Source organism: Heterodontus francisci, chromosome 12, assembly GCF_036365525.1.
Source record: "Heterodontus francisci isolate sHetFra1 chromosome 12, sHetFra1.hap1, whole genome shotgun sequence".
NCBI classification, from domain to species: domain Eukaryota; kingdom Metazoa; phylum Chordata; class Chondrichthyes; order Heterodontiformes; family Heterodontidae; genus Heterodontus; species Heterodontus francisci.
In genome coordinates, this window is record NC_090382.1 from 20,296,261 (window position 1) to 20,440,439 (window position 144,179).

Sequence of the window (144,179 nt, forward strand, 5' to 3'; positions counted from 1 at the left end):
CTCGCTACACAGAACTCCAGTTACTCAATCACTCAGACAATTCTCCTCAGCTCCTTCCCCTCACTGCACAGAACTCCAGTTACTCAAGCACTCAGAGACATCCTCCTCAGCTCCCTCCTCTCACTGCACAGAACTGCAGTCCCTCAATCACTCAGAGACTCCTCCTCAGCTCCCTCCCCTCACTGCACAGAGCTCCAGTCCCTCCACCGCTCAGAGACTTCTCCACAGCTCCCTCCCCTCACTGCACAGAACTCCAGTCCCTCAATCACTCTGAGAATCCCCCTCAGCTCCCTCCCCTCACTACACAGAACTGCAGTCACTCAATCAGTCACTCAGAGACTCCTCCACAGCTCCCTCCCTTCGCTACACAGAACTCCAGTCACGCAATCACTCATCGACTCCTCCTCAGCTCCCTCCCCTCACTACACAGAACTGCAGTCCCTCAATCAATCACTCAGAGACTCCTCCTCATCTCCCTCCCCTCACTGCACAGAACTCCAGTCCCTCCATCAATCACTCAGAGACTACTCCTCTGCTCCCTCCCATCACTACATAGAACTCCAGTCCCTCAATCAATCACTGAGAGTCTCCTCCTCAGCTCCCTCCCCTCACTACACAGAACTCCACTCCCTCAATCACTCAGATACTCCTCCTCAGCTCGCTACCCTCACTACATAGAACTCCAGTCCCTCAATCACTGAGAGACTCCTCCTCAGCTCCCTCCCCTCACTACACAGAACTCCAGTCCCTCAATCACTCAGAGATTCCTCCTCATCTCCCTCCCCTCACTGCACAGAACACCAGTCCCTCAATCAATCACTGAGAGACGCCTCCACAGCTCCCTCCCCTCACTACACAGAACTCCAGTCCCTCAATCACTCAGAGACTCTTCCTCAGCTCCCTCCCCTCACTGCACAGAACTCCAGTCCCTCAATCAATCACTGAGAGACTCCTCCACAGGTCCCTCCCCTCACTACATAGAACTCCAGTCCCTCAATCACTGAGAGACTCCTCCTCAGGTCCCTCCCCTCACTGCACAGAACTCCAGTCCCTCAATCACTCAGAGAATTCTCCTCAGCTCCTACCCCTCACTACACAGAACTCCAGTCCCTCAATCACTCAGAGAATCCTCCTCAGCTCCTTCCCCTAACTACACCGAACTCCAGTCCCTCAATCACTCAGAGACTCCTCCTCAGCTCCTTCCCCTCACTACACAGAACTCCAGTTACTCAATCACTCAGAGACTCCTCCTCAGCTCCTTCCCCTCACGACACGGAACTCCAGTTACTCAATGACTCATAGACTCCTCCTCAGCTCCTTCCCCTCACTGCACAGAACTCCAGTCCCTCAAACAATCACTCCGAGACTCCTCCACAGCTCCCTCCCCTCGCTGCACAGAACTGCAGTTGCTCAATCACTCAGAGAATGCACCTCAGCTCCCTCCCCTCACTCCACAGAACTCTAGTTACTCAATGACTCAGAGACTCCTCCTCAGCTCCTTCCCCTCACTACACAGAATTCCAGTTACTCAATAACTCAGAGACTCCTCCTCAGCTCCTTCCCCTCACTACACTGAACTCCAGTCCTTCAATCACTCAGACACACCTCCTCAGCTCCTTCCCCTCACTACACTGAACTCCAGTCCTTCAATCACTCAGACACTCCTCCTCAGCTCCTTCCCCTCACTACACTGAACTTCAGTCCTTCAATCACTCAGACACTCCTCCTCAGCTCCTTCCCCTCGCTAAACAGAACTCCAGTTACTCAATCACTCAGCGAATCCTCCTCAGCTCCTTCCCCTCACTACACAGAACTCCAGACCCTCAATCAATCACTCCGAGACTCCTCCACAACTCCCTCCCCTCGCTACACAGAACTCCAGTTACTCAATCACTCAGACAATTCTCCTCAGCTCCTTCCCCTCACTGCACAGAACTCCAGTTACTCAAGCACTCAGAGACATCCTCCTCAGCTCCCTCCTCTCACTGCACAGAACTGCAGTCCCTCAATCACTCAGAGACTCCTCCTCAGCTCCCTCCCCTCACTGCACAGAGCTCCAGTCCCTCCACCGCTCAGAGACTTCTCCACAGCTCCCTCCCCTCACTGCACAGAACTCCAGTCCCTCAATCACTCTGAGAATCCCCCTCAGCTCCCTCCCCTCACTACACAGAACTGCAGTCACTCAATCAGTCACTCAGAGACTCCTCCACAGCTCCCTCCCTTCGCTACACAGAACTCCAGTCACGCAATCACTCATCGACTCCTCCTCAGCTCCCTCCCCTCACTACAAAGAACTGCAGTCCCTCAATCAATCACTCAGAGACTCCTCCTCATCTCCCTCCCCTCACTGCACAGAACTCCAGTCCCTCCATCAATCACTCAGAGACTACTCCTCTGCTCCCTCCCATCACTACATAGAACTCCAGTCCCTCAATCAATCACTGAGAGTCTCCTCCTCAGCTCCCTCCCCTCACTACACAGAACTCCACTCCCTCAATCACTCAGATACTCCTCCTCAGCTCGCTACCCTCACTACATAGAACTCCAGTCCCTCAATCACTGAGAGACTCCTCCTCAGCTCCCTCCCCTCACTACACAGAACTCCAGTCCCTCAATCACTCAGAGATTCCTCCTCATCTCCCTCCCCTCACTGCACAGAACACCAGTCCCTCAATCAATCACTGAGAGACGCCTCCACAGCTCCCTCCCCTCACTACACAGAACTCCAGTCCCTCAATCACTCAGAGACTCTTCCTCAGCTCCCTCCCCTCACTGCACAGAACTCCAGTCCCTCAATCAATCACTGAGAGACTCCTCCACAGGTCCCTCCCCTCACTACATAGAACTCCAGTCCCTCAATCACTGAGAGACTCCTCCTCAGGTCCCTCCCCTCACTGCACAGAACTCCAGTCCCTCAATCACTCAGAGAATTCTCCTCAGCTCCTACCCCTCACTACACAGAACTCCAGTCCCTCAATCACTCAGAGAATCCTCCTCAGCTCCTTCCCCTAACTACACCGAACTCCAGTCCCTCAATCACTCAGAGACTCCTCCTCAGCTCCTTCCCCTCACTACACAGAACTCCAGTTACTCAATCACTCAGAGACTCCTCCTCAGCTCCTTCCCCTCACGACACGGAACTCCAGTTACTCAAACAATCACTCCGAGACTCCTCCACAGCTCCCTCCCCTCGCTGCACAGAACTGCAGTTGCTCAATCACTCAGAGAATGCACCTCAGCTCCCTCCCCTCACTCCACAGAACTCTAGTTACTCAATGACTCAGAGACTCCTCCTCAGCTCCTTCCCCTCACTACACAGAATTCCAGTTACTCAATAACTCAGAGACTCCTCCTCAGCTCCTTCCCCTCACTACACTGAACTCCAGTCCTTCAATCACTCAGACACTCCTCCTCAGCTCCTTCCCCTCACTACACTGAACTCCAGTCCTTCAATCACTCAGACACTCCTCCTCAGCTCCTTCCCCTCACTACACTGAACTCCAGTCCTTCAATCACTCAGACACTCCTCCTCAGCTCCTTCCCCTCGCTAAACAGAACTCCAGTTACTCAATCACTCAGCGAATCCTCCTCAGCTCCTTCCCCTCACTACACAGAACTCTAGTCGCTCAATCACTCAGAGACACCTCCTCAGCTCCTTCCCCTCACTACACAGAACTCCAGTTACTCAATCACTCAGAGACTCCTCATCAGCTCCTTCCCCTCACTACGCAGCACTACAGTCCCTCAATCACTCAGAGACTCCTCCTCAGCTCCTTCCCCTCACTACACAGAACTCCAGACCCTCAAACAATCACTCCGAGACTCCTCCACAACTCCCTCCCCTCGCTACACAGAACTCCAGTCACGCAATCACTCATCGACTCCTCCTCAGCTCCCTCCCCTCACTACACAGAACTGCAGTCCCTCAATCAATCACTCAGAGACTCCTCCTCATCTCCCTCCCCTCACTGCACAGAACTCCAGTCCCTCCATCAATCACTCAGAGACTACTCCTCTGCTCCCTCCCATCACTACATAGAACTCCAGTCCCTCAATCAATCACTGAGAGTCTCCTCCTCAGCTCCCTCCCCTCACTACACAGAACTCCAGTCCCTCAATCACTGAGAGACTCCTCCTCAGCTCCCTCCCCTCACTACACAGAACTCCAGTCCCTCAATCACTCAGAGACTCCTCGTCATCTCCCTCCCCTCACTGCACAGAACACCAGTCCCTCAATCAATCACTGAGAGACGCCTCCACAGCTCCCTCCCCTCACTACACAGAACTCCAGTCCCTCAATCACTCAGAGACTCTTCCTCAGCTCCCTCACCTCACTGCACAGAACTCCAGTCCCTCAATCAATCACTGAGAGACTCCTCCACAGGTCCCTCCCCTCACTACATAGAACTCCAGTCCCTCAATCACTGAGAGACTCCTCCTCAGGTCCCTCCCCTCACTGCACAGAACTCCAGTCCCTCAATCACTCAGAGAATTCTCCTCAGCTCCTACCCCTCACTACACAGAACTCCAGTCCCTCAATCACTCAGAGAATCCTCCTCAGCTCCTACCACTTACTACACAGAACGCCAGTACCTCAATCACTCAGAGACTCCTCCACAGCTCCCTCACCCTCACTACACAGAACTCCAGTCACTCAATCACTCAGAGACTCCTCCTCAGCTCCTTCCCCTCGCTACACAGAACTCCAGTTACTCAATCACTCAGAGACTCCTCCTCCGCTCCCTCCCCTCACTACACAAAACTCCAGTCCCTCAATCAATCACTCAGAGACTCCTCCGAAGCTCCCTCCCCTCACTACATAGAACTCCAGTCCCTCAATCACTGAGAGACTCCTCCTCAGCTCCCTCCCCTCACAACACAGACCTCCAGTCCCTCAATCACTCAGAGAATCCTCCGCAGCTCCTACCCCTCACTACACAGAACTCCAGTACCTCAATCACTCAGAGAATCCTCCTCAGCTCCTTCCCCTCACTACACAGAACTCCAGTAACTCAATCACTCAGAGACTCCTCCACAGCTCCCTCCCCTCACTACACAGAACTCCAGTTACTCAATCACTCAGAGACTCCTCCTCAGCTCCTTCCCCTCAATACACAGAACTCCAGTTACTCAATCACTCAGGGACCCCTCCTCAGCTCCTTCCCCTCGCTACACAGAACTCCAGTTACTCAATCACTCAGAGACTCCTCCGCAGCTACCTCCCCTCACTACACAGAACTCCAGTTACTCAATCACTCAGAGATTCCTCCTCAGCTCCTTCCCCTCACTACACAGAACTCCAGTACCTCAATCACTCAGAGACTCCTCCTCAGCTCCTTCCCCTCGCTACACAGAACTCCAGTTACTCAATCACTCAGAGACTCTTCCTCAGCTCCCTCCCCTCACTGCACAGAACTCCAGTCCCTCAATCAATCACTGAGAGACTCCTCCACAGGTCCCTCCCCTCACTACATAGAACTCCAGTCCCTCAATCACTGAGAGACTCCTCCTCAGGTCCCTCCCCTCACTGCACAGAACTCCAGTCCCTCAATCACTCAGAGAATTCTCCTCAGCTCCTACCCCTCACTACACAGAACTCCAGTCCCTCAATCACTCAGAGAATCCTCCTCAGCTCCTTCCCCTAACTACACCGAACTCCAGTCCCTCAATCACTCAGAGACTCCTCCTCAGCTCCTTCCCCTCACTACACAGAACTCCAGTTACTCAATCACTCAGAGACTCCTCCTCAGCTCCTTCCCCTCACGACACGGAACTCCAGTTACTCAATGACTCATAGACTCCTCCTCAGCTCCTTCCCCTCACTGCACAGAACTCCAGTCCCTCAAACAATCACTCCGAGACTCCTCCACAGCTCCCTCCCCTCGCTGCACAGAACTGCAGTTGCTCAATCACTCAGAGAATGCACCTCAGCTCCCTCCCCTCACTCCACAGAACTCTAGTTACTCAATGACTCAGAGACTCCTCCTCAGCTCCTTCCCCTCACTACACAGAATTCCAGTTACTCAATAACTCAGAGACTCCTCCTCAGCTCCTTCCCCTCACTACACTGAACTCCAGTCCTTCAATCACTCAGACACTCCTCCTCAGCTCCTTCCCCTCACTACACTGAACTCCAGTCCTTCAATCACTCAGACACTCCTCCTCAGCTCCTTCCCCTCACTACACTGAACTCCAGTCCTTCAATCACTCAGACACTCCTCCTCAGCTCCTTCCCCTCGCTAAACAGAACTCCAGTTACTCAATCACTCAGCGAATCCTCCTCAGCTCCTTCCCCTCACTACACAGAACTCTAGTCGCTCAATCACTCAGAGACACCTCCTCAGCTCCTTCCCCTCACTACACAGAACTCCAGTTACTCAATCACTCAGAGACTCCTCATCAGCTCCTTCCCCTCACTACGCAGCACTCCAGTCCCTCAATCACTCAGAGACTCCTCCTCAGCTCCTTCCCCTCACTACACAGAACTCCAGACCCTCAAACAATCACTCCGAGACTCCTCCACAACTCCCTCCCCTCGCTACACAGAACTCCAGTCACGCAATCACTCATCGACTCCTCCTCAGCTCCCTCCCCTCACTACACAGAACTGCAGTCCCTCAATCAATCACTCAGAGACTCCTCCTCATCTCCCTCCCCTCACTGCACAGAACTCCAGTCCCTCCATCAATCACTCAGAGACTACTCCTCTGCTCCCTCCCATCACTACATAGAACTCCAGTCCCTCAATCAATCACTGAGAGTCTCCTCCTCAGCTCCCTCCCCTCACTACACAGAACTCCAGTCCCTCAATCACTGAGAGACTCCTCCTCAGCTCCCTCCCCTCACTACACAGAACTCCAGTCCCTCAATCACTCAGAGACTCCTCGTCATCTCCCTCCCCTCACTGCACAGAACACCAGTCCCTCAATCAATCACTGAGAGACGCCTCCACAGCTCCCTCCCCTCACTACACAGAACTCCAGTCCCTCAATCACTCAGAGACTCTTCCTCAGCTCCCTCCCCTCACTGCACAGAACTCCAGTCCCTCAATCAATCACTGAGAGACTCCTCCACAGGTCCCTCCCCTCACTACATAGAACTCCAGTCCCTCAATCACTGAGAGACTCCTCCTCAGGTCCCTCCCCTCACTGCACAGAACTCCAGTCCCTCAATCACTCAGAGAATTCTCCTCAGCTCCTACCCCTCACTACACAGAACTCCAGTCCCTCAATCACTCAGAGAATCCTCCTCAGCTCCTACCCCTTACTGCACAGAACGCCAGTACCTCAATCACTCAGAGACTCCTCCACAGCTCCCTCACCCTCACTACACAGAACTCCAGTCACTCAATCACTCAGAGACTCCTCCTCAGCTCCTTCCCCTCGCTACACAGAACTCCAGTTACTCAATCACTCAGAGACTCCTCCTCCGCTCCCTCCCCTCACTACACAAAACTCCAGTCCCTCAATCAATCACTCAGAGACTCCTCCGAAGCTCCCTCCCCTCACTACATAGAACTCCAGTCCCTCAATCACTGAGAGACTCCTCCTCAGCTCCCTCCCCTCACAACACAGACCTCCAGTCCCTCAATCACTCAGAGAATCCTCCGCAGCTCCTACCCCTCACTACACAGAACTCCAGTACCTCAATCACTCAGAGAATCCTCCTCAGCTCCTTCCCCTCACTACACAGAACTCCAGTAACTCAATCACTCAGAGTCTCCTCCACAGCTCCCTCCCCTCACTACACAGAACTCCAGTTACTCAATCACTCAGAGACTCCTCCTCAGCTCCTTCCCCTCAATACACAGAACTCCAGTTACTCAATCACTCAGGGACCACTCCTCAGCTCCTTCCCCTCGCTACACAGAACTCCAGTTACTCAATCACTCAGAGACTCCTCCGCAGCTACCTCCCCTCACTACACAGAACTCCAGTTACTCAATCACTCAGAGATTCCTCCTCAGCTCCTTCCCCTCACTACACAGAACTCCAGTACCTCAATCACTCAGAGACTCCTCCTCAGCTCCTTCCCCTCGCTACACAGAACTCCAGTTACTCAATCACTCAGAGAATCCTCCTTAGCTCATTCCCCTCGCTACACAGAACTCCAGTTACTCAATCACTCAGAGACTCCTCCTCAGCTCCTTCCCCTCACTACACAGAACTCCAGTCCCTCAATCACTCAGAGACTCCTCCTCAGCTCCTTCCCCTCACTACACAGAACTCCAATTACTCAATCACTCAGAGACTCCTCCTCAGCTCCTTCCCCTCACTACACAGAACTCCAGTCCCTCAATCACTCAGAGACTCCTCCTCAGCTCCTTCCCCTCACGACACAGATCTCCAGTTACTCAATCACTCAGAGACTCCTCCTCAGCTCCTTCGCCTCACAACACAGAGCTCCAGTTACTCAATCACTCAGAGAATCCTCCTCAGCTCCTTCCCCTCGCTACACAGAACTCCAGTTACTCAATCACTCGGAGAATCCTCCTCAACTCCTTCCCCTCACTTCACAGAACTCCAGTACCTCAATCACTCAGAGACTCCTCCTCACCTCCTTCCCCTCACTACACAGAACTCCAGTCCCTCAATCACTCAGAGACTCCTCCTCAGCTCCTTCCCCTCACTGCACAGACCTCCAGTTACTCAATCACTCAGAGACTCCTCCTCAGCTCCTTCCCCTCACTACACAGAACTCCAGTCCCTCAATCACTCAGAGACTCCTCCTCAGCTCCTTCCCCTCACTACACAGAACTCCACTTACTCAATCACTCAGAGAATACTCCTCAGCTCCCTCCCCTCACTACACAGAACTCCAGACCCTCAATAACTCAGAGAATCCTCCTCAGCTCCTTCCCCTCACGACACAGAACTCCAGTTATTCAATCACTCAGAGAGTCCTCCTCAGCTCCTTCCCCTCACTACACAGAACCCCAGTTACTCAATGACTCAGAGAGTCCTCCTCAGCTCCTTCCCCTCACTACACAGAACTCCACTCCCTCAAACAATCACTCCGAGACTCCTCCACAGCTCACTCCGCTCGCGACTCAGAACTCCAGTTACTCAATCACACAGAGAATCCTCCTCAGCTCCTTCCCCTCACTACACAGAACTCCAGTTATTCAATCACTCAGAGAATCCTCCTCAGCCCCTACCCCTCACGACACAGAACTCCAGTACCTCAATCACTCAGAGACTCCTCCACAGCTACCTCCCCTCACTACACAGAACTCCAGTTACTCAATCACTCAGAGACTCCTCCTCAGCTCCTTCCCCTCACTACACAGAACTCCAGTCCCTCAATCACTCAGAGACTCCTCCTCAGCTCCTTCCCCTCACTACACAGAACTCCAGTTACTCAATCACTCAGAGACTCCTCCTCAGCTCCTTCCCTCACTACACAGAGCTCCAGTCCCTCAATCAATCAGAGAATCCTCCTCAGCTCCTTCCCCTCGCTACACAGAACTCCAGTTACTCAATCACTCAGAGAATCCTCCTCAGCTCCTTCCCCTCACTACACAGAACTCCAGTACCTCAATCACTCAGACACTCCTCCTCAGCTCCTTCCCCTCACTGCACAGAACTCCAGTCCCTCAAACACTCAGAGACTCCTCCTCAGCTCCTTCCCTTCACTACACAGACCTCCAGTTACTCAATCTCACAGAGACTCCTCCTCAGCTCCTTCCCCTCACTACACAGAGCCACAGTCCCTCAATCATTCAGAGAATCCTCCTCAGCTCCTTCCCCTCGCTACACAGAACTCCAGTTACTCAATCACTCAGAGAATCCTCCTCAGCTCCTTCCCCTCGCTACACCGAACTCCAGTCCCTCAATCACTCAGAGACTCCTCCTCAGCTCCTTCCCCTCACTACACAGAACTCCAGTTACTCAATCACTCAGAGACTCCTCCTCAGCTCCTTCCCGTCACGACACAGAACTCCAGTTACTCAATGACTCATAGACTCCTCCTCAGCTCCTTCCCCTCACTGCACAGAACTCCAGTCCCTCAAACAATCACTCCGAGACTCCTCCACAGCTCCCTCCCCTCGCTACACAGACCTGCAGTTACTCAATCACTCAGAGAATCCTCTTCAGCTTCTTCCCCTCACGACACAGATCTCCAGTTACTCAACCATTCAGAGACTCCTCCTCAGCTCCTTCGCCTCACTGCACAGAACTCCAGTTACTCAATCACTCAGAGAATCCTCCTCAGCTCCTTCCCCTCACAGCACAGAACTCCAGTTACTCAATCACTCAGAGAGTCCTCCTCAGCTCCTTCCCCTCACTACACAGAACTCCAGTTACTCAATCACCCGGAGAATCCTCCTCAGCTCCTTCCCCTCACTACACAGAACTCCAGTACCTCAATCACACAGAGACTCCACCTCACCTCCTTCCCCTCACTACACAGAACTCCAGTCCCTTAATCACTCAGAGACTCCTCCTCAGCTCCTTCCCCTCACTACACAGACCTCCAGTTACTCAATCACTCAGAGACTCCTCCTCAGCTCCTTCCCCTCACTACACAAAACTCCAGTCCCTCAATCACTCAGAGACTCCTCCTCAGCTCCTTCCCCTCACTACACAGAACTCCACTTACTCAATCACTCAGAGAGTCCTCCTCAGCTCCTTCCCCTCACTACACAGAACTCCAGTTACTCAATTACTCAGAGAATCCTCCTCAGCTCCTTCCCCTCACAGCACAGAACTACAGTTACTCAATCACTCAGAGAGTCCTCCTCAGCTCCTTCCCCTCACTACACAGAACTACAGTTACTCAATTACTCAGAGAATCCTCCTCAGCTCCTTCCCCTCACTGCACAGAACTCCAGTTACACAATCACACAGAGACTCCACCTCACCTCCTTCCCCTCACAACACAGAACTCCAGTCCCTTAATCACTCAGAGACTCCTCCTCAGCTCCTTCCCCTCACTACACAGACCTCCAGTTACTCAATCACTCAGAGACTCCACCTCACCTCCTTCCCCTCACAACACAGAACTCCAGTCCCTTAATCACTCAGAGACTCCTCCTCAGCTCCTTCCCCTCACTACACAGACCTCCAGTTACTCAATCTCACAGAGACTCCTCCTCAGCTCCTTCCCCTCACTACACAGAGCCACAGTCCCTCAATCATTCAGAGAATCCTCCTCAGCTCCTTCCCCTCGCTACACAGAACTCCAGTTACTCAATCACTCAGAGAATCCTCCTCAGCTCCTTCCCCTCGCTACACCGAACTCCAGTCCCTCAATCACTCAGAGACTCCTCCTCAGCTCCTTCCCCTCACTACACAGAACTCCAGTTACTCAATCACTCAGAGACTCCTCCTCAGCTCCTTCCCGTCACGACACAGAACTCCAGTTACTCAATGACTCATAGACTCCTCCTCAGCTCCTTCCCCTCACTGCACAGAACTCCAGTCCCTCAAACAATCACTCCGAGACTCCTCCACAGCTCCCTCCCCTCGCTACACAGACCTGCAGTTACTCAATCACTCAGAGAATCCTCTTCAGCTTCTTCCCCTCACTACACAGAACTCCAGTCCCTCAATCACTCAGAGACTCCTCCTCAGCACCTTCCCCTCACGACACAGATCTCCAGTTACTCAACCATTCAGAGACTCCTCCTCAGCTCCTTCGCCTCACTGCACAGAACTCCAGTTACTCAATCACTCAGAGAATCCTCCTCAGCTCCTTCCCCTCACAGCACAGAACTCCAGTTACTCAATCACTCAGAGAGTCCTCCTCAGCTCCTTCCCCTCACTACACAGAACTCCAGTTACTCAATCACCCGGAGAATCCTCCTCAGCTCCTTCCCCTCACTACACAGAACTCCAGTACCTCAATCACACAGAGACTCCACCTCACCTCCTTCCCCTCACTACACAGAACTCCAGTCCCTTAATCACTCAGAGACTCCTCCTCAGCTCCTTCCCCTCACTACACAGACCTCCAGTTACTCAATCACTCAGAGACTCCTCCTCAGCTCCTTCCCCTCACTACACAAAACTCCAGTCCCTCAATCACTCAGAGACTCCTCCTCAGCTCCTTCCCCTCACTACACAGAACTCCACTTACTCAATCACTCAGAGAGTCCTCCTCAGCTCCTTCCCCTCACTACACAGAACTCCAGTTACTCAATTACTCAGAGAATCCTCCTCAGCTCCTTCCCCTCACAGCACAGAACTACAGTTACTCAATCACTCAGAGAGTCCTCCTCAGCTCCTTCCCCTCACTACACAGAACTCCAGTTACTCAATTACTCAGAGAATCCTCCTCAGCTCCTTCCCCTCACTGCACAGAACTCCAGTTACTCAATCACACAGAGACTCCACCTCACCTCCTTCCCCTCACAACACAGAACTCCAGTCCCTTAATCACTCAGAGACTCCTCCTCAGCTCCTTCCCCTCACTACACAGACCTCCAGTTACTCAATCACTCAGAGACTCCACCTCACCTCCTTCCCCTCACAACACAGAACTCCAGTCCCTTAATCACTCAGAGACTCCTCCTCAGCTCCTTCCCCTCACTACACAGACCTCCAGTTACTCAATCACTCAGAGACTCCTCCTCAGCTCCTTCCCCTCACTACACAGAACTCCAGTACCTCAATCACACAGAGACTCCACCTCACCTCCTTCCCCTCACTACACAGAACTCCAGTCCCTTAATCACTCAGAGACTCCTCCTCAGCTCCTTCCCCTCACTACACAGACCTCCAGTTACTCAATCACTCAGAGAGTCCTCCTCAGCTCCTTCCCCTCACTACACAGAACTCCAGTTACTCAATGACTCAGAGAGTCCTCTTCAGCTCCTTCCCCTCACTACACAGAACTCCAGTCCCTCAAACAATCACTCCGAGCCTCCTCCACAGCTCCCTCCGCTCGCGACACAGAACTCCAGTTACTCAATCACTCAGAGAATCCTCCTCAGCTCCTTCCCCTCACAACACAGAACTCCAGTTACTCATTCACTCAGAGAATCCTCCTCAGCTCCTTCCCCTCACTACACAGAACTCCAGTCCCTCAATCACTCAGAGACTCCTCCACAGCTCCCTCCGCTCGCGACACAGAACTCCAGTTACTCAATGACTCAGAGAATCCTCCTCAGCTCCTTCCCCTCACTGCACAGAACTCCAGTCCCTCAATCAATCACTCAGAGACTCCTCCTCAGCTCCTTCCCCTCACGACACAGATCTCCAGTTACTCAATCACTCAGAGACTCCTCCTCAGCTCATTCCCCTCACCACACAGAGCTCCAGTTACTCAATCACTCAGAGAATCCTCCTCAGCTCCTTCCCCTCGCTACACAGAACTGCAGTTACTCAATCACTCGGAGAATCCTCCTCAGCTCCCTTCCTTCACTACACAGAACTCCAGTCCCTCAATCACTCAGAGACTCTTCCTCAGCTCCCTCCCCTCACTACACAGAACTCCAGTCCCTCAATCACTCAGAGACTCTTCCTCACCTCCCTCCCCTCACTGCACAGAACTCCAGTCCCTCAATCAATCACTGAGAGACTCCTCCTCAGGTCCCTCCCCTCACTACACAGAACTCCAGTTACTCAATGAATCAGAGACTCCTCCTCAGCTCCTTCCCCTCACTACACAGAACTCCAGTTATTCAATGACTCAGAGTCTCCTCCTCGGCTCCTTCCCCTCACTAAACAGAACTCCAGTCCCTCAAACAATCACTCCGAGACTCCTTCACAGCTCCCTCCCCTCGCAACACAGAACTCCAGTTACTCAATCACTCAGAGAATCCTCCTCAGCTCCTTCCCCTCACTACACAGAACTCCAGTTACTCAATCACACAGAGAATCCTCCTCAGCTCCTTCCCCTCACTACACCGAACTCCAGTCCCTCAATCGCTCGGAGACTCCTCCTCAGCTCCTTCCCCTCACTACACAGAACTCCAGTTACTCAATCACTCAGAGACTCCTCCTCAGCTCCTTCCCCTCACTACACAGAACTCCAGTCCCTCAATCACTCAGAGACTCCTCCACAGCTCCCTCCCCTCGCTACACAGAACTCCAGTTACTGAATCACTCAGAGAATCCTCCTCAGCTCCTTCCCCTCACAACACAGAACTCCAGTTACTCATTCACTCAGAGAATCCTCCTCAGCTCCTTCCCCTCACTACACAGAACTCCAGTCCCTCAATCACTCAGAGACTCCTCCACAGCTCCCTCCGCTCGCGACACAGAACTCCAGTTACTCAATGACTCAGAGAATCCTCCTCAGCTCCTTCCCCTCACTGCACAGAACTCCAGTCCCTCAATCAATCACTCAGAGACTCCTACTCAGCTCCTTCCCCTCACGACACAGATCTCCAGTTACTCAATCACTCAGAGACTCCTCCTCAGCTCATTCCCCTCACCACACAGAGCTCCAGTTACTCAATCACTCAGAGAATCCTCCTCAGCTCCTTCCCCTCGCTACACAGAACTGCAGTTACTCAATCACTCGGAGAATCCTCCTCAGCTCCCTTCCTTCACTACACAGAACTCCAGTCCCTCAATCACTCAGAGACTCTTCCTCAGCTCCCTCCCCTCACTACACAGAACTCCAGTCCCTCAATCACTCAGAGACTCTTCCTCACCTCCCTCCCCTCACTGCACAGAACTCCAGTCCCTCAATCAATCACTGAGAGACTCCTCCTCAGGTACCTCCCCTCACTACATAGAACTCCAGTCCCTCAATCACTGAGAGACTCCTCCACAGCTCCCTCCCCTCACTACACAGAACTCCAGTCCCTCAATCACTCAGAGAATCCTCCTCAGCTCCTACCCCTCACTACACAGAACTCCAGTCCCTCAATCACTCAGAGAATCCTCCTCAGCTCCTACCCCTCACGACACAGAACTCCAGTACCTCAATCACTCAGAGACTCCTCCACAGCTCCCTCCCCTCACTACACAGAACTCCAGTTACTCAATCACTCAGAGACTCCTCCTCAGCTCCTTCCCCTCACTACACAGAACTCCAGTCCCTCAATCACTCAGAGACTCCTCCTCAGCTCCTTCCCCTCACTACACAGAACTCCAGTTACTCAATCACTCAGAGACTCCTCCTCAGCTCCTTCCCTCACTACACAGAGCTCCAGTCCCTCAATCAATCAGAGAATCCTCCTCAGCTCCTTCCCCTCGCTACACAGAACTCCAGTTACTCAATCACTCAGAGAATCCTCCGCAGCACCCTCCCCTCACGACACAGAACTCCAGTTACTCAATGACTCATAGACTCCTCCTCTGCTCCTTCCCCTCACTGCACGGAACTCCAGTCCCTCAAACAATCACTCCGAGACTCCTCCACAGCTCCCTCCCCTCGCTACACTGACCTGCAGTTACTCAATCACTCAGAGAATCCTCCTCAGCTCCTTCCCCTCACTACACAGAACTCCAGTCCCTCAATCACTCAGAGACTCCTGCACAGCTCCCTCCCCTCGCTACACAGAAATCCAGTTAGTCAATCACTCAGAGAATCCTCCTCAGCTCCTTCCCCTCACTGCACGGAACTCGATTCCTTCAATCACTCAGACACTCCTCCTCAGCTCCTTCCCCTCGCTACACAGAACTCCAGTTACTCAATCACTCAGCGAATCCTCCGCAGCTCCTTCCCCTCACTACACAGAACTCCAGTCCCTCAATCACTCAGAGACTCCTCCTCAGCACCTTCCCCTCACGACACAGAACTCCAGTTACTCAATCACTCAGTGACTCCTCCTCAGCTCCTTCCCCTCACTACACAGATCTCCAGTTACTCAACCATTCAGAGACTCCTCCTCAGCTCCTTCCCCTCACTGCACAGAACTCCAGTTACTCAATCACTCAGAGAATCCTCCTCAGCTCCTTCCCCTCACAGCACAGAACTCCAGTTACTCAATCACTCAGAGAGTCCTCCTCAGCTCCTTCCCCTCACTACACAGAACTCCAGTTACTCAATTACTCAGAGAATCCTCCTCAGCTCCTTCCCCTCACTGCACAGAACTCCAGTTACTCAATCACCCGGAGAATCCTCCTCAGATCCTTCCCCTCACTACACAGAACTCCAGTCCCTTAATCACTCAGAGACTCCTCCTCAGCTCCTTCCCCTCACTACACAGACCTCCAGTTACTCAATCACTCAGAGACTCCTCCTCAGCTCCTTCCCCTCACTACACAGAACTCCACTTACTCAATCACTCAGAGAGTCCTCCTCAGCTCCTTCCCCTCACTACACAGAACTCCAGTTACTCAATTACTCAGAGAATCCTCCTCAGCTCCGTCCCCTCACAGCACAGAACTACAGTTACTCAATCACTCAGAGAGTCCTCCTCAGCTCCTTCCCCTCACTACACAGAACTCCAGTTACTCAATTACTCAGAGAATCCTCCTCAGCTCCTTCCCCTCACTGCACAGAACTCCAGTTACTCAATCACTCGGAGAATCCTCCTCAGCTCCTTCCCCTCACTACACAGAACTCCAGTACCTCAATCACACAAAGACTCCACCTCACCTCCTTCCCCTCACTACACAGAACTCCAGTTACTCAATCACTCAGAGAATCCTCCTCAGCTCCTTCCCCTCGCTACACAGAACTGCAGTTACTCAATCACTCGGAGAATACTCCTCAGCTCCCTTCCTTCACTACACAGAACTCCAGTCCCTCAATCACTCAGAGACTCTTCCTCAGCTCCCTCCCCTCACTACACAGAACTCCAGTCCCTCAATCACTCAGAGACTCTTCCTCACCTCCCTCCCCTCACTGCACAGAACTCCAGTCCCTCAGTCAATCACTGAGAGACTCCTCCTCAGGTCCCTCCCCTCACTACATAGAACTCCAGTCCCTCAATCACTGAGAGACTCCTCCACAGCTCCCTCCCCTCACTACACAGAACTCCAGTCCCTCAATCACTCAGAGAATCCTCCTCAGCTCCTACCCCTCACTACACAGAACTCCAGTCCCTCAATCACTCAGAGAATCCTCCTCAGCTCCTACCCCTCACTACACAGAACTCCAGTCCCTCAATCACTCAGAGAATCCTCCTCAGCTCCTACCCCTCACGACACAGAACTCCAGTACCTCAATCACTCAGAGACTCCTCCTCAGCTCCTTCCCCTCGCTACACAGAACTCCAGTTACTCAATCACTCAGAGAATCCTCCGCAGCACCCTCCCCTCACTACACAGAACTCCAGTTACTCAATCACTCAGAGAATCCTCCTCAGCTCCTTCCCCTCACTACACAGAACTCCAGTACCTCAATCACTCAGAGACTCCTACTCAGCTCCTTCCCCTCGCTACACAGAACTCCAGTTACTCAATCACTCAGAGAATCCTCCTCAGCTCACTTCCCTCACTGCACAGAACTCCAGTCCCTCAATCACTCAGAGACTCCTCCTCAGCTCCTTCCCCTCACTACACAGAACTCCAGTTACTCAATGAATCAGAGACTCCTCCTCAGCTCCTTCCCCTCACTACACAGAACTCCATTTGTTCAATGACTCAGAGTCTCCTCCTCGGCTCCTTCCCCTCACTACACAGAACTCCAGTCCCTCAAACAATCACTCCGAGACTCCTTCACAGCTCCCTCCCCTCGCAACACAGAACTCCAGTTACTCAATCACTCAGAGAATCCTCCTCAGCTCTTTCCCCTCACTACACAGAACTCCAGTTACTCAATCACACAGAGAATCCTCCTCAGCTCCTTCCCCTCACTACACCGAACTCCAGTCCCTCAATCGCTCGGAGACTCCTCCTCAGCTCCTTCCCCTCACTACACAGAACTCCAGTTACTCAATCACTCAGAGACTCCTCCTCAGCTCCTTCCCCTCACTACACAGAACTCCAGTCCCTCAATCACTCAGAGACTCCTCCACAGCTCCCTCCCCTCGCTACACAGAACTCCAGTTACTCAATCACTCAGAGAATCCTCCTCAGCTCCTTCCCCTCACTGCACAGAAATCCAGTCCCTCAAACAATCACTCAGAGACTCCTCCACAGCTCCCTCCCCTCGCTACACAGTACTCCAGTTACTCAATCACTCAGAGAATCCTCCTCAGCTCCTTCCCCTCACTACACAGAACTCCAGTCCCTCAATCACTCAGAGACTCCTCCACAGCTCCCTCCCCTCGCTACACAGAACTCCAGTTACTCAATGACTCAGAGACTCCTCCTCAGCTCCTTCCCCTCACCACACAGAGCTCCAGTTACTCAATCACTCAGAGAATCCTCCTCTGCTCCTTCCCCTCGCTACAAAGAACTGCAGTTACTCAATCACTCGGAGAATCCTCCTAAGATCCTTCCCCTCACTACACAGAACTCCAGTCCCTCAATCACTCAGAGACTCTTCCTCAGCTCCCTCCCCTCATGACACAGAACTCCAGTCCCTCAATCACTCAGAGACTCTTCCTCAGCTCCCTCCCCTCACTGCACAGAACTCCAGTCCCTCATTCAATCACTGAGAGACTCCTCCTCAGGTCCCTCCCCTCACTACATAGAACTCCAGTCCCTCAATCACTGAGAGACTCCTCCACAGCTCCCTCCCCTCACTACACAGAACTCCAGTCCCTCAATCACTCAGAGAATCCTTCTCAGCTCCTACCCCTCACTACACAGAACTCCAGTCCCTCAATCACTCAGAGAATCCTCCTCAGCTCCTTCCCCTCACTACACAGAACTCCAGTACCTCCATCACTCAGAGACTCCTCCTCAGCTCCTTCCCCTCACTACACAGAACTCCAGTCCCTCAATCACTCAGAGACTCCTCCACAGCTCCCTCCGCTCGCGACACAGAACTCCAGTTACTCAATGACTCAGAGAATCCTCCTCAGCTCCTTCCCCTCACTGCACAGAACTCCAGTCCCTCAATCAATCACTCAGAGACTCCTACTCAGCTCGTTCCCCTCACGACACAGATCTCCAGTTACTCAATCACTCCGAGACTCCTCCTCACCTCCTTCCCCTCACCACACAGAGCTCCAGTTACTCAATCACTCAGAGAATCCTCCTCAGCTCCTTCCCCTCGCTACACAGAACTGCAGTTACTCAATCACTCGGAGAATCCTCCTCAGCTCCCTTCCTTCACTACACAGAACTCCAGTCCCTCAATCACTCAGAGACTCTTCCTCAGCTCCCTCCCCTCACTACACAGAACTCCAGTCCCTCAATCACTCAGAGACTCTTCCTCACCTCCCTCCCCTCACTGCACAGAACTCCAGTCCCTCAGTCAATCACTGAGAGACTCCTCCTCAGGTCCCTCCCCTCACTACATAGAACTTCAGTCCCTCAATCACTGAGAGACTCCTCCACAGCTCCCTCCCCTCACTACACAGAACTCCAGTCCCTCAATCACTCAGAGAATCCTCCTCAGCTCCTACCCCTCACTACACAGAACTCCAGTCCCTCAAACAATCACTCAGAGAATCCTCCTCAGCTCCTACCCCTCACTACACAGAACTCCAGTCCCTCAATCACTCAGAGAATCCTCCTCAGCTCCTACCCCTCACGACACAGAACTCCAGTACCTCAATCACTCAGAGACTCCTCCTCAGCTCCTTCCCCTCGCTACACAGAACTCCAGTTACTCAATCACTCAGAGAATCCTCCGCAGCACCCTCCCCTCACTACACAGAACTCCAGTTACTCAATCACTCAGAGAATCCTCCTCAGCTCCTTCCCCTCACTACACAGAACTCCAGTACCTCAATCACTCAGAGACTCCTACTCAGCTCCTTCCCCTCGCTACACAGAACTCCAGTTACTCAATCACTCAGAGAATCCTCCTCAGCTCACTTCCCTCACTGCACAGAACTCCAGTCCCTCAATCACTCAGAGACTCCTCCTCAGCTCCTTCCCCTCACTACACAGAACTCCAGTTACTCAATGAATCAGAGACTCCTCCTCAGCTCCTTCCCCTCACTACACAGAACTCCAGTTATTCAATGACTCAGAGTCTCCTCCTCGGCTCCTTCCCCTCACTACACAGAACTCCAGTCCCTCAAACAATCACTCCGAGACTCCTTCACAGCTCCCTCCCCTCGCAACACAGAACTCCAGTTACTCAATCACTCAGAGAATCCTCCTCAGCTCTTTCCCCTCACTACACAGAACTCCAGTTACTCAATCACACAGAGAATCCTCCTCAGCTCCTTCCCCTCACTACACCGAACTCCAGTCCCTCAATCGCTCGGAGACTCCTCCTCAGCTCCTTCCCCTCACTACACAGAACTCCAGTTACTCAATCACTCAGAGACTCCTCCTCAGCTCCTTCCCCTCACTACACAGAACTCCAGTCCCTCAATCACTCAGAGACTCCTCCACAGCTCCCTCCCCTCGCTACACAGAACTCCAGTTACTCAATCACTCAGAGAATCCTCCTCAGCTCCTTCCCCTCACTGCACAGAAATCCAGTCCCTCAAACAATCACTCAGAGACTCCTCCACAGCTCCCTCCCCTCGCTACACAGTACTCCAGTTACTCAATCACTCAGAGAATCCTCCTCAGCTCCTTCCCCTCACTACACAGAACTCCAGTCCCTCAATCACTCAGAGACTCCTCCACAGCTCCCTCCCCTCGCTACACAGAACTCCAGTTACTCAATGACTCAGAGACTCCTCCTCAGCTCCTTCCCCTCACCACACAGAGCTCCAGTTACTCAATCACTCAGAGAATCCTCCTCAGCTCCTTCCCCTCGCTACAAAGAACTGCAGTTACTCAATCACTCGGAGAATCCTCCTAAGCTCCTTCCCCTCACTACACAGAACTCCAGTCCCTCAATCACACAGAGACTCTTCCTCAGCTCCCTCCCCTCACGACACAGAACTCCAGTCCCTCAATCACTCAGAGACTCTTCCTCAGCTCCCTCCCCTCACTGCACAGAACTCCAGTCCCTCATTCAATCACTGAGAGACTCCTCCTCAGGTCCCTCCCCTCACTACATAGAACTCCAGTCCCTCAATCACTGAGAGACTCCTCCACAGCTCCCTCCCCTCACTACACAGAACTCCAGTCCCTCAATCACTCAGAGAATCCTCCTCAGCTCCTACCCCTCACTACACAGAACTCCAGTCCCTCAATCACTCAGAGAATCCTCCTCAGCTCCTTCCCCTCACTACACAGAACTCCAGTACCTCCATCACTCAGAGACTCCTCCTCAGCTCCTTCCCCTCACTACACAGAACTCCAGTCCCTCAATCACTCAGAGACTCCTCCACAGCTCCCTCCGCTCGCGACACAGAACTCCAGTTACTCAATGACTCAGAGAATCCTCCTCAGCTCCTTCCCCTCACTGCACAGAACTCCAGTCCCTCAATCAATCACTCAGAGACTCCTACTCAGCTCGTTACCCTCACGACACAGATCTCCAGTTACTCAATCACTCCGAGACTCCTCCTCAGCTCATTCCCCTCACCACACAGAGCTCCAGTTACTCAATCACTCAGAGAATCCTCCTCAGCTCCTTCCCCTCGCTACACAGAACTGCAGTTACTCAATCACTCGGAGAATCCTCCTCAGCTCCCTTCCTTCACTACACAGAACTCCAGTCCCTCAATCACTCAGAGACTCTTCCTCAGCTCCCTTCCCTCACTACACAGAACTCCAGTCCCTCAATCACTCAGAGACTCTTCCTCACCTCCCTCCCCTCACTGCACAGAACTCCAGTCCCTCAATCAATCACTGAGAGACTCCTCCTCAGGTCCCTCCCCTCACTACATAGAACTCCAGTCCCTCAATCACTGAGAGACTCCTCCACAGCTCCCTCCCCTCACTACACAGAACTCCAGTCCCTCAATCACTCAGAGAATCCTCCTCAGCTCCTACCCCTCACTACACAGAACTGCAGTCCCTCAATCACTCAGAGAATCCTCCTCAGCTCCTACCCCTCACGACACAGAACTCCAGTACCTCAATCACTCAGAGACTCCTCCACAGCTCCCTCCCCTCACTACACAGAACTCCAGTGACTCAATCACTCAGAGACTCCTCCTCAGCTCCTTCCCCTCGCTACACAGAACTCCAGTTACTCAATCACTCAGAGAATCCTCCGCAGCTCCCTCCCCTCACTACACAGAACTCCAGTTACTCAATCACTCAGAGAATCCTCCTCAGCTCCTTCCCCTCACTACACAGAACTCCAGTACCTCAATCACTCAGAGACTCCTACTCAGCTCCTTCCCCTCGCTACACAGAACTCCAGTTACTCAATCACTCAGAGAATCCTCCTCAGCTCACTTCCCTCACTGCACAGAACTCCAGTCCCTCAATCACTCAGAGACTCCTCCTCAGCTCCTTCCCCTCACTACACAGAACTCCAGTTACTCAATGAATCAGAGACTCCTCCTCAGCTCCTTCCCCTCACTACACAGAACTCCAGTTATTCAATGACTCAGAGTCTCCTCCTCGGCTCCTTCCCCTCACTACACAGAACTCCAGTCCCTCAAACAATCACTCCGAGACTCCTTCACAGCTCCCTCCCCTCGCAACACAGAACTCCAGTTACTCAATCACTCAGAGAATCCTCCTCAGCTCCTTCCCCTCACTACACAGAACTCCAGTTACTCAATCACACAGAGAATCCTCCTCAGCTCCTTCCCCTCACTACACCGAACTCCAGTCCCTCAATCGCTCGGAGACTCCTCCTCAGCTCCTTCCCCTCACTACACAGAACTCCAGTTACTCAATCACTCAGAGACTCCTCCTCAGCTCCTTCCCCTCACTACACAGAACTCCAGTCCCTCAATCACTCAGAGACTCCTCCACAGCTCCCTCCCCTCGCTACACAGAACTCCAGTTACTCAATCACTCAGAGAATCCTCCTCAGCTCCTTCCCCTCACTGCACAGAAATCCAGTCCCTCAAACAATCACTCAGAGACTCCTCCACAGCTCCCTCCCCTCGCTACACAGTACTCCAGTTACTCAATCACTCAGAGAATCCTCCTCAGCTCCTTCCCCTCACTACACAGAACTCCAGTCCCTCTATCACTCAGAGACTCCTCCACAGCTCCCTCCCCTCGCTACACAGAACTCCAGTTACTCAATGACTCAGAGACTCCTCCTCAGCTCCTTCCTCTCACCACACAGAGCTCCAGTTACTCAATCACTCAGAGAATCCTCCTCAGCTCCTTCCCCTCGCTACAAAGAACTGCAGTTACTCAATCACTCGGAGAATCCTCCTCAGCTCCTTCCCCTCACTACACAGAACTCCAGTCCCTCAATCACTCAGAGACTCTTCCTCAGCTCCCTCCCCTCACTACACAGAACTCCAGTCCCTCAATCACTCAGAGACTCTTCCTCAGCTCCCTCCCCTCACTGCACAGAACTCCAGTCCCTCAATCAATCACTGAGAGACTCCTCCTCAGGTCCCTCCCCTCACTACATAGAACTCCAGTCCCTCAATCACTGAGAGACTCCTCCACAGCTCCCTCCCCTCACTACACATAACTCCAGTCCCTCAATCACTCAGAGAATCCTCCTCAGCTCCTACCCCTCACTACACAGAACTCCAGTCCCTCAATCACTCAGAGAATCCTCCTCAGCTCCTTCCCCTCACTACACAGAACTCCAGTACCTCCATCACTCAGAGACTCCTCCTCAGCTCCTTCCCCTCGCTACACAGAACTCCAGTTACTCAATCACTCAGAGAATCCTCCTCAGCTCACTCCCCTCACTGCACAGAACTCCAGTCCCTCAATCACTCGGAGACTCCTCCTCAGCTCCTTCCCCTCACTGCACAGAACTCCAGTTACTCAATCACTCAGAGACTCCTCCTCAGCTCCTTCCCCTCACTACACAGAACTCCAGTTACTCAATGACTCAGAGACTCCTCCTCAGCTCCTTCCCCTCACTACACAGAACTCCAGTTACTCAATGACTCAGAGACTCCTCCTCAGCTCCTTCCCCTCGCTACACAGAACTCCAGTTACTCAATCACTCAGAGAATCCTCCGCAACTCCCTCCCCTCACTACACAGAACTCCAGTTACTCAATCACTCAGAGAATCCTCCTCAGCTCCTTCCCCTCACTACACAGAACTCCAGTACCTCAATCACTCAGAGACTCCTACTCAGCTCCTTCCCCTCGCTACACAGAACTCCAGTTACTCAATCACTCAGAGAATCCTCCTCAGCTCACTTCCCTCACTGCACAGAACTCCAGTCCCTCAATCACTCAGAGACTCCTCCTCAGCTCCTTCCCCTCACTACACAGAACTCCAGTTACTCAATGAATCAGAGACTCCTCCTCAGCTCCTTCCCCTCACTACACAGAACTCCAGTTATTCAATGACTCAGAGTCTCCTCCTCGGCTCCTTCCCCTCACTACACAGAACTCCAGTCCCTCAAACAATCACTCCGAGACTCCTTCACAGCTCCCTCCCCTCGCAACACAGAACTCCAGTTACTCAATCACTCAGAGAATCCTCCTCAGCTCCTTCCCCTCACTACACAGAACTCCAGTTACTCAATCACACAGAGAATCCTCCTCAGCTCCTTCCCCTCACTACACCGAACTCCAGTCCCTCAATCGCTCGGAGACTCCTCCTCAGCTCCTTCCCCTCACTACACAGAACTCCAGTTACTCAATCACTCAGAGACTCCTCCTCAGCTCCTTCCCCTCACTACACAGAACTCCAGTCCCTCAATCACTCAGAGACTCCTCCACAGCTCCCTCCCCTCGCTACACAGAACTCCAGTTACTCAATCACTCAGAGAATCCTCCTCAGCTCCTTCCCCTCACTGCACAGAAATCCAGTCCCTCAAACAATCACTCAGAGACTCCTCCACAGCTCCCTCCCCTCGCTACACAGTACTCCAGTTACTCAATCACTCAGAGAATCCTCCTCAGCTCCTTCCCCTCACTACACAGAACTCCAGTCCCTCAATCACTCAGAGACTCCTCCACAGCTCCCTCCCCTCGCTACACAGAACTCCAGTTACTCAATGACTCAGAGACTCCTCCTCAGCTCCTTCCCCTCACCACACAGAGCTCCAGTTACTCAATCACTCAGAGAATCCTCCTCAGCTCCTTCCCCTCGCTACAAAGAACTGCAGTTACTCAATCACTCGGAGAATCCTCCTCAGCTCCTTCCCCTCACTACACAGAACTCCAGTCCCTCAATCACTCAGAGACTCTTCCTCAGCTCCCTCCCCTCACTACACAGAACACCAGTCCCTCAATCACTCAGAGACTCTTCCTCAGCTCCCTCCCCTCACTGCACAGAACTCCAGTCCCTCAATCAATCACTGAGAGACTCCTCCTCAGGTCCCTCCCCTCACTACATAGAACTCCAGTCCCTCAATCACTGAGAGACTCCTCCACAGCTCCCTCCCCTCACTACACAGAACTCCAGTCCCTCAATCACTCAGAGAATCCTCCTCAGCTCCTACCCCTCACTACACAGAACTCCAGTCCCTCAATCACTCAGAGAATCCTCCTCAGCTCCTTCCCCTCACTACACAGAACTCCAGTACCTCCATCACTCAGAGACTCCTCCTCAGCTCCTTCCCCTCGCTACACAGAACTCCAGTTACTCAATCACTCAGAGAATCCTCCTCAGCTCACTCCCCTCACTGCACAGAACTCCAGTCCCTCAATCACTCGGAGACTCCTCCTCAGCTCCTTCCCCTCACTGCACAGAACTCCAGTTACTCAATCACTCAGAGACTCCTCCTCAGCTCCTTCCCCTCACTACACAGAACTCCAGTTACTCAATGACTCAGAGACTCCTCCTCAGCTCCTTCCCCTCACTACACAGAACTCCAGTTACTCAATGACTCAGAGACTCCTCCTCAGCTCCTTCCCCTCACTACACAGAACTCCAGTCCCTCAAACAATCACTCCAAGACTCCTTCACAGCTCCCTCCCCTCGCGACACAGAACTGCAGTTACTCAATCACTCAGAGAATCCTCCTCAGCTCCTTCCCCTCACTACACAGAACTCCAGTCCATCAATCACTCAGAGACTCCTCCACAGCTCCCTCCCCTCGCTACACAGAACTCCAGTTACTCAATCACTCAGAGAATCCTCCTCAGCTCCTTCCCCTCACTGCACAGAACTCCAGTCCCTCAATCACTCAGAGACTCCTCCACAGCCCCCTCCCCACCTACACAGAACTCCAGTTACTCAATCACTCAGAGAATCCTCCTCAGCTCCTTCCCCTCACTACACAGAACTCCAGTCCCTCAATCACTCAGAGACTCCTCCTCAGCTCCTTCCCCTCACTACACAGGACTCCAGTCCCTCAAACAATCACTCCGAGACTCCTCCAGAGCTCCCTCCCCTCACTACACAGAACTCCAGTTACTCAATCACTCAGAGAATCCTCCTCAGCTCCTTCCCCTCACTACACAGAACTCCAGTCCCTCAGTCACTCAGAGACTCCTCCTCAGCTCCTTCCCCTCATTACACAGGACTCCAGTTACTCAATCACTCAGAGACTCCTCCTCAGCTCCTTCCCCTCACTGCACAGATCTCCAGTCCCTCAAACAATCACTTAGAGACTCCTCCACAGCTCCCTCCCCTCACTACACTGAACTCCAGTTACTCAATCACTCAGAGAATCCTCCTCAGCTCCTTCCCCTCACTACACAGAGCTCCAGTTACTCAATCACTCAGAGAATCCTCCTCAGCTCCTTCCCCTCACTCCACAGAACTCCAGTTACTCTATCACTCAGAGAATCCTCCTCAGCTCCTTCCCCTCACTGCACAGAACTCCAGTTACTCAATCACTCAGAGAATCCTCCTCAGCTCCTTCCCCTCACTCCACAGAACTCCAGTTTCTCAATCACTCAGAGAATCCTCCTCAGCTCCTTCCCCTCACTACACAGAACTCCATTTACTCAATCACTCAGTGACTCCTCCTCAGCTCCTTCCCCTCACTACACAGAACTCCAGTTACTCAATCACTCAGAGAATCCTCCTCAGCTCCTTTCCCTCACTACACAGAACTCCAGTCCCTCAATCACTCAGAGACTCCTCCTCAGCTCCTTCCCCTCACTACACAGAACTCCAGTCCTTAAAGAATCACAGAATCACAGAATCGTTACATTGCAGAAGGAGGCCTTTCGTCCCATCGTATCCACACTAGCTCTCTGAAAGAACAATTCCCTCAGTACAATTTCCCTGCCTTCTCCCCGTAACCCTGCACATTCTTCCTTTTCATAGAACTGTCTAATTCCCTTTTGAATGCTTCCATTGAACCTGCCTCCACCATCCAGACTTTCACCACTCGCTGCATGAAAAAAGTTTTTCCTCATGTCCCTTTTGCTTCTTTTTCCAAATACTTCAAATCTGTGCCCTCTCATTCTCAGTCCTTTCACAAGTGGGAACAGTTTCTCTCCATCTACTCATGATTTTGAATACCGCTATCAAATCATCTCTCGGCCTTCTCTTCTCCAAGGAAAACAGTCCTAACTTCTCCAATCTATTCATAATTGAAATTTTTTAAATTCTTTTATTGTGGGAGTGAACATTGCTGGCTAAGTGTCAACCACATTGCTATGGGTCTGGAGTCACATGTAGGCCAGACCAGGTAAGAATGGCAGATTTCCTTCCCAAGAGGACAATGGTTTCATGGTTATCCATGGACCAAATTTTAATTCCAGATTTATTAATTGAATTCAAATTTCACCACCTGACGTGGTGGGATTCAAACCCATGTCCCCAGAGCCTTAGCTTGGGCTCTGGATTATTAGTGGGTACTACCACTATGCCACCACCATTACAGCATCACTGTATGTCAGCACATCATCAAGATAAACCACACAGTTAGGAATACTGGCTACCACTTTGTTCATTAGTCTCTGGAAAGTTGCTCAGGCATTTACTAGTCCAAATGGCATCACTCAGCATTGGAAAAGACAGTCTGGTGTGACAAAGACTGATATTTCTTTAGCTCAGGGTGTTAAAGGTACCTGCCAGTATCCTTTTCATAAATCTATTTTGGTAAGAAACGTGGCACTACCAGCTCTGTCAATACCGTCTTCCAAACGAGGAATTGGGTAGGAGTCTGCCTTTGTTATTGCATTAACCTTTCTGTAGTCTATGCAAAATCTAGTTGAACCATCAGGCTTAGGCAATAACATGACTGGGGAACTCCAGCTGCTTTGACTGAGTTCAATAAGGTGGTTTTCCAACATGCATGGGCCTGATGCTTTGGACTTAAGCAATAAGGATGCTGTTTTATCGGAGAGGATTCTCCTACATCCACATCATGTATGGCTAAGGTTGTACATCCTGGTTTGTCCCTTCAGACTCCTTTAAATTCTGTGAGTAGCCTGGTTAGGTCTTCTCGTTGTTCAGCATCTAAATATGAAAGCACAGTGTCTGTCTCCCTAACAATTTAGTATCAGCTAACCAGACAGCAAGAGGTTCAATTTGAGAATTGTCTGTGCATCCTTCTGCCTCATCCTTAATATCCTTTTCATCCTTCACTGTCCCTACTACCTGACATACCTGTTTTGCTTATCCTCCTCCCGGCAATGATGATGTTTTCACATATTGGTGTGACACAGTCGATTCTTTTTCCAGCAATCTGGGTTGTCAATCAAATAATTTACTTTACCAATCCTTTTGACCACTCGATATGATCCACCGAACTGTGCTTTCAGCGGTTCACCTTGTAAAGGCACTAATATTAACACTTCATCCCCTGGTTGAAATGTTTGGGTCTTGGCATGCTTGTCTGTCCATTTCTTCATAGTTGTTTGGGAAGCTTTAGGCTGTTCCTGAGCTACTTTGCAGGCTCTTGTGAGCTGCTCCCAGAACACAGATACATAATCTAACACAGAAGATTCGTCCCTCTGTTCTAAAAACTTTTCTTTAATTAGTTTTAGAGGACCTCTTACCTCATGCCCATAAACTAATTCTAAAGGACTAGAATCGGTAGACTCATTAGGTGAGTCCCTAGCGGCATGAAAAGAAATTCTAGCCCTTTGTCCCAATCATGGGGATATTCATGTCAGTATGCTCTGATCATCGTTATGATGGTCTGATGGTACCGTTCTAAAGCCCTTTGTGTCTGTGGGTGGTAAGCTGAAGACTTTAACTGTGTAATACCCAGATTACTCATAACTTCCTGAAAACTTTTAGTCATAAAATTGGAACCTTGATCCCATTGAATCCAAATAAAGTGAAGCACTGCTTTTGTTTTTCATAAAGGTCCCACACAGTCTGCCAACACTCTACTAAATAGTTCCCCAAAAACTGGTATAGGAATTAGAGGTGCCAGTTTTATTGTAGGTTGCGGTTTTCCCACAATCTGGCACGTATGGCATGTTTTACAAAACTGCACCACTTCCTTGTAAAGACCTGGCCAGTAAAAATGTCGACGTACACGTGATTGGGTCTTCCAAATCCCCACAAGTCCCGCCAAAAGAATTTCATGGGCTGTCCTTAATATTTCTCAGCAATACCTGGGCAGTACCACTATCTGGTGAACTTCCGTCCATTCTTCATCCGCCGGTCTGTGAGGAGGTCTCCACTTCCTCATCAGAATCCCATTTTTCAGATAGTAGCCTTACAGAACTGCCTTTGCCTCAGTGTCAGTTATAGCCGATTGTACCATTTTACTTAAATGGCACAGTGGCACAGTGGTTAGCACCGCAGCCTCACAGCTCCAGCGACCCGGGTTCAATTCTGGGTACTGCCTTTGTGGAGTTTGCAAGTTCTCCCTGCGTCTGCGTGGGTTTCCTCCGGGTGCTCCAGTTTCCTCCCACATGCCAAAGACTTGCAGGTTGGTAGGTAAATTGGCCATTAGAAATTGCCCCTAGTATAGGTAGGTGGTAGGGAAAATATAGGGACAGGTGGGGATGTGGTAGGAATATGGAATTAGTGCAGGATTAGTATAAATGGGTGGTTGATGGTCGGCACAGACTCGGTGGACCGAAGGGCCTGATTCAGTGCTGTATCTCTAAACTAAACTAAACTTAACTCTGGATCGGCTTGCTGAGCCTTGATCAGAGAAGACTTACTGAATGTTTCCTTCGGATTATCCAAGACCCCAAAGAAAGTTGCAGATATGTAGCTATCTGTCTGTGGTGCCAATTTGACCTCCGACAATGGAACTTGTTTCACCAATGCTCAGGTCACTACACATGAAGGAAAATTCCTGGCACATTTTCCTGCAACTGCTCTGTCTCCTTGACTTCACTTAGTCCTTCCGTGAAGGCTGGAGAAGCTCCTACCTTCACTTTGGCCAAATGATTCCTGAGGAGTAGGTCAACTCCATCTACAGGCAAACTTTAGACCATTCCTACGGTTACCATTCCAGACATTAGGTCACACTCCAGGTGTACCCAATACAAATATGTACTCTCCGCTGATTCCATTCACTAAAATCTTGGAATGTTATGCCTTTCCCCAGCAAAAGAGTTTGAGGCTCCTGTACCCCTCAGTATAACTATAGGTTTACCTGCCTCACTTGAGAGATAAGGAGTTACATTTCCTTTTAACAAGAATTCCCTGGGCTGAATTTGACAACACTCCCGTCTTGTCACCATCACCCCACCCCCCGCATCCCATCACCCACCACCGTTGGGGGCCCTGTACCAGGGGGATGGAAAATGCCTCTGGAAGAAGCCCACCATGAGCCTCGACGCTGGGAAGGCCCGGCCCAATATTGCCGATGGCAGCAAGGCTTCGTGTGGTCCCTCCGCCACTTGCCGATGGAGCCAAATTTACATATGATAAATAATGTTAATGAAGAAATGATGGAAATTTAGAAATCCAAAGAGAGGGGTCAGGGCATCGGAGCAGGATGGTGATGTAGGTAACTCCCAACAGAATGGGACAGGAAAGGACAGAGAGTTTAACAGAAATTGTACATCAGCAAATAAGGTCATTGCAGGGAGTTGAGGTAAAAAACATGAAACTGAAGTTCCTTTATCTAAATGCACGAAGTATCTGTAATAAGACAGATGTACTAGTGGCATGAATAGAGGTAAATGATCGAGATCTAGTTGTCATTACTGAGGCATGGTTACATGGAGATCAAAGTTGGGAAATAAATATTCAGGATTACACAATTTTTCAGACAGACAGAATGGCAAAGGAGGAGGGGTACTCCTGATAATAAAGGATGACAGAAGGACATTAATAAGAAAGGATCTGGCCTCAGACGATCATGAAGTAGAATCAGTTTGGTTGGAAATTAGGAATAGCAAGAGTCAGAAAACATTGGTGGGAGCAGAAGTTATATTATTGAACAGAACATTAAATGGGAAATATTGGCGCAAGTGAAAAAGGTAATTTATTAACTGTGGGGGATGTTAATCTGCATATAGACTGGGACAATCAAATTGGCAACAGTGGTCTTGAAGGTGAATTTTTAGAATGCTTTCATGACAGTTTCTTGGAACAAAACATTGTAAAACTGACTAAGGATAAAGCTATCTTAGATTTTGTATTGTGTAATAAAGCAAGGTTAATTAGCAATGTCATAGTAAAAGATCCTCTGGGAAATAGTGATCAAAGTATCATTGAACTTCATGTTACGTTTGAAAGTGACACATTTCAATCACAAACAAGAATCTTAAACTTAAACAAAACCAATTACTGAGATCTGGGTAAATAGACAGCCAAGTATGGTGGTAAATGAACAGTGGGATACATTTAAAGAGAGAATTCAAAGGGTTCAACAAAAGTACATTCCTTTCAAGAACAAAAACTCATCCAGAAAGACCTATCCATGGCTCACTGAGGAAGTTAAGGAGAGAATTAGACTAAAAGAAGAGGCTTACTATGTTGCAAAGGATAGTAGCAAGTCAGAGGATTGGGAGTGTTGTAGAAACCAGCAAAAGGCCACCAAAAAGTTGATAAAAAGGGAAAAGATAAAATATGAAAATAAACTAGCCAGCAATATAAAAACAGATTGTAAGAGTTTTTATAAGTGCATAAAAAGGAAGAGAGTAGCTAAAGTAGACATTGGACCCTTAGAGGCAGAGACAGGAGAAATCATCTTGGGGAATGAAGAAATAGCAGAGGCATTGGACAAATATTTTGTATCTGTCTTCACAGTAGAAGACACAAGTTCCATACCAGAAATAGGCATGGATGCGCTGGCTGTAATTTACCAGAATTCTTTAGATTCAGAAATAGTCCCATAGATTGGAAGTTGGCAAATGTTGCGCCACTTTTCAAGAAAGGAGGTAGAGAGAAAATGGGGAACTGCAGGCCAGTTAGCCTGACATCAGTCATTGGGAAGGTGCTGGAAAATATTGTTAGTCTCAACATTGCACTTGGAAAAGCATAATATGGCTTGAACTTGCTGAAGGAAGATCCTGTTTGACAAATTTATTAGAATTTTTTGAGGATGTAACTAATCGGGTAGATAAAGGGGAACCAGTAGATGTAGTATACCTGGATTTTCAAAAGGCATTCAATAAGGTGCTACATAAAAGATTAATAGGCAAGATAAGGGCTCATGTTGTTCGGGGTAATATATTAGCATGGATAAAGGATTGGTTCATGGACAGGAAGCAAAGAGCGAGCATAAATGGGGCATTTTCAAGTTGGCAAGCAGTTAATAGTGGGATGCCGCAAGGATCAGTGCTGGGACCTCAGCTATTTACACTCTATATTAATGACTTGGATGAAGAGACAGAGAGTAATGTATCGAAGTTTGCTGATGATACAAAGCTCGGTGGAAAGGTAAGTTGCAGGGAGGATGTAGAGAGGCTACAAAGAGATATAGACAGGTTAAGTAAGAGGGCAACAAGATGGCAAATGGAGTATAATGTAGGGAAGTGTGAAGTTGTTCACTTTGGTCGTAAACATTAAAAAGCAGAATATTTTTTAAAAGGTGTGGAACTGGTAAGTGTTGATGTTCAGAGGGATTGGGGGTACTCGTGCAAGGAACACACCAAGTTAACATGTAGGTGCAACAGGTTATTAGGAAGGCAAATGGCATGCTGACCTTTATTGCAAGGGGATTGGAGTATAGGGATAAAGAAGTTTTACTAAAATTGTATAGGGCTTTGGTGAGACCGCACCTGGAATACTGTGTGCAGTTTTGGTCTCCACATTTAAGATCGAATATACTTGCACTGGAGGCAGTGCTAAATTGGTCCCTGGGATGAGGGGCGTGCCCTATGATGAGAGGCTGAGTAGATTGGGCCTATATTCTCTGGAGTTTAGAAGAATGAGAGGTAATCTAATTGAGACATACAAGATTCTGAAAGGACTTGTTCGGGTTGAAGCTGAGAGATTGTTCCCACTGGTCAGTGAATCTAAAGCACAGGGACACAGTCTCAGGATAAGGGGTCAATCATTCAGGACTGAGATAAGGAGAATTACTTCACTCAAAGGGTTGTGAATCTTTGGAATTCTTTACCCAAGGGGGTTGTGGATGCTGCATCATTGAATAAGGCTGGGATACATAGATTTCTGGTCTAGAGGGAATGAAGGGATATGGGGAGCAGGCAGGAAAGTGGAATTGAAGCCCAAGATCAGCCATGATCATATTGAATGGTGGAGCAGGCTCGATGGGCAATATGGCCTACTTCTGATCCTATTTCTTGTGTTCTTGTGTTTTTGTGAATAAATGAATTAATTACTTACTGCTTTTACCCACTCCCGCTGTCCATTCTGGATTGATATGGGTGCCAGTGGCCATCACTCCCTCATCTTCAGAATCCCGGCTGCGGATCTGAGGCAGAACACTGGTGGAGAGTGGGGAGCAGTTAGGTTTTTCAGTACTTGGGTGTTGGGGAGTGCAGTCAAACTAATATCATTGGTTTAGGGGATGGTGGGAAGGGTTAGAGTCTAAAGTTTATGCAGTTGGGTTGGAAGGTCAGGTGGACAGGGGAAAGGGCATGTAATATATTGGATGGTTATTGAGGGAGTGGAAGATGGGCAATGTAAATGTTTTTAAATTTTTTATAACCTATTTCTTTAAATATTGAAATTAAATGTAAGGGTTTGAAGGCCTTTAAAAATGGCGTAGCCTGCCCCATCCACGTCATTGGGGTGGGCAGTCCACCCCAGCCATTTAAATGTGTCACTGAGATTAGTATTGCGGCGTCTCCACCATTGTTTACGATTGGCGGTGGAAATATAAAATGCAGCCCCCTATAATTTTCAGGTATCTTGTTTACTTGCCCCACACTCAAAGTGGTTTTTGCACTTGGCCTTACAGTTACAGTCAGAGCTACAGCCTTATCTGTCATACTCTTAGTCAAGGCCCCTTTCTCTGCATTGGCCTTGTGTTCCCCAATAAGTCCAATGGGTTTACCCTGCAACTTTCAGCATTCTGCACAAAGATGCCCCACCTTGTGACAATGGAAATAACTAGGCTTTTGGACCTCACTTCCACCCTCAGCAGCTTCCTTTCTGGCCTGAGAAGGAGATCCCGGGGTGATCCCAACTATCCCTTCTTGTCACCAGCTATTTGTCTTCCTTTCACCCCTCCCACCTTCTGTCGTTCTCAGATTTGTGGGGGTGACAGAAAAAGCGTTTGGGCTTGTACACAAGCTTGTAATCATCAGTGATCTCAGCTGCTGTCTGGCTGTTGAAACCTTCTTATTCTCTACGTGTGTTCTTACTAACAGAGGGAGTGAATTTTTAAATTCTTTCAGGATAATTATTTCCCTAAGGGTCTCACATGAGGCCTCTACCTGAAAAATGCCTCTATGTCCCTTTTCTCAAACTTTAGGAGGGCTTGCTCAAATTCAAATAGCTCTCCGCTGGGTCCTGGTATAGAGTCAGGTCTTTCACCACCGATTTTTCTTGGGTCAAGGGCATTCTTTTTTTTTCTAGTTCCAGCCTTCTAATCTGCTTTTCCTCTCTTACTCTTGCCCTTTCTCCCTCCTTCTGCTCTGCTTCTTCCCTTTGAAATATCGTTTCGTTTTCTTTTTTCCTCACCTGAAATTCTAGCTCTCACTTCCTCCTGTCCAACTGAATCTGTGCCAGTGTTACCTTGACTTCTTCTGATTCTCCTCATCCCTCTGGCTCTTTCACTTCAATCTCCAGCTGTCAGGTCACTAGTCTCTGAATTTCAATAACATCTAAAACAAAACCAACTCTTGGCCACCATAAATCTTGACATGCCACTTCTCTATAAACAACTCCTCTAGTCATCAAGGCTCCTGCTATTTACTTAGCTTAAGACATGTGACTTCTAGTAAGGGTTTGTTTTACACAAAGTCTCAAGTCCTTCTGGTGACCTTCTGTCTTTCAAATGAATCAATTTCCACAATTTTTAAACATGAGTCTTCAAAAAATATTTAAAAATGGAAGCACTTTCATAAGAAGAGTTTGAAACTGAAACTAAAAAGGGACAGAGCTAGAATGTCCTACTGAACTGACTGTTCTGAGAAGACATTGTACTGAGATCTTGTAAGAGCTAGGATATTTTAATGTTCTTCAAATAAATCAATTGCTGATTTAATACAAGTGTGATGGCTGCATTGCTCTGAGATAAATCAGATATATAAAAATATCCAGCAACCTGGTATAAACATAACAGCCAGGACACTGGGAATAAGTGCCCTGCTTGTCTTTGAGACAGTGCTGTAGGATCTTTTACATTCACCTGAATCTATATAAATCCATATGAATATTATCCATCGGCACTCACTTGTCTACCACATTAGTTAACTTAGCAACAAATTCAATTAGTTTCAACTGGACTTACCCATTACAAATCCATGTCGGTCCTCTTTGATCAGTTCATATTTGTCCAAATGCTCAGTTACCCTGCCCCTTATAACAGATTCTAGAAACTAGCCTACAACAGATGTTTAACTTTTCCTGCATTACTACAGTGACTACACAGCAAAAATACTTCATTGTCTGGAAAGTGCTTTGGGACATATTGATGTTGTGAAAGGCACTATATGAATGCAAATCTTTCTTTCAATAGATCTCTAATTTCCTAGTTTCTTGCTCCTACTCTTCCTAAATAATGAAGTGACATTGGCAAATTTCCAATCCGTAAGAAGCAATACTGAATTGACAGAATTCTAAATGATCATGACTGAGGTACTGAAAGTTCCACTCTTACTCCCTTTAATAGCTTAGAGCTGGAAACTGTCAAGTCCTGGGGATTTGTCTATCTGCAGTCTCATCTTTTCTTTTGTTTCATGGGATGTGGGTGACGCAGGTTATTGTTGTTTAAGTGGCGCTTGATGACACCTGTCATCACTTTGCTGATGACCGTGAATAGACTGATGGGGTGGTATTTGGCTGGATTGGACTTTCCCTGCTTTTTGTGGACAGGACATACCTAGGCAAATTTCCACATTTTTGGGTAGGTGCCAGTTCTGTAGCTGTACTGGAACAGATTAGTTAGGGGCACGGATAGTTCTGGAGCATAATTCTTCAGTACTGGAGCCAGGATGTTGTTCGGGCCCATAGCCTTTGCTGTATCCACTGCTTTCAACCATTTCTGATATCACGTGGTGCGAATCAAATTGGCTGAAGACTGGCATCTGTGATGCTGGGGACATTTTACTCAATCTAATTATTTTTAGTTTTCCTCATATGTCTGAAACTTTACCCACTTCCTATACCATGAAGACCAATACAAATTAAATATTTATCTTAAAAGCAAAATACTGCAGATGCTGGAAATCTGAAATAATAACAAGAAATGCTGGAACCACTCAGCAGGTCTGGCAGCATCTGTGGAAAGAGAAGCAGAGTTAACGTTTCGGGTCAGTGACCCTTCTTCGGAACTGACAAATATTAGAAATGTCACAGGTTATAAGCAAGTGAGATGGGGGTGGGGCAAGAGATAACAAAGGAGAAGGTGTAGATTGGATAAGGCCACATAGCTGACCAAAAGGTCATGGAGCAAAGGCAAACAATACAACTCACAGGCACTTCTTCCTACCTCCCGCTGGACTATGACCCCACCACTGAACATCAAGCCACTGTCCAAAGGACTGTCACTGACCTTATCTCCTCTGGAGATCTTCCCTCTACAGCTTCCAACCTCATAGTCCCGCAACCTCGGACAGCTCGCTTCTATCTCTTTCCCAAAATCCACAAACGGGACTCTCCCGGCAGACCCATTGTGTCAGCCTGCTCCTGCCCCACTGAACTTATTTCTTCATATCTTGACTCTATCTTTTCTGCGCTGGTCCAGTCTCTTCCCACCTACATCCGTGACTCTTCTGACACCCAACGTCATTTTGACAATTTCCAGTTTCCTGGACCCAACCGCCTCCTCTTCACTATGGACGTCCAATCGCTCTACAGCTCCATCCCCTACCAGGATGGTTTGAGGGCTCTCCGCATCTTCCTTGAACAGAGGCCCAACCAGTCTCCATCCACCACCACCCTTCTCTGCCTGGCTGAACTTGTTCTCACATTGAACAACTTCTCCTTCAACTCCACTCACTTCCTCCAAGTAAAAGGTGTTGCTATGGGTACCCGCATGGGTCCTTGTTATGCCTGTCTCTTTGTAGGATATGTCGAGCATTCTTTGTTCCAGTACTACTCAGGCCCCCTCCCCCAACTCTTTTTCCGGTACATTGATGACTGTATCGGTGCCCTTTCCTGCTCCCGCCCCGAACTGGAAAACTTTATCAACTTTGCTTCCAATTTCCATCCTTCTCTCACCTTTACATGGTCCATCTCTGACACTTCCCTTCCCTTCCTCGACTTCTCTGTCTTCATCTCTGGGGATAGGTTGTCTACTAATATCCATTATAAGTCCACCGAATCCCACAGCTAACTCGATTACACTTCTTCACACCCTACCTCCTGTAAGGACTCCATTCCATTCTCCCAGTTTCTCCGTCTCCGACGCATCTGCTCTGATGATGCTACCTTCCATGACGGTGCTTCTGATATGACCTCCTTTTTCCTCAACCGAGGATTCCCCCCCACTGTTGTTGACAGGGCTCTCAATCGTGTCCGGCCCATTTCCCGCACCTCTACCCTCACCCCTTCCCCTCCCTCCCAGAACCGTGACAGGGTTCCCCTTGTCCTCACTTTCCACCCCATCAGGCTCCATCCATATCCAAAGGACCATCCTCTGCCATTTCCACCACCTCCAGCGTGATGCCACTACCAAGCGCATCTTCCCCTCCCTTCCCCTGTCAGCATTCCGAAGGGATCGTTCCCTCCGCGACACCCTGGTCCACTCCTCCATTACCCCCACTACCTCGTCCCCGTCCCATGGCACCTTCCCCTGCAATCGCAGGAGATGTAACACCTGCCCATTTACATCCTCTCTCCTCACTATCCCAGGCCCCAAACACTCCTTTCAGGTGAAGCAGCGATTTACTTGTACTTCTTTCAATGTAGTATACTGTATTTGCTGCTCACAATGTGGTCTCCTCTACACTGGGGAGACCAAACGCAGACTGGGTGACCGCTTTGCGGAACACCTCCGCTCAGTCCGCAAGCAGGACCCTGAGCTTCCGGTTGCTTGCCAATTCAACACTCCCGCCTGCTCTCATGCTCACATCTCTGTCCTGGGATTGCTGCAGTGTTCCAGTGAACATCAATGCAAGCTTGAGGAACAGCATCTCATCTACCGATTAGGCACACTACAGCCTGCCGGACTGAACATTGAGTTCAATAATTTCAGAGCATGCCGTGCCCCCCATTTTACTTTTATTTTTAGTTATTTTTTCTTTTTTTTACATTTTTCTTGACAAATTTTTTTTGAAGTTTATTTCATTTCATCTTAGTTTGTTCAGTTTGCTTACCCACTGTTTTTTTCATGTTTGTACTTGCTGCTGTTTAATCGTCAGTCCGTTAACACCCTATCTGTACTAATGCTTTGTCTTTCAACACATCATGAACATATTGTTTGCCTTTGCTCCGTGACCTTTTGGTCAGCTATGTGGCCTTGCCCAATCTACACCTCCTCCTTTGTTATCTCTTGCCCCACCCCCACCTCACTTGCTTATAACCTGTGACTTTTCTAATATTTGTCAGTTCCAAAGAAGCGTCACTGACCCGAAACGTTAACTCTGCTTCTCTTTCCACAGATGCTGCCAGACCTGCTGAGTGGTTCCAGCATTTCTTGTTTTTATTTTATATTAAATATTTAACTTTTCCTTATTTTCAATTACAATACCATCTGTGTCTGCCTTTGAGGGCCTCACATTCCCCAGGTATCTGGTCTAGCCTGTTCTCTTGTTGGTAACTCAAACATATTCCCATTCTGATCTTGGTATAGAGTTTTATCAGAGCTGAAACTCTAAAATATCTGCTCCAACACCGACTTTTTATACCTTTTTCTCAACACTTCTATGTGACAATTACCATGTTTTATAGTTAAATCCATAGTTTATCATTCAACATTGATTTGATTATGTTCTGTACTTGAATCCACAGACTTTAACTCCCTCTACTAAATGCACTGCATGACTTTACGGATCCAGGGTCTGGTCTTTCTCAAGCAGGTGCTTCTATTCAACAACAATTATTTATTTAGTGCCTTTAATGCAGTGAAGAATCTCCAGACACTTCAAAGGAGTGTTAACAAACAGAATGTGACAGGAGATATTAGGTCAGATGGTCAAAAGTGTGGACAAAGTGGTAGATTTTAAGGGGTACCTTAATGGAGGAAAGAGAGTTCGAGAGGCAAAGTGGTTTGGAAAAGGAGTTTTAGAAATTCAGGCCTCAGCAGCTGAAAGAACGGCTGGCAATGGTGGAGCAATTAAAGTTGGGGATGCTGAAGAGCCAGAATTGGAGGACCGCAGATATCTCGGAGGGTTCTAGTGCTGGAGGAGATTTCAGAGTTAGGACAGGATGAAGTCATAGAGGGATTTGAACATAAGGATGAGAATGTTATAGCTGAGGTGTTGTTTAATCATGAGCCAAGGTAGTTCTGCATGCACAAGGGTGATGGTCAATGGGACTTGGTGCGAATAAGGACATGGGCAGCTGAGTTACGGATGTCCTCAAGAGGATAGAGTGTGAGAGTCTGCCCTAGAGTGCATTAGAATAGTCAGGTCTAGAGATAACAAAGGCATGGATGAGGATTTCAGCAGTAGATGAGCTGAGACAGGGTCGAAGTCAGGCGACAATGCAGAAGTAGAAATAAACCATCTTAGTGATGGCACAAAAGTAATCAGAGCTTAACTAGTGGTCAGATAGGACTCCATGGCTGTGAAAAGTCTGGTTCAGCCTTAGACAGTTGCCAGTGAGCGGGATGGAGTCGGTGACTAGGGAACGGAGTTTGGAGCAGGAACTGAAAACAACAGTTTCAGTCCACCCAATATTTAGTTGGTGGAAATTTCATCTCATCCAGGACTGGATATCAGATAAGCAGTTGACAATTTAGAGACAGTGGGGGGATCAAGAAAGATGGTGGTGAGGTAGAGCCGGGTGTCACCAGCATACATGTGGAAAGTCTTGCTATGTTTTTAGATGATGACGCCTAAGGGTAGCATATAGATGAGATAAAGGAGGGGGCCAAGGATAGATCCTTGGGGGATACCATAGTTCGTGATGAGGGAGCAGGAAGAGAAGCCATTGTAAGTGATACTCTGGCTCTGATTAGAGAGATAAGAATAGAAACAGCTGAGTGCAGGCCCATCCAGCTAGATGAAAGTGTAGCAGTATTGGAGAAGGATGGTGTGGTCGACCATGTCAAAGGCTGCAGACAAGTCGAGAAGGACGAGGAGGGAAAGTTTATCTTTGTCAGAGTCAGATAGGATGTCATTTGTGAATTTGATGAAAACCATTTTGGCCCTGTGACAGGGGCAGAAACCTGATTGGACATCAGGAGTTCTAGGAAAGATGGGCATAAATGTAGACTTTGGGAGTTCAAGGACTTTGGAGAGGAAAGGGAGGTTAGCGATGTGGTGGTAGTTTACAAAGATAGAGAGGTCAAGGATTCTTTTTCAGTAAAAGGGTGATGACGACAGATTTAAAGACAGTATCTGAAGAGAGAAAACGGTTTACAATATCAGCTAACATGGGAACCAGGAAGGGAAGTTTGGTGGTCAGTAGTTTAGTGGGAATCTGATTGAGGAAGCAGAAGGTGGGTCTCATGACAAGATGAGCTCAGAGTGGACATGAGGGGAGATAGGAGAGAAACTGTAGAAAGGTGTGAGTTCAAGGCTAGGGCAGGGGGAAACTTAGGGGAAGATCAGACCAGTGGGCTGCGGAAAGGAGGGAAGTGGCAGGGGCAGCTGACTGGATGGTCTAAACTTTATTGACAAAGAAAGCCATGAGCTCCTTGCATTTGTTGCAGGTGAGTGTGAAGGGGACAGGGGGAGAAGAGTTTAAGCAGATGGTTTGCAGTATAGAAAATAAATTTCCCTTCACGGCCTCCCTCAATGAACAAAGAAAATTTCCTGCCTGTGTCTGTGAGTTCTAACATTTTAAGAGATGACAATTTACAAATCATACTTCCCTACTGTTGGCTGATTGCCTTTGAGTAATGTACCTTCAAAATTTTAGTATGCTAATGAGCCAAGTAACAGGATGTAGTCATGTGACCATATGCCAGTCTCACTCTGCCACTGTAACACCAAGAGGCAAGTCCTGTAATAGTTAGCTTTGCACTCGATACATTACTTAGCTGTTTTGAGCTGTTCAAACAACCTGAACTCCACACATCTCATTCATGTTGCAATAAACAACATAAAAGATTCTCATTGCACCTAATTAACAAAGGATAACATTTAGCATTCCTATAATATAGGAACATAGGGATGAGAGGAGACTATTTAGCTCAAGGAGCCTTGTCCACCATTCTATGAGATCATGCTGATCATTTCCTTATCTCAGCATGCACAGACATTTGGGGTCTCCTGATTTCACTCTCATTCTCACCAAAGGAAATAATTGCCCTTTACCTACTCGACTGAATCACTTTCTCATTTTAAACATCTCATTTAGATCACTCTTCAACCTTCTAAATACAAGGGGATAAAAACAAAGTTCTGTAATTTTCCTTCAAACTTTAATCCTTTAAACCCTGGGTATAATTCCAGTAATTCATTGCTCTATCCACTCAAAGGCCAGTAGAACTTTGCTGAAGCACGTTGTCCTAAACCTGAACACAGCGTTTCAGATGGAGTCTGAACAAGGCAATGGACGAGTAAAGCATCACTTCCTCACTTTTGTAACTTCTATCCCTTTTGTTAAAGGCTATGATAATACTATTCAACTTTTTGATTGCTCTTTGTACTTGTGCTCCAGAATTTAGTGATTTATGTACATGGATACTTCTGTCTTTCAACAATATTGCTACTCTCCCTCCTTTGCCAATTTTTATTTCCTTTCTAAAGATCCTAGAACTTGGAATATTTAGCTCCCCAATCATGCCCAGCAATTAGTGAAAATGAACAAATTCAACCATGACCCAAAATGTTTATCAAACAAATTAAAACTGATATCAAGAGGTAAAATAACCTTTTGGGAGCAAAATCCCTCCAGTCTGTCCTGAGAACTCAGACCCACAACACCAGGAAGCAACGTTTTGACTCATTTCCACTCTGAATGCCTCCCTTTTGTCTCAGTGACCGAAACTGGACACAGCACTCGAGGTGGGTCTGACTAGAACTGGACACAGTACTTGAGGTGGGTCTGACCGGAACAGGACACAGTACTCGAGGTTTGACTGACTAGAACAGGACACAGTACTCGAGGTGGGTCTGACCGGAACAGGACACAGTACTCGAGGTTTGACAGACTAGAACAGGACACAGTACTCGAGGTGGGTCTGACCGGAACAGGACACAGTACTCGAGGTGGGTCTGACTAGAACTGGACACAGTACTTGAGGTGGGTCTGACCGGAACAGGACACAGTACTCGAGGTTTGACTGACTAGAACAGGACACAGTACTCGAGGTGGGTCTGACCGGAACAGGACACAGTACTCGAGGTTTGACAGACTAGAACAGGACACAGTACTCGAGGTGGGTCTGACCGGAACAGGACACAGTACTTGAGGTGGGTCTGACTGGAACTGGACACAGTACTCGAGGTGGGTCTGACCGGAACTGGACACAGTACTCGAGGTTTGACTGACTAGAACAGGACACAGTACTCAAGGTGGGTCTGACCGGAACAGGACACAGTACTTGAGGTGGGTCTGACCGGAACAGGACACAGTACTTGAGGTGGGTCTGACTGGAACTGGACACAGTACTCGAGGTTTGACTGACTAGAACAGGACACAGTACTCGAGGTGGGTCTGACCGGAACAGGACACAGTACTTGAGGTGGGTCTGACCGGAACAGGACACAGTACTCGAGGTTTGACTGACTAGAACAGGACACAGTACTCGAGGTGGGTCTGACCGGAACAGGACACAGTACTTGAGGTGGGTCTGACTGGAACTGGACACAGTACTCGAGGTTTGACTGACTAGAACAGGACACAGTACTTGAGGTGGGTCTGACTGGAACTGGACACAGTACTCGAGGTTTGACTGACTAGAACAGGACACAGTACTCGAGGTGGGTCTGACCGGAACAGGACACAGTACTTGAGGTGGGTCTGACTGGAACTGGACACAGTACTCGAGGTGGGTCTGACCGGAACAGGACACAGTACTCGAGGTGGGTCTGACCGGAACAGGACACAGTACTTGAGGTGGGTCTGACCAGAACTGGACACAGTACTCGAGGTTTGACTGACTAGAACTGGACACAGTACTCGAGGTGGGTCTGACCGGAACTGGACACAGTACTCGAGGTTTGACTGACTAGAACTGGACACAGTACTCGAGGTGGGTCTGACCAGAACTGGACACAGTACTCGAGGTGGGTCTGACCGGAACAGGACACAGTACTCGAGGTGGGTCAGATCAGAAATGGACACAGAACACGAGGTGGGTCTGACTGGAACTGGACACAGTACTCGAGGTGGATCTGACCAGAACTGGACACAGTACTCGAGGTGGGTCTGACCAGAACTGGACACAGTACTCGAGGTGGATCTGACCAGAACTGGACACAGTACTCGAGGTGGATCTGACCAGAACTGGACACAGTACTCGAGGTGGGTCTGACTGGAACTGGACACAGTACTCGAGGTGGATCTGACCAGAACTGGACACAGTACTCGAGGTGGGTCTGACCAGAACTGGACACAGTACTCGAGGTGGATCTGACCAGAACTGGACACAGTACTCGAGGTGGATCTGACCAGAACTGGACACAGTACTCGAGGTGGGTCTGACCAGAACTGGACACAGTACTCGAGGTGGGTCTGACCAGAACTGGACACAGTACTCGAGGTGGATCTGACCAGAACTGGACACAGTACTCGAGGTGGGTCTGACCAGAACTGGACACTGTACTGGAGGTGGGACTGACCGGAACTGGACAAAGTACTCAAGGTGGGTCTGACCGGAACTGGACACAGTACTCGAGGTGGGTCTGACTGGAACTGGACACAGTACTCGAGGTGGGTCTGACCGGAACTGGACAAAGTACTCAAGGTGGGTCTGACCGGAACTGGACACAGTACTCGAGGTGGGTCTGACCAGAACTGGACACAGCACTCGAGGTGGGTCTGACCAGAACTGGACACAGTACTCGAGGTGGGTCTGACCGGAACTGGACACAGTACTCGAGGAGGGTCTGACCGGAACTGGACACAGTACTCGAGGTGGGTCTGACCGGAACTGGACACAGTACTCGAGGTGGGTCTGACCGGAACTGGACACAGTACTCGAGGTGGGACTGACCGGAACTGGACACAGTACTCGAGGTGGGTCTGACCAGAACTGGACACAGCACTCGAGGTGGGTCTGACCAGAACTGGACACAGTACTCGAGGTGGGTCTGACCGGAACTGGACACAGTACTCGAGGAGGGTCTGACCGGAACTGGACACAGTACTCGAGGTGGGTCTGACCGGAACTGGACACAGTACTCGAGGTGGGTCTGACTGGAACTGGACACAGTACTCGAGGTGGGTCTGACTGGAACTGGACACAGTACTCGAGGTGGGTCTGACTGGAACTGGACACAGTACTCGAGGTGGGTCTGACCGGAACTGGACACAGTACTCGAGGTGGGTCTGACTGGAACTGGACACAGTACTCGAGGTGGGACTGACCGGAACTGGACACAGTACTCGAGGTGGGTCTGACCAGAACTGGACACAGCACTCGAGGTGGGTCTGACCAGAACTGGACACAGTACTCGAGGTGGGTCTGACCAGAACTGGACACAGCACTCGAGGTGGGTCTGACCAGAACTGGACACAGTACTCGAGGTGGGTCTGACCGGAACTGGACACAGTACTCGAGGTGGGTCTGACCAGAACTGGACACAGCACTCGAGGTGGGTCTGACCAGAACTGGACACAGTACTCGAGGTGGGTCTGACCGGAACTGGACACAGTACTTGAGGTGGGTCTGACCGGAACTGGACACAGTACTCGAGGTGGGTCTGACCAGAACTGGACACAGCACTCGAGGTGGGTCTGACCAGAACTGGACACAGTACTCGAGGTGGGTCTGACCAGAACTGGACACAGTACTCGAGGTGGGTCTGACCAGAACTGGACACAGCACTCGAGGTGGGTCTGACCAGAACTGGACACAGTACTCGAGGTGGGTCTGACCGGAACTGGACACAGTACTTGAGGTGGGTCTGACCGGAACTGGACACAGTACTCGAGGTGGGTCTGACCAGAACTGGACACAGCACTCGAGGTGGGTCTGACCAGAACTGGACACAGTACTCGAGGTGGGTCTGACCGGAACTGGACACAGTACTCGAGGTGGGTCTGACCGGAACTCGGCACAGTACTTGAGGTGGGTCTGACCGGAACTGGACACAGTACTCGAGGTGGGTCTGACCGGAACTGGACACAGTACTCGAGGTGGGTCTGACCGGAACTGGACACAGTACTCGAGGTGGGTCTGACCGGAACTCGGCACAGTACTTGAGGTGGGTCTGACCGGAACAGGACACAGTACTCGAGGTTTGACTGACTAGAACAGGACACAGTACTCGAGGTGGGTCTGACCGGAACAGGACACAGTACTCGAGGTTTGACAGACTAGAACAGGACACAGTACTCGAGGTGGGTCTGACCGGAACAGGACACAGTACTCGAGGTGGGTCTGACTAGAACTGGACACAGTACTTGAGGTGGGTCTGACCGGAACAGGACACAGTACTCGAGGTTTGACTGACTAGAACAGGACACAGTACTCGAGGTGGGTCTGACCGGAACAGGACACAGTACTCGAGGTTTGACAGACTAGAACAGGACACAGTACTCGAGGTGGGTCTGACCGGAACAGGACACAGTACTTGAGGTGGGTCTGACTGGAACTGGACACAGTACTCGAGGTGGGTCTGACCGGAACTGGACACAGTACTCGAGGTTTGACTGACTAGAACAGGACACAGTACTCAAGGTGGGTCTGACCGGAACAGGACACAGTACTTGAGGTGGGTCTGACCGGAACAGGACACAGTACTTGAGGTGGGTCTGACCGGAACAGGACACAGTACTTGAGGTGGGTCTGACCGGAACAGGACACAGTACTCGAGGTTTGACTGACTAGAACAGGACACAGTACTCGAGGTGGGTCTGACCGGAACAGGACACAGTACTTGAGGTGGGTCTGACTGGAACTGGACACAGTACTCGAGGTTTGACTGACTAGAACAGGACACAGTACTTGAGGTGGGTCTGACTGGAACTGGACACAGTACTCGAGGTGGGTCTGACCGGAACTGGACACAGTACTCGAGGTGAGTCAGACTGGAACTGGACACAGTACTCGAGGTGGGTCTGACCGGAACTGGACACAGTACTCGAGGTGGGTCTGACCGGAACTGGACACAGTACTCGAGGAGGGTCTGACCGGAACAGGACACAGTACTCGAGGTGGGTCTGACCGGAACAGGACACAGTACTTGAGGTGGGTCTGACTGGAACTGGACACAGTACTCGAGGTGGGTCTGACCGGAACAGGACACAGTACTCGAGGTGGGTCTGACCGGAACAGGACACAGTACTTGAGGTGGGTCTGACCAGAACTGGACACAGTACTCGAGGTTTGACTGACTAGAACTGGACACAGTACTCGAGGTGGGTCTGACCGGAACTGGACACAGTACTCGAGGTTTGACTGACTAGAACTGGACACAGTACTCGAGGTGGGTCTGACCAGAACTGGACACAGTACTCGAGGTGGGTCTGACCGGAACTGGACACAGTACTCGAGGTGGGTCAGATCAGAAATGGACACAGAACACGAGGTGGGTCTGACTGGAACTGGACACAGTACTCGAGGTGGATCTGACCAGAACTGGACACAGTACTCGAGGTGGGTCTGACCAGAACTGGACACAGTACTCGAGGTGGATCTGACCAGAACTGGACACAGTACTCGAGGTGGGTCTGACCAGAACTGGACACTGTACTGGAGGTGGGACTGACCGGAACTGGACAAAGTACTCGAGGTGGGTCTGACTGGAACTGGACACAGTACTCGAGGTGGGTCTGACTGGAACTGGACACAGTACTCGAGGTGGGTCTGACCGGAACTGGACAAAGTACTCAAGGTGGGTCAGACCAGAACTGGACACAGTACTCGAGGTGGGTCTGACTGGAACTGGACACAGTACTCGAGGTGGGTCTGACCGGAACTGGACAAAGTACTCAAGGTGGGTCTGACCGGAACTGGACAAAGTACTCAAGGTGGGTCTGACCGGAACTGGACACAGTACTCGAGGTGGGTCTGACCAGAACTGGACACAGCACTCGAGGTGGGTCTGACCAGAACTGGACACAGTACTCGAGGTGGGTCTGACCGGAACTGGACACAGTACTCGAGGAGGGTCTGACCGGAACTGGACACAGTACTCGAGGTGGGTCTGACCGGAACTGGACACAGTACTTGAGGTGGGTCTGACTGGAACTGGACACAGTACTCGAGGTGGGTCTGACTGGAACTGGACACAGTACTCGAGGTGGGTCTGACTGGAACTGGACACAGTACTCGAGGTGGGTCTGACTGGAACTGGACACAGTACTCGAGGTGGGTCTGACCGGAACTGGACACAGTACTCGAGGTGGGTCTGACTGGAACTGGACACAGTACTCGAGGTGGGACTGACCGGAACTGGACACAGTACTCGAGGTGGGTCTGACCAGAACTGGACACAGCACTCGAGGTGGGTCTGACCAGAACTGGACACAGTACTCGAGGTGGGTCTGACCAGAACTGGACACAGTACTCGAGGTGGGTCTGACCAGAACTGGACACAGTACTCGAGGTGGGTCTGACCGGAACTGGACACAGTACTCGAGGTGGGTGTGATCAGAACTGGACACAGTACTCGAGGTGGGTCTGACCAGAACTGGACACAGCACTCGAGGTGGGTCTGACCAGAACTGGACACAGTACTCGAGGTGGGTCTGACCGGAACTGGACACAGTACTCGAGGTGGGTCTGACCGGAACTCGGCACAGTACTTGAGGTGGGTCTGACCGGAACTGGACACAGTACTCGAGGTGGGTCTGACCGGAACTGGACACAGTACTCGAGGTGGGTCTGACCGGAACTGGACACAGTACTCGAGGTGGGTCTGACCGGAACTCGGCACAGTACTTGAGGTGGGTCTGACCGGAACTGGACACAGTACTCGAGGTGGGTCTGACCGGAACTGGACACAGTACTCGAGGTGTGTCCGAATAGAACTGGACACAGTACTCGAGGTGGGTCTGACCAGAACTGGACACAGTACTCGAGGAGGGTCTGACCGGAACTGGACACAGTACTCGAGGAGGGTCTGACCAGAACTGGACACAGTACTCGAGGAGGGTCTGACCGGAACTCGGCACAGTACTTGAGGTGGGTCTGACCGGAACTCGACACAGTACTCGAGGAGGGTCTGACCGGAACTGGACACAGTACTCGAGGTGGGTCCGAATAGAACTGGACACAGTACTCGAGGTGGGTCTGACCAGAACTGGACACAGTACTCGAGGAGGGTCTGACCGGAACTGGACACAGTACTCGAGGAGGGTCTGACCAGAACTGGACACAGTACTCGAGCTGGGTCTGACCAGAACTGGACACAGTACGTGAGGTGAGTCTGACCGGAACTAGGCACAGTACTCGAGGTGGGTCTGACCGGAACTGGACACAGTACTCGAGGAGGGTCTGACCGGAACTGGACACAGTACTCGAGGTGGGTCTGAATAGAACTGGACACAGTACTCAAGGTGGGTCTGACCAGAACTGGACACAGTACTCGAGCAGGGTCTGACCATAACTGGACACAGTACTCGAGGAGGGTCTGACCGGAACTGGACACAGTACTCGAGGAGGGTCTGACCGGAACTGGACACAGTACTCGAGGTGAGTCTGACCGGAACTGGACACAGTACTCGAGGTGGGTCTGACCAGAACTGCACACAGTACGCGAGGTGAGTCTGACTGGAACTGGACACAGCACTTGAGGTGTATCTGACCAGAACTGGACACAGTACTTGAGGTGGGGCTGACCAGAACTGGACACAGTACTTGAGGTGTATCTGACCAGAACTGGACACAGTACTTGAAGTGGGGCTGACTAGAACTGGACACAGTACTTGAGGTGGGGCTGACTAGAACTGGACACAGTACGCGAGGTGAGTCTGACCGGAACTGGACACAGTACGCGAGGTGAGTCTGACCGGAACTGGACACAGTACTCGAGGTGGGTCTGACCAGAACGGCACACAGTACGCGAGGTGAGTCTGACATGAACTGGACACAGTACTTGAGGTGGGGCTGACCAGAACTGGACACAGTACTTGAGGTGTATCTGACCAGAACTGGACACAGTACTTGAAGTGGGGCTGACTAGAACTGGACACAGTATTCGAGGTAGGCCTGACATGAACTGGACACTGTACCTGAGGTGGGGCTGACTGGAACTGGACACAGTACTCGAGGTAGGTCTGACATGAACTGGACACAGCACTCAAGGTGATTCCGACCAGAACCCTGGACAGTTTGATTGTAACTTTCTCTGACTGTATTCTCCTGTTTTGTGTTTTTCGTCCAACATTATTCTTTCTTTGTTGTTGCAGCTCTGCACTGATTGTATATGTTTGGTGTTGAGTTTCCTGACTCTGTTGCATTGCTTTTTCACATCTCTGCCCTTCTTATAAAACTTTCAACTTTTTCTGGAAATTTTCTATTCCTCCCAGAGAGTTCCTTCCCCATCCGCTCTGTCGGGTTTGTCTTGGTTATTTTTCCTCTTTATATCAGTTTTAATTTGTTTGTTAAACTATTTTGGGTCTGGTCTGAGCTGATTATTTATGGGTTTGTGTTTACTGAGCCCAGCTTGCTGTATTCTGGCTCCATATTGTAACATTGCCAACTTGTTTTTCTGATTTTGGTTCTGAACTGCTATTGCAGGTCTGAAAGGGTTAATTTTCAGCCAAAGTGAATCATCAAAGTGAAACTAACATTGTCACTCCCTGCATGGAGTGTTTATAAGAATTTCACTTCCTGCTCTGGTGCCTCAGTCTCTCCGGTGCTGTGTGAAACCTCTTCAGGTGCTGTAACAATGGATCCCGGAGATTTAGAGGATGAATTAACCTGTGCTGTGTGTCTCCACGTGTACCAGGATCCTGTAGCATTACCCTGTCAGCACAGTTTCTGTTTGAAATGTATTGAGGGAGTTTGGGCCCAGACAACAGGCCCAGGAGGGTTCGAGTGTCCTCAGTGTCACCAGAAATTCAACCCTAGGCCCAGGCTGGAGAGAAACTTCACTCTTTGTAATATAGTGGAAAAATACAACCGCTCACAGCCTCCTGCTGATTCAGCTCGTGTCGTGTGTGATTACTGTGATGATAATCCAAACCCAGCTGTTAAGACATGTCTGAACTGTGAAACATCATTTTGCTCTCTTCATTTAAAACCCCATCTGCAGAACAAGACCTTGAATGGACACACCCTAATGGAGCCACTGCTTGACCTTACAGACAGGCAATGTCTTGACCATAAGAAAGTGCTTGAAGTCTACTGTAAAGATGATGAAGAGTGTTTGTGTGGTTCATGTATAATTACAGGGAAACATAAATCCCACACTCTGCTGAGCCTGGATCAGGCACAAGCTGTAATTAAGGTGAGTGACACAGTTCCTGATATTAAATACAGCGAGGGAGAGTTTTCCTGTTAATGACCAACATTCATTGGAACTGATTACAGACAGTGCTGATTTAGCCCAGTGTTTTCTTGCTGCCCTGGGTCTGGGTTTACAGCTGATTGTTTTTTGTCAGTCTGAATTGCTTCCTCCCCTTTCTCTTACAGTGTGTCTGAGAGAACAGGGTGGGCACTGGGAGGGTATGAGAGTCGACCAGGGTGACTGCCCCTCACCCACACTTAGCCCCTCCAGGGGAGGGCATTATACACAAGAAGACAAGAAACAGGAGCAGAAGTAGATCATATGGCCCATCGAGCTTGCTCCACCATTCAATACGATCATGGCTGATCTTGGGCTTCAATTCCACTTTCCTGTCTGCTCCCCATATCCCTTGATTCCATGTGAGACCAAAAATACTACCTATCCCAGCATAAAATATATTCAATGATGGAGCATCCACAACCCTCTGGGGTAGAGAATTCCAAAGATTCACAACCCTTTGAGTGAATTAATTTCTCCTCATCTCAGTCCTGACTAATTGGCCCCTTATCCTGAGACTGTGTCCCCGTGTTCAAGATTCCCTGACCAGTGGGAACAATCTCTCAGCTTTTACCCTATCAAGTCCTTTCAGAATCGTGTATGTTTCAATTAGATCGCCTCTCATTCTTCTAAACTCCAGAGAATATAGGCCCAATATAGTCAGCGTCTCATTATAAGGCAACCCTCTCATCCGAGGGACCAATTTAGTAAATCTTCACTGCACTGCCTCTAGTGCAAGTATATCCTTTCTTAAATGTGGAGACCAAAACTGCACACAGTATTCCAGGTGTGGGCTCACCAAAGCCTTGTGCAATTTTAGTAAGACTTCTTTATTGCTGTCTCCAATCCCTTTGCAATAAAGACCAACATGCCATTTAGTTTCCTAATAGCCTGCTGCACCTGCATGTTAACTTTGTGCGTTCCTTGTACGGGTACCCCCAAGATCCTCTGACCATCAACACTTAGCGGTTTCCTACATTTAAAAAAAAATTCTACTTTTCTATTTTTACGATCAGAGTGAACAACTTCATACTTCCCTACATTATACTCCATTTGCCATCTTGTTGCCCACATACTTAGCCAGTCTATATCTTTGTGGAGCCCAGTAATTCACTGTGTGGGCACCTGTGAGAACTGGCACTCCATGGCATAGAGCTGCAGAGCTGAGCATGTTGTACCCTGTGTAACACTGCAGGAATTCTGCCCTCTGAGCAGCAGGGAGAGGACCATCATCAGTGGGGGAGTGAGGGACACCCACGGGGGAAGACTGGGGGACTGGGTGGAAAACTGTTCTTCACAACAAGAGGGAATTGTTGTTTGAGAAATGCTGGTGTCTGTCTCCCTTTCCCCTCGGCTGATTCCTGGAAATGGAGGAGCTGAGTCTGTGTGAAAATGCAGCACATGGTGTGTCACTGTGAAAAGAAGCCAGTGTGTATACTCAGTTTATACAGGACAGGGAACACCTCTTTACTGAGAGACACAGAAGGTAATATTTCTGCTCAGGACCCAGACACTGATTTTCCTGCAAACTACATTCTATCCACACCCAGTGGGGTCACTTCTAGAACAGAATAATTTTCCTTTTGCCATCTGTAGTGTTTAATTAATCAGGGTTCCTCAAATGAGGCAATCTGGATAGAACTTAAAAACAAAAAGGGGGTAATCACTTGGCTGGGAGTGTACTACAGGCCTCCAAATAGTCAAGGAGAGATAAAGGAGCAGATATGTAGGCAAATCTCAGAGAGGTGTAAAAATAATAAGGCAATAATAGTGGGGGATTTCAACTTACCCAATATTAACTGGGATAGTCATAGAGAGATACAGCACCAAAACAGGCCCTTCGGCCCACCGAGTCCGCGCTGACCATCAACCACCCATTTATACTAATCCTACATTAATCCCATTTTCCCTCTCACATCTCCACCTTCCCTCAATTCTCCTACCGCCTACACTAGGGGCAATTTTAACAATGGCCAATTTACCTATCAACCTGCAAGTCTTTGGCCTGTGGGAGGAAACCCACACGGTCACAGGGAGAACTTGCAAACTTCGCACAGGTAGTACCCAGAACTGAAAGCAGGTCGCTGGAGCTGTGAGGCAAAAGGCTTAAATGGGGTGGAATTCTTAAAGTGCATACAGAAGAGCTTTTTGAGCCAGCAAATATAAAATCCTACAAGAGAAGGGGCAGTACTGGACCTAATACTGGGGAATAAAGCCAGACAAGTGGTAGAAGTGTCAGTGGGGGAGTATTTCGGGGATAGTGACCACAACTCTGTAAGTTTTAAGATAGTTTTGGAAAATGACAAAGTTGGACCGGAAATAAAGGTACTGAATTAGGGGAAGAGCGATTTCAATATGATAAAACAGGATCTGGCCAAAGTGGACTGAGAACAGCTACTTGTAGGAAAGTCTACATCAGACCAGTGGGAGTCATTCAAAAAGGAAATAGTGAGGGTTCAGGGCCAACATGTTCCCATAATGGTGACGGGTAGGACCAACAAGTCCAGGGAACCCTGGATGTCAAGGGATATAGAGGATTGGATAAGGAGAAAAAAGGAGGCTTATGGCTGATTCAGAGCACTGAAAACAACGGAGGCCCTAGAGGAGTATAGAAAGTGTAGGGGGGTACTTAAAAAAGTAAGTGGAAAGCAAAGAGGGGGCATTAAAATACACTGGCGGGCAAGATAAAGGAAAATCCCAAGGCATTTTATAAGTATATTAAGGGCAAGAGGATAACCAGGGAAAGTGTAGGGCCAATTAGAGACAACAGTGGCAATCTGTGTGTGGAGCCGGAGGACGTAGGTGAGATTTTAAATTATTACTTTTCATCTGTGTTCACTATGGAGAAGGATGATGTAGGTGTAGAGATCAGGGAGGGGGATTGTGATATACTCAAACAAATTAGCATTGAAAGGGAGGAGGTATTAACGATTTTAACGGGCTTAAAAGTGGATAAATCCGCAGGCCCAGATGAGATGCATCCCAGGCTGTTATGTGAAGCAAGAGAGGAGATAGCATGGGCTCTGACACAAATTTTCAAATCCTCTCTGGCCACAGGAGAGGTGCCAGAGGACTGGAGGTCAGCGAATGTGGAACCATTATTCAAGAAGGGTAGCAGGGATAAACCAGGTAATTACAGACCGGTGAGTCTAACATCAGTGGCAGGGAAAATATTGGAAAATTTCAGAGGGACAGGATTAATCTCCACTTGGAGAGGTAGGGATTAATCAAGGATAGTCAGCATGGCTTTGTCAGGGGGAAATCATGTCGAACAAATTTGATTGAATTTTTCAAGGAGGTGACTAGATATGTAGAGGAGGGTAAAGCAGTTGATGTAGTCTACATGGACTTCAGTAAGGCTTTTGATAAGGTCCTGCATGGGAGATTGGTTAAGATGAGAAGAGCCTGTGGGATCTAGGGCAATTTGGCAAATTGGATCCGTGGCAGGAGGCAGAGGGTGATGGTCGAGGATTGATTTTGAGATTGGAAGCCTGTGACCAGTGGGGTACCACAGGGATTGGTGCTGGGACCTTTGCTGTTTGTAATGTACATTAATCATTTAGATGTGAATATAGGAGGTATGATCAGTAAGTTCGCAGATGACATGAAAATTGGTGGTGTCGTAAATAGTGAGGAGGAAAGCCTTAGGATGACATAGATGGGCTGGTAAGATGTGTGGAGCAGTGGCAAATGGAATTTAATCCTGAGAAGTGTGAGGTGATGCATTTTGGGAGGACTAACAAGGCAAGGGAATATACAATGGATGGTAGGTCCCTAGGAAGTACAGAGGGTCAGAGGGACTTTGCTGTACTTGTCCATAGATCACTATGCAGCAGCACAGGTAGGTAAGGTGGTTAGGAAGGCATATGGGATACTTTCCATTCTTAGCTGAGGCATAGAATACAAGAACAGGGAGGTTATGATGGAGCTGTATAAAATGCTAGTTAGGCCACAGCTAGAGTACTGTGTACAGTTTTGGTCACCACATTATAGGAAGGATGTGATTGCACTGCAGAGGGTGCCGAGGAGATTCACCAGGATGTTGCCTGAGCTGGAGCATTTCAGCTATGAAGAGAGACTGGATAGGGTTGTTTTCCTTAGAGCAGAGAAGGCTGAGGGGAGACCTAATAGAGGTTTACAAAATTATGAGGGACATAGATAGGGTAGATAGGAAGAAACATTTTCCCTTAGTGGAGGTGCCAATAACTAGGGGGCATAGATTTAAAGTAAGGGGCAGGAGGTTTAGAAGGGATTTGAGGATTGTTTTTCTCACTCAGAGGGTGATTGGAGTCTGGAACACACTGCCTGAAGGGGCGGTACCCTCACAACATTTAAGAAGTATCTAGATGAGCACTTGAAATGCCATAGCATCCGAGGCAATGGGCCAAGTGCAGGAAAATGGGATTAGAATAAATAGGTGTTTGATGGCCGGTACGGACACGATGGCTGAAGGGCCCTGTTTCTGTGCTCTATAATGCTATAACTCTAACATTTAAGAAGTATTTAGATGAGCACTTGAAACACCATATCATACATGGCTACGGTCCAAGAGCTGGAAAATGGGATTAGAATAGATAGGCTTGATGGCCGGCGTGGACACAGTGGGCCAAAGGGCCTGTTTCTGTGCTGTATAACTCTATGACTCTATGAAGGTTTGATTGTATCAGTCTATCCGCTAACTGTGTTCACTGTGTTTGATTGCTTAAGCCTGTGAGCGAGGCTGCATAGTCAGAAGTGAAATTAAGACACACACAGCTAGAAGCTTATACAGAACTTACCCACACAAAGACATGTACTGAGATTGTGTAAGAACTTTACAGTTTAATGTGTTGTAAATAAGCCAGTTGGTGATTTAGCACAAGTGTGATATATGCATTGCTCAGAAATAAATCGGATATCCAACTAAACCCAGTAACCCAGCGTAAACATAACAAAAAATGTCGCGATGAGGATGATTCAACAAAATCTGATGTTACCAATTCCAGAACCTTTTCTTCCGACACCAGGGGATCTTCCCTTGTGCTGGGAGTGATGGATTTCGGGGTTCAAGATCTACTTGCTCGCTACAGGGATGGATAGTCCAGATATAGTAACAAACTGTAAGAAAGCAATACTCGTACATTGTTTAGAGCAGACGGACAGTGAGTCTTCGAGCAGCTCACAGAAGATCTGTCTACATTAGATTCAGCAGAAAGTTCTCTCAAAAAATACTTCGGGCCAAAGAAAAGTATGATGATAGAATGACACACATTCACCAGAGATCCCAGGGACATGGTGAGTCCATTAAACAATATGTGACAGCATTGCAACAATTGGCAGCTACATGTAAATTTAGCACACTAACCAAAAACCTAATTTGTGACCAATTCATTGAAATCACTTCAATTCCACAAATTATGGAACGTCTTCTCATGGAGGATGATGATTTAACCTTGGAAAAAGCCATACCCTTAGCAGCCTAAATCAAACCTGCCATGTTAGATTTGAAGAACTTACACACACATGAACCTTTAGACTCAGGATGGTAGACACAGCTTGCCCAACCAGCTGCAGTGCAAGGGTTAAGGACAAGGAGACCTCAGCAAACTCATCAAAACATGCCCCATCACAGTCAGTTACCTGCAAAACTGAGCCCAAATTTTGGAAATTCTCGAGTCACAATGTCATGTCTAGCTTGAGGGAAACAGTATAACTCATGTCCAAAGTGGAGCCATTTTGCAAAGATGTTCAGGTCGTCAAAGAAAAAGACTCAATTGGTTCAAAATGTGGGGGAGTTTCTTCTTGAGAGTAAGGTACAACATGTATTTACCATCGCAAAAAATAAAATGCCAGGTCACTTTAAGGAGTGCTGGGTCGCGATCGCAGGCATCTCAGTGTCACTGCTTATCGATGTTGGTGCACAAGTATCTATTTTGAGTGACAAACTCTACCATCAGTATTTTTCACAAATCTCTCTCACTCCTGCAACAGACACTGTTCAAGCTTATGACAACACTATCACTCCAGTTTCAGGGACGATCACAGTTCCAGTACACTACAAAAACGTCAGCCTACACAGCTTCACATTCTGTGTAGCTAAAGGCCGAAGCCTTATGGGGGGGTAAACCTTTTCAATAAGCTTGGATTCAAACTCGCTGCTCCCACTGGAGCACACATTAATGGGATTGATGACGCAGATGATATGCACCAACATCCTTCCTTATTGAATAAAAGCAAAATACTGCGGATGCTGGAAATCTGAAATAAAAACAAGAAATGCTGGAAATACTCAGCCGTTCTGGCAGCATCTGGGGAGAGAGAAGCAGAGTTAACGTCTCAGGTCAGTGACCCTTCATCAGAACTAGCAGATATTAGAAATGTGAAAGGCTTTATGCAAGTAAAGTGGGGGTGGGGCAAGAAATAACAAAGGAGAAGGTGTAGATAGGACAAGGTCACAGAGAATAACCGACCAGAAGGTAATGGAGAAAAGGCAAACAATATGTTAATGGTGGATTGAAAGACAAAGAATTAGTACAGATAGGGTGTTAATGGACTGAAAAACTGAACAGCCACAAGTACAAACATGAAAAAAAAACGTGCGTAGGCAAACTGAACAAAGTAAGATAAAATAAAACAAAATAAACATTAAAAAAAAGAAAAAAGAAAAAATAACTAAAAATAAAAGTAAAATGGGGGGCCCGTCATTCTCTGAAATTATTGAACTCAATGTTCAGTCCGGCAGGCTGTAGTGTGCCTAATCAGTAAACGAAATACTGTTCCTCGAGCTAGCGTTGATGTTCACTGAAACACTGCAGCAATCCCAGGACAGAGATGTGAGCGTGAGAGCACGGGGGAGTGTTGAAATGGCAAGCAACCAGAAGCTCGGGGTCAAGTTTTCAGACTGAGCGGAGGTAAAAACATAGAAACATAGAAAATAGGAGCAGAAGTAGGCCATTCGACCCTTCAAACCATTCATTATGATCATGGCTGATTATCCAACTCAGTAGCCTGCTCCCGCTTTCGCCCCATACCCTTTGATCCCTTTAGACCCAAGAGCAAAATCTAACTCCTTCTTGAAAACATACAATGTTTTGGCCTCAACTGCTTTCTGTGGTAGCGAATTCCACAGGCTCACCACTCTCTGGGTGAAGAAATTTCTCCTCATCTCAGTCCTGAAAGGTTTATCCCATATCCTTAGACTATGAGCCCTGGTTCTGGATTCCCCCACCATCGGGAAAATCCTTTTTGCATCTACCCTGTCATGTGCTGTTAAAATTTTATAGGTTTCTAAGAGATTCCCCCTCACTCTTCTGAACTCCAGTGAATATAATCCTAACCGACTCAATCTCTCCTCATACTTCAGTCCCGCCATCCCAGGAATCAGTCTGGTAAACCTTCACTGCACTCCCTCGATAGCAAGAACATCCTTCCTCAGATAAGGAGACCAAAACTGCATAAAATATTCCAGGTGTGGCCTCACCAAGACCCTGTATAATTGCAACAAAACATCCCTGCTTCTGTACTCAAATCCTCTCGCTATGAAGGCCAACATACCATTTGCCTTTTTTACCGCCTGCATGCTTACCTTCAGCGACTGGCGTACGAGAACACCCAGGTCTCGCTGCATATTCCCCTCTCTCAGTTTATAGCTGTTCAGATAATAATCTGTCTTCCTGTTTTTGCTACCAAAGTGGATAACCTCACATTTATTCACATTATACTGCATCTGCCATGCATTAGCCCACTCACTCAACTTGTCAATAATCACCCTGAATCCTCTCTGCATCCTCCTCACAACTCATCCTCCCACCCAGTTTTGTGTCATCTGCAAATTTGGAGATATTACATTTAGTTCCCTCATCTAAATCATTAATATATATTGTGAATAGCTGGGGTCCTAGCACTGATCCCTGTGGTACCCCACTAGTCACTGCCTGCCATTCGGAAAAAGACCCATTTATCCCTACTCTTTGTTTCCTGTCCGCCAACTAATTTTCTATCCATCATAATACACTACCCCCAAACCCATGCACTTTAATTTTACATGCTAATCTCTTATGTGGGACTTTGTCGAAAGCCTTCTGAAAGTCCAAATAAACCACATCCAATGGCTCCCCCTCATCAACTCTACTGGTTACATCCTCGAAAAATTCTAGTAGATTTGTTAAGCATGATTTCCCTTTCGTAAACCGCAAAGCGGTCACCCAGTCTGTGTTTGGTCTCACCAATGTAGAGGAGACCACATTGTGAGCAGCAAATACAGTATACTACATTGAAAGAAGTACAAGTAAATCGCTGCTTTACCTGAAAGGAGTGTTTGGGGCCTGGGATAGTGAGGAGAGAGGATGTAAATGGGCAGGTGTTACACCTCCTGCGATTGCAGGGGAAGGTGTCATGGGAAGAGGACGAGGTGGTGGGGGTAATGGAGGAGTGGACCAGGGAGTCAAGGAGGGAACAAGCCCTTCAGAATGGCCTTTGCTGCATGACCTTCTGGTCGGTTATTCTCTGTGACCTTGTCCGATCTACATCTTCTCCTTTGTTATCTCTTCCCCACCCCGCTTTACATCCTTCCTTATTTACTGGATTTGGGGAGATCAAAAGGCACTGTCATGCTCCCCATGCGACGCATCAATTTGACCAGTTTCATAATATTTGAGACGGTTGCTGTTTGCAATCTGTGCTGAAGTGTCACAGGAGCTGAAACGACTAGAAACAGACGGTATCATTGAACAAATCAACTCATCACTGTGGATATCAAATCTAGTCATTGTACAAAGGAAACATGGTGAGTTTAGATTATGCATTGACCTAAAGGCAGTCAGTAAAGCTATCATACCGGACAAATATCCACTTCCGACAATTCAAAAACTGTCAGCATCATTTCATGACCCCACAGTCTTCACAAAGCTTGATATGCGATGGAGTTATCTTCAGATACCTCCAGCAGAACAAAGCTGATATCTTACAGCTTTTGTTACTCATGAAGATGTGTTTCAGTCCTGCAGAATGTCATATGGACTACGTTCAGCACCGAGCACATTCCAGAAGATCATTTCTTCAGTCTTGTTGGATGTTGAGAGGACGCTCAGCTTACTTGATGACGTTGTTGTCCACAGACGGGACAAAGCTGAACATGGTCAACGATTATCAGCAGTGATCACTCGACTTGTAAAACACAATTTGATGCTAAACATTGACAAAAGTGCATTTGCGACATCTGAGATTGACATTCTAGGTTACAGAGTGACAGCAGCTGGAGTAAAGCAGCACACGACAATGTCAAAGCCCTTCATGCACTTCCAACACCGTCTAACATGAAAGAATTAGCATCGTTTCTGGGTACTAACAAATTTGTTCCTGATTACACAGAGATCACGGAGCCTGTTCAGAAGCTAATGCATAAAGAGACTCAATGGACAGGACTGTCGCACAGCAAACAGCACTTGAAACCTTCAAGGTGAAGATAGCATCTCCACCAGTCCTCGCGCATTTCAGCCCACATGCAGAAACGTATGTCACAACAGATGTGTCAGGAACTGTAATTGGCGCTGTACTCTCACTGTCCATTGATGGATGTGAACGACCAATAGCTTATGCGTCATGCCCGTTGTCAGAGACTGAACGTAAATATTCTACTAGAGAGTGGGAAGCACTAGTCTGTTTCTATGCATGTGAGCATTGACACATGTATCTTTTTGGTCGAAAGTTTACTCCCTGTACTGATCACCAAACGGTGACTACATTATCAGCAACGTCAAGATCAGGTCATTGACCTGTACACATCTACAGATGATCAGATCGCCTACATCAGTATAACTTCGAGGTCAAGTACCTTTGCAGGTTCACGCAACTGAGTAGAGGATATGCTTAGCCATAATACTGTCGAAGATAGAGTTAGCGACAGCAAAGCAACTTGTGATGTTGAAGGCTACGTGATCACAGTGATTTCGCACGTGACCGCGAATCTTGTTACACGAGGAGAGTTGGAGACAGAGTCAGCAGCAGATAATGTATTGCAGCAAGTAAGTCAATACCTTAAATCTGAGTGGCTTCATGATAGAGGGGAAGAACTGATCCCATTTTACAGAGTATACAATGAACTTGCATTGTTTGGTGATAACTGTATTCCACATTCGAACAGCCCATTCACATCCTACTCCACACATATCAATCCACCCCACACTCCCTGACTGGGAAAACACTAGCCGAACTTATGATAGGTCATAACTTTCACATGCCACTGACAATTCTTAAGCCAGGATGTCAGAGTGAAAGCAAATGAAATAGCAAAACAAGAAGATAAAACAAAAACATATTTTGACAAACGTACAGGAGCAACGGAACCACAGTTTAAAGTTGAAGATTAGGTTTGAATCAAATGGCCAAATCATGACCACAAACTTGCTTCATCAGTATCAAGTCCAAAGCAGATTAAATGTTTGCTCGGTACAAATGCTTATCTGTTGGATGACAACAGCAAGTGGAATGCGAGAAATTTGATAGGGAGCCGACCAGGATATATTGAGGATAATAGTTATCAGGATATATTTCCTGTTCCTATGAATGATATTGATCAAACAGATCCACAACCTCAAATTCGTAAATTTAATCAAAGACCAAAGAGGCATTACTATCTCAAAGACTATTTCTGGACTTAGTGAAAACAGATGTAAATTGGTGCAGATATGTTTGTTGTTTAGAATAATTTAATTAAAAAATAATGTCTTTAGTCAAAAGGGTGAAAAATGTAGGGCTTTATTGATCATGTTTGATTGTATCAGTCTATCCACTATCTGTGTTCTCTGTGTCTGATTACTTAAACCTATGGGCAAGGCTGCAGAGTCAGAAGTGAAACTAAGACACACCACTAGAAGCTTCTACAGAACTCATACATATTGGCTGCTTGGCAAAGACATGTACTGAGATTGTGAAAGAACTTTACAGTTTAATGTGTTGTAAATAAACCAGTTGGTGATTTATGTGCATTGCTCACAAAAAAAGTCAGATATCCAAACATAACTCAGTAACCCAGCATAACACTAACCAGTTTAAATCTCTTTTAAATCTCTTTCTAACTGCCTTTACAGGAACAACTGGAGAGAGAAGTCAAGAATCTTTGGGGAGTCCAGCAGAATTGTTCCAGAAAAGAACGAGACTTGGGAAGTTCAGAAGCTGAAATAATGGTAGGGAATAGTGGAACTGGATTTCGAAAGGGTTTCTCTCCCCACTGAGTCAATGAGCACATCAGAAACAGGCCTTCCAAACCAGGCTGGTTCTGTTGGGGCCGAGTCACTGAATGCACTGAGTTCCTGTGTGTTTGATGTGAGGAGGAGATGCTTAACTCTACCTGTACCTCCCAGCGAATATTATTACATCACTTAGACACTGGATTTACTGAAACAGACATAGCCAGAGGCTGGCAGGTGAAGACTTGTCCTGAAGCTTGTATCATTTGAACATAGGAAGAGGAAGAAAAGCCCATTAGCCCCAGTGAGCCTGCCCCATGCAGACAGGGTTCAATCACACACACCACTGATCCACCCTGAACCTGGGAAAGACAAACAGAAGAGAGAATAAACACCTGCAGCCAATTCAGGACAAACTCGGGGAAATTCCTCTCCAGTTCCCTTTTAAAGGGTGGTAGTGACTCCATACCCACCACATGTTCAGGGAGTCTGTTCCAGAGATCGAGGACTCTGACGTCTAACCTAACTGTGTGTCTATGGATTTTATACACAGGCCCTCTAGTCCTACCATCCTGATCCATCTCAAGTACCTCACCCAATGAGTGAGTCCAATAATCCCTCCATCATTTTAACACCTCAATCCTGTCCCCCTCGGCCTGCCTTTCTCTAAATCCCCCGACCTCTTGGAGCCGATCCTGTGAACTAAAATCCATCAGACTACGTGTCATTCTGGCCACCGTCCTCTCCAGAATCTCCATCTCCTTCACCAGGTGTGGGCACCAAAACTGGAGCCATCACTCCAGGTGTGGATGGACCAGGTGGCAGTGTCATACACAGTCTAAATACAGAGCTCTTTCTTTTAAACTCAAGGCTCAAGACAACACTGGTTAAAGTGTGTTTTCTCTCCCAGTAGACACCCTCCACTGCTTGTCTATCTTTAATGGGTGATGGAGTAGTGATCTAAACAAACTCCCATCCCTGGAAAGTGCCGTGCGCTCAGGGTAACAGCTGTGTGGAAGGGCCGTTTGTAATGAGAGTTGGTTTGGGTTTCAGACACGAATCAATGAGCTGAAAGGAAAGTTATCGAAGAGCTTCTCTGAATGGAGGAGACAGCTGGAAGAAGATGAGGAATACACACTGAAACTGATCGATGAGGAGGGTCTCCGAACTCTCTCACAGATTAGAAACTGTTCTGAAGCATTAAACAAGAGGATGGAACAGATCACATTAATAGATGGAGAAATCCAGAGTCTGGTACAGAGGGACCCTCTCTCCTTTATTCAGGTACATCTTCAATATAAACAGGGCCATGGCTGGGGAATGGGATGTTTAAGTGAGGCTGGTGTGAGGCTGAATTGTTTGAAGATTGTTGGTGGGGCCGAGCAATGGAGCTGCCCCCTCAGTCCTACCCTCAGAGTGTTGGTGCTGCCTCCTCAGTCCTGCCCTCGGAGTGTTGGTGTTGCCCCCTCAGTCCTGCCCTCGGAGTGTTGGTGCTGCCCCCTCAGTCCTACCCTTGGAGTGTTGTTGCTGCCCCCTCAGTCCTGCCCTCGGAGTGTTGGTGCTGTCCCAGGATGGAGTGCAGTGAAATGTGGGATTATTCCCCATTCCTGTGACTGGCCCCACCTACTGTTACACACTGAACTCTTTACTCTCAATCCCAAATTCACTGTTTGCTTCCATTGGGTTTTGGTTTGTTCGTTTACTGATTTGATCTCCTCTCTTTATTCACAGAACTGGAAGCAGCTCCTTTCCAGGTAAGTTCCTCTCAGTCATACAGAACCTGCTGCTGATAGGGAACCTTCACCTGTATCTGGGAGAAGAGTGAAAGTAGAATTGTGGCTTGGAAACCTTCCCAGATAAGGTGCTTTGAAATGGTGGGAATATTGAGTGATGTTTAACTGTGGTTTGAGGGGTTATTGACTCAGGCAGCCTGTGGGAAATGGCAGTGACATGGGCTGTTCCATCGGTGTGTAGAGTTTCTCAGGAAGCTGTTTGACAGGAAGTGAGAGAGAGAGAAAGCTGCAGTGAGCTGTATCTAACCGAGGCTTCCTAAAGGCTCCATGTGTGTCAGTGAGAGCTTTATTCCATTCGCTCAGTAAGTGCTGTGTGATTGGCCTGTTCTGTCAACCAGCCCATGGAGAAATGAGGAGAGGGGCAGCTCCCGGTGTCAGAGTGACAGTAAAATGTGTTGTGATTGGCTCATTCTATCCACTAACAGAGAAATGAGTGGGTGCTGAGATTTCCCGGAATGTCAGTGTCACTGGATACTCTGGGTGGAATTTTATGAGGACCCCCAGAGGTGGGATTGGTGATGTGACTGGTTGGGAAATCGGAAAAGGCTATATCTGGTCCGTTCCCGGCGCATTCCCGCCTACGGGCGATCTGGCTGGAGATAAAGTGAGACCAGGATCAGCTGTGCACCTGGCACAATCAGCACAATTAGGCGTCTACTTCGGGTCAAATTGCTGATGCTGCTGGGATCTTACCAACAACAGACAGATCCCTGGCTGAGGGCATAGCCTGGTCGGTGCCTGGAGGCACCTCGTGGCAGCAGGCTGGAAAACCAGCATGGACTCCTTTATTTTTCCCCACCCCCTGGTGCAGCAGGTGCCAGAGGGCCACAGCTGCGACCACAGGCCATCCTGTCGAGGATGTTGGCCTGGCAGCCATGGCCACAGTTTAAGGTTTTTTTTAATAATCTTCACAGGGCAGCTCCATTTTGAGGTGCCCTCATGGTCCCCGACCTATATTGGCAGCACCCACCTCCCCTGGTGGGGCTGCCAACTGCCCAGAGCTTCAGGGTCTTATTGACCCTCCTGGCTCCCTGTTCCTCCTGCCATCCTGAAGTGGACAGTGACTGTAGTGGCAGGCTGTTAATTGGACACCTCCCAGAAGATCTCCCCTGCTGGTGAACCGCTGTCCCAAAGTGGGGTCTGGACGTGGAAGTGATCCCAATGTCCAAAACCTTTATACGTGCAGATGATTCCGCCCGCCCGCTGTGAGGGAATCCCATGGATGCTAGATCCCTGGGACGCAGTACTTTCCCCTATCCTCGACAGAGCATACATCAGCAAATTGGGGGAGCATTAACAAATATCATGTAAATATTCGCTTGGCCGTACAGAACTTGATTATTGCTGCAAACAGAGATATCCTGTCGAAGCTTTTCATCTTGCACTTATCTGGACAGTTGCAAACAGTTGAAGGGACAATGCTGTTTGATACGTTCTGCCACTCGTTGGGACGTATGGCTTACGTACCTGGCATCGCACCAGCACTGGAATTCACATAACACATTACTCATTTGTGCAGCTTGATGCTGAAATATGTCGCATCAAAGCTGTCCTGTAGGATAATGGCCACCCCGGTCAGATCATTGCTCACTGTGTCTCACGTCGACTCACAAATGGGTCTAAGGCCACCACTTTCACACCTGACTAGTGTCCAGTCTACCTTAAATTACCCTGGAAGGGTAAAGTATCTCAATAATTTGAGCAAGGGGGGAAGCTAGCTGTTTCACACTGCTACTATGCAGCAGCAACACAAGTGATATTTTCCACTAACAGGATGCTGCCGTCAAGTCAAGACGTTCTTCCTACCACACAAATGAATAATGTGGTATATGAATTCCAGTGCCAGTGTAATGTCAAGTTGTACCTCCTAATGACTGGCAGATCATATCAAACAGCACGTCCCTTCAGCTGTTCACAATAGCCAGAGTACTGACCATACTCAACCAGCCTGTGCTTGCAAACTCAGAACACAATGTCCAAAGTTAGATGTGTTTCTGTGATTGGACAGCACTTGCTGAACAACCCCGAATGTGCTAAGAATTGCAGAAACAGCTATTTTAAGATTGTCAGTGAGGCTCACAATGTGGCTCACTTATGCTTACTCGGAGCTACATATATTCATATGCAGGGATCAGTCCTCTGCAGGCGAAAGGAACTTGTCCAGACATTGTGCCTTTTTTGCAATAAACATGTGAGGGACATTAGTTCCCTGGTGCATTCTCCATGACAACTCAAAATTAACTTGCTAAACCAATCAGCACCCTTTTCTCATGTGGTATGAATTGTTGTGCCCTTTGAAATTTGGCATTCTTGCGTCTGTCCTGATGAGTGCAAGACAAAAAGCTTCAACAGCTTGTCTCATTTTCACAAAGATAATGGGTTGAATTTTATCAGAAGTGTCACCGAGCGCCCGCGATATTTTACGTGGGGGCTCAGAGCGGCCACCCCTGATGACGTAGAGGGGGCGGTTGCCATGTCCCCGGCAACGGCATCCGGTGCCACCACGCAGGCACCAGCTCTATTTTTAAAGCCATTCAGGAGAGATTTAAATATTTAAATAAGCCAGTTTGATAAAAATGTGAATAAAAGTTTAATTTAACATTGAATCGCCTCACCCACCACCCCCCCCCCCCCCACCCCACTGAGTACTCAATATATCATTGACCTATCCCCCAAAAAAACACTTTGTGAAATTCTGCACTTTCTCCCCTGAACTTCAGCATCTTTGACACTCAACCCCTTCCCACCATCCACACAACCAATAGGAATGGTTTCCCCACTCCGCCACCCCACCCCCACCCTGATAATTTTATTCCTCCCCCTTCTCCACCAGTGTCTCACCTCAAAATCCCATACAGAGTTCCAAAGGCATGCGAGTCGCGGCCAGTGGCCGTAAAATCAGCGCAGGACGGCCGGCGGCACGAGGTAAGTTCATCTGTATTTTAATTAACCTCATTCTAATATTTTAATGAAGGTCCTACCGCCAAACAGCAGGGGTGGCCGCTCCGAGGCCTCACCACCGCCGCTAGTATCCGACGGGGCCTTCTTGTCGTCGTGGGTCGTGGCAGGCCTTTCTCGCAAGCATTTTACAGGCCTCGCCGCCATGGTCCACGATGCGGAGGGCTGGTAAAATCCAGCCTAATGTCCTCATCATGGGTAACTTCAATCTTCATATCAACTCAGCACGGCAAATGGACAGTGGAGGCGGTAGTGTAGTGGTATTGTCACTGGACTAGTAACCCAGAAACCCAGGGTATTGCTCTGGGGACAAGGGTTCAAATCCCATCACAGCAGAAGGTGGAATTTGAATTTATTTAATAACTATGGAATTAAAAAGCTAGTCTAATGATGGCTATGAAACCATTGTCGATTGTCATAAAAACCCATCTGGTTCACTAATGTCCTTTAGGGAAGAAAATCTGCTGTCCTTACCTGGTCTGGCCTACATGTGACTCCAGACCCACAGCAATGTGGTTGACTCTTACATGCCCTCTGAAATGACCGAGCAAGCCACTCAGTTGTATCTAACTACTACAAAGTCAATTGGACTGCAGCGGTTCAAGAAGGCAGCTCACCAGCACCTTCTCAAGGGCAATTAGGGATGGGCAATAAATGCTGGCCTAGCCAGCGACGCCCAGATCCCATGAATGAATTTTTTAAAAAGTGGCTTGGAAGGCAAGTTCATGGTATGCGTTCGAGCCACTTTTCTAGAACAATATATTGAGGAACCAATTGGGAAACAGGCTATTTTAAAGTTGATATTGTGAAATGAGCCAGGTTTAATTTGTAATCTTATAGTAGAGGATACTCAGGGGAAGAGTTATCATAATATGATGGAATTTTATGAGTTTCAGAGTGTTGCAGTTAAGTCTGAAACTAGTGTCTTAAATTTAAATAAAGGCAATTACGGACCATGAGAGGCTAAGGTAGATTGGGAAATTAGTTTCAAATATATGATGGTAGATAAACAATGGCAAATATTTAAAGAGGTTATTCATAGTTTTCAATGAATATACATTCCCTCAAGAAATCAAAACTCCACTGGAAAAGTGGCTAACTAGAGAAATTAAGGATAGTATTAGATTAAAAGAGGCTTACAATGTGGCCAAAAAGTGGCATAAGCCTGAGGATTGGGAGGATTTAAAAAATTAGCCAAGTGGGGAAGCACAGAGTGATCTGGGAAGAGAGTGCTTCGTGAACAGAGTGTTAAACCAGGAATTTGGTGCAAGTGGAAATTGGGTGCAGAGGGGGAAGGAGCTGCTGCTTTTTAATTTTCTTTTACCTGCAGTAGCTGGTGAGTGTCCTTCTTTTGTCTCCTAGCTAGCAGAGTGTAATTTGCTATTACTTTAGCTAACTAGTTACTAATTTAGTAAAGTAATCAAATCAATAAATAAGGTTAAACAGACATAACAAGGCAGGTGGTGTGCTGTGACCGCAACATGTGGGAGTTGAAATGCATTGCAATCCCAGATAACCATATCTGCAGTAAGTGTCTGCAGCTTGAACAATGTGGGCTCAGAACTGCTGAGCTGGAGTCTGAGCTGCAGACATTGAAGACATCAGGGAGGAGGAGACTTACCTAGACACTTTGTTCCAGGAGTCAGTCATACTCCTAGGTTAAGTAGAACTTTAGAGTTGGTTAATGGTCAGGGACAGGAGGGTGTGACTGCGAATCAGGCGGGTTTAGGGATCCAGCAAGCAATAATGGAAGAGACTCAGCCCTTGACTTTGACCAACAGGTACAAGGTGCTTGCTGCCTGTGTGGAGGAGAACAAGGATTGCACGGTGGAGTGCGAGGGGAAGGATCCAGTTGTCGTGGTCCACCGAGGAACCAAAGACATAGGTAGAATTGGGAATGATGTTCTGCTGAGACAGTTTAAGGAATTAGAGTCCAAATTAAAATGCAGAACCTCAAAGGTAATAATTTCTGGATTGTTAGCTGAGCCACTTGCCAATTGGCATCAGGTCATGCAGATTAGAGAATTAAACACTTGGCTCAAAGAAAGGTTTGGGAAGAAGGAGTTTTAATTCATGGGGTACTAACACCAGTACTCAGGAAAGAAAGAGCTGTACTGTTGGGATGGGCTCCACTTAAACCAGACTGGGATCAGCGCCCTGGCAAATTGTATAACTAGGGCTGTGGGGAGGGCTTTAAACTAACAGGGGATGGGAGTTCAGGCAAAGGCAGATTAAGAAATCTAAAGAGAAAAGTAAAGACAACAGAACAATGCAGCAGTTTGGGTAAAGACAGAAAGGGAAAGAGAGTTCAAAGGTTATGTTGCATCATTAAGTCAGGTCCATGCAAATAATCATAGCAAAAAAAATTAAAGGCTGTTTATCTGAACACACAAAACATTCGTAATAAGATGAATGAACAAGTGGGACAAATACAGATAAATGGTTTCAATCTAACCACCATTACAGAGACGTGGGCTGAAATTTAACCCTTACCCCCAACCCCCCAGGAGTGAACGCGGAGGCGGGGGTGTAAAATCAAGTGGAAGGTGGGGGGGACATCATGCCCGTCACTTACCTGCCCCAGCTGTTATTTTCCAGTGGCGGGGCAGCTGGCAAATGGCCCGCCTGCCCTTCGGGCAATTGAGGCCCATTAAGTGGCCAATTAATTGCCGGCAGTAGACGGGCACTTCAGCACCTGAGGAAGCCACCCAGTAATACCTGCCGGTCTCCTAGCAGGCTGTGGTGGGGGGTGGGGGGTGTGTGGGCCCTGACCGGGCACCTAGTATTCCATGGAGAACCAGCCCCAGCAGCACAGGCCACCCCGGTAAAACTGGATGGGCCACCCAGCATCAACCGAGGCACCGGAAACGACAACAGCAAACCCAGCCCTGTCAACCCTGCAAAGTCCTCCTTAATAACATTTGGGGGCTTGCGCTAAGGTTGGATGAGCTGTTCCACAGACTAGTCAAGCAAAAGCCTGACATAGTCATACTCACAGAATCATACCTGACAGACAATGTCCCGGAGACTGCCATCACCATCCCTGGGTATGTCCTGTCCCACCGGCAGGATAGACCCAGAAGAAGTGGCTGCACAATGGTTTGCAATCAGGAGAGAGTTGCCCTGGGAGGCCTCAACATTGACTCCAGACCCCATGAAGTCTCATGGCATCAGGTCAAACATGGGCAAGGTAACCTCCTGCTGATTACCACCTACCACCCTCCCTCAGCTGATGACTCAGTACTCCTGCACGTTGAACACCACTTGGAGGAAGTACTGAGGGTGGCAAGGTCACAGAATGTACTCTGGGTGGGGGACTACAATTTCCATCACCAAGAGTGGCTTGGTAGCACCACTACTGACCGTGTTGGCTGAGTCCTAAAGGACATATCTGCTGGACTGGGTATGCGGCAGGTTGTGAGGGAACCAACAAGAGGGAAAAACATCTAGACCTCATCCTCACCAATCTGCCTGCCACAGATGCATCTGTCCATGATAGTATTGCTAGGAGTGACCACTGCACAGTCCTTGTGGAGACAAAGTCTCGCGTTCACATTGAGGATACCCTCCATCGTGTTGTGTGGCACTATCACTGTGCAAAATGCGATAGATTTTGAACAGATCTAGCAATGCAAAACTGGGCATCCATGAGGCGCTGTGGGCCATCAGCAGCAGCAGAATGGTACTCAACCACAATCTGTAACCTCATGGCCCGGCATGTCCCCCACTCTACCATTACCATTAAGCCAGGAGACCAAACCTGGTTCAATGAAGAGTGCAGGAGGGCATGCCAGGAGCAGCACCAGGCATACCTCAACATGAGGTGTCAACCTGGTTAAGCTACAACACAGGACTGTCTGCATGCCAAACTGCGTAAGCGATCCCATAACCAACGGATCAGATCTAAGCTCTGCAGTGCTGCCACATCCAGCCGTGAATGGTGGCGGACAATTAAACAACTAACTGAAGGAGGTGGCTCCACAAATATCCCCATCCTCAATGATGGGGGAGCCCAGCACATCTGTACAAAAGATAAGGCTGAAGCATTTGCAACAATCTTCAGCCAGAAGTGCCGAGTTGATGATCCATCTCGGCCTCCTCCTGAAGTCCCCAGCATCACAGATGCCAGTCTTCGGCCAATTCGATTCACTCCGCGTGATATCAAGAAACGACTGAAGGCACTGGATACTGCAAAGGCTATGGGCCCTGACAATATTCCGGCAATAGTACTGAAGATCTGTGCTCCAGAACTTGCCGCGCCCCTAGCCAAGCTGTTCCAGTACAGCTACAACACTGGCATCTACCCTGCAATGTGGAAAATTGCCCAGTTATGTCCTGTACATAAAAAGCAAGACAAGTCCAACCTGGCCAATTACCGCCCCATCAGCCTATACTCAATCGTCAGTAAAGTGATGGAAGGTGTCATCAACAGTGCCATCAAGCTTAGCAATAACCTACTCAATGACACTCAGTTTGGGTTCCGCCAGGGCCACTCAGCTCCTGACCTCATTACAGCCTTGTTTCAAACATGGACAAAAGAGCTGAACTCAAGAGGTGAGGTGAAAGTGACTGCCCTTGACATCAAGGCAGCATTTGACCGAGTATGGCATCAAGGAGTCCCAGCAAAACTGAAGTCAATGAGAATCAGGGGGAAAACTCTCCACTGGTTGGAATCTTACCTAGCGCAAAGGAAGATGGTTGTCGTTGTTGGAGGTCGATTATCTGAGCTCCAGGACATCACTGCAGGAGTTCCTCAGGGTAGTGTCCTAGGCCCAACCATCTTCAGCTGCTTCATCAATGACCTTTCTTCAATCATATGGTCAGAAGTGGGGATGTTCGCTGATGATTGCACAATGTTCAGCACCATTCGCAACTCCTCAGATACTGAAGCAGTCCATGTAGAAATACAACAAGACCAGGACAATATACAGGCTTGGGCTGATAAGTGGCAAGTAACATTTGCACCACACAAGTGCCAGGCAATAACCATCTCCAACAAGAGAGAATTTAACCATCACCCCTTGACATTCAATGACATTACCATCGCTGAATCTCCCACTATCAACATCCTAGGGGCTAACATTGACCAGAAACTGAACTGGAATAGCCATATAAATGTCGTGGCTACAAGAGCAGGTCAGTGGCTAGGAATCCTGCGGTGAGTAACTCACCTCCTGACTCCTTAAAGCCCGTCCACCATCTGCAAGGCACAAGTCAGGAGCGTGATGGAATACTCCCCAGTTGCCTGGATGGGTGCAGCTGCAACAACACTCAAGAAGCTTGATGCAATCCAGGAGAAAGCAGCCCGCTTGATTGGCACCCCATCCACCAACATTCACTCCCTCCACCACCGATGCACAGTGATAGCAGTGTGTACCATCTACAAGATGCACCAAGACTCCTTTCATAGCACCTTACAAACCAGCGACCTCTACTACCTAGAAGGACAAGGGTAGCAGAAGCATGGGAACCTGCAAGTTCCCCTCCAAGTCACACACCATCCTGACTTTGAACTATATCGCCGTTCCTCCACTGTCACTGGGTCAAAATCTTGGAACTCCCTTCTTAACAGCACTGTGGGTGTACCTACCTCCCATGGACTGCAGTGGTTCAAAAAGGCAGCTCACCACCACCTTCTCAAGGGCAATTAGGGATGGGCAATAAATGCTGGCCTGGCCGGCAATGCCCACATCCCATGAATGAATTTTTAAAAAACCACCCCGTCACCAGGGACTAGTCGATTGTCTCACTTACCTTTTTGGAGTCCAGTTTCCATTGTCCTTTTCCACTGCTGGGACTGAATAGCGACCAGTCCTCTAATTCACAGGCAGCTCTTGGACACAGGACTTCATACCTCATGGGGCGGAAGCCCCGACTGAACCCAATTAAGGACCTGAGCCATAAAAAATAGCAGCGTGGTTTCCAGGCCCAGTGGAGGTGGGGTCGAGCCCGCCTTTCCAGCCAGTGGGCCAGGCCACTGCTTCACCTTTCAATTCTGGCCGTGGTCCCAAGGTGATCAAGGTTGGGAAATAAATATTCACGCACACATAACATTTCAAAAAGACAGACAGAATGGAAAAGGAGGAGTCGCCCTGATAGTAATGGATGACATAAGGGCATTAGTGAGTTTGGCATTTGACTCAGAAGATTCGGAAATAGAATCTGCGTGGGTGGAGATTAAGAACAAACAGGGACTAGAAATGCTGGTGGGAGGAGTTTATTGACTCCTTAACAGTAGTTATACTGTTGGACAATGCATTAAGCTAGAAATAATTGAAGCTTGTTAATAAAGGCAATACAATAAATATGGGGGATTTTACTCCTCAAATTGACAAAGATAGTCTCGAAGATGTATTTGTGGAATGCTTTCCTGACAGTTTCCTGGAACAATACATATGGAATCAATTAGGGATAAAACTATTTTAGATCTAGTATTGCGCAAAGAGGCAGGGTTAATTAATAATGTCATCGTAAAAGATCTGCCGGGAAAAACTGATTGCAATACAATTGACTCAATAGACTGAAAGGTATGGCAGTAAATAAACAGTGGGAAATATTTAAAAGAACAATTCAAGATATTGAACAAAAATACATTCCATTAAAAAAACAAAAGCTCAGTGAGAAAGATCCGTCCTTGGCTTGCTAAGGAGGTTAAGGATAGTATTAGATTAAAAAAGGCTCTGACTGTGGCAAAAAATAATAATAAGCCTAAGGATTGGGAGTGTATTAGAAACCAGCAAAGGATGTCCAAAACCTTGATAGAAAGGAAAAAAAATAGAATATGAGAGTAAACTAGCCAGGAATATAAAAACATATAGGAAAAACTTTTACAAGTCCATATAAAGGAGAATACTTAAAATAAGCATTGGTCCCCAACAGGCAGAGACAGAAGAAATTATCATGGTGAATGAGGAAATTGCAGAGTAGTTGAACAATTATTTTGTGTCTGTCTTCATATTAGAAGATGCAAATTACATTCCAGAAATAGAGGGTAACCAAGGGACTAATAAGAAAGAGTAAGGAACTTAAGCTCATTAATATCAGCAGAGAAAAAGTATTGGACACACCTCAAGGAATTAATTCTGACAAATTTCACACAACCTGATAGCCGAGATCCTCGGGTTCTAAAAGAGGTAACTGCAGAGATAGTGGATGAACTGGTTATGATATTCCAAAATTCCCTAGATTCTAGAACTGTCCCAGCCAGTTGGAAGTCAGAAAATGTATTCAAGTCAGGGGGTGCGGGAGGGGAGGGGGTGATGGGGCCGGGGGGGTGGGGGGTGATGAAAACAGGGAGCTACAGACCAGTTAGCTGATATCAGTCATCAGGAAAATGCTGGAAGTCTTAACAATGCACTTAGAAAATCATAGCATGATCAGTTAAAGTGAACATGGTTTTACAAAAGGAAAGTCATGTTTGACAAATTTATTAAAGATTTTTCAGGATGTAGCTAGTCGGGAAGATAAAAGGGAAACAGTAGATGCACTATACTTAAATTTCCAAAAGGCATTTGATAAGATACAATTCAAAAAGGTAATACACAAATAAGAGTTCATGGGATAATATATCAGCATGGATAGAGGATTGGTTAACAGACAGGAAGCAGAGAGTAGGGATAACGGGATATTTTCAATCTGGCAGGCTGTGTCTAGTGGAGTGCTGCAAGGACTAGTTATTTACAATCTATATTATTGGCTTAGGTGAAGTAACCAAAGGTAATGTATCTATGTTTGCTGATGGTACAAAGCTAAGTGGAAATGTAAGCTGTGAGGAGGACACAAAGAGGCTGCAAAGAGATATAAACAGGTTAAGTGAGCAACAAGGTGATAGATGGAATATAATGTGGGGAAGTGTGAGGTTATTCACTTTGGTCATAAGAAAAGTCGATTATTTTTTAAAATGCATGAAACTTCTAAAGTTCAGAGAAACTTGGGTGTACTCATACAAGAAACACAGAAAGTTAACATGCAGGTACAACAAGCAATTAGGAAGGCATGTTGGCCTTTATTGCAAGGGGATTGGAGTACAAGATTAAGAAGTCTTGCTATAATTGTACAGGCATTTGTTGCGACCACACCTGGAGTACTGTGTGCAGTTTTGGTCTCCATATTTAAGGAAGGATATACTTGCATTGGAGATGGTACAGCAAAGGTTCACTAGATTAGTTTGTGGGATGAGAGGGTTGTCCTATGATGAGAGGCTGAGTAAATTGGGTCTATAGTCCCTGGAGTTTAGAAGAATGAGAGGTGATCTCATTGAAACATACAAGATTCTGAAGGAGCCTGACAGGGTAGACACTGAGAGATTGTTTCCCTTGACGGAGAAATCTAGAACATGGGGGACAGTTTCAAGATAAGGGGCCAATCATTTAGGACTGAGATGAGGAGAAATTTTTTCACTCAAAGTGTTGTGAATCTTTTGAATTCTCTGCCCCAGAGGGTTGTGGATGCTTCATTGATGAATATATTCAAAGCTGAGATAGAAAGATTTTTGGTCTCTCAGGATATGGGGTGCAGGTGGGAAAATGTAGTTGAAGCGGAAGATCAGTAGGATACCATTGAATAGCGGAGCAGGCTCGATGGGTCATCTGGTCAACTCCAGCTCCTATTTCTTATGTTCTGAAGAAAATGATAAAGAAGGAGAAAATGAAAAATGGGAGTAAATGAGCAAGAATTATAAAAATAAATTGTAATATCTTTTACAATTATGTAAGAGAGTAGCAAAAGTAAACTTGTCCCTTAGAGGGAGACAGAAAATTATAATGGGGAATAAGGAAATGGCAGAGACGTTTTACCCTTGGATTTTACCCTTGGTGAGTGAGCTGTCCACCGACTGAAAAGTCAGTGGCAAACCCGCTTCTGCCAGGCCTGGGGATCAGACTCATATTTTGCGGATCCCCGGCCTTTAACTGTTCTGAGGCAGGACTTCCACCCCCTTGAAGCAGGAAGTCCCGCCTAATAGAGCTGCTGGCCAATCAGCGAGCCGACAGCGCTCTGTCCCAGCAGCGTCACTGGAAGTGGTGAAAGAAATTTTGACAGCTGTGCAGCAGGTGCAGGGGCCCTATTTAAAGCACACCAGCACAGGCTTCCTGACAACTGTCAAAGAAATACTTACCTTGGCTGCTGAAGAGTGGGACTGCTGTCAATCTGGCATCAAAGCAGAAAGTGCTGAAGAAACTCAGCAGGTCAGGCAGCATCTGTGGAGAGAGAAGCAGAGTTAACTTTCAGGTCTTCTTCCACTCAAATGTAACATTCCTTCTTGTAGGCATGCCACACCTGGGTGAATAATTGTAATTTTGCACATTCCAGGACGTGAGACTTAAATGTACCATAAAAGGTAAATGCAAAATGGCACAGTGGCGCAGTGGTTAACACCGCAGCCTCACAGCTCCAGCGACCCGCGTTCAATTCTGGCTACTGCCTGTGCGGACTTTGCAAGTTCTCCCTGTGACTGTGTGGGTTTTCACTGGGTGCTCCACAGCCAAAGACTTGCAGGTTGATAGATAAATTGGCCATTATAAATTGCCCCAAGTATAGGTAGGTGATAGGAATGGAGGATTTGCAAAAATGGGTGGTTGATGGTTTGCACAGACTCAGTGGGCCGAAGGGCCTGTTTCAGTGCTGTATCTCTAAATAAATAAATCAAACCATAATTGAGCATTTACATATTATGGGCTTCTAATCATCTGACTGTGAAAAGCTGCAGATTAATATGCATTTGGAATCTGTATTCATTTCTCTGCTAACTCTGATGTGAAAATGTAACTTCAATTAAACGATCTTAGTTAAAAAACAGGAAAAGATGTTCGTATTCTAGCTGCATTGTCAACTAAAAATATTACAGCAATAAATATGATCAGCTGCTGCAGAAGCAAAGTGTTCGTGAACATGTGTCAATATGTAATAGTTGTAAAACCATGACATCACAAATTTCCTCACTAGTCCTGCATTGGTTTTCAAACATGTGCAAGACAAACCTTGCAGCCAGACGTTCGAGCAGTTACACGGTGGAGTCACCTTTGCATTTAAAGGGCCACACCAAAAGCTAAGATGGCAGAGGGGTGCTCTCGGGTGGCCCCACAGTGCAGCAAAGCCTCCCTGCTCACTCTCCTCCAGCCTGTGAAGGGAAGGCTGGAGGCCCTTTTCACCAGCGATGATAAGAAGAGGCCCTCCTGCCTGATCAAGGCAGCCTGGCTGGAGATGGCAGAGGAGGTGAATAGCCGTGGGGCTATCCGGCATCAGAGGGTTCAGTGCTGAGGGGATGAATGAGCACTCCCCCAGCCAGCTGGGCTCTTTAGGCCTCGTGCACACAGAGTACGAGTGCCAAAGTCATCCACAGCCAAAAGGCAATCAGACCAGCAGTCTTCCTCCAGTCAGGCTGTTAGTGCAGAGGTTGTACCAAGAAGGGGCACTCGCAAGCGTTAAAGAGAACACACTGACACAAATGGGAATGCACCGGTGTCGCAGCAATGTAAATACTTCTTTTGTTAAATGTTCCTCACCAACATGTGTGTCCTTTTCTCTGTGTGAACAAACCTTTGCACCAGTGGCCCTTCAGGAGAGCCAACGATTTCAATAACATCATTGCCATGCCACCATTACTCATGAACATCTCCATGGATGTAGTGACATGGACATTGGCTCAGTCAGCTGCTGCCTGTAATGGTTTATACAGGGATGCTGCAGATGTGGACTGGTGCACAGCAGGTGAGCGAGGGTGATGTCTGGCTTGTAGAGCGTATGTTGGTTCCTATGGAGCAGACAGCCTTTGTCTGATAAGCCACTGCCGTACATCCCTAGCTCACTGCATGCAGAGTCTGGGTGCCATCTGCTCTCCCATGCGCCTTTCAGGTTGTAGGTCCACAACGTCCTCATAGTCCAAGGAGGAATCCTGTTGACGTCTCTCCTCATCATGCCAGGCCAGGCCTGGCCCTTATTGGGTGTGTAGTTGTACAGAGCACAGTGAGCAACGAAGAAAAGAGCCCATAGTACAGGGCATCACCCTATCCATTTAGGCATTGGAAGCACTCTTTCAGCATGCCGATCTCCTGCTCAGTGGTGACTCTCAGTGGCTGTCATTGTATCTCTCCTCTGCAGCAGTGGTAGGGTCTCTCACTAGTGTTGGGGGCCATGTTGCAGGAGATAGCCTTTGTCTCCAAGGAGCATCCCCTCCATCTGAATCAGTTCAGTGAAAGGCGGTGGCAGCTGGGACTGATGCAGGGCCCAGGAGTCATGGCAGCTGCCTGAGAAGCGGGCACAGATTTGCATGAAGCAGTTCCAGTGATCACATACCAACTTCAAGTATATTGAGAGGATTCCTTTAATGGTGACGTCTGCAGGTGGTAGCCTGGTGAGAGGCGTGATAGCCACATGGGGGCAGTCTATGAACATTACAATCTATGGTTCTCCGGCAATGGTGCCGAAACCAATGGCCCTCTGGGCCTGGCTGTGAGAGTCCGTCCTGAAGCGGACATACCCACTGGCCCTCTGGTGCAGGGCATAGGTGACCTCCCTGATTCAGCGGTGCACTGCTGACTGTGTGACCCCGCAAAGGTCTCCGGTGGGCCCCTGAAATTCTGCATCGGCATCAAACTTTAGAACTGCTGCCACTATGAAGACTGCAGGCATAGGATGTCCACTGAAGCCCATGGGCTGTAGGTCATCTTTGAGCAGGGCACAGAGACGTGTCACCACCCTCTCTCCATGCTCAACCGCCCCTGAAACTGGTGCTCTGACATCCGATGACATGTCATGTGAGGCCTGTAGATGCACGGCGACCGTAACGACGAGCTCCCCTTGACGGCTGCTGCTCACGACCGGGTGCCTCTACATGGACCGCACCTGCTGGTTGATTTTGTCTCTGGTACATACGGATCCTCAGGAGCAGTGGATCACACAATGTGTGATAAGCCATCCCCATTTCCATGTGATAAATTAAGTTGAATCCTTTATTTATTTGAAGGTTCCTAACAGGGCAGGGATTGGTGTTGACGGGTAAATCAGCTGCTTTCATAGATCAACTATGTGGCGTGGCATTGCATTTCCCATCTTGGCCAACATACAGAGTGGCACAGCATGACCACATCAAGATCCTACCAGCTGAATCAATTGTCCCCACCATCCATATAACTTTAACGTTCCTACCCTTTCTGGCACCCTCCCCACACACAGGGTGACTCGAGTGCCATTGCTCCTTCGCACACACAAACAAACGCAGAGCGTACACTGTTTACGGAGGGAGGGTACACAGTACCTCTGTTCATGCCTGCAGAGCTTTCCCTCCAGTAATCCCAGACCCCGTCCCTCCTCCCTTTAAGAATGCAGAGCTGAGAACCCTGTAATTTCCTCCCCTCCCTCTTCCCATCCCGTATGCAGAATGAGACCCCTATAATCCCACCCCCCCCTCCTCCCTTCCAGTATGCAGAGTACTAGCCAAGATGGGAAATGCCATGCCATGCCACATAGTTGATAAATTCTAATTGGCGTCCCTCCACCACTGGGCGGGCCCTTCTCCATATCGCGGGTTGAGGCGGGCCTCTAACCGCAGAATTTTACCAGCCTCTGTGCTGCGACCCCCAGCGTCGAGGGGCCAGTAAAACGCAGCCTAATGGCTGTGTACATGAGGGATAAGGAAATAAGGAACTTTTCACATATTTAGGTTTATATCATTATTAATTAAGACTTATTATTTCTTTTTCTAATAAACAGTTAATGTTGTTACTGTTTAAAGAGAACTGGTTTGGTGTGCTTTAATCCCGGTCAATAAGGTTCTGTCCCGCCACAGTCTGCCTGCTTCAATGGGTGCTTGGAGCTCAGGGTCATTGCCCGAAAGGTGGACTGATACACCGCACCAAACAACATGAAAAAAGGAAAGAAGGTACCAGCCCTTCGCTTTGCAAGCTGGAACGTCAGAACTATGTGTCCTGGCCTGTCGGAAGACCTTACACAAATCAACGATTCTCGGAAGACCGCCATCATTAACAACGAGCTCAGTAGACTCAATGTGGACATTGCAGCACTTCAGGAGACTCGCCTCCCCGCGAGTGGCTCTCTAGCAGAGCAAGACTACACCTTCTTCTGGCAGGGCAGGGATCCTGAAGAACCAAGACAGCATGGAGTGGGCTTCGCCATCAGAAACTCCTTGCTCAGCATGATAGAGCCTCCCTCAAATGGCTCGGAACGCATACTGTCCATCCGACTGCTCACCACCTCTGGTCCAGTACACCTACTCAGCATCTATGCTCCAACACTCTGTTCCGCACCTGAAGCTAAAGACCAGTTCTATGAACAACTCCATAACATCATTAGCAGCATCCCCAACACCGAACACCTATTCCTGCTGGGGGACTTTAATGCCAGGGTTGGGGCCGACCATGACTCATGGCCCTCCTGCCTTGGGCGCTATGGCGTTGGAAGGATGAATGAGAACGGGCAGAGACTGCTTGAGTTGTGTACCTATCATAACCTCTGCATCACCAACTCGTTCTTTCACACTAAACCCTGTCACCAGGTTTCATGGAGGCACCCAAGATCACGTCGTTGGCACCAGCTAGACCTCATTGTCACAAGGCGAGCCGCCTTAAACAGTGTTCAAATCACACGCAGCTTCCACAGTGCGGACTGCGACACCGACCACTCCCTGGTGTGCAGCAAGGTTAGACTCAGACCAAAGAGGTTGCATCATTCCAAGCAGAAGGGCCACCCGCGCATCAACACGAGCAGAATTTCTCACCCACAGCTGTTACAAAAATTTCTAAATTCACTTGTAACAGCCCTTCAAAACACTCCCACAGGGGATGCTGAGACCAAGTGGGCCCACATCAGAGACGCCATCTATGAGTCAGCTTTGACCACCTACGGCAAAGGTGCGAAGAGAAATGCAGACTGGTTTCAATCTCATAATGAAGAGCTGGAACCTGTCATAGCCGCTAAGCGCATTGCACTTTTGAACTACAAGAAAGCCCCCAGCGATTTAACATCCGCAGCACTTAAAGCAGCCAGAAGTACTGCACAAAGAACAGCTAGGCGTTGCGCAAACGACTACTGGCAACACCTATGCAGTCATATTCAGCTGGCCTCAGACACCGGAAACATCAGAGGAATGTATGATGGCATGAAGAGAGCTCTTGGGCCAACCATCAAGAAGATCACCCCCCTCAAATCTAAATCGGGGGACATAATCACTGACCAACGCAAACAGATGGACCGCTGGGTTGAGCACTACCTAGAACTGTACTCCAGGGAGAATGCTGTCACTGAGACTGCCCTCAATGCAGCCCAGCCTCTACCAGTCATGGATGAGCTGGACATACAGCCAACCAAATCGGAACTCAGTGATGCCATTGATTCCCTAGCCAGCGGAAAAGCCCCTGGGAAGGACAGCATTACCCCTGAAATAATCAAGAGTGCCAAGCCTGCTATACTCTCAGCACTACATGAACTGCTATGCCTGTGCTGGGACGAGGGAGCAGTACCCCAGGACATGCGCGATGCCAACATCATCACCCTCTATAAAAACAAAGGTGACCGCGGTGACTGCAACAACTACCGTGGAATCTCCCTGCTCAGCATAGTGGGGAAAGTCTTTGCTCGAGTCGCTCGGAACAGGCTCCAGAAGCTGGCCGAGCGCATCTACCCTGAGGCACAGTGTGGCTTTCGTGCAGAGAGATCGACTATTGACATGCTGTTCTCCCTTCGTCAGATACAGGAGAAATGCCGTGAACAACAGATGCCCCTCTACATTGCTTTCATTGATCTCACCAAATCCTTTGACCTCGTCAGCAGACGTGGTCTCTTCAGACTACTAGAAAAGATCGGATGTCCACCAAAGCTACTAAGTATCATCACCTCATTCCATGACAATATGAAAGGCACAATTCAACATGGTGGCTCCTCATCAGAGCCCTTTCCTATCCTGAGTGGTGTGAAACAGGGCTGTGTTCTCGCACCCACACTTTTTGGGATTTTCTTCTCCCTGCTGCTTTCACATGCGTTCAAATCCTCTGAAGAAGGAATTTTCCTCCACACAAGATCAGGGGGCAGGTTGTTCAACCTTGCCCGTCTAAGAGCGAAGTCCAAAGTACGGAAAGTCCTCATCAGAGAACTCCTCTTTGCTGACGATGCTGCTTTAACATCTCACACTGAAGAATGCCTGCAGAGTCTCATCGACAGGTTTGCGTCTGCCTGCAATGAATTTGGCCTAACCATCAGCCTCAAGAAAACGAACATCATGGGGCCGGATGTCAGAAATGCTCCATCCATCAATATTGGCGACCACGCTCTGGAAGTGGTTCAAGAGTTCACCTACCTAGGCTCAACTATCACCAGTAACCTGTCTCTAGATGCAGAAATCAACAAGCGCATGGGTAAGGCTTCCACTGCTATGTTCAGACTGGCCAAGAGAGTGTGGGAAAATGGCGCACTGACACGGAACACAAAAGTCCGAGTGTATCAGGCCTGTGTCCTCAGTACCTTGCTCTACGGCAGCGAGGCCTGGACAACGTATGCCAGCCAAGAGCGACGTCTCAATTCATTCCATCTTCGCTGCCTTCGGAGAATACTTGGCATCAGGTGGCAGGACTATATCTCCAACACAGAAGTCCTTGAAGCGGCCAACATCCCCAGCTTATACACACTACTGAGTCAGCGGCGCTTGAGATGGCTTGGCCATGTGAGCCGCATGGAAGATGGCAGGATCCCCAAAGACACATTGTACAGCGAGCTCGCCACTGGTATCAGACCCACCGGCCGTCCATGTCTCCGTTATAAAGACGTCTGCAAACGCGACATGAAATCGTGTGACATTGATCACAAGTCGTGGGAGTCAGTTGCCAGCATTCGCCAGAGCTGGCGGGCAGCCATAAAGACAGGGCTAAATTGTGGCGAGTCGAAGAGACTTAGTAGTTGGCAGGAAAAAAGACAGAGGCGCAAGGGGAGAGCCAACTGTGCAACAGCCCCAACAAACAAATTTCTCTGCAGCACCTGTGGAAGAGCCTGTCACTCCAGAATTGGCCTTTATAGCCACTCCAGGCGCTGCTTCACAAACCACTGACCACCTCCAGGCGCGTATCCATTGTCTCTCGAGATAAGGAGGCCCAAAAGGAATCTGGGGGACAAATAAAGTGTTTAGTTTGGCTGGTAGTTGGGAAACTTCATTTTGATATGCTATGACCTGTGGAGTAGTGAGACTGAATTACTCCCACCTTGATCGTAACAAACTGGAGTCACTGTTTCAATGTAATGTTTATTATTAATGGAAGGAGAAAATGGACTGAACACAGACGGCTTTGAAAACCACAAACTGAGCTGAAGTGGCAACAAACCAGGATCCCACTGCATGTGTGGAGACAAGGAGACTGTAAATCCCGGGATTCTGCCATTTTCAGGATGGTTGCTGCGGGATGTCAGTACGAGCATTAGAAGTGGTGCAGGTTGTTGCACTGATCACTCGTTCCCCTTTGGGTTTCTGATCTGAAATGTCCCCACTGATAAAAACATTCTCTCCTCTTTCATTACAGAGTGACTGAGACTCAGAGAGTGACAGACCCAGATGTTCCAGCACTCACCCTGAACCTGTCCAATATATCCCAACTTATCCAGAAGAGGCTGAATGGATGTGAAAAGTATCACTCAGACATATTGGGAATCATCAGTAAGAACGTGCAGCTTTTCTCCATGATAAGGGACTGAGAGCAGGTCGGGTTAGTTGTGTTCAGACAGCTGGGAATATCCAAAATAATTCGGTAACTGACAAAGACACAGAGGGCTGAAATTTACACTTCTGGCGGTGGGAGTAAACAACGGCAGCCTGCAGGTGTGGGCCGCACTTCGTGGAACCACCGTGATATTAAACATAGCGGCTCAGTTCAGTGGCCAAGGTGGACTGCCCGCCCCCCCCACCCCCGCAATGACAAGGAGGGGGTGCGTAGTCCGATCCCGGCAGTGACGTCAGCTGCTTTTGTGCAGGCGCTGATGCCATTTTTAAAGGGCTTCAATCACAATTGTGCCATTTAAAGATTTAAAGGAGATTTGTTTTTTAAAAAGTTAAATTATTTGATCTTGCCCCTCTCCCGACACCCCCTCCCCCCACCGTCAACAACCATAGATCTAATTCCTTGCCCTCTCCTTACCAAAATATTTAACTTGTGCATCTGACCTTCCCCCCCCCCCCCCCCACCAAAGTTCATGAACTTTAATCTTTACCATGCATTTGCTGCCCTTGTCCTTCTAGGTGGTAGAGGTCACGGGTTTGGAATGGACTCTGGATGGGAGATTTCAATGTCCATCATTACTGACTGAGTTCTGTGAATCCTGAAGGACATATTTGCCAGATAGGGCATGTGGAGAGAACTTACTTGACCTTGTCCTCACCAGTCTACCTGTTATAGATGCATCTGTCCATGACAGTACTGGTAGGAGTGGCTACTGCACAGTCCTTGAGGAGACAAAATCCCATTTTCACACTGAGGATACCCTCCATCCTATTATGTGGTACTACTACTACTGTGCTAAATGGGACAGGTTCAGAAAAGAAACACACACAGATGCACACTCACTGTCAAAGACACCCGTAGACATAATTACCCTGCCACAGAGACACACAACACCCTGTCACACAAACACACACTGTCTGCCACATAGACACACACCAAGCCAGACAGACACACACACTCTGCCATACAGACACCTGCACTCTGCCAGAGATGCATACGTCCTCCCACAGAGACACACACACAGACACACACACACTCTGCCATACAGACACTTACGAGCATACAAATTTACGGATTAAGAGCAGAAGTAGGTCATTCGGACCCTCGAGCCTGCTGTACCATTCAATAAGTAAAACATCAGTAACAAGGAAATTAATGGAACTAAAGAGTGAGAAATCCCCAGGACCTGACGTTTTCCATCCAAGGGTGTCGAAGGAAGTAGGGGATCCTATTGTAGATGCCCTAACTATAGTCTTTCAGAGTTCCCTAGATTCAGGAGTGGTCCCTCTGGATTGGAAAGTTGCACATGACACTCCATTTTTTAAGAGTGAAAGGAGGGAACCAAGGAAATTACAGACCAGTTAGCCTGACATCTGTGGTGGGCAAGTTGCTGGAGTCTATAATCAAGGATAGGGTGACTGAACACCTAGAAAAATTTCAGTTAATCAGGGACAGGCAACATGTATTCATGACGGGAACGTCATGCCTGACAAATCTCATTGAATTTTTTGAAGAGGTGACTAAGGTAGTGGACGGGGGAATGTCTAGGGATGTTATTTCTGTGGACTTCCAGAAGGCATTTGATAAATTCCCACATAAGAGATTGTTAACTAAGGTACAAGCCCAAAGAGTTGAGGACAAATGATTGACATGGTTAGGAAGTTGGTTGAGGAGTAGGTGACAGAGAGTGGGGATAACGGGTAAGTACTCCGATTGGCAGGATGTGACTAGTGGTGTCCCGCAGAGATCTGTGTTGGGGCCTCAATTATTCACATTATTCATTGACGACTTGGATGATGGCATAGTAAGTCATATATCCAAATTTGCTGATACAAAGTTAGGCCGCATTGTAGACAGTCTAGATGATAGCATAAAATTGTAAAGAGATATTAACAGACCAGGTGAGTGGGCAAAACTGTGACAGATGGATTTCAATGCAGGCAAGTGTAAGATTATCCATTTTGGACCAAAAAAGGATAGAGCAGGGTACTTTCTAAATGGGAAGAGGTTAAGTACAGTGGATGTCCAAAGAGACTTGGGGGTTCAGGTGCATAGATCTTTAAAATGCCACGAGCAAGTGCAGAAAATAATCAAAAAGGCTAATGGAATGCTAGCCTTTATATCTAGAGGATTGGAGTATAAAGACACAGAGGTTATGCTGCAGCTGTACAAAACCCTGGTTAGACCCCACTTGGAGTGCTGTGAGCAGTTCTGGACACCACACCTTAGGAAGGATATATTGGCCTTGGAGGGAGTGCAACGTAGGTTTACAAGAATGATGCCTGGACTACAGGGGTTAAGTTACGAGGAGAGATTACACAAATTAGGCCTGTTTTCACTAGAATTTAGAAGGTTAAGGGGTGATATGATTGAAGTCTTCAAGATATTAACAGGAAAAGACAGGCTAGATAAAGATAAACTATTTCCACTGGTTGGAGATTCTAAAACTAGGGGGCATAGTCTAAAAATTAGGAGAAGACCATTCAGGAGAGATGTTAGGAAGCACTTCTTCATGCAAAGGGTGGTAGAGGTTTGGAACTCTCTCCCACTAACAGCAGTTGAAGCTAAAACAGTTGTTCATTTTAAATCTGAGATAGTTAGATTTTTGTTAAGCAAAGATATTAAGGGATATGGGCCAAAGGCAGGTATATGGAGTTAGGCTGCGGATCAGCCATGATCTAATTGAATGGTGGGACAAGCTCGAGGGGCTGAATGGCCTGCTCCTGTTCCTATCTTCCTATGTTCCTATGTTCCCATAGCTGATCTGTTTGTGTTTTGAATTCCACACTCCCATCTATCCCTGATAACCTTTGATTCCTTGCCTAACAAGAATCTATCTACTTCCGGCTTCAAAATATTCAATGGCCCCGCCTCCACCACCTTCTGAGGCAGAGAGTTCCAAAGTCACACAACCCTCTGAGAGAAAAAACATTTCTCCTTATTTCTGTCCAAAATGGGTGACCCCTAATTTTAATACAGTGCCCTCTAGTTCTGGACTCCCCCACAAAAGGAAACATCCTTTCCACATCCACCCTGTCAAGACCATTCAGGATATTATATACTTCAATTAAGTCTCCCTTCACTCTTCTAAACTCCAGTGAAAACAAGCCCAGTCTGTCCAATCTTTCCTCGTAAGACAACCTGCTCATACAGGTATCAGTCTAGTAAACCTCCAAAACTGCACACAGTATTCGAGATGCGGTCTCACAGTGCCCTGTATAACTTAAGCATAGCATTCTCTTTAACACTCTCCTTAGGAATAGAGGAGTTCTCCCCAGTGTCCTGGACAATATTTATCTCTCAACGAATATCACAAAAATCGATTATCTGGTCATAATCACATTCCTGTTTGTGGGAGCTTGCTGTGCACAAATTGACTGCTGTGTTTCCTACATTACATCAGTGACTATACTTTAATAGAATCACAGAATCATTACAGTGCAGAAGGAGGCCATTCGGCCCATCGTGTCCGCACTGGCTCTCTGAAGGAGCAGTTACCTCAATTCCATTTTCCTGCCTTTTCCCCATAACTCTGCACATTCTTCTTTTTCATATAACAGTCTAAATCCCTTTTGAATTCTTCAATTGAACCTGCCTCCACTACATTGGCAGTCAGTGCATTCCAGACCTTAACCACTTGCCTCATGAAAAAGTTTTTCCTCATGTCACTATTGCTTCTGTTACCAAATAATTCAGATCTGTGCTCTCTTATTCTCGATCATTTTGCAAGTGGGAACAGTTTCTCTCCATCTACTTTGTCTGGGCCCCTCATGATTTTGAATTCCTCTATCAAATCACCTCTCAGCCTTCTCTTCTCCAAGGAAAACAGTCCTAACTTCTCCAATCTATCTTCATTACTGAAATTGCTCATCCCTGGAATCATTCTTGTGAATCTCTTCTGTACTGTCTCCAATGTCTTTCCTAAAGTGCTGTTCCCAGAATTGGACGCAACACTTCAGCTGAGACCGAACTAATGTCTTACACAAGTTCAACATAACTTCCTTGCTCCTGTACTCTGAGCCCCAATTAATAAAGCCCAGGATACTGTATGCTTTATTAACCGTGCTCTCAACCTGTCCTGCCACCTTCAATGGCTTATGCACATATACACCCAGGTCCCTCTGCTCCTGCACCCACTTTAGAATTGTGCCGTTAATTCTATATTGTCTCTCCATGTTCTTCCTACCAAAATGAATCACTTCACATTTCTCTGCATTGAACTTCATCAACCACCTGTCTGCCCATTCCACCAACTTGTCTATGTCCTTTTGAAGTTCTACATTATCCTCCTCACACTTCACAATGCTTCCAAGTTTCGTATCATCTGCAAACTTGAAATTGTGCCCTGTACACCAAGGTCTAGGTCATTAATATATATCAGGAAAAGCAAGGGTCCCAACACTGATCCCAGGGGAACTCCACTACAAAGCTTCCTCCAGCTTGAAAAACATCCATTAACCACTACTCTTTGTTTCATGTCACTCAGCCAATTTTGTACCATGTTGCTACTGTCACTTTTATTCCATGAGCTACACATTTGCTCACAAGTCTGTTGTGTGGCACTGTATCAAATGCCTTTTGAAAGTCCATATACACCACATCAACAGCATTGCCCTCATCAACCCTCTCTGTTATTTCCTCAAAAGACTGCAGAAAGTTAGTTAAACATGATTTTCCCTTAAGAAATCCATGCTGTCTTTCCTTAATTAATAAAGCACTTCATTGACTGTAAAGCACTTTGGGACATCCAGTGTTCATGAAAGGCACAACAGAAATGCATGTCTTTCTTTCCTTTTTTCCCTTTCTGTTCCAATCTCTTTAATACCCTCCCCGTCTGTTACATTCTGTTTAGTTTATATTTGTTAAATTTAGTTAGGAGTTATATTATTGAGGCAAGGCAGGGCACCTCAGTCCCTGTGCCTGTGCATATCCTGTGCCATGTGAGAACTTCACAGATGCAGCAAGTGTCGTCAGCTGGAGAAGACTGAGCTCCATGTTTTGGAGGTTGAGTAGCAGTTGATGTCGCTATGGTGCACCCACAAGGCTGGGAGCAATGTGGATGACATGTTTCAGCAGGTGGTCATCCCGCAGCTGAAGAGAGTTCAGGCAGAGAGGGATTGGGTGGCTGACAGACAGACAGTATGGAACAAGCAAGTAGTGTGGAAACCTCCGATTGCATCCCACTCTCTAACCAATGTTTAGTTTTGAATACTGGTGACGGTGATGATTCCGCTGAGGAGTACAGCCAGTGGTTCAGCTGTACAGGGTGGGTGGAGGAAGATTAGAAAAGCAATCGTGATTGGGGATTCAATAGATAGGGGGACAGAGGAGTGTTTCTGCGGCTGCAGATATGATTCCAGGATGATATGTTGCCTCCATGGCAGGGTCAAGGATGTCACTGAGTGGCTGCAGAGGACTCTGAAGGGCAGAGAGTGAACATCCAGAGATCATGGTCCATATAGGTACCAACAAGATAGGTACAAAGAGGGATGAGGTCCTGCAGGTAGAGTTTAGAGAGCTAGGAAAAAAATTAACAAGCCAGACTTCAAAGGTAGCAATCTCCTTATTACTCCCAGTGCCACATGCAAGAGAGTAAAGAAATAGAAGCGTAAAGCAGATGAATGTGTGAATGGAGAGATAGTGCAGGAGGGAGGGTTTTAGACACCTGAGGTTTTGGGACCAGTTCTGGGGGAAGTGAGACCTGTCCGGTCTGGACGGGTTGCACCTCAACAGAGCCGAGACCAATATCCTGACGGGGTGGTTTGTTTGGTTTAAATTAATTTGGCAGGGGGATGGGAACCAGGATGTAGCATTACAAAAGGAAACAAGATTCACAAAGTATTGGAGGAAACAGAAAGTACCAGAGTAAGAAATGGTAAGGTGGGGTCAGACTAACAGAGAATTTTTATTTTATTCATTTCATGTAATGTGGATGGCAAGGCCAGCATTTGTTGCCCTTGAAAAGGTGGTAGTAAGCTTCTTTCTTGAACTGCTGCAGTCCAACTGCAGCAGATACACTCACAGTGCTGTTAGGGAGGGAGTTCCAGAATTTTGATCCAGTGACAGTGACGGAACGGCGATATAGTTCCAAGTCAGAATGGTGTGTGGTGTGGAGGGGAACTTGCAGATGGTGGTGTTCCCATGCGTCTGCTGTCCTTGTACTTGGAGGCGGTAGAAGTTGTGGATTTGTAAGGTGCTATTGAAAGAGGCATGGCGAGTTGCTGCAGTACATCTTGTATATGGTACACACTGCTGCTACAGTGGGCCAATGTGGCTCAAATGCATGGAACAAAGACTGGTGTGGTAGAAGTGGGTTCCTGGTCATGGGGCACTGGCATGAGTATTGGGGAAAGTGGGGGCTGTACTGTTGGGATGGTCTAAACCTGAACCATGCTGGGACTAGTGTTCTAGTGAACCAAATAATTGGTGAAGTAGAGAGGGTTTTAAAGTAAACAATGAGGGGGCAAGAGATCAAATTTGGGAAGATGTGATAAATGAAAGAATAGAAATAAGGCAAGAGAAAAAGGTATCAATATGGGAAATGGTAAACAGACCTTGATAGGAAGGAACAGAGAGTACAAATCTGACAGCAAATCAGCAGATAAGGCTAGAGGTTACAAAAATAATAAAAGGACAAAACTAAAAAAAAAAGGACAAAAGGGTGGCACAGTGGCGCAGTGGTTAGCACCACAGCCTCACAGCTCCAGGGACCCGGGTTCAATTCTGGGTACTGCCTGTGTGGAGTTTGCAAGTTCTCCCTGTGACCGCGTGGGTTTTCGTTAGGTGTTCCGGTTTCCCCCCACAGCCAAAGACTTGCAGGTGATAGGTAAATTGGCCATTATAAATTGCCCCTAGTATAGGTAGGTGGTAGGGAATATGGGATTACTGTAGGGTTAGTATAAATGGGTGGTTGTTGGTCGGCACAGACTCGGTGGGCCGAAGGGCCTGTTTCAGTGCTGTATCTCTAAATAAAATAAAAATAAATAAAGGCTCTGTATCTGAATGCATGTGGTCTTTGAAACAAAACAGATGAACTGACAGCGCAAATAGAAATAAATAGGTACGATCTGATAGCCATTACAGAGACGTGACTGAAGGATGACATAGATTGGGACCTGATTATTGAAGGGTTCATGACATTTAGAAAGGACAAGAAGCTAGGAAAATGTGGAGGGGTGGCTCTGTTAATTAATGATGGTATTAGCACAATAGAGAGGGATGACCTCAGTACAGGAAACCAGGTTGTAGAAGGGGTTTGGTCAAGTTGAGAAATGATAAAGGCAAAAAGTCACTTGTGGGAGTGGTGTACAGGCCTGCTAACAGTAACCACATGGTAGGACTAGGGAGAAGGAAGAAATAATGGGAGCTTGTCAGAAAGGTACAGCAATACTCATGGGGGATTTTAAGCTGCATATAGACTGGAAAAAACAGATAGGTAAAGGTAGCCTTGATGAGGACTTCATCGAATGTTTTTGGGATAGTTTCTTAGAACAACATGTTCTGGAGCCAGCAAGAGAGCAGGCTATACTAGACCCGGTATTGTGCAATGAGATAGGATCAATTAATGACCTCATCGTGAAGGTGCCCCTAGGCAGCAGCGATCATAATATGATTGAATTTTACATTGTTTGAGGGAGAGAAGAGTGGGTCTAAGACTAGTATTTTAAACTTAAATAAAGGCAATTATGAGAGCATGAAAGCAGAGCTAACAAAAGTGAACTGGCTAATTAGGTTAAGGGATAGGTCAAAGAGATGTAGTGGCAGACATTTAAGGGGATATTTCAGAATACACAGAATAGACATATTCCAACGAGAAAAAAAAATTCCAAAGGGAAGACCCACCATCTGTGGTTAACTAAATAAGTGAAAGATAGGAGCAAACTTAAAGAAAAAAACATTGAATTGTACAAAGATGCTGGCAGGTCAGAAGATTGATCAGAATATAAAAAACAGCAAAGAATGAATAAAAGATTAATAAGCAGGGAAATATTAGAGTATGAGAGAAAGCTAGCTAGAAATATAAAAACAGATAGTAAGAGTTTTTTTTAGATATTTTATAAAGAGTTAAAAAAAGTTGGTCCTATAGAAAGTGAGTCTGGAGAATTAATCATGGAAAGTAAAGAGATGGCAGATGAACTGAACAAGTATTTTGCATTGATCTTTACTATCAAGGATACAAATAACATCCCAGAAATAGCTGTAAATCAGGAAATAAAAGGGAGGGAGGAACTCAAAAAAATTACCATCACCAGGGAAGTGGTACTGAGCAAATTGTTGGAGCTGCGGACTGTTAAGACCTCGGGTCCCAATGGACTTCATCCTCAGGTCTGAAAAGAAGTGGCTAGTGAGATAGTTGATGCATTGGTTTTAATTTTCCAAAATACCCTAGATTCGGGGAAGATTTCATTAGATTGGAAAATACTGAATGTAACTCCTTTATTCAAAAAGGGAGGAAGACAGAAAGCAGGAAACTACAGGTCAGTTAGCTTAACATCTATCATCGGCAAAATGTTAGAAACTATTATTAAAGACGTTATAGCAGGACACTGAGAAAAATTCCAGGTAATCAGGCAGAGTCAACATAGAACAGAGAACATAGAACAGTACAGCACAGTACAGGCCCTTCGGCCTACGATGTTGTGCCCAACCTTTAACCTACTCTAAGATCAAACTACCTACCTACCCTTCATTCTACTATCATCCATGTACCTATCCAAGAGTCGCTTAAATGTCCCTAATGTATCTGCTTCTACTCCCACCGCTGGCAGTGCATTCCACACACCCACCACTCTCTGTGTAAAGAACCTACCTCTGACATCTCCCCGAAACCTTCCTCCAATCACCTTAAAATTATGCCCCCTAGTGATAGCCCTTTCTGCCCTGGGAAAAAGTCTCTGGCTATCCACTCTATCTATGCCTCTCATCATCTTGTACCTCTCTATCAAGTCACTTCTCATCCTTCTTCGCTCCAATGAGAAAAGCCCTAGCTCCCTCAATCTTTCTTCGTAAGACATGCCCTCCAGTCCAGGCAGCATCCTGGTAAATCTCTTCTGCACCCTCTCTAAAGCTTCCACATCCTTCCTATAATGAGGCGACCAGAACTGAACATAATATTCCAAGTGTGGTCGACCTAGGGCCTTATAGAGCTGCAGCATAATCTCGCGGCTCTTAAACTCAATCCCCCTGTTAATGAAAGCCAACACACCATACGCCTTCTTAACAACCCTATCAACTTGGGTGGCAACTTTGAGCGATCTATGGACATGGACCCCAAGATCCCTCTGTTCCTCCACACTACCAAGAATCCTGTCTTTAAGCCTGTATTCTGCATTCAAATTCGACCTTCCAAAATGAATCACTTCACACTTTTCCAGGTTGAGCTCCATCTGCCACTTCTCAGCCCAGCTCTGCATCCTGTCAATGTCCCGTTGCAACCTACAACAGCCTTCCACACTATCCACAACACCAGCAATCTTGGTGTCATCGGCAAACTTGCTAACCCAGCCTTCCACTTCCTCATCCAAGTCATTTATAAAAATCACAAAGAGCAGAGGTCCCAGAACAGATCCCTGCGGAACACCTCTGGTCACCGAGCTCCAGGCTGAATACTTTCTATCTACTACCACCCTCTGTCTTCTATGGGCCAGCCAATTTTGTATCCAAACAGCCAACTTTCCCTGAATGCCATGCCTCCTTACTTTCTGAATGAGCCTACCGTGGGGAACCTTATCAAACTCCTTGCTAAAATCCATATACACTGCATCCACTACTCTTCCTTCATCAATTTGTTTTGTCACATCTTCAAAGAATTCAATAAGGCTTGTGAGGCATGACCTGCCCCTCACAAAGCCATGCTGACTGTCTCTAATCAAACCATGCTTTTCCAAATAATCATAAATCCTGTCTCTCAGAATCCTCTCCAATAATTTGCCCACTACCGACACAAGACTGACTGGTCTATAATTCCCAGGGTTATCCCTATTCCCTTTCTTGAACAAGGGAATAACATTTGCCACCCTCCAATCATCTGGTACTACTCCAGTGGACAGTGAGGACGCAAAGATCATCGCCAAAGGCGCGGCAATCTCTTCCCTCGCTTCCCGTAATATCCTTGGGTATATCCCGTCTGGCCCCGGGGACTTATCTGTCCTCATATCATTCAAAATTTCCAGCACATCCTCCCTCTTAACCTCACCCTGTTCGAGCATATCAGCCTGTTCCATGCTGTCCTCACAAACGACCCAGGTCCCTCTCACTAGTGAATACTGAAGCAAAGTATTTACTTAGGAGCTCCCCTACCTCCTCCAACTCCAGGCACAAGTTCCCTACACTATCCCTGATCGGCCCTACCCTCACTCTGGCCATCCTCTTGTTCCTCACATAAGTGTAGAACGCCTTGGGATTTTCCTTAATCCTGCCCGCCAAGACTTTTTCATGTCCTCTTCTAGCTCTCCTAAGTCCATTCTTCAGTTCCTTCCTGGCTACCTTGTAACCCTCTAGAGCCCTGTCTGATCCTTGCTTCCTCAACCTTAAGTAAGCTTCCTGTTTCCTCTTGACTAGCTGTTCCACATCTCTTGTCATCCAAGGTTCCTTCACCCTACCATCCCTTCCTTGCCTCATCGGGACAAACCTATCCAGCAGTCGCAGCAAGTGCTCCCTAAACAACCTCCACATTTCTGTCGTGCATTTCCCTGAGAACATCTGTTCCCAATTAAGGCTCCCCAGTTCCTGCCTAATAGCATTGTAATTTCCCCTCCCCCAATTAAATATTTTCCCATCCCATCTGCTCCTGTCCCTCTCCATGACTATAGTAAAGGTCAGGGAGTTGTGATCACTATCACCGAAATGCTCACCCACCGAGAGATCTGCCACCTGGCCTGGTTCGTTGCCAAGCACCAAGTCCAACATAGCCTCCCCTCTAGTCGGCCTATCTATATATTGAGTCAGGAAACCTTCCTGGACACACCTGACAAAAACTGCTCCATCCAAACTATTTGCACGAAGGAGGTTCCAATCAATATTAGGGAAGTTGAAGTCACCCATGACAACAACCCTGTTACTTCTGCACCTTTCCAAAATCTGCCTCCCAATCTGTTCCTCCATGTCTCTGTTGCTATTGGGGGGTCTATAGAAAACTCCCAACAAAGTGATCGCTCCTTTCCTGTTTCTGACTTCCACCCATAATGACTCAGTAGACAAACCCTCCTCAATGACCTCCCTTTCTGCAGCTGTGATACTATCCCTGATTAGCAATGCCACTCCCCCATCTCTTTTACCTCCCTCCCTATTCCTTTTGAAGCATCTGAACCCCGGAACATCCAACATCCATTCCTGCCCCTGTGATATCCACGTCTCTGTAATGGCCACAACATCGTAGCTCCAAGTACTGATCCATGCTCTAAGTTCATCACCCTTATTCCTGACACTTCTTGTGTTACAATAGACACACTTCAACCCATCATACTGGCTGCAACTTTGTCGTATCAATTGGCTAACCTTCCTCACAGACTCTCTGCACTCGGTATCTGCTTGTTCAACAGCTACCCCATCCACTGATCCGTAGCTCCGGTTCCCATCCCCCTGCCAAACTAGTTTAAACCCTCCCGAAGAGCTCTAGCAAACCTCCCACCCAGGATATTGGTGCCCCTCCAGTTCAGATGCAACCCGTCCCTCTTGTACAGGTCCCACCTTCCCCAGAAGGTATCCCAATGATCCACATATCTGAATCCCTCCCTCCTACACCAGTTCTGTAGCCACATGTTCAGCTGCACTCGCTCTCTGTTTCTAGCCTCACTAGCACGTGGCACCGGTATCAATCCTGAGATTACTATCCTGCTCGTCCTGCCTTTTAGCTTCCAACCTAACTCCCTATATTCGCTTTTCAGATCCTCATCCCTTTTCCTAGCTATGTCATTGGTACCGATATGTACCACGACCTCTGGCTGCTCCCCCTCCCCCTTAAGAATCCTGTAGACTCGATCCGAGACATCCCTGACCCTGGCACCCGGGAGGCAACATACCATCCGGGAGTCTCGTTCGCGACCACAGAATCTCCTGTCTGTTACTTTAACCATTGAATCTCCTATCACTATCGCTCTCCTATTCTCCCCCCTTCCCTTCTGAGCCACTGAGCCAGGCTCAGTGCCAGAGACCTGGCCGCTGTGGCTTTCCCCTGGTAGGTCATTCCCCCCAACCGTATCCAAAACGGTATACTTATTATTGGGGGGAACGGCCACAGGGGATCCCTGCACTGTCCGCCTATTCCCTTTCCCTCCCCTGACGGTCACCCAGCTACCTTTATCCTGTAACTTAGGTGTCAGTACTTCCCTATAACTGCTCTCTATCATCCCCTCAGCCTTCTGAATGATCCGAAGTTCATCCAGCTCCAGCTCCAGTTCCCTAACGCGGTCTGTGAGGAGCTGGAGTTGGGTGCACTTCTCGCAGGTGAAGTCAGCAGGGACACAAGTGGTGACCCTTACCTCCCACATCCTGCAAAAGGAGCATGCAACTGCCCTAGCTTCCATCCCCTCTGCTCTAAATTGACAACAGAGATTAAAAAAAAGGAAAACCTTACCTTACCAAACCCTCCTCACAAGACTCCTTTTTTTTTCGTTAGATGAGGAGGATGGGTGGGAGACACTACACGTGTAGTGTTTCGGGATTAGCCACTGCCCGAATATATAAGTTTACTTACCCAGCAGTCCCCGTGTCCGCCGAAACAAAAGGTAAGTTACTTTAAACTGAAACTCACCTTCCCAGCTATCACCTCGCTCGCACTATCGCTGATCCAAAAGAACATGGTTTTGTGAAAGGGAGATCATGCTTAACGAATTTATTGGAGTTCTTCAAAGAAGTAACATGTGCTGTCGATAAAAGGGTGAATGTACTATACCTAGATTTCCAGAAGGCATTTGATAAGGTGCCACATCAAAGGTTATTGCGGAAAAGAAAAGCTCATGGTGTAGGGGGTAACATTTTGGCATGGATAGAAGATTGGATACCTTACAGGAAACAGAGAGTCGGCATAAATGGTTCATTTTCTGGTTGGCAAGGTGTTAACGAGTGGTGTGTCACAGGGATCTGTGCTGGGGCCTCAACCTTTTACAATTTATAGAAATGACTTGGATGAAGGGACCAAAGGTATGGTTGCTAAATTTGCTGATGGCCCAAAGATAGGTAGGAAAGTAACTTGTGAAGATGACATAATGAGGCCACAAAGGGATATAGATAGGTCAAGTGAGCGGGCAAAGATCTGGCAAATGGAGTATAATGTGGGAAAATGTGAAATTGTCCATTTTGGCAGGAAGAATAAAAAAGAAGCATATTATCTAAATGGTGAGAGATTGCAGAGCTCTGAGATGCAGAGGGATCTGGGTGTCCTAGTGCATGAATCGCAAAAGGTTAGTATGCAGGTACAGCAAGTAATTGGGAAAGCTAATAGAATGTTATTGTTTATTGCAAGGGGAATTGAATACAAAAGTAGGGAGGCTATGCTTCAGCTATACAGGGCATTGGTGAGACCACATCTGGAATACTGTGTACGGTATTTGTCTCCTTATTTAAGGAAGGATGTAAATGCATTGGAAGCAGTTCAGAGAATGTTTACTATTCTAATACCTGGAACGGGCAGGTTGACTTGTGAGGAAAGGTTAGACAGACTAGGCTTGTATCTACTGGAGTTTAGAAGAGTAAGAGGCAACTTGATTGAAACAGATAAGGTCCTGAGGGGTCTTGAAAGGGTGGATGTGGAAAGGATGTTTCCTCTTGTGGGAGAATCTAGGATGTGGCGTCGCTGTTTAAAAATAAGGGGTCGCCCATTTAAGACAGAGATGGGGAGAATTCTTTCTCTCATAGCGTCGTGAGTCTTTGGAATTCTCTTCCTCAAAAAGTGGTGGAAGCAGAGTCTTTGAATATTTTTAAGGCAGAAGTAGATAGATTCTTTATAAGCCAAGGGATGAAAGGTTAACAGGGGTAGATGGGAATGTGGAGTTGAGGTTACAATCAGATCAGCCCATCAACTTGTTTAATGGTGGAACAGGCTTGAGGGGCCGAGTGGCCTACTCCTGCTCCTCATTCATATGTTCGTATGGAGGGAATGAATGTTTAAGGTTGTGGATGGGGTGCCAATCAAACGGGCTGATTTGTCCTGGATGATGTCAAGCTTCCTGAATGTTGTTGGAGCTGCATCAATCCAGGTAAGTGGAGCGATTCCATCCCACACCTGACTTGTGCCTTGTAGATGGTGGACAGATGCTGGGGAGTCAGGAGGTGAGTTACTCACCACAGAATTCCCACCCTCTGACTTGCTCTACAAGACAGTTTAAGATAGGTTTGTCGTGTATGCACATAAATGCATGAATCATGGTAAATAAGGTTGGTTAGCTGCAGGGACAGATAGCCACATCGGAATATGATATTGTGGTGATAACGGAGACCTGGCTCCAAAAATGGCACAGGGTGCTAAATATTCCTCCATACAAGTTATTAAGGAAAGACAGGGAAGGAAAGAAAAGAGACAAGGTGACAGTATTGATTAAGGAGAATATTACAATGCTGGAGAGAGAGGTTGTCCTGAAGGGATCAAGCACAAAATCTAATTGGTTAGAGTTAAGAAACAATAGTGATGCAATTATACTACTTGATGTATTCCATAGGCCACCGACTAGTCAGAAGATATAGAGGAGCAAATATCAGGGCAATTACAGAGAGGCAGGGCACAAGAACTACAGAGTAGTGATAATGAGGGACTTCTGTTATTCTAATATATACTGGGATAGTAATAGTGTAAAGGGCAGAGAGGAAGAACAGTTTTTGAAATGTATTCAGAATGTTCTGCATCAGTACATTTCCAGCCTATTGAGAAGGATGCATTGCTGGATCTGATTCTGGGGAATGAGTTGGGTCGAGTGGATCACGTGTCAGTCGAGGAACATTTACAAAACAGTGATAGTCATAGAGTCATTTAAGGCACAGAAGGAAGCCATTCGACCCATCAAGTCCATGCTGGTTCTCTACAGAGCTATCCAGTCAGTCCTAACCACCCCCCCCCCCCCCCCCCCCACTGGATCCCTGTAGCACTGCAAGTTTATTTCCTTCAAGTGGCCATCTAATTTTCTTTCAAAGTCGTTGTTTGTCTCTGTTTTCACCAACCTTGTGGGCAGTGAGTTCCAGGTCATTACAGTTCGCTGCATAAAAGAGTTCTTCCTCATATTTCCCCTGCATCTCTTGCCCAAAACCTTCCTAGTCCTTGTACCATCGGTTAATGGGAACTGTTATCTAAGCCTATCATAATCTTCTATACTTCCATTAAATCTACCCTCAATCTCCATTGTTCTAAGGAGGGCCCCAGCTTTTTCAACCTGACATTGTAACTGAAATCCCCCATCCCTGGAGCCATTCTGGTCGTTTTGTTATTCTTTTATGGGATGTGGGTGTCACTGGCAAAGCCAGCATTTGTTGCCCATCCTGAATTGCTCTTGACAAGTGAGTGGCTTATTTATTTATAGATACAGCACTGAAACAGGCCCTTCAGCCCACTGGGTCTGTGCTGACCATCAACCACCCATTTATACTAATCTTACATGAATCCCATAATCCTTGTACATCCCCACCTTCCCTCAATTCCCCTACCTATATTAGGGGCAATTTATAATGACCAGTTTATCTATCGACCCGCCAGTCTTTGGCTGTGGGAGGAAACCAGAGCATCTAGCGAAAACCCACACGGTCACAGGGAGAACTTGCAAACTTTACACAGGCAGTACCCAGAATTGAACCGAGGTCACTGGAGCTGTGAGGCTGTGGTGCTAACCACTGTGCCACTAGGCAATTTCAGAGGGAAGTTAACAGTCAACCCTCACATCCTTCTGAAAGTGTAGGGACATGAACTGGATGCAATACTCCAGTTGGGGCCTAACCAGTGCTTTATAAAGGTTCAGCATAACTTCACTGCTTTTGTACTCAATGCCTCTATTTATGGGAAAGAAATATGGGCCTTGCTGGCGAGGCCCATATCCCATGAAAAAAATGAACCCCAAGATCCCATATGCTTTACTAACCACTCTCTCAATATGTCCTTCCACCTGCTCATATACCCTCATGCCCCTCTGTTCTTGCACACTCTTTAGAACAGTGCCATTAAGTATATATTGCCTCTCCCTATTCCCTCTGCTAAAATGTATCACCTCACACATGTCTGTATTAAACTCCATCTGCCACCTCTCTGTCCATTCTGCTAATCTAGCTATGTCGTGTTGCAGGTGGTTCACATCATCCAAAATGTTTGCCACGCCTGCTAGTTTGGTACCAGCAGCAAATTCTGTGATTCTACTCTGTATTCCAAGATCCAAGTCATTTAAATATATCAAAAAAACAGCGGTCCCATCACTGACCCTTGGAGAACACCACTGTGTATCATCCTCCAGTCTGAAAAAGAGCCATTTTCTACAACTCGCTGTTTTCTGTCCTGAAGCCATTTTTTAAATCCAATTTGACACTGACACTCCTATTCTATGAGCCTCTTAAAACATTTTCTTAAAATTCATACAAATGACATCCACCGCATTCACTTCATGAACCTTCTCCTACTTCATCAATAAATTCAATTAGGTTAGTCAAGTAGGATTTGCCTTTTACAAATCTGTGCCGGCTACCCTTAATTAACTCAAACCTCTCCAATTACAGAATCACAGATTTGTTACAGTGCAGAAGGAGGCAATTCGGCCCATCATGCTGTACCAGCTCTCTGAAAGAGCAACTCCCTCAGTTCCATTCCCCTGCCTTCTCCCTATAGCCCTGCACATTCTTCCTTTTAGAAACATAGAAATTAGGAGCAGGAGTAGGCCATTCGGCCCTTCGAGCCTGCTCCGCCATTCATCATGATTATGGCTGATCCCAACTCAGTAACCTGTTCCCGCTTTCTCCCCATATCCTTTGATCCTTTTTGCCCCAAGAGCTATATCTAACTCTTTCTTGAAAACATATAATGTTTTAGCCTCAACTATTTTCTCTCAACTGCTTTCTGTGGTAGCGAATTCCACAGGCTCACCACTCTCTGGGTGAAGTAATTTCTCCTCATCTCAGTCCTGAAAGGTTTACCCCGTATCCTTAGACTATGACCCCTGTTTCTGGACTCCCCCACCATTGGGAACATCCTTCCTGCATCTACCCTGTCAAGTCCTGTTAGGATTTTATAGGTTTCTATGAGATCCCCCCTCACTCTTCTGAACTCCAGCGAATAGAATCCTAACTGACTCAATCTCTCCTCATATGTCAGTCCCGCCATCCCAGGAATCAATCTATTAAACCTTCACTGCACTCCCTTTTTTGAAAGAACATCCTTCCTCAGTTAAGGAGACCAAAACTGCACACAATATTCCAGGTGTGGCCTCACCAAGGCCCTGTATAATTGCAGAAAGACATCCCTGCTCCTGCACTCGAATCCTCTCGCTATGAAGGCCAACATACCATTTGCCTTTTTTACCGCCTGTTGCACCTGCATTCTTACCTTCAGTGACTGGTGTACGAGAACACCCAGGTCTCGCTGCATATTCCCCTTTCTCAGTTTATAGCTGTTCAGATAATAATCAGCCTTCCTGTTTTTGCTACCAAAGTGGATAACCGCATATAAAGGTCTAAATCCCTTTTGAATGCTTCAGTTGAACCTGCCTCCACCACGTTGGCAGTCAGCGCATTCCAGATCTTAACCACTCGCCGCGTGAAAAAGTTTTTCCTCATGTCGCTTTTGCTTCTCTTACCAAATACTTTAAATCTATGCCCTCTCTTTCTCGATCGTTTCACAAGTGGGAACTGTTTCTCTCCATCGACTCTGTCCAGGCCCCTCATGATTTTGAATACCTCTATCAAATCACCTCTCAGACTTCTCTTCTCCAAGGAAAACAGTCCTAACTTCTCCAATCTATCTTCATAACTGAAATTCCTCATCCCTGGAACCATTCTTGTGAATCTTTGTTGTCCTCTTTCCAATGCCCGCACGTCTTTTCTCAAGTGCGGCGCCCAGAACTGGACGCAATACTCCAGCTGAGGCCGAACGAGTGTCTTATACAAGTTCAACATAACTTCCTTGCTCTTGTACTCTAAGCCCCAATTAATAAAGCCCAGGATACTGTATGCTTTATTAAACGCTCTCTCATCCTATCTTGCCACCTTCAATGGCTTATGCACATATGCACCCAGGTCCCTCTGCTCCTGCACCCACTTTAGAATTGTACCCTTTATTCTATATTGTCTCTCCATGTTCTTGCTACCAAAATGAATCACTTCACATTTCTCTGCATTGAACTTCATCGACCACCTGTCTGCCCATTCCACCAACTTGTCTATGTCCTTTTGAAGTTCTACACTACCCTCCTCACAGCTCACAATGCTTCCAAGTTTCGTATCATCTGAAAACTTTGAAATTGTGTCAGTACATCAAGGTCTAGGTCATTAATATATATCAGGAAAAGCAAGGGTCCCAAGACTGATCTCTGGGGAACTCCATAACAAAGCTTCCTCCAGCTCGAAAAACATCCATTAACCACTGCACTTTGTTTCCTGTAACTCAGCCAATTTCATATCCGTTTTACTACCATCCCTTTTATTCCATGAGCTACAAGTTGGCTCACAAGTCTGTTGTGTGGCACTGTATTAAACGCCTTTTGAAAATCCATCACCAACATTGCCCTCATCAACCCTCTCTGTTACCTCCTCAAAAAACTCCAGGAAGTTAGTTAAACGTGATTTTCCCTTGCATATCCATGCTGTTTTTCCTTAATTAACTCACATTTTTCCATGTGACTATTGATTTTGTCCCTAATCCTTTTTTTCTAGAAGTTTTCCCACCCCTGAATTTAAATTGAATGGCCTGTAGTTTCTGGGCTTAACTTTAGGCCCTTTTTTGAACAAGGCTGTAATGTTTGCAGATCTCCAGTCCACTGGCACGACCCTCGAGTCTAAAAAAGACTGAAAAAATTATGGCCAGTGCCTCTGCGATTTCCACCCTCACTTCCTTCAGTATCCTTGCATGCATCTCATCTGGCCCTGATCCTGGTGCTTTATCCAGTTTAAATGCAGACAGCCTATCAATACTTTTTTAAAATCAATTTTAAACCCCTCTAGTTCCGAAGAAGGGTCACTGACCCGAAACGTTAACTCTGCTTCTCTTTCCACAGATGCTGCCAGACCTGCTGAGTGATTCCAGCATTTCTTGTTTTTGTTTGTGTTAAACCCCTCTAGTGTTTGACTTACCCCCTCTTTCAATATTGCCTAGGTTGCATCTTCTTCCTTGGTAAAGATCGATGCAAAGTATTCATTTAATACCTCAGCTATGCCCTCTGCCTCCATGCATAAATCCCCTTTCTGGTCCCTAATCGGCCCCACTCCTCCTTTTACCACCCTTTCACTATTTATATGCCGATAGAAAACTTTGGGATTTCCTTTAATGCTAGCTGCCAACCTCTTTTCATGCTCTCTCTTTGCTTTTCTTATTTGTTTTTTCACTTCCCCTCTGGACCTTCTATATTCACCCTGGTTCTCAATAGTATTTTCTACCTGGCATCTGTCATAAGCACCCTTTTACTTCTCTATCTTAGCCTCCATCTCTTTTGTCATCCAGGAAGCCCTGAATTTGTTTGCCTTACTTTTCTGCTTCGAGGGAACAGACCTTGACTGTGCCCAAACTATCTTTACTTTGAAGGTAGGCCATTGTTCATCTACCAGTTTTCCTGCCAGCTTTTGGCTCCAATTTATTCGGCCCAGCTCCATTCTTACAGCATTGAAGTTAGCCTTCCCCAGTTAATTATTCTTACCCTGGATTGCTCTTTGTCCTTTTCCATAGTCAGCCTAAACCTGATGATACAATGGTTACTATCCCCTAAATGCTCTCCTACTGATACTTGATCCACTTGGCCCACATTATTCCCAAGAACCAGGTCTAGCAGTGCCTCCTTTCTTGTTGGACTAGCAACATACTGTTGTAGAAAACTTTCCTGAACACACTCTGGGAACTTTTGTCCCTCACTGCCCTTTACACTACTCTTTTCCCAGTCTATGTTTGGATAATTAAAGTACACCATTATAACTACCCTATCATTTTTGTACCTTTCCGTAATTTCCTTCCAAGTGTCTGTTGATTTCTTCCCTAATGATTGTTTCTAAAACCTTATCCACCATTGATGTTAAATTAACTGGCTTATAGGTGCTTTCCTCCTCCTTTCTTGAATAATGGGGCCACATTTGCCTCTCCAATCCTCTGGCACCTCCCCCTTATCTAGGGAAGATTAGAAGATTATAGCAAGCCCTTCCGTTATCTCCACCCCCATTTGCTTCAGCAATCTCTGATGCAAGACATCCGGACCAGCTGACATTTCTACCCTAAGCATAGACAACTGTTTGAGTACTTCTCTCCCCTCTCAATTTTTTCCCAATCCATTGCCACTACCCTCTCTGCTTCTACTGATATTTTGTCAGATTCCACTTCCTTAGTGAACATTTTAACAAAGTACTCATTAAGTATATTAGACTTGCCCTGCACCTCTAAGCATATATTAGCCTCTTTGTCCTGATTAGGTCCCACTCCTCCTCTTACTGCTCACTTACTATTTACATGACAGGAGATGATTTTGGGTTCCTTTTTATATTGACTACCATTCTATTCTCATATTCCCTCTTTGCCAGTCTTATTTTCCTCTTTACCTGACCTCTTAATGTATTGTATATGAGCTGGTTTTCACTTGAAGAATTCACCTGATGTGCATCATACATCCTTTTTTTTTGTTTCATCATAATTTCTATCTCCCTTATCATCCAAGAAGGCCTGTTTTTGGTTCCATTACCTTTCACCTTTGTTGGAATTTACCTGGCCTGTACCTGAAGCATCTTTTCATTAAAAAGAATTCTTTTTTTCTCTTCGCTCATGGTATGTGGGCATCGCTGGCCAGGCCAGCATTTATTGCCCATCGCTAATTGCCCTTGAGAAGGTGGTGGTGAGCTGCCTTCTTGAACCGCTGCAGTCCTTGCGGTGTAGGTACACCCACAGTGCTGTTAGGAAGGGAGTTCCAGGATTTTGATCCAGCGACAGTGAAGGAACGGAGATATAGTTCCAAGTCAGGATGGTGTGTGGCTTGGAGGGAAACTTGCAGGTGGTGGTGTTCCCATACATCTGCTCCCCTGGTCCTTCCAGGTAGTAGAGGTCGCGGGTTTGGAAGGTGCTGTCAAAAGAGCCTTGGTGCGTTGTTGCAGTGCATCTTGTAGATGGTACACACTGCTGTCACTGTGCATCAGTGGTGGAGGGTGTGAATGTTGAAGCTGGTGGATGTCATGCCAATCAAGAGGGCTGCTTTGTCCTGGATGGTGTCGAACTTCTTGAGTGGTGTTGGAGCTGCACCCATCCCGGCGAGTCAGGAGTATTCCATCACACCCCTGACATGTGCCTTGTAGACAGTGGACAGGCTTTGGGGAGACAGGAAGTGAGTTATTCACCACAGAATTCCCAGCCTTTGACCTGCTCTTGTAGCCACAGTATTTATATGGCTGGTCCAGTTCAGTTTCTGGTCAATGGTCACTCTCAAGATGTTGATAGTAGGGGATTCAGTGATGGTAATGCCATTGAACACTAAGCAGAGATGGTTAGATTCTCTGAAACAAAAACAAGAAATGCTGGATTCACTCAGCAGGTCTGGCAGCATCTGTGGAAAGAGAAGCAGAGTTAACGTTTCGGGTCAGTGACCCTTCTTCGGAACTGACAAATATCGTTAGATTCTCTCTTGTTTTAGGTGTCATTGCCTGGCACTTGTGTGGCGTGAATGATGTTACTTGCCACTTATCAGCCCAAGACTGGGTGTTGTCCTGGTCTTGCTGCATCTGGACATGGGCTGCTTCATTACCTGAAGAGTCACAAATGGTACTGAACATTGTGCAATCATCAGCGAACATCCCCACTTCTGAATATATGATGGAGGGATGGTCATTGATGAAGCAGTTGAAGATGGTTGGGCCGAGGTCACTGAGATGATTGGCCTCCAACAATCGCAACCATCTTCCTTTGTGCTAGGTATGACTTCAACCAGCAGAGTTTTTTCCCCCGATTCCCATTGACTCCAGTTTTGCTCGGGCTCCTTGATGCCATACTCGGTCAAATGCTGCCTTGATGTCAAGGGCACTCACTTCCCTTCTGGAGTTCATCTCTTTTGTCCATGTTTGGACAAAGGCTGTAATGAGGTCAGAAACTGAATGGCCCTGACAGAAAACAAACTGAGCATCAGTAAGCAGGTTATTGCTGAGCAAGTGCTGCTTGATAGCACTGTCGACGACCCCTTCCATCACTTTGCTGATGATTGAGGTGGACTGATAGGCAGTAATTGACTGGGTTTGATTTGTCCTGTTGTGTACAGGACATACCTGGGCAATTTTCCACATTGCAGGGTAGATGCCAGTGTTGTAGCTGCACTGTCTAGGGATACAGCAGGTTCTGGAGCACAAGTCTTCAGTACTATTACCGTAATATTGTTGGGCCCATAATCTTTGCAGTATCCAATGCCTTCTGCCATTTCTTGATATCACATGGAAGGAATCGGATTGGCTGAAGACTGGCATCTGTGATGCTGGGGACCTTAGGATGAGGCTGAAATGGATCATCCACTTGTTACTTCTGGTTAAAGATGGATGCAAATGCTTCAGCCGTGTCTTTTGAACTAATGTGCTGGGCTCCTCCATCGTTGAGGATGGGGACGTTGTTCCGATACAGCTCTTCCTGTCAGTCTTGCATCATAAGGTTTCGATTACCTGTGGAAAAAGACAAGGAACAATATCAAGTAAAAATATTGAATTGGAAAAGGCCCAATTTCAGCAAGTTGAAAAGAGATCTGGCCTAAATAAATTGGAATCAAAGATTGGAAAGTAAAACTGTAATGGAACAATGGACTGTATTTGAAGAGGATATGGTTCCGGTCCAGTTGAGGTACATTCCCAAGAGGGGGAAAGGTAGGGCGACCAAAGCCAGAGCTCTCAAATGATGAAATAAATAGAGGGTAAGATGAAGCAGAAAAAGGTGGCTGTCAGGTTGATAATACAAGTGAGAACCAGGTTGAATGTAGAAAGTTCAGAGGAGAAGTGAAAAGAGAATGAGAGGGGCAAAGGGACTATGGGAAGAGATTGGTAGTTAACATAAAAGGGACTCCAAGGTTCCTCCATAGGCATATTAATAGGAGGTGGACACTACAAGGAGGAGTGAGGCCAATTAGGGACCAAAAAGTAGATCTATGCATGGAGGCAGAGGACAATGCTGAGGTACTAAATGAATACTTTGCATCTGTCTTTACCAAGGAAGAAGATGCAGCCAAAGTCACAGTAAAAGAGGAGGTAGTTGAGATACTGTATAGACTAAATATTGATAAAGAGAAGGTATTAGAAAGGTTGGCTGTACTTATAATAAATAAGTTACCAGGTCCAGATGAGATGCATCCAAGGATACTGAGGGAAGTAAATGTGGAAACTGCGGAGGCACTGGTCATAATCTTCCAATCCTCCTTAGTTACAGAGGGGTGTGCCAGAGGACTGGAGAATTGCAAATGTTAAACCGTTGTTCAAAAAGGCTGTAAGGATAAATCCAGCAACTACAGGCCAATCTGTTGAACATTGGAAGTGGGAAAGCTTTTAGAGATGATAATCTGGCACAAAATTAGCAGTCACATGGACAAGCTTGGATTAATTAAGGAGAGCCAGCACTGATTTGCTAAAGGTAAATTGTATTTAAGTAACTTGCCTGAGTTTTTGGAGGAGGTAACAGAGCGGGTTGATGAAAGAAATGCGGTTGATGTGGTGGACATGGATGTCCAAAAGGTGTTTGATAAAGTGCCACATAATAGGCTTGTCAGCAAAGTTGAAGCCCGTGGAATAAAAGAGACAGTGGCAGCATGGATATGAAGCTGGCTAAGTGACAGGAAAAAGAAAGTAGTGGTGAACGGTTGTTTCTTAGCCTGAAGGAAGGTATACAGTGCGATTCCCCAGTGATCAGTACTAGGACACTGCATTTCGAGAAATATATCAATGACTTGGACTTGGGCGTGCAGGGCAAATTTCAAATCTTCACACAAAACTTGGAACAATGAGGAGGATAATGATAGACTTCAAGAGGACAAAGATTGGTGAAATGGGTGAACATGTGGCAGATGAAATTTATCGCAGAGAATGTGAAGTGATACATTTTGAAAAGAAGAATGAGGAGAGGTAATATAAACGAAAGATTACAAATCCAAAGGAGGTGCAGAACACAAGAACAAAAGAAATAGGAGCAGAAGTAGACCATATGACCCATCGAGCCTGCTCTGCCATTCAACACAATCATGGCTGATCTTGGGCTTCAATTCCACTTTCCTGCCCGCTCCCCATATCCCTTGATTCCCTGCAAGACCAAAATTCTATCTATTCCATCCTTAAATGTATTTAATGATAGAGCATCCACAACCCTCTGGGGTAGAGAATCCCAAAGATTCACAACCCTTTGAGTGAAGTAATTTCTCCTCATTTCTGTCCTGAATGATTGACCCCTTATCCTGAGACTGTGTCCCCGTGTTCTAGATTCCCTGACCAGTGGGAACAATCTCTCAGCTTCTACCCTATCAAACCCTTTCAGAATCTTGTATGTACAGTTCGATCACCTCTCATTCTTCTAAACTCCAGAGAATATAGGCCCAATTTACTCAGCCTCTCATCATAGGAGAACCCCCTCATCCAGGAACCAATCTAGTAAATCTTCATCGCACTGCTTCCATTGCAAGTAGATCCGTTCTTAAATGTGGAGATCAAAACTGCACACATTATTCCAGGTGTGATCTCACCAAAGCCTTGTACAATTTTAGTAAGACTTCTTTATTCTTGTACTCCAATCCCCTTGCAATAAAGGCTAACATGCCATTTGCTTTCCTAATAACCTGCTGCACCTGTATGTTAACTCTACGTGTTCCTTGTACAAGTATACCCAAGTCCCTCTGAACATCAACACTTACCAGTTTTACGCCTTTTTAAAAATATTCTGCTTTTCAATGTTTACGACCAAAGTGAACGACTTCACACTTCCCTACATTATACTCCATTTGCCATCTTGTTGCTCTCTTACTTAACCTGTCTATATCTCTTTGTAGTCTCTCTACCCCATAACTTACCTTTCCACCGAGCTTTGTATCATCAGCAAACTTCGATACATTACTCTCTATCTCTTCATCCAAGTCATCAACATCGAGTGTAAATAGCTGAGGTCCCAGCACTGATCCTTGCGGCATCCCACTAATAACTGCTTGCCAACTTGAAAATGCCCCATTTATGCTCATTGTTTGCTTCCTGTCTATGAACCAATCCTCTATCCACACTAATATATTATCCCGAACAACATGAGCCCTTATCGTGCCTATTTATCTTTTATGTAGCACCTTATTGAATGCCTTTTGAAAATCCAGGTATACTACATCTACTGGTTCCCCTTTATCTACCCAATTAGTTACATCCTCAAAAAACTCTAATAAATTTGTCAAACAGGATCTTCCTTTAGCAAAACCATGATGACTTGTTCTAGTCATTCTATGCTTTTCCAAGTGCAGGTTTGAGACTTCTTTAATAATATTTTCCAGCCCTTCCCAATGACTGATGTCAGGCTAACTGGCCTGCAGTTCCCTGTTTTCTCTCAACCTCCTTTCTTGAAAAGTGGCGTAACATTTGCCAACTTCCAATCTATGGGACTATTTCTGAATCTAAAGAATTCTGGAAAATCATAACCAGCGCATCCATGCCTATTTCTGGCATGGAACTTGTGTCTTCTACTGTGAAGACAGATACAAAATATTTGTCCAATGCCTCTGCTATTTCCTCATTCCCCAAGATGATTTCTCCTGTCTCTGCCTCAAAGGGACCAACGTCTACTTTAGCTCTCTTCTTTGGCCTCCTTATCTCGAGAGACAATGGGTAAGTGCCTGGAGGTGGTCAGTAGTGTGTGGAGCAGCGCCTGGAGTGGCTATAAAGGCCAATTCTAGAGTGACAGGCTCTTCCACAGGTGCTGCAGAAAAATTTGTTTGTCGGGGCTGTTACACAGTTGGCTCTCCCCTTGCGCTTCTGTCTTTTTTCCTGCCAACTGCTAAGTCTCTTCGACTCGCCACACTTTAGCCCCGCCTTTATGACTGCCCGCCAGCTCTGGCAAACGCTGGCAACTGACTCCCACGACTTGTGATCAATGTCACAGGACTTCATGTCGCCTTTGCAGACGTCTTTGAAATGGAGACGTGGACGGCCGGTGAGTCTGATACCAGTGGCGAGCTCGCTGTACAATGTGTCTTTGGGGATCCTGCCACCTTCCATGCGGCTCACGTGGCCAAGCCATCTCAAGCGCCGCTGGCTCAGTAGGGTGTATAAGCTGGGGGTGTTGGCCGCCTCGAGGTCTTCTGTGTTGCAGATACGGTCCTGCCACTTGATGCCAAGTATTCTCCGGAGGCAGCGAAGATGGAATGAATTGAGACGTCGCTCTTGGCTGACATACGTTGTCCAGGCCTCGCTGCCATAGAGCAAGGTACTGAGGACACAGGCTTGATACACTCGGAATTTTGTGTTCCGTGTCAGTGTGCCATTTTCCCACACTCTCTTGGCCAGTCTGGACATAGCAGTGGAAGCCTTTCCTATGCGCTTGTTGATTTCTGCATCTAGAGACAGGTTACTGGTGATAGTTGAGCCTAGGTAGGTGAACTCTTGAACCACTCTTGAACCTCTGCCTCAAAGGGACCAACGTCTACTTTAGCTACTCTCTTCCTTTTTATGTACTTATCAAAGCTCTTGCAATCTGTTTTTATATTGCTGGCTAGTTTAATCTCATATTTTATTATTTCCCTATTTATCAACTTTTTGGTGACCCTTTGCTGGTTTCTAAAGTACTCCCAATCCTCAGACTTGTTACTATTTTTTTACAACATTGTAAGCCTCTTCTTTTAGTCTAATACTCCTAACTTCCTGAGTGAGCCACGGATGTGTCTTTCTGGATGGGTTTTGTTTTTTAACGGAATGTAGTTTTGTTGAACCCTTTGAATTGTTTCTTTAAATGTGTCCCACTGTTCATTTGCCACCATACCTTCCTGTCTATTTACCCAATTAACCTTAGCCTGTTCTCCCCTCATACCTTCGTAATTGGCTTTAAGTTTAAGATTCTTGTTTGTGATTGTAATCGGTCACTTTCAACTTAACATAAAATTCAAATTAATATGATCACTATTTCCCAGTGGATCTTTTACTATGACATTGATCATTAACCCTACTTCATTACACAATACGAGTTCTAAGATAGCTTTATCCCTAGTCAGTTTGACAATGTATTGCTCCAAGAAATTGTCACAAAAGCACTCTACAAATTCATCTTCGAGACCACTGTTGCAAATCTAATTTCCCAGTCTATATGCAGATTACTGTCCCCCACAATTAATACATTGCCTTTTTTATGTGCTCCAATAATTTCCCGTTTAATGTTTTGTCCAGTAATATAACTACTGTTAGGGGACCTCCCACCAGAGATTTTTGACTCCTGCTATTCCTAATTTCTACCCAAAATAATTCTACTTCATGATCTTCTGAGGCCACATCCTTTCTTATTAATGTCTTTATGTCATCCTTTACTATCCTCCTTCTTTGCCGTTCTGTCTGTCTGTCTGAAATATTGTGTACCCTGGAATATTTATTTTCCAACCTTGATCTCCTTGTAACCATGTCTCAGTAATGGCAATTAGATCTCGATCATTGTCCTCTGTTCATGCCAGTAGCTCATCTAACTTATTACAGATGCTTCGTGCATTCAGATAAAGGAACAGAAAGACCTGGGGATAGATGTGCAGGGTAGGTTGAGAAAGTGATTAAAAAGGCATCCAGGATCCTGGACTTTATAAATAGGCATACAGTACAAAAGCAATGAAGTTGTGATGAAACATTATATAAAACACTGATTCAGTCACAACTGGATTATAGTGTCCAAATCTGCACACTGCACATTAGGAAGCACATGTAGGCTTTAGAGATGGTGCAGAAAAGATTTACAAGAATGGTTCCAGGGACGAGGGACATGGGTGAGTCACAAGACACCTTGGCCCCAGTGTATGAATAGGATCAATACCTGAAGCATCTGCTTGTTTGTTCCCTCCACAGATGCAGCCTGGCCACTAAGTATGAGCAATCCCATTGGGGGTCTGTCAATATTGAATTACAGAGTAATGTAAAGACTATATAACCCACCATTGAGTAATATGAAGGAGACTGGACCTCACTGTGTTACAATTCCCAATCACCGTGTGCTTTTTTTACAGTGTCAGCTTCCACCGAATACAGGGGCCACTCGAACATAATTCCTGCCCCACACAGCTCCTCTGGGTCTGCCCCCATCCCAGGGAACGTCCTCCAGCCATCGACTGGGATCAGCAGGAGAGCAAGAATATCTCAAGGTGTGTTTAAAATTTTACACAGGTTATGGATGGGCCAATGATTTAATTGTGTTTAACTATTTGTTTTTCCATTATGTTTCTTTGGTCAGGGTTTAGCACAAAGGATTTGAGGGTTCCATTTCTGTACATGTTCCAATGGAGAGTAACAGGAGGGAGAAAGTCCAGGACACACTCCTGTATTCAGGATGGGACAGGAACAGGAGGGAGAGAGTCCAGGACACACTGTTGTATTCAGGATGGGACAGTAACAGGAGGGAGAGAGTCCAGGACACACTCCTGTGTTCAGCATGGGACAGTAACAGGAGGGAGAGAGTCCAGGACACACTCCTGTGTTCAGCATGGGACAGCAACAGGAGGGAGAGAGTCCAGGACACACTCCTGTATTCAGCATGGGACAGCAACAGGAGGGAGAGAGTCCAGGACACACTCCTGTATTCAGCATGGGACAGTAACAGGAAGGGAGAGAGTCCAGGACACACTCCTGTGTTCAACATGGGACAGTAACAGGAGGGAGAGAGTCCAGGACACACTGCTGTATTCAGCATGGGACAGTAACAGGAGGGAGAGAGTCCAGGACACACTCCTGTGTTCAACATGGGACAGTAACAGGAGGGAGAGAGTCCAGGACACACTCCTGTATTCAGCATGGGACAGTAACAGAAGGGAGAGAGTCCAGGACACACTCCTGTGTTCAGCATGGGACAGTAAAAGGAGGAGGAGAGTCCAGGACACACTCCTGTATTCAGCATGGGGCAGTAACAGGAGGGAGAGAGTCCAGGACACACTCCTGTATTCAGGATGGGACAGTAACAGGAGGGAGAGAGTCCAGGACACGCTCCTGTATTCAGCATGGGACAGTAACAGGAGGGAGAGAGTCCAGGACACACTCCTGTATTCAGCATGGGACAGTAAAAGGAGGAGGAGAGTCCAGGACACACTCCTGTATTCAGCATGGGACAGTAACAGAAGGGAGAGAGTCCAGGACACACTCCTGTATTCAGCATGGGACAGTAACAGGAGGGAGAGAGTCCAGGCCACACTCCTGTATTCTGCATGGGACAGTAACAGGAGGGAGAGAGCCCAGGACACACTCCTGTATTCTGCATGGGACAGTAACAGGAGGGAGAGAGTCCAGGACACACTCCTGTATTCAGCATGTGACAGTAACAGGAGGGAGAGAGTCCAGGACACACTCCTGTATTCAGCATGTGACAGTAACAGGAGGGAGAGAGTCCAGGACACACTCCTGTATTCAGCATGGGACAGTAACAGGAGGGAGCGAGTCCAGGACACACTCCTGTATTCAGCATGGGACAGTAACAGGAGGGAGAGAGTCCAGGACACACTCCTGTATTCAGCATGGGACAGTAACAGGAGGGAGCGAGTCCAGGACACACTCCTGTATTCAGCATGGGACAGTAACAGGAGGGAGAGAGTCCAGGACACACTCCTGTATTCAGCATGTGACAGTAACAGGAGGGAGAGAGTCCAGGACACATTCCTGTATTCAGCATGGGACAGTAACAGGAGGGAGAGAGTCCAGGACACTGCTGTATTCAAAATTAGTAAGCCGTTGTTGTGGTGGGAAATTAACCAAACATTCGTCTTCACCTCGATATCTTGGTATGTGAGATATTTTGATGCAAATTGTGGTACTAGCAGGGATCCTTTTTATCAGTTCTTTGTCTCTTGCTTTCTTTTTAAATTGAATTCAGATTTCCAACTGATGGATTAAAAAAAACATCATTTGGCACAGCATGTGTTCATGACACTACTGTCATATCTTTTAATCTAGTTTCCAAGTACACCTCAGCCAACTTGCCCCCTCATACCTACATAGTTTGCTTTACTCAGTTGTACTCACCTTTAAAACCTTTGGACTTAATTATGTCATTCTCAAATCCAATATATAATTCCATCATATTACGACTGGTTGAAGGCCATTTATTTATCATGAGAAGAATACAGTCTAACAGGTAATATGGGGCTGACACTGTCTGGGAAATACTGGCACTCTGACCCTGCAGCTATCTATCATTGATAGAGTCATAGAGTTATACAGCACAGAAACAGGCCCTTCAGCCCATCGTGTCTGTGCTAGCCATCAAACACCTAACTATTCTAATCCCATTTTCCAGCACTTGGCCTGTAGCCTTGTATGCTATGGCATTTCAAGTGCTCTTCTAAATACTTCTTAAATGTTTTGAGGGTTCCTGCCTCTACCACCTCTTCAGGCAGTTTGTTCCAGATTCCAACCACCCTCTAGGTGAAAAACATTTTCCTCAAATCCCCCCTAAACCTCCAGCCCCATAACCTTAAAACTAAGCCCCCTGGTTATTGACCCCTCCGCTAAGGGAAAAAGTTTCTTCCTGTCTAACCTATCAATGCCCCTCATAATTTTGTATACCTCAATCATGTTCCCCCCTCAGCCTTCTGTGCTCTAAGGAAAACAATCTTCGCTTTTTCAGTCTCTCTTCATAGCTGAAATGCTCCAGCTCAGGCAACATCCTGGTGAATCTCCTCTGCACTCTCTCCAGTGCAATCACATCTTTCCTGGAGTGTGGTGACCAGAACTGTACACAGGACTGCAGCTGTGACCTAACTAGCATTTTATACAGCTCCATCATAACCTCCCTGCTCCTATATTCTACGCCTCGGCTAATAAAGGCAAGTATCCCATATGCCTTCCTAACCACCTTATCTACCTGTGCTGCTGCCTTCAGTGATCTATGGACAAGTACACCAAGGTCCTTCTGACCTGTACTTCCTAGGGACCTACCATCCATTGTATATTCTCTTGCCTTGTTAGTCCTCCCAAAATGCATCACCTCACATTTCTCAGGATTAAATTCCATTTGCCACTGCTCCGCCCATCTTACCAGCTCATCTATATCGTCCTGTAATCTAAGGCTTTCCTCTTCACTATTTACGACACCAACAATTTTCACGTCATCTGCGAACTTACTTATCATACCTCCTATATTCAAGTCTAAATCATTAGTGTACACTACAACCAGCAAGAGTCCCAGCATCAATCCCTGCTTAGTTTATTACAATTTTTTTTTAAAAGAGTTGAAGCAGTGTAATATATTTCTATATTAAGAGCATGCCCAGTGACAATCTCCCATGCGGGACCTTATCAAAAGCCTTACTGAAGTCCATGTAGACTACATCAACTGCTTTACCCTCATCTCCACATCCAGTCACCTCCTCAAAAAACTCAATCAAGTTAGTTTGACATGATCTCCCCCTGACAAAGCCATGCTGACTATCCCTGATTAATCCCTGCCTCTCCAAGTGGAGATTAATCCTGTCCCTCAGAATTTTTTCCAATCGTTTCCCAACCACTGATGTTAGACTCACTTGCCTGAGTGGAATAACCCTGTCTGACCAATCTTTTCTCTCCTCTCTAGGGAAAAGCTTATTGAGCCTGGATCCAAAGACAGCAAACTGGAACTTGATTCTGTCTGATGATCTAAGATCTGTAACATGGACGAGACAGAAACAGCCCTACCCACATCACCCAGAGAGATTTAAGCACGATCCCCAAGTCCTCTGCTCCCAGAGCTTCTGCTCAGGATTCCATTCCTGGGATGTGGAAACTGATGGGAAATGCTGGGGAATAGGGATTGTCTGTGGGAGTGTGGAGAGGGAGGGGATAAAATCTAATATTGAGAGAAACTATAAATCCTGGTGTTTGTATTTTTCTACTGTATATTCTATTGATTTTCTTATTGCCTTACACAATTCCCGACGCACTGACCTCCCACAGATCCCATCTAAGAGCAGGATCCAAGTTCAGTTGGATTATGAGGCAGGGATTGTGTCATTTTACCAGGTCACTGACTCCCTGACATATTTACACACATTTCAAACCAGATTCACTGAACCTGTGTTTCCAGCATTTTATTGTGGGAACAAATCATCCCTAAAACTGTTAAATTAATCTAGATAGCTGAGATGCAATGCCATCTCTTCCAGGTTCTGCAGCCTAAGGTGATGTCATTTCATGGGTGGCTTGCTCTGATTATTCATTTCTGGATCCCCGATGATGTTATTTCTGGGTCTCCCCCTCTGATGATGTCAGGAGCTCGGTGCTTTGCTGCTTTGAAAGATCTGTGGGATCTTTGTGCTTTTCTTTGTAAGATTTGGTCACTAATGCTAAAAACACTGCTTTTGTTGAGTTTGCTGCAATTTGTAGTGTTACAATTCATTGTTCACTTCAATTGTATAATTTTTACTGCCTTGGTAGTATAATTGTCATCATATTATTATAACCAAGGCAGGAGTAATGCACTGTTAATTCAGTCCCACTGCTCCAAAGGTCACAGCATATCAATAAATTTTCCCATCTCCCGAAGAATAGCCAAATTAGACACTCTATTTGTTCCCAGAATAAAGCACACCAAACCAGTTTTCTTTAAACAACAAAATTAACTACTTATTTGAAAAACAAATAATAAGTCTTAACTACTAATGAGATAAATCTATATATATGAAAAAACTCCTTATTTCCATAGACCTCATACACACTCACATACATTAAAAAAAAACGGTTAACCGGGGTAAAAGGATTTTGGTTTTCAGCTGTTTCTTTTGAATAGAAGGAATACTAAAAATAAATCAGTTTATCACGTTCTGATAGAAATCTTCGGTTGGGTGAGGTGTCCCAGAGTCACATAGTCAGATGCCACTCGAAGTCTCTCCAGGTGAGGTTGATGAACAGTCTGTGATGGGTAGGCATTCAAAGCAATTCATCTGCAGCAGGCTTCACATAGGTCTTTCAGCAAAGTAGAAAGAGATCTGCTTAGCTCTTACAACAGCAGTATATCGTAGAAGCTTTCTTCCGATTTCAAGATCCTCCAACACAGGAGGTAACTTGAACCATTCTGAATGCAGGGATTCTTCAGAGACAGGAATCAATAGGAATCTGCTACCTCTGATATACAGGGGTCTGTTCTCTAGAGATGCAGGCTTCCTTTTCAGAGAGGGTCTTTCTCTCTCTCACCAGGGAGGTCTCAGCCAAATTTCAAATGCCTGCTCTTTGTCTAACTCACTGGTTTTTAAAAGTCCAAAGTGAAAGCAAAAACCTTTCTGAGCTGATCACATGACCAGACAGAGAGTCTCCCCTGTCATTCAAAGTGTTGGGAGGTCAACTTGCTGTTTGCTTGAAACTGCTTTCCAGTTCTTTTGTATAGAGTCAACATCCAAAAATTTCAGCTATTTGTAAATCAATGTCCACTGAACAAAAATCCTTTACTCAGTTTTTAAAATACACAGAATTCTAGGATTTTGGTACAAAAATAAAACTATTGTAACAGTATTAATCACATTAGTGAACTGTAGTAGTGACTTGAGATTTTAATTGAGTTTCTGTCATCAATGTTTAGTTAGTAAAAGGGATTCCAGTCAGACAGTGTTTCCACTGACAAGGAGAGGCCACAAAACTGTCTCTGTTGTTCCAGCCTTGAAAAGGCACCTGTCATAGATCTGAAAAATTAGGGAGTGAGTCAAGTTCTGGGGAGTTATTCTTGTTCAAACTGCAGTTATTGCAGCTGGTTGGATGAGGCAATGCTTTGAAACATGTGGATCCTCACATAGCGAGAGTAAAAGAAAGGTATAAAAAGAGGCTGTTAGAATAGATACTTCAGAATTCGACCAGGCTTGTTCAGCTGATCCCGTCGAGCTCGAAACCTGTGACCCAGTGAATTCTCCAGTCCTGTACTGTCAGCATCTCGAGCAAAGGGGAAATTACTAATAATAATAGTTATCATTGTATATGTGTGATTATTAATAATAGCTATTATTCTATACATGTGATTATTCAGAATAGTGGTTATCATTTCATGCTTAATTTTTATGAAAGTTAATAAAAGCACAAAAGCCTTTGAACCTTGTGGAATCATTTATAAATTTTGAAGTAAGAACATCCATTCCCTAACAGGTGGGTTCTGAGTATTTACACAAGACTGATACTGAGCTCCATGCGGCCTTACATTTTCCTGGCTGCACTAGTCCATGTGAGTACAGTATATAATGTCAAATTTACCTTGGGGAGTCCTTCAGGTCTTCTGTCTAGTGTAACTTCTCAAAGAGCCTGAGTCACTTCTATGATTAATGTGGTCAATGCTGAGGTTAACAGCACTGCAATTATACAAATAAAGTCGCACATCAGACAATCAACTGTAGAAGACAGACCACATAGAGCACAGCACTGTAATACACATATAATATAATATAAAATAAAAACAAGAAATGCTGGAACCACTCAGCAGGTCTGGCAGCATCTGTGGAATGAGAAGCAGAGTTAATGTTTCGGGTCAGTGACCCTTCTTCGGAACTGACAAATATTAGAAAAGTCACAGGTTATAAGCAAGTGAGGTGGGGGTGGGGCAAGAGATAACAAAGGAGGTCTAGATTGGACCAGGCCACATAGCTCACCAAAAGGTCATGGAGCAAAGGCAAACAATATGTTAATGGTGTGTTTTCTAATATTTGTCAGTTCCGAAGAAGGGTCACTGACCCGAAACGTTAACTCTGCTTCTCATTCCACAGATGCTGCCAGACCTGCTGAGTGGTTCCAGCATTTCTTGTTTTTATTTCAGATTTCCAGCATCCGCAGTATTTTGCTTTTATTTTACTGTAATACACATATTGGGCTGAATTTAATCGAGCTGGCAGGGGTCCCATTGCCTGGCTGAAAAGGTGATCAGAAACCCGCCTGGTCCTTTGGAGCCCCCCTTCCAGTGCAGTTCAATGGTACTTGGGCACTTTAATGCCCAGCACCATGGTCCCTGTCCTTTTTAAGGATGGGGATCTCACCTCCAAGAACTGCCAGCCAATCAGAGGGCTGGCAGCTCAGCAGCATCTGCAGTGCCACTGGGAGTGGTGGCCACTGTCAGTACTACACCAGGCCTGGACCTAGGTTCATCGCTGGTTGCCCAGACACAAGGTAAGTGAGGTGAGATTTCCGGGGTCACTCCGGCAGGCCCAGGCGAGACAGGAAGAGGGTGATTGTTGAGGGCGGCTGGGGTGTTAAAATATTTACCGCAAGGCGGCCCTCCGTGGGCTACAGATTGCCCATGGAGGAGAAACCCCCTCTTCCAACCCTGCAAGAAGGCCACCTTTTACTGGGAGACCTCTCCACGTGACAGAGGCCATCCCAACCACTGGTGTAATTCCAGCGGCGCAGGAAGAAACCCTTAATTGCAACGTAAGGGCCTCAATTGCCCTCTGGACAACAAGGCCATGTTTGGTCTTTCCTGTCCCAACTTAATTGCAGGGCAATAGAAAGGCAACAGGCCTTTCTTGTTCCAACTGCCCAACTAAACAAGGCCTCCTGCAGTTTTATGGTTCTCACCTCTCTAATTCTGTCTCTGTAACACTCATGGAGAGATTTTTGAACATTAAATCTTGGGTGGTCTGCAACCATTTTGAAATTCTTACTACACATTTAATTTCCCAAACCTAAAAGTGACTTCTAAAATATTCATGTGAAACATGAATCAGGTGATTATAACAGTGCCTAATAGAAAGATGAGATATTATTCCTCAAGCTTCCATTGCAAGGAACCAGAAATATTCGGGATTACTGAGACAATGAAGACGGGAAATTAAACATTGCAGGAGATAACATATTTCAAAAAGATAGCGAGGGAAAAGAGGAGGTGAAATACCTGTGCATATTACAGATAACATATTGGCAGTGTCATACAGGCCCCCACCTGCCAATAATGAGGCACATTAATTTTGCCATATGGACATCTAATTTCAAATTTTTGCTGGGAGGAAGAGAAGGCCTGTGATAAGGGGTTGCCAGACCCTGGGCTGGAAAGATATTTTTGCATATTAACAGACAGTGAGTGGAACAAAGGGGCTATACCCTGCTCTAATACAATCCACAAACTGATGCGGTCAAACCAGTTAGTCACATGGCTAACCTACTTGGCAGTCTGGGGTTTTTTCTGAATTGTACAGTTTGAACTGAGAGTCTGCAGAAAGCTGTTTGCTCCTGGATTGAAAAGACCTCTCCTGGCTGACTCACCACTGCCTCTCCTGTCTGCTCCCATCTCTTTTTCACAAGTCTCTGAATCCACTGAAGACACATGAACCCCAAGAGCGAGAAGTCTCCGACAGCGAACATGGTTTAAGAAGAATACTGGGCTCCAACAAAAAGCAAGATCTACCTACAATCAATGACTGTACAGTGACCTCAAAGACGCTTAACAAAAGATCTTCAGATATTGCCCCAAACTTTTCCACTTTATTTCTTCTGCTCGTTTCTGTCTCTATCTGCGTGTGTATATCGTATATGCCTACTAGCATGGGTGCATCATGTCTCTGTAGGCATTAACTGAATTAGAGTTTAAGTTGAATAAAAGTTCTCTTTTCTTTTCTGAACCTAAGAAAGCCTGTTTGTGCTGGTTTCCTTGCCTTCTAATTGGTAAGCGGTGAACAAGGATTCACCAAGGAGGAGCTAAAAACACGTTGTGTTTAAAATTAAACCCTGTTCTGGTAAGACCAGGTGAAGGCTGAAAGGGAACCTTAGACCTCTTTCTCACCTGCTCGTAACAGGAATTTGGGAGCTCGTCCAGGATTGACCTACAGACAAATGAGAGAAATTGGAAGTGGGAAGCCAAATTGTTCCCAAGCAAAAAAGAGCAAGTTTCCAACACAAGTTTTCTTGTGGTTATGTGTGATTGAATACTAACATTTCTGCAACTGAAGCTAGTAGCTCTCCAAGCAAGGATGAAGTAACCTGGGATAAGTTAAAAGCACTGTCTTTGGAGGAGTTGAGGAAAATGGCTGAACAGAGTGGGATCATTGTACGTGGCAAGGCTAGGAATTCTGAACTCCTAAGACTAGTGGCGCAGTGGTTAGCACCGCAGCCTCACAGCTCCAGCGACCCGGGTTCAATTTTGGGTACTGCCTGTGTGGAGTTTGCAAGTTCTCCCTGTGTCTGCGTGGGTTTCCTCCAGGTGCTCCGGTTTCCTCCCACAGCCAAAAGACTTGCAGGTTGATAGGTAAATTGGCCATTATAAATTGCCCCTAGTATAGGTAGGTGGTAGGGGAATATAGGGACAGGTGAGGATGTGGTAGGAATATGGGATTAGTGTAGGATTAGTATAAATGGGTGGTTAATGGTCGGCACAGACTCGGTGGGCCGAAGGGCCTGTTTCAGTGCTGTATCTCTAAATCTAAATCTAAATAAAATCTAGTGGCCAACCATTTCTCCCTTGAATCTGAAGAAGCAGAAACAGGGTTAGAAGCAGAATCCGACAGGGTATTGTGAGCAAAGATACAATTAGAACAGAGGAAACTTGAATTTGAGGAAAGGGAAAGGGAGAAAGAAAGAGCCTTCCAGAAGGAATGTGAAGAAAAAGAAAGAGAGGAGAGAGAGAGAGAAAGAGAAAGACAGGAGAAGGAATGAGAGAGAGAGGAAAGAGAGAGAAAGAATATTTCAGAAGGAATGTGAAGAAAGAGAGCTGAAGCGGCTTGAGTTATCTCGGGGGCAACAGAGTAACCCCAGGGTAAGCAATGCCAGTATGGAAGAGCGTAATTCAGGGCTGGGAACAGAATTGTTAAAACTAGTTCATCCAATCCCAAAATTCTATGAGGAAGATGTGAAGGAGTTTTTGTGTCCTTTGAGAAACTGGCAAGGCAGCTAAAATGGCCAGCTGAGACCTGGCCTCTTTTACTACAAAGCAAGCTAACTGGAAAAGCCCATGAGGTTTATTCCCTGTTGCCAAATGAGAGTTCACCAAATTATGAATTAACAAAAAATGCTATCCTTGGGGCACATGAATTAGTACCCGAAGCCTATTGCCAAAAGTTTAGAACCCTCAAGAAGCAAGCTAATCAAACTTATCTGGAGATTGAAAAAAGTAAGCAGCTGGCTTTTGACCAATGGCTGAGGACTCTTAAAGTACTGCTCGGCTATGAAAATCTCAGGGAAATAGTTCTGTTAAAGGAATTTAAAAACTCTCCCCACTCTCCATAAAGACCCATGTAGAGGAGCTGTGGTTCAGAGAGCCCGGCAAGCGGCCATTCTAGCTGATGAATTTACTTTAATTTATAAGTCGGTTTCCCAGGGGAGAATCTTTCCTAGTCACCCTCACAAATCTGAAAGGGACAAAGTGTGGGAAGGTAACAGAAGCCCAACATGTCCTGGGAGAGAAAGGAAAGCAGGAGACACAAGGGGCCTTCCTTTAGCCAAAAAGGAAGGTGTGTGAGCAAGAGTGAGACCTGGAGACCTGTGTGCTTCCATTGTAATAAAGCAGGGCATTTAAAAGCTGACTGCTGGAAACTAAAGGGAAAATCTGGAGGGTTAATCAGGGCACACCCGCTCAGGGAAGAAGGGCCACTGAGGGAAAGCATAGCAGAACAAGCTGTGGCTTTAACTGCGGTAAGAGTGAGACCCAGGAAGCTTACTACAGAAAGTGCAGGAAAAGTTAATAGGATTCCTGAGGGTTATCAAGGTTTTGTGTTTGAAAGGAAAGTAACCCCATACCCCTGCAGTGGGGCAAGCAAGCCCATAGTGATTCTCAGGGACACAGGGACCACTAGATCCCTTGTATTGGGAAAAGGCCTGACCTTTCCACCAGAGAGTGCAGCGAACGCCAAAATGATGGTGAATGGTATTGGAGGGCAGTGAATACCTGCACCTGTACACCGGGGTGCACCTGGCGTGCGACCCAGTTTCGGGACCGGTGACCATAGGGATTGTCACTAGTTTGCCTGTGGACAGTGTTGACCAGCTCCAAGATAATAATCTGGTGTGGGTGAAGGTGGTAGCCCCCCCTCCCCCAGTAGTGAAAGAAAGACTGCAAGAGGTCAGAGAGACAAGGCAGTGGTGGGAGATGGACCCCTGCAGTTTCTCTAAATGTGTGATGGATCAGGCCATGATCAAATCAGCTCCCCCAGGGCACTGCAGGTAGATGACCATGAGATGATGCCTGTCCGAGACTTTCTTCGGAAGGTTAGGAGACCCAGGGAATGAATTAAATGGATTTTCCCTAGCTGAGGCTCAGCGAGCTGACCCAGTATTGTGAGAGTTAGCACAGGCTGCACTGCCTGAAAGTGAAGCAGAGGGAGTCCCTGATTGCTGCTATTTAAAGAATGAGGTACTGATGAGGAAATGGAGTTCTCCTCACAGACCTGAGAGACAGTCGTTCACCAGTTAGTGGTGCCACAGAGGTACCAGGGAGAAATATTAAAAAGGGCCCACGAGACTACATTGACTGTACATGCTGGTACGCAAAAGACCAAAGCTCACATAAGATAGCAGTTTGACTGGCCAAAACTCCACAAAGATGTGGTGGAGTGCTGGAAGAGTTGCCACATGTGCCAGGTTGAGGGGAAACCCCAACCTACAGTGAAACCTGCACCCCCTAAGTCCTGTACCGGTGTTAGGAGGACCCTCCTGCAGAGGGCCGCTGAACTGTAAGGGACCCCCGTCGAGAACAAAAATGAGCAGGCAGACACAAGGTTAGCAAATGGTTAGACAGGGAAGGGAAAAAAGTGAACAAGAGGGCTGGTTAAAGGAAGTCCGGGAGGAATCCCAGATGAAAACCCTTACTGTCTAGTCAGCCAACCCCAGAAAATGTGAAAAATTAGATCCCACATCCTCCTACAAATGTAGACACAAGCAGCACCCCATCAGAGTTGCTAACAGAATTTACAGGAACCTGCAGAGACAAAGAAAGACTTCTAGGGGGCAGAGAAACCGTGAGGGGGGTGCCTCACCTAGTCAAAGGGCCACAGGGAATTCAGTAGTGTCTGCACACATACCTGCAGGCAGGAATGTCCCAGAGAACAAAGGGGAGATTAACAAAGAATCCTCCCCCTCAGTCAGAGAAATAGGAAAGCACCCATTCCCTGAAGTCAAAAGCCTTTGCATGACTCAGCAAAGCACTGAAAAAGAGTTCAGGATAGACCTGCCCCCTGCTGACACATTTGGAAAAAATTCCAATTTAGGGCTAATTAAATCTAACTCCCGCTCATCCCCCCTCCCCTGCACCCCTTTGGCAGACCTCAACAGGAACAAAGACCCTAGGTAGTCATGGCAATGGGCCAAATGATGAAAAACTTTCCCTAAAAGGGGGCAATTAAAGAAGCACTGGCACCGAGAAGACTGACTGTCATAAGTTTTAGGATTTATGAATGAATGGGAATGAATGAGAGAAATGCATGTTTTTTTCTGTATCTTACATTTTCCTCGACCCTTTTAATGAAATGTGTCTTTTCTCAAATTGCATTTCATTCCCCTGGGTGTGGTGGTATCATGCAGGCCCCCACCAGCCAAGAATGAGGCACATTAATTTCACCACATGGACATTAAATTTCAAATTGTTGCTGGGAAGAAGAGACGGCCTCTGACAAGGGGTTTCCAGGCCCCAGGCTGGAAAGACAGTTGTGCATATTCACAGACTGCCATTGGAACAAAGGAGCTCCAATGCAATCCACAAACAGACGTGGTCAAACCAGTTAGTCACATGACTAACCTGCTTGGCAGTCTTTTTTTTCTGAAGTGTACTGAATTTTCTTAATTAGTAATGGGTTGAAGGGTTATGGAGAACGGGCAGGAGTGTGGAGTTGAAGCTGATATGAGATCAGCCATGATCATATTGAATGGCAGAGCAGGTTCGAGGGGTTGAATTGCTTACTCCTGCTCCTAGTTCTTCTGTTCTTATTGTACGGTTTGAACTGAGAGTTTGCAGAAAGCTGTTTGCTCCCGGATTGAAAAGACGTCCCCTGGCTGGCTCGCCACAGCCTCTCCTCTCTGCTCCCATCTCTTTCTCACAAGCTTCTGAATCCACTGAAGACACATGAACCCCAAGAGAGAAAAGTCTCCTACAGCGAACAAGGCTTAAGAAGAATACTAGGTCCCAATGAAAAGCAAAACCTACCTACAATCAAGGATTCTATAGTGAGCTCGAAGACCTGGAGCAAAAACTCTTCAATATCGCCTCAAACTTTTCCACTTTATTTCTTCTGCTCTTTTCTGTCTCTATTTGCATGTATGCATCATGTATGCATGCTAGCATGGGCGCATCGTGTATCCAGAAGCATTAACCGAATTAGAGTTTAAGTTTATGTTTAATGAAATTTCACTTTTCTTCTTTAAACCTAAGAAAGCCTGTTTGTGCTGGTTTCTCTGCCTTATACTTGGAAAGCAGTGAACAAGGATTCACCAAAGGGGAGCTATAAACACAGTGTGTTTAAAATTAAACTCTGTTACAGTAAGACCAGGTGAAGGCTGAAAGGGAACCCTAGACCTCTTTCTCGCGGGGTTGTAACAGCAGGATAAAATGTGATGCATTCAACAGTAAGACTGAAATAGTATCCATAATAATGGAGATAAAAGATAATAAAGGATCAATCACACAATAGTGGTCATCGACAGACCACTTAAGAGCGGAAGTGGGATGGAGAAGGATATATGCAGACAAATTAAGAAAATAGTAAATAACATAGAATAATCATGGGGGTTTTTAATTACCCTGAAACTATTTGGCCAAAAGAGGTGAGTAAAGAGGATAAGAGAATGTAGTCCCTATAATATGTACAAGACTCCTTTCTAACCCAGTGGCCTGAATTTTACGAGTGTGCTACGTCTTGCGGCAGCACGCTTGGAACTCGGCAGTGTGCCCACACTGAGCAGCCACCGCAGAGCCCCCACCATATTACGTGTGGGGGCACATTAGCATCTCTGCAACGCACCACCCCCCCCCCCCCCCTCAATATTATGTTGAGAGAGGTGGGACATCCGCTGCAGTGAGGGACCTGTTGTCAGCTGTGTAGCAGGTGCTGGGCCCCTATTTAAAGCACCCCAGCACCTGCTTCCTGATAGCTGCCAAAGAAATACTTAACTCACTATTGAAGAGTGGCCCTGCTGTCAATCTGACAGCAAAGAAGAAAGTGCTGGAAAAACTCAACAGGTCTGGCAGCATCTGTGTGGAGAGACCTGAAAATTAACTCTGCTTCTCTCTCCACAGATGCTGCCAGAACTGCTGAGTTTCCCCAACACTTTCTGCTTTGCTGCCACATACTTACCCTGCGATGTCCCAGTGTCCTGTGAAGTTGCGATCCTCTTCTTCCACTCAAGCGTAACAATCTTCCTTGTAGGCGTGCTGCACTTGGGTAAATAATCCTAATTTTGCACAGGTCAGGACATGAGACTGAATTGTATCATAAAATGCAAATACACAACAGAAATAAAACTACAATTAGTTTACACACTAGGGGCTTTGAATCATCTGACTGTGAAAAGCCGCAGATTAATAAGCATTTGGAATCTGTATTCATTTCTCTGTGAACAGTTATGTGAAAAGACATGTAACATGTAAAAGATCTTTGTAAAGAACCAGGAAAATAAGTTCATATTCTAGCAGCATTGCCAACTAGTAATATTACATCAATAATTATGATCAGCTGCTGCGAAGCAAAGTGCACACGAACATTGTTGATCTGTTCATAAGATCATAAGATCATAAGAACTAGGAGCAGGAGTAGGTCGTCTGGCCCCTCGAGCCTGCTCCGCCATTCAATAAGATCATGGCTGATCTTTTCGTGGACTCAGATCCACTTACCCGCGCTCTCACCGTATCCCTTAATTCCTTTATTGTTCAAAAAGATATCTACCTTAGCTTTAAAGACGTTTACTGAAGAAGCGTCAACTACTTCACTGGGCAAGGAATTCCATGATTAACAACCCTCTGGGTGAAGAAGTTCCTTCTTAATTCAGTCCTAAATCTGCTCCCTCTAATCTTGAGGCTATGCCCTCTTGTCCGAGCATCACCTGCCAGTGGAAACATCCTCTCTACTTGTATCTTATCTATTCCCTTCATGATTTTATATGTTTCTATAAGATCCCCCCTCATTCTTCTGAACTCAAATGAATATAATCCCAATCTACTCAGTCTCTCCTCATAAGCCAACCCCCTCAACTCCGGAATCAACCTAGTGAACCTCCTCTGCACCCTCTCCAGTGCCAGTATATCCTTTCTCAAGTAAGGAGACCAAAACTGCAGACAGTAATCCAGGTGCGGCCTCACCAGTACCTTATACAGCTGCAACATAACCTCTGCTTTTAAACTCAATCCCTTTAGCAATGAAGGACAAAATTCCATTTGCCTTCCTAATTACTTGCTGTACCTGCAGACCAACCTTCTGCGATTCATGCACAAGGACACCCAGGTCCCTCTGCATAGCAGCATGCTGCAACTTTTTACCATTCAAGTAATAATCCTTTTCCTGTTACTCCTACCGAAATGAATGACTTCACATTTATTAACATTGTATTCTTTCTGCCAGACCTTTGCTCACTCACTCAATGTATCTATGTTCCTCTGCAAAGTTTCACAGTCATCTGCACACTTTGCTCTGCCACTCATCATAGTGTCATCTGCAAACTTTGACACCCTACACGTGGTCCCCAACTCCAAATCATCTATATAAATTGTAAATAATTGCGGTCCCAACACCGATCCCTGAGGCATACCACTAGTGACTGATTGCCAACCAGAATAGCACTCATTTATCCCCACTCTCTGCTTCCTGTTAGTCAACCAATCCTCTATCCATGTTAATACTTTACCCCTGACGCCATGCATCCTTATCTTATGCAGCAGCCTCTTGTGCGGCACCTTGTCGAAGGCCTTTTGGAAATCTAGGTACACCACATCCACTGGGTCCCCATTGTCCACCTTGCTGTAATGTCATCATAGAATTCCAAAAGATTTGTCAAACATGACCTGCCCTTCATGAACCCATGCTGCGTCTGCCCAACGGGACAATTTCTATCGAGATGCCCTGCTATTTCTTCCTTGATAATAGACTCAAGCATCTTCCCCACTACAGAGGTTAAGCTAACCGGTCTATAATTCCCCATCTTTTGTCTACCTCCCTTTTTAAACAGTGGCGTCACATCTGCTGTTTTCCAATCAACTGGGACGACCCCAGAGTCCAGCGAATTTTGGAAAATTACCACCAGTGCACCTGCTATTTCTCCCGCCATCTCTTTTAGTACCCTGGGATGCATTCCATCAGGGCCAGGACACTTATCAATCCTTAGCTCCATTAGCTTGGCCAACACTACCTCTTCCGTAATAATGATTGTTCCCAGGTCCTCACCTACATTTGTCTCTTTGTCAATTACTGGCATGTTATTAATGTCCTCCACTGTGAAGACCAATACAAAATACCTGTTCAATGCCTCGGCCATTTCATCATATCCCATAACTAAATTCACCTTCTCATCCTCTAAAGGACCAACGTTTACTTTAGCCACTCTTTTTCGTTTTATATATTTATAGAAACTTTTGCTATCTGTCTTTATATTCTGTGCTAGTTTTTTCTCATGTTCCATCTTACTTTTCTTTATAGCTCTTTTTGGAGCTTTCTGTTGACCTTTAAAGTTTTCCCAATCTTCTAGTTTCATGCTGTTTTTGGCCACTTTGTTTGCCTTCTTTTTCAATTTGATAGCCTCCCTTATTTCCTTAGACACCCATGGCAGATTACCCCTTTTCTTCCAGTCCTTCCTTTTCACTGGAATATACTTTTGCTGAGCACTTTGAAAAATTGCTTTGAAAGTCCTCCACTGCTCGTCAACTGTCCCACCATAAAATCTTTGTTTCCTGTCCACTTTAGCCAAGTCCTCCCTCATTCTATTGTAGTCCCCCTTGTTCAAGCACAGGACCCTGGTATTGGATTTTATCTTCACACTCTCCATCTGTATTCTAAATTCAACCATACTGTGATCACTCCTTCCAAGAGGATCCCTAACCATGAGGTCATTAATTATTCCTGTCTCATTACACAGTACTAGATCTAGGATAGCTTGCTCCCTTGTCGGTTCCATTACATACTGTTCAAGAAAACTATCACGGATACACTCAGCGAATTCCTCCTCAAGGCTACCCTGACTGAGCTGGTTCGACCAATCTACATGTAGATTAAAATCCCCCATGATAATTGCCGTACCATTTTTACAGGCATTAGTTATTTCTTTGTTTATTGCCCGCCCCAATGTGATATTATTATTTGGTGGCCTATAGACTACGCCTATCAATGACTTTTTCTTCTTAGAGTTTCTAATTTCCACCCAAATGGATTCAACCTCATTCTCCATAGAACCTATATCATCTCTCAGCACTGCCCTGATGTCGTCCTTGAGCATCAGAGCTACACCACCTCCCTTACCTTCCTGTCTGTCCTTCCAAATAGTCTGGTACCCCTGGATATTTAACTCCCAGTCGTGACCAACCTGGAACCATGTCTCCGTGATGGCTACCAAATCATATTTATTCGCGATGATTTGTGCCGTTAACTCATCAACCTTGTTATGAATGCTACGAGCATTCAGGTAAAGTGCCTTTATGCTAGCTTTCTTCCCCTCATGATTCCCAACATCTCTAATAATAACTCCTGAGTTATCCTTCCTTTCTGCTTCTTTCATCGTCTGCCTTGAACCTAAACCGTCCTGCACACATGTTAGCCTGCTGGTTACCTTTTTATTTATCATCATACTCCCTGTCATTTTCCCTTTCCCTGTTGTAGAGGAACAATCATGACAGCACAGATTTTCTCACCAGTCCTGCATTGGTTTTCAAACATGTGCAAGACAAACCTCGCAGCCAGAAGTTAAAGCAATTACACTGTGGTTTCACCTTTGCATTTAAAGAACCAGACCAAAAACTGAGGATGGCAGAAGGGTGCACTAAAGTGGCCCCACAGTTCTGCAATGCCTCCCTGCTCACTCTCCTCCAGGCTGTGCGGGGAAGGTGGAAGGTCCTTTTCCACAGTGATGGTAGAAAGAGGCCCTCCCGCCTGACCAAGGCAGCCTGGCTGGATGTGGCAGGGGAGGTGAATAGCCATGGGGTCATCAGGCGTCAAAGGGTCCAATGCCGGAAGAGGATGACATCATTCCCCAGCCAGCCGGGGTCCTCATACATGCAGAAGAAGATCGCCAAAGTCATCCACAGCCAAAGGGCAATCAGATCAGCAGTCTTCCTCCAGTCAGTCTGCTAGCGCAGAGATTGCACCAAGAAGGGGCACTCGCAAGCATTTAAAGAGAGCACACTGACACAAATGGGAATGCATGGGTGTCACAGCAATGTAAATATGCCTTTCACTAAATGTTCCTCACCAACATGTGTGTCCTTTTCTCTGTGTGAATGATATGTGACAGCATGTAGCACCAATGTCACATCCCTTTGCACCGTTGGCCCTTCAGGAAAGCCAATGTATGCAATAACATCATTGCCATGCCACCATTACTCATGAGTGTCTCCATGGATGTAGTGACATGGACATTGGCTCAGTTAGCTGCTGCCTCTAATGGTTTACACAGAAATGCTGCAGATGTGGATTGGTGCACAGCAGGTGAGCGAGGGTGATGTGTGGCTCGCAGAGCTCATGTTGGTTCCTATTGTGCAGACAGCCTTTGTCTGATAACCCAGTGCCATATGTCCCTAGTTCGCTGCTAGCCCTGCATGTGGAGCCTGGGTGCCATCTGCCCTCCCATGTGCCTTTCCTGTTGTAGGTCCTCAGCATCCTCATAGTCCAAGGAGGAATCCTGTTACTGTCTCTCCTCATTATGCCAGGCCTGCCCCCTATGGGGTGCGTAGTTGTGCAGAACACAGAGAGCAGAAAAGAAAGGAGCTGGCTTTTTCAGCCCATTGTACATGGCACCAGCACTATCCAGGCATTGGGTGGGATTTTCAGCATGCTGATTGCCTGCTCAATGGCGGCTCTTGCAGCTCAGTGGCTGGTGTTGTTTCTCTCTTCGGCAACAATGGTGGGGTCTCTCACTGGTGTCAGGAGACATGTCTGCAAGGGATAGCCCTTGTCTCCAAGAAGCCACCCCTCCATCTGAATCTGTTCAGTGAACAGCAGTGGCAGCTGGGACTGGCGCAGGACCCAGGAGCCATGGCAGCTGCCTACGAAGCGGGCACAATTTGCATGAAGCATCTCCAGTGATCACATACCAGCTGCACCTAGATTGAGAGGATTCCTTTGTAGCCTGGTGGAAGGCCTGTTGGCCACATGGGTGCAGTCTATGAACACTAATACCTTTGGTTATCCGGCAATGGTGCCGAAACCGATGGCACTTTGGGCGTGGCTGTTAGGGTCTGTCCTGAAGTGGACCTACTCACTGGCCCTCTGGGCAGGGCATCGGTGTTCTCCCTGATGCAGTGATGCACTGCTGACTATGTGACCCTGCAAAGGTCTCCAGTGAGCCCCTGAAATGCTGCATAGGCATAATACTTGACAACCGCTGTCACTGTGAGGACCGCAAGCATAGGATGTCCACCGAATCCCATGGGCTGCAGGTCATCGTCGAACAGGGCACAGAGACAGGTCACCACTACATGTGCAATCGCCTCTGACACTGGTGCTCTGACATCCGCTGGCATGTCATGCAGGGCCTGTCGATGTAGATGGGCCTGATTCCCGTTGACTCCAGTTTTGCTCAGGCTCCTTGATGCCATACTTGGTCAAGTGCTATCTTGATGTCAAGGGCAGTCACTCTCGCCTAACCTCTTGAGTTCAGCTCTTTTCTCCATGTTTGAACCAAGGCTGTAATGAGGTCAGGAACTCAGTGGCCCTGGCAGAACCCATCTTGAGCGTCACTGAGCAGGTTTTTGTTAAGCAATTGCCACTTGATAGCACTGTCGATGACACCTTCCAACACTTTACTGATGATTGAGAGTAGGCTGATGGGGCGGTAATTGGTCGAATTGGATTTGTACTGCTTTTTGTGTACAGGACATACCTGGGCAATTTTCCACATTGCTGGGTAGATGCCAGCATTATAGCTGTATTGGAACAGCTTGGCTCGGGACGCAGAAAGCTCTGGAGCACAGGTCTTCAGTACTATTGCTAGAATGTTGTCAGGGCCCATATACTTTGCAGTATCCAGCGCCTTCAGTCATTTATTCATATCATGTGGAGTGAAGCAGTTTTGCTGAAGTCTGGCATCTGTGATCCTGGGGACTTCAAGAGGAGGCCGAGATGGATCATCCACTTGGCACTTCTGGCTGAAGATTGTTGCAAGTGCTTCAGCCTTATCTTTTGCACTGATGTGCTGGGCTCCCCCATCATTGCGGATGGGGATATTTATGGAGCCACCTCCTTCAGTTAGTTGCTTAATTGTCCGCCACCATTCATATGCAATGTGGCAGGACTGCAGAGCTTAGATCTGATCCGTTTGTTGTGGGGATCACTTAGCTCTGTCCATTGCATGCTGCTTATGATGTTTGGCACGCACATAGTCCTGTGTTGTAGCTTAACCAGGTTGACACCTCATTTTGAGATATGCCCTCCTGCACTTTTCATTGAACTTGATTGTACTAGTCTGTCCACTTATCAGTGTTCACTGTGTTTGGTTGCTTCAGGTGGAGCTGAAAAGTTTGAAACTGAAACTGAAAAGCGACAGAGCAAAAATATTCTGCTAAACAGAGACTGTTCTGAGAAAACATGTACTGAGATCTTGTATGAGCGGAGTTATTTCCTTCTTTTTTGGCCTCCTTGTCTCGAGAGACAGCTCCAGTGACCCGGGTTCAATTCTGGGTACTGCCTGTGTGGAGTTTGCAAGTTCTCCCTGTGTCTGCGTGGGTTTTCTCCGGGTGCTCCAGTTTCCTCCCACAAACCAAAAGACTTGCAGGTTGGTAGGTAAATTGGCCATTATAAATTGCCCCTAGTATAGGTAGGTGGTAGGGAAATATAGAGACAGGTGGGGATGTGGTAGGAATATGGGATTAGTGTAGGATTAGTATATATGGGTGGTTAATGGTCGGCACAGACTCGGTGGGCCGAAGGGCCTGTTTCAGTGCTGTATCTCTAAACTAAACTAAAAACAATCGGTAAGTGCCTGGAGATGGTCAGTGGTTTGTGAAGGACCACCTGGATTGGCTATAAACCCCAATTCTAGAGCAACAGACTCTTCCACAGGCGCTGCAGATAAAATTGGTTGTTAGGGCTGTTACACAGTTGGCTCTCTCCTTACACTTCTGTCATTTTTTCTGCCAACTGCTAAGTCTCTTCGACTCGCCACTGTTTAGCCCTGTCTTTGTGGCTGTCCGCCAGCTCTGGCGACCACTGGCAACTGACTCCCACGACTTGTGATCAATGTCAAAGGACGTCATGTCGCATTTGCAGACGTCTTTAAAGCAGAGACATGGACGGCCGTTGGATCTGATACCAGTGATGAGCTCACTGTACAGTCTGTCCTTGGGGATCCTGCCATCTTCCATGCGGCTCACATGGCTAAGCCATTTCAAGCACCGCTGACTCAGTAGGGCGTATATGCTGGGGATGTTAGCTGCCTCAAGGACTTCTGCATTGGCGATACGGTCCTGCCACCTGATGTCAAGGATTCTTCAGAGGCAGTGAAAATTGAATGAGTTGAGATGTCGCTTTTGGCTGACATACGTTTTCCAGGCATCGCTGCCGTGGAGCAAGGTACTGAGAACACAGGCTTGAAACACTCGGACTTTTGTGTTCTGTGTCAGTGCGCCATTTTCCCACACCCTCTTGGCCAGTCTGGACATAGCAGTGGAAGCCTTTCCCATGCGTTTGTTGTTTTCTGCATCAAGAGACAGGTTACTGGTGATAGTTGAGCCTAGGTAGGTGAACTCTTGAACCACTTCCAGAGCGTGGTCGCCCATATTGATAGATGGAGCATTTCTGATGTCCTGTCCCATGATGTTCGTTTTCTTGAGGCTGATGGTTAGGCCAAATTCGTTGCAGGCAGCCGCAAACCTGTCGATGAGTCTCTGCAGACACTCTTCTGTGTGGGATGTTAATGCAGCATCGTCAGCAAAGAGGAGTTCCCTGATGAGCACTTTCTGTACTTTGGTCTTCGCTCTAAGACGGGCAAGGTTGAACAACCTGCCATCGGATCTTGTGTGGAGGAAAATTCCTTCTTCTGAAGACTTGAATGCATGTGAGAGCAGCAGTGAGAAGAAGATCCCAAACAGCGTAGGTGCGAGAACACAGCCCTGTTTCACACCACTCAGGATAGGAAAGGGGTCTGTGCTGAACTGTGCCTTTCATATTGTCATGGAATGAGGTGATGATACTTAGTAGCTTTGGTGGACATCCGATCTTTTCTAGTAGTCTGAAGAGACCACGTCTGCTGACGAGGTCAAAGACTTTGGTGAGATCAATGAAAGCAACTTAGAGGGGTATCTGTTGTTCATGGCATTTCTCCTGTAGCTGGCGAAGGGAGAACAGCATGTCAATGGTGGATCTCTCTGCTCGAAAGTCGCACTGTGCCTCAGGGTAGACACACTCAGCCAGCTTCTGGAGTCTGTTTAAAACAACTCGAGTAAAGTTATTTTAATGTGCTGTAAATAAACTAGTTGGTGATTTGATATATGTGTGATATCCACATTGCTCTGAGAGAAATTAGATATACATAATATATCCAGCAACCCAGCGTAAACATAGCAAATGGTTTTGATAGAGCAGACAAAGGTGGTGAAGTGCAAAACTAGAGGTCATTCATATAAGATATTCGGCAAGAAATCAAATCGGGAATTCAGAAGAAACTTCACCTTTTTTTTATCCAGAGTAGTGACAATGTGGAACTCGCTACCGCAAGGAGTAGTTGAGGCAAAGAGTATAGATGCATTTAAAGAGCTGCTGAGGGAGAAGGGAATTGATGGTTGTGCTGATTGATTTAGATGAGGAAGGATATGAAAAAGTTTGAGTGGAGCAGAAATGGACTGGTTGGGTCAAATGGCTTGTTCCTGTTTTTACGACTTCAGTGAGACCATTCACATTGAAATACGAGATATGAGCCCCCAGACCAATTTAAATAATTACAAATAGATTTCATGTTTGAAGACTTTCATTTTAACAGCTAAACTAAAAGAAATCCCCATTAACCAGATAGTACTTTGTAAGTATCTGAGACCTCAGATCATAATATTTATATGTTACACAGTCCTTTATAATGGCAAAATCCTTTGCGTGAAAAGTCCCAAACCCCTCGAAGTTGCAATGGGTTGGATCTCTCAGACCTTTACAAAAATCAATGCCCTCTTCGTTCATTTCTCCACGCACTTCCAACCTGGACATCTGTGCATAAGGTGATCCTGCTGGTCTTTTACTTCTCCGCAAGTTTCGGCGTTCAAAACAGTTTCAAGTCTTTGCAGCCTTTTACTATATCTGGCTTCTGAGAGCAGGTGTTTTCTCTCTCTCACTCTCTCTTGAGCAACTGCTGGTTGTCTCTGTTACAGCCTGTTGTGAGGCTGCACCCTCTGAGTTCCCTTCTTGAGGCCACAACCTCTGGTTTCTTCTCTTACAGCCTGTCTTTAGAAAATCTGTTAAATTTATCTGGACTCAAGAGTCAATAGCTTATTGACCTGTCCTAATATGCAGAGTCCAGAAGTCTGGTGTCACAGAGCCACCTGGGCCTCCATTGCTCCCGTGGCCAGAATTTTTTGTTGAGCGGGAGGCCCCACCCACTGTCCGAAAAGTCAGTGACAAGCCCTGCTCTGCCGGGCCTGGGGAGCCAGGCTGGGAGTATTTTGATCCCCAGGCCCTTAATTGGTCTTGATCAGGACTTCCACCTCCTTGAGGCAGGAAGTCCAACCTAATGGAGCTGCCAGCGAATCAGTGAGTGGCAGCTCTGTGTCCTAGCAGTGCCACCAGGAGTGGTGGCCACTTCTGGAACTACACCCTGCCATTGGAGGCAAGAGGAAGGATGGCCCCTGAACTCAGGTAGGTTTTTAGGGCCTCACTGGGGACAATCGGCCGGGCCCGAGTGAGGCAACGGGGTGGGGGGGGGGGGCGGTCGGTGGTGGTGGGGGGAGGTGGTGAGTGCTGTGCGTTGGCCACCCCCGCCCCCAGTCCGCAAGAAGGCCGCCTGGTTTTACCAGACAGGGTTATTGGGGCCTTTGCCATCCGTCCACCAGGGGTAAAATACCCAGGGTAGCAGGAGGAGGCCCTTAAGTGGCAGTTAATTGGCCTCTTAAGGGCCTTGATTGTCCTGGGGTGGGCGGACTGTTTCTCACCACCACCGCCCCGTGTAAAATTACAGTGGGGATGGGAGGGGTTCGGGAATGACCCCCCCTGCCTCTCACTCAATTTTACACCAACCCCACCACCACCCACCCGCCCCCCACCACCCAGCACAAGCCCGCTCATCAGGGGGCCATAACATTCTGGCCCATGTTTTAAGAACATAGGAATATAGGAACATCGGAGTAAGATTAGACCATTCAGCCCATCGAGCCTGCTCCACCATTCAATACGATCATACTGATCATCCACTTCAATGCCTTTTTCCCACACTATCCCCATATCTCTTTATGTCATTGGTATTTAGAAATCTGTCAATCTCTGCTTTAAACATGCTCAATGACTGAGCTTCCACAGCTCTCTGGGGTAGAGAATTCCAAAGATTCACAACCCTCTGAGTAAAGAGATTTCTCCTCATATCTGTCCTAAGTGGCTTCCCCTTATTTTGAAATTGTGTCCCCTGGTTCCAGACTCCCCAAACAGGGAAAACATCTTAGCTGTATATACCCTGTAGATGTCGAAGACATCACCTCTCATTCTTTCACACCCTGGAGAATATAGGACAGTCCTGCCATCCCAGGAACAAGTCTGGTGAACCTTCGTTGCACCCCTTCTATGGCAATAATATCCTTCCTAAATAACCAACAGATTGTCCAGTGAATGTGTGATCTACAGACACATTTTTCATCCAGTACCTCAGCCAAATGACCACTCTACATTTGTAAACCAATACAAGTGCTGGCTGGCGTTTGACTATCAATGGGCCTCAATCCTGTCCTTCGCTGATATCCACAAACTTTTCTGTTTGGGTTTCACTTTATGTCTTCCTTCTCCTACCTCTGACTTCCTCCTTCTCCTCCTGTCTCCGCTGACCTCCTCCCTCTCACTCTGCCAAACTCTTCCTCATCTCGCTATGGCTTTCTCCTCCTCCTCTGCCTTCCTCATCCTCCTTCCTCCTTCTTTCCCATACCTCTACCTTCTTCCTCATCCTCCCTTTGTTTTCCTCTACACGTCCCATTACCTTTTTTCCCCTCCTCTTCCCTCATCCTTCCTCCTCCCTCTGCTTTTTGTCTTCCTCCATCTTACGCTTCCACCATCATTTTTTCCTCCTCCTTCCTATGCCCCATCTGCTTCTTCCTCCACCTTCCTTCTATTCATGCAAATGGAAAGTGGTTTCCAGTGGCGTTTCACAAGGCTCAGTGTTGGGGCCCTTGCTGTTTGTGGTATATATTAATGATTTTGACCTAAATGTGGGAGGCATGATTGGCAAATTTGCAGAATACACAAAAATTGGCCGGGTGGGTTGATAGTGAAGAGGATAGTTGTAGACTCCAGAATGATATCAATGGTTGATTAGATGGGCGGAAAAGTGGCAAATGGAATTCAATTCAGAGAAGCATGAGGTAATGCATTTGGGAAGGGCAAACAAAGCTAGGGAATAAACAATAAATGGGAGGATATTGAGAGGGGTAGAAGAAGTGAGACACTTTGGAGTGTATGTCCACAGATCTCTGAAGGTGGCAGGTCAGGTAGATAGAGTGGTCAAGAATGCATATGGAATGCTTTCCTTTATTGGCTGAGGTAGAGAATTCAAAAGCAGAATTTAATGCTGGAACTGTATAAAACGCTGGTTAGGCCACAGCTGGAGTATTGCGTGTAGTTCTGGTCACCACATTACAGGAAGGACATAATTGCTCTGGAGAGAGTACAGAGAAGATTTACAAGAATGTTGCCAGGGCTTGAAAGTTGCAGCTATGAGGAAAGATCGGATAGACTCAGAAATAAAACCAAAAAGTACTGGAACTACTCAGCAGGTCTGGCAGCATCTGCGGAGACAGAAGCAAAGTTAACGTTTCAGGTCAGTGACCTTTCATCAGTTCTGATGCTGCCAGACCTGCTGAGTATTTCCAGCACTTTTTGGTTTTATTTCAGATTTCCAGCATCTACAGTTTTCTCCTGTTATTGGATAGACTCGGGTTGTTTTCCTTAGAACAGAGAAGGCTGAGGGGTGACCTAATTGAGGTGTACAAAATGATGAGAGGCCTAGATAGAGTAGACAGGAAGGACCTGATTCCCCTAGCGGAGAGGTCAATTACCCGGGGGCACAGATTTAAGGTGATTGGTGGAAGGATTAGAGGGGATGTGAGGAAAAGCTTTTCACCCAGAGGGTGGTGGGTGTCTGGAATTCACTGCCCGGAATGGTGGTGGAGGCAGAAACCCTCAACTCATTTAAAAGGTACCTGGACATGCACCTGACTTGCTGTAACCTGCAAAGTTATGGACCAGGTGCTGGAAGGTGGGATTAGATCGGGCGGCTAGTTTTTTCAGCTGGCATAGACACGATGGGCTGAATGGCCTCCTTCGTGCCATAACTTTTCTATGGTTCTATGGTTCTACTCCTCCTTCACTCTTGGATCTCCTGCTCCCTCTGCATCCCTTCTCCTCCTTGTCCTTCTGCCTTCCATCCCTCTGCTCCTTGTCCTCCTTCCTCTCCCGACCTCCTACTCCTCATTCCAGCTTCATTCTCTTCCTCCCTCTGCCTTGTGTCTCTTCGTCCTCCTTTCCCTTTCTTCTCCTCTTCCTCTCTCTGCCTTTTTTCTCCCTCCACCTCCCTTCTTCTCCATCTTCAGCTTCAGCTTTCTTTTCCTGCTGTTATTTGTAGTTTGCATGTTTAATTCTATTCAGCTGGTGGGCATTAATTGGGGATTTACTTGTGCTCCTATACATCGGAGCAGACTGAAATTGTGGTTGCTGGGTTTGGAGGTGTATGTTTGTAGCATGTGTCACTGTAAATAAAGCTTATAAATGTGTAAAGATTGGGCTCCAGTTCTATCCTTCACCATCTGCCTGTCAACAGTAGCAGAAGAGGGTTGCCTAAAGCTAAAGGTAGGGAACTATTAAAAAAATTCAGATATAAAACTAAAACTCTAGTCATCAATGTGGAAAATGGAAGGAAGCAAGTGGAAACTTTTGGGGCATGATTAGCTACCGATGTTCTCATATGACCCGTGGAAGAATGAAGTGCACAAGGTAATACTCTACCAAAGAGAAAACATCGTATGGTCTTGGGGTTGTCATTTCCTGCAAGTAAAATAAACAGTGAAGTGTTTTGTGTGAAGAATGGCTGTTGGGTGGATAGTGATGACAGTTTGGACCTTCTATCAGAGTTCCTGGATGAAATCTACAAGAAAGATGGTCTGTTAAATGCCTATGAAGAATGGTCAGAATTTGATAGATTTCAGAAAACAGATGGTCATTTCATGGAAGAATGTATCATGGACTTTAATAGATTGTATAAAAGGTGGACAAAGTTGAATTTGGGAGATCCCTGGATTGGTAATAGAATTTAAGTACTGGATTGTGCTAAGGTTTCTCATATAGACAGGCAACTGGTTCTAACTGTATTCAACTCTCAGAGAAGGAGACCCCGTTGGATCAGTTAACTTCTGCATTAAAAAACAATGCTGGGGAAATAGTCATGTTCTTCAGTTGTCATGGAACAAGTGGGACATGATGCTATGACACAAAGAATGGAAGACTCAATGATTACCAGATTTAAAAATAGTCCAGATACTGGACGCAGGTTTAGTTTAGTTTAGTTTAGAGATACAGCACTGAAACAGGCCCTTTGGCCCACCGGGTCTGTGCCGACCATCAACCACCCATTTATACTAATCCTGCACTAATCCCATATTCCTACCACATCCCCACCTGTCCCTATATTTTCCTACCACCTACCTATACCAGGGGCAATTTATAATGGCCAATTAACCTACCAACCTGCAAGTCTTTTGGCTTGTGGGAGGAAACTGGAGCACCCGGAGAAAACCCACGCAGACACAGGGAGAACTTGCAAACTCCACACAGGCAGTACCCAGAATTGAATCCAGGTCGCTGGAGCTGTGAGGCTGCAGTGCTAACCACTGTGCCACTGTGCCGCCCTGTGTCAATACAACGGAAGGATTAAAGACAGGCAGAATAAGGATAAAAGAACCTTTAGCAGATCTGGCTATTAGAGCAGAAGACAAAATTGGAACAACAATGATGGGTGAACTAATCCCAGAAATGCCCAAGGAACATTTAATAGGTGCTTGAGGTGTGACTCAAAGTATCATTATGCAGAAAACTGCCAAAATGACGAGGCAGGGTTCTTGAAATAACACATGAAAAAGAGAATTCTGAGGAAGAGGATGAAGATAATGATGAATCCAAACAATTATACTGGTCACAAGGAGTTTTAGTCCTCTGATGAATGTGTTAGTCACAAACTCCTTTAATTGTGCAGTATTTGAGTGTACATGTACTTCAACAGCATGATTGGTTAAAATGTTTTCTTCATTCACAAAGTATCATCGAATCACAGAATCGCAGAATAATAGAGTGCAGAAGAGGCCCTTCGGCCCATCGAGTCTGCACCGATGCATTAAAGACACCTGACCTGTTTACCTAATCCCATTTGCCAGCACTTGGCCCATAGTCTTGAATGTTGTGACGTGCCAAGTGCTCATCCAGGTACTTTTTAAAGGATGTGAGGCAACCTGCCTCTACCACCCTCCCAGGCAGGGCATTCCAGACCGTCACCACCCTCTGGGTAAAAATGTTCTTCCTCAAATCCCCCTTAAACTTCCCGCCCCTCACCTTAAACTTGTGACCCCTTGTAACTGACCCTTCAACAAAGGGGAACAGCTGCCCCCAATCCACCCTGTCCATGCCCCTCATAATCTTGTACACCTCGATCAGGTCACCCCTCAATCTTCTCTGCTCCAGTGAAAACAACCCAAGCCTATCCAACCTCTCTTCATAGCTTAAATGCATCTGCCTCTGCACCCCCTCCAATGCAATCACATCCTTCCTATAATGTGGCGACCAGAATTGCACACAGTACTCCAGCTGTGGCCTTACAAAAGTTCTGTACAACTCCAACATGACCTCCCTGCTTTTGTAATCTATGCCTCGATTGATAAAGGCAAGTGTCTCATATGTCTTTTTCACCACCCTATCAACCTGCCCTTCTGCCTTCAGAGATCTCTGGACAAACACGCCAAGGTCCCTTTGTTCCTCGGAACTTCCCAGTGTCAGTGAGGTATGATCCAAGGTTAAGGAATATAAAAGTATTACTTGCTTTAGGATTGGCAATGGCAATGCTTTAAGGTCACAAAAAAGAGTTGTCGTTCCATATAAAACAGCTGAAGTAAGCCATTTTATAAGTACTGATGTACCTAAGAGCATAAGAAATAGGAGCAGGAGTAGGCTATTCAGCCCCTCGAGCCTGCCCCACTATTCAATAAGATCATGACTGATCTGATCGTAGCCTCAACTCCACATTCCTGCCAGCCCCCCATAACTCTTTACCCTCTTGTGGATCAAAAATCTGTTTAACTCAGTCTTTAATATATTCAATGACCCAGATTCCACTTCTCTCTGGGGTAGAGAATTCCATAGATTACCAGGAGAAGAAATTCTTCCTAATTTCAGTCTTAAATGGGAAACCCCTTATTCTGAAATGGTGCCCTGTAGTTCTAGATGCCCCCAGCAGGGGAACCATTCTTTCAGCATCTACCCTGTCAAGGCCCTTCAGACTCTTATATGTTTCAATTAGATCACCTCTCATTCTTCTAAACTAAAATGAGGATAGGCTCAACATTTTCAGCCTTTCCTCATTAGACAAACCCTTCATCCCAGGCACCAACCTAGTCTCTAGTGAGATACCTATGCTGCTAAGTAAGCCTTCTATGAGAAAGGCACAGATAAAATTTGACATAGAACACGATAAGGCAATTAATTTGGGGGAATTCGTTGATCTGCAATTTAACCTGTAACCATTATTGTATCACAGAAACAAAACTTGATGTTTCCCATCAGAGTGTTAGATGAGTGTCAATGGCATCCTGCTAAAAGATGCATGTTTGGTTGATGAAAAGTATACAAGGTGAATAGAAGAAATTAGTGAGAATTGTGAAATCTGCAAAAAGTATCCGAGGATGCCACCATGGCCTATTGTAAGCATTCCATTGGCACATGACTTTAACAAAGTAGTTGGCATGGATCTAAAGGTATGGGACAAAGAGGGAAATATTTTCATTCTACATTTTATTGACCTGGCAACCAGATTTAGTATTTCTACACTAATATGTAGTAAGGACAAAAGGGTTATTGTGGGCAAGCATATAGACAAGTGGATAGGGGCTGGAGATGGGGACTGGACATGGGGACTGGACATAGGGACTGGACATGGGGACTGGACATGGGGACTGGACCTGGGGACTGGACATGGGGACTGGACATGGGGAGTGGACATAGGGACTGGACATAGGGACTGGACCTGGGGACTGGACATGGGGACTGGACATGGGGACTGGACCTGGGGACTGGACATGGGGACTGGACATGGGGAGTGGACATAGGGACTGGACATGGGGACTGGACCTGGGGACTGGACATGGGGACTGGACATGGGGAGTGGACATAGGGACTTGACATAGGGACTGGACCTGGGGACTGGACATAGGGACTGGACATAGGGACTTGACATGGGGACTGGACATGGGGACCGGAGATAGGAACTGGAGATAGGGACTGGACATGGGGACTGGACATGGGGACTGGACATAGGGACTGGACATGGGGACTGGACCTGGGGACTGGACATGGGGAGTGGACATAGGGACTGGACATGGGGACTGGACATGGGGACTGGACCTGGGGACTGGACATGGGGAGTGGACATAAGGACTGGACATGGGGACTGGACCTGGGGACTGGACATGGGGACTGGACATGGGGAGTGGACATAGGGACTGGACATGGGGACTGGACATGGGGACTGGACCTGGGGACTGGACATGGGGAGTGGACATAGGGACTGGACATAGGGACTGGACCTGGGGTCTGGACATAGGGACTGGACATAGGGACTAGACATGGGGACTGGACATGGGGACCGGAGATAGGAACTGGAGATAGGGACTGGACATGGGGACTGGAGATAGGGACTGGAGATAGGGACTGGACATGGGGACTGGACATAGGGACTGGACATGGGGAGTGGACATAGGGACTGGACATGGGGACTGGACATGGGGACCAGAGATAGGAACTGGAGATAGGGACTGGACATGGGGACTGTAGATAGGGACTTGAGATAGGGACTGGAGATAGGGACTGGACATGGGGACTGGAGATAGGGACTGGAGATAGGGACTGGAGATAGGGACTGGACAAAGGGACTGGAGATAGGGACTGGACATGGGGACTGGAGATAGGGACTGGACATGGGGACTGGAGATAGGGACTGGAGATAGGGACTGGACATGGGGACTGGAGATAGGGACTGGAGATAGGGACTGGACATGGGGACTGGACATGGGGAGTGGACATAGGGACTGGACATGGGGACTGGACATGGGGACCGGAGATAGGAACTGGAGATAGGGACTGGACATGGGGACTGTAGATAGGGACTGGAGATAGGGACTGGACATTGGGACTGGAGATAGGGACTGGACATGGGGACTGGACATAGGGACTGGACATGGAGATTGGAGATAGGGACTGGAGATAGGGACTGGACATAGGGACTGGAGATAGGGACTGGACATGGGGACTGGAGATAGGGACTGGAGATGGGGAGTGGACATGGGGATTGGAGATAGGGACTGGAGATAGGGACTGGACATGGGGACTGGAGATAGGGACTGGAGATGGGGAGTGGACATAGAGACTGGACATAGGGACTGGAGATAGGGACTAGAGACAGGGACTGGTCATAGGGACTGGAGATAGGGACTGGAGATAGGGATTGGAGATAAGGACTGGAGATAGGGACTGGACATGGGGACTGGACATGGAGACTGGACATAGGAACTGGAGATAGGGACAGGAGATAGGGACTGGAGATAGGGATTGGAGATAAGGACTGGAGATAGGGACTGGACATGGGGACTGGACATGGGGACTGGACATAGGGACTGGAGATAGGGACAGGAGATAGGGACTGGAGAT

General features: G+C 47.0%; 1 protein-coding gene across 1 annotated transcript; it reads left to right on the top strand.

The window, feature by feature from the left end:
* Positions 1 to 50,376: 50,376 nt before the first annotated feature.
* On the top strand, positions 50,377 to 117,987 carry LOC137375769 (E3 ubiquitin/ISG15 ligase TRIM25-like). The gene is made up of 7 exons (XM_068043172.1): positions 50,377 to 51,003; positions 62,127 to 62,222; positions 63,279 to 63,509; positions 63,957 to 63,979; positions 83,494 to 83,627; positions 112,011 to 112,145; positions 115,559 to 117,987. The coding sequence occupies exons 1-7, from the start codon at positions 50,443 to 50,445 to the stop codon at positions 116,089 to 116,091; spliced, it is 1,713 nt and encodes a 570-aa protein (XP_067899273.1). The 5' UTR covers positions 50,377 to 50,442; the 3' UTR covers positions 116,092 to 117,987.
* Positions 117,988 to 144,179: the final 26,192 nt, after the last annotated feature.

Excerpts from the sequence above, each read along its gene's own strand:
- LOC137375769 (XM_068043172.1), top strand. The coding sequence starts at position 50,443 with ATGGATCCCGGAGATTTAGAGGATGAATTAACCTGTGCTGTGTGTCTC. Across the intron at positions 51,004-62,126 it reads AGGCACAAGCTGTAATTAAG|GAACAACTGGAGAGAGAAGT; the intron begins GTGAGTGACACA and ends CTGCCTTTACAG. Across the intron at positions 83,628-112,010 it reads AGACATATTGGGAATCATCA|TGTCAGCTTCCACCGAATAC; the intron begins GTAAGAACGTGC and ends CTTTTTTTACAG.